The 141,414-nt window shown below is 54.2% G+C and overlaps 1 protein-coding gene and 1 pseudogene across 3 annotated transcripts; both read left to right on the top strand.

The window, feature by feature from the left end:
- Positions 1-38,521: 38,521 nt before the first annotated feature.
- On the top strand, positions 38,522-101,370 carry Shisal1 (shisa like 1). 3 transcript variants are annotated; one of them, XM_045152934.1, is made up of 5 exons: positions 38,522-38,729; positions 63,869-63,964; positions 67,427-67,640; positions 78,557-78,871; positions 100,275-101,370. In XM_045152934.1, coding segments are annotated over exons 2-5 (594 nt in total). In that variant the 5' UTR covers positions 38,522-38,729; positions 63,869-63,900; the 3' UTR covers positions 100,276-101,370. The 3 variants fall into 3 exon arrangements, with proteins under 3 accessions (XP_045008869.1, XP_045008870.1, XP_045008871.1); XM_045152935.1 differs by lacking the exon at positions 38,522-38,729 and adding an exon at positions 39,640-39,672; XM_045152936.1 differs by lacking the exon at positions 38,522-38,729 and adding an exon at positions 63,657-63,684.
- Positions 101,371-124,835: 23,465 nt separating this feature from the next.
- On the top strand, positions 124,836-126,897 carry LOC101593448 (annotated as a pseudogene).
- The last annotated feature ends 14,517 nt before the right edge of the window (positions 126,898-141,414 follow it).

Genomic DNA, 141,414 nt, shown 5'->3' with positions numbered 1-141,414 from the left:
CAGATGACAGCCCACAGGAGGCCTGGGTGCGCACTGCCAAAGCCGCCAAGAGCGCTGCCGGCGCAGGGACAGCGGGTGGGCCTGAGCCCTTGTCCCGGGAGGGCCCGTGGGCGGGTGGTGGCAGCCCGAGCTCAGGTGGTCATTCCTGAGTCTGGGAGAACAGAGTAAGGGGGCCAGGTGGGAGATTTGGTGGCTGCAAAATCAGCATTTGGGGAGGACCTGACTGAGGGTAGGGCGGGCCTTCTGGTGGCCACAGGGCTCGAGGGCAGGGCTGGCCCATGTGCCTGTGGGAAGCAATGCTGCGGCCGCGTGGCAGCCTGTCCAGGAGAGAACCGCAGCCTCGGCCGCCGCTTGCTTCCAGCAGGGATTCCAGCCTCCCCGGGTCAGGAGCCCTGACTCCAGCTGAAACAGCACGGACCCCGCTCCTCTAGAGTGCCCAGCTACAAAGCCGTGTCCTCCGAGCGACCTCATGCTATAGACACGGAACCCTGAGCCAGCGTGGGTACCGGTGGTGAGAAGTCTGTAAAGAGCCTGATCTCTGCAGGAGCTATGGGGCATTCCCTTGTCGCGGAAGGGCGAAGCCTTGTGCCACAGGTCGGGACATAGCCACAGGCTCTGGAAATTCAAGCCCAGACATCACTAGAGGCCACGTTATGGTGACCACAGACAGTAAAGAGGGCCAACGCATCACTACCCATGCAGCTGGCCCTTGGGGGCCTAGGGGCTGACGGCCCACCCTCTCCTGCGCTGTGAAAAGGCTCGGCAGATTGCACTATAGAAGCATGCATGCCCGCCCTCCACACACTTAGACCTCACACGCTCCACGTCGCAGTCACCTGGCCATCAGGGGAGAAGAACGAGGAGGCCGGCCTGGGGACCTTGTCCATGCTTCTGTCCTGGCGAGGCTGTCTGAGCTGCTGGTCCAGTGAGAGTGGAGGCAAGGCTGCTCAGAGGAGGAAAGTCCCGTTAACCTTGTGTGCCAGTTATTCCTGCTAAGCTCCCTGCTCCGGGTAAATGTGGTGCTCAGGGCTAACATGCATGAGTTTACGTGGTGCCCATTCAGGAAAGGGGAACTGGCTCTGATCTCTCTTCCATCTCCACTCTCCCTGAAGACAACCCAAGTCCCCATGGTCTCTGCCTGGGCAGCTGTGTATTGGCACCACAGCCCCACCTCCTGGACATATCCTGGGCCCACCCTTGTCTCTGTGGCCCTTGGCCCATCCAGGTCACCTTGCTCAGGCCACACTCCCTTGCCCAAGCCCCCACTCTGCAGATCATTTCTCCCCAGAGTCCCTAAGACCCCTGGCTGGCCTCTGGTCCTGCCAGGACCTCCCATGCCAACAGAAACTCTGCACCATGTCTTTGGACCCTGGCTTCTCTTCCCTAAGTGAGTCCCAGCAGCCTCCATGCCACTGAGCAGAGTCCCAACATGTGCTGAGGCTGCTGACCCGGAAGTGACCACCCTCTGGGGCCCTCTCTTCCCATGGCCCCTTTCCACGGCCCTGTCTCACCCCCACCTCCCACCAAGATCCAGCCACTGGGACCACTGGGCTCTTCCTCAGGTTCAGCTGGTCAGTCTTGCCTAGCCTACCACCAGCTCTTTCCTGAAGGCTCCTCCCTGGCTTTCTGAACCGCTGTTTGTTCTCATGCCTGACCCTCACCAGGTGGTCCCTTCCAGGATTCTAGAAGAACCCAGTGTGTTCCAGTCTTGCTCTTAGCCCCACAGGCAGCCCAGAGCCAGGGGAAATCAGCCCTTGTAAACACTGGAAATGAGGGCGATTAGGAAGAGAGGCACTCTCCCCTCATTAATTCTAGACAAGCACACTTCATCGCTCCCCAGGGCTCCCAGGCTCCTCTCCCCACCGTATCTAGCGCAGTGAACCTTGGACAAGGGGCCCGGATGTTAGGGCAGTGGGAGCTGGAGGAAGAACGTGACTGGTGCCAGGCTGGGCTGAAGTGGGCTCACAGGCTGCTCTCTGCTCTCATGCTGAGCCTGCTCGGGGATATTAGGTGACGTCAAGTTGACACTGGTGAGCTGTGGGAGCCTGATATTCTGTCCTCTGCTTGATGTGTGTCTATTGCTGCTCCCAGAGCAAAATGCCCATGCTCACAAGAGTATGTCAGGAGGTGGGCTTCCTGGAGGAGGTGAGATTCGAACTCTTTAAGCCCAAATGTAACATCATGGTAAGGGGGGGACAGGGTGGGAAAAGACATGCCTGAGGAGAGGTCAGAGACACAAGGAAATAAACAGAATGAGGGTGGAGGAGGAGGAGAAAGAGATCAAGGCCTGCTGCAGGGGGTTGAGGTTCAGGAAGGTTTGGACAGGCGCACAACTGTCTCAGAACCTTCTGGAAGCCATTCCAGATCAGCAAGCCCTCAGGTCACCCTCTGTGGTGTTGGCACCTTAGGCTTGGGCCCTGCCCTAGAAGAGCTCGTGGCCTGAAGGCAGGAGAATCAGCATCCTGGTCCCCTCCATGTGCCCTACACTGTGTCGGGGAAGTTTGGACTGCCGGAAAAGACCCGTGGGCACTTCCTGGAAGAGGTGCCAGGCTAGGGTCAGGGCACAGAGGTGACCTGTGTGGGTGGGGAGTTGGGTCACCTGCGCTGGCATGTGCCCTCTGTGCATCATGCGGTCCACATGCCACTCATCACCACAGTTGTTTCCTTAGCAACCCCTCTGGCAGCTCTTCCCTCCCCGCTAAGACACAGATGCGGATTCTGACGCCCAGAGGGGCGAGCGGGCTGGCTGGCAGGTGGTCACTTGGGATCCAGCCAAGGCCACAGGTTATGACAACGTGCTCAGCTAGGCAGTTTGCAGACAGCTGAGAGCCTCTGGGGCCTGGGCAGAGGAAAGGCAGGGTCGGGTCAGAACTATTGCAGCTTGCCCCACTGGGGAAGGGAACCTGGAGGGCCGGATCTTGTCTGCAGCCTAAAGCTTCAAGTCCTGAGAACTGCAGGGCGATGGCCTTGAGCCCCCTGGAATCTGACTCCAGGGGCCTGCCTCACTTAGCTGCCCCAAGGCACAGCCCTGAGCCAGGCCAGGTGGAGGGTGAGGGCCTCCTGAGAGCTGGCCGCCACAGCCACGCCACGTGAAAGTCCCTCTGGCAGTGAGATGATTACATCCTGAGCTTGGCTTTAAAAACCTTAATGGATTCTTTTCCACTCCATAAAGCCACCCTGTGGTCTGAGAATGATAATTGAGATCAAGGCAAACCCACCGAGGCTGCGCCGAGCTGAGCATCCGCGCCAGGCTCTGCTTTAGCTCCCAGAGGTGCTTCAAGGTGCAGAGGGAGCCTGGTACAGCTGGGTTCAAGCCGCTATCTATCTTAACCCTCCAAGTGGAGGGTGGTAAATGGGGGCGTACTCCCCACTCCAGGCAACTGTAACTGGGGGCCACTGGCACCCTCCCAAGTGCAGGTGGAACACTTGAGGCTCCCCCTGGTCCAGGAACCCCTTCCTGACACCCCGCCTGTTCTTAACACTGCTCGGATGAGGACCCAGCCAGCACCGCTCCTCACTGTCGTGATGTCCTGGGCACGTGGGTGTGGGATGTCGCACACACAACTACCTCTCCCGTCTCTGTTCCCCCAGCATCACTCCTCATGGCCCCCGACGCCATGCTGGTATGTGTCACGTGGCCCAGGATGCTCCAGCTTAGCCCTTGTCCCCCCCGTGGGCTCCTTCCCACTGGGCCTGGCTCGTCAGGTCCACAGAGGGTAAGAAAAATGACATTCCAAGGCCAGCTGGTGATCAAACTCTTCACCCAGAGTCTCCAGTCCTGGTCCTGGTGCTCCCCGTGACCCCACCCCGCCCCTTCTCACCAGGAAGCTCTATAGTGCTCCGGAGAGGGAGAGCCGCAGGTGCCCGCCAAGCTTACAAACATTTGCTCACATCAGAGCCTAAACCAGCTTATGCGCTTGTTGTACTGGGGATCCTGAAGCCCAGAAGGATGGAGACTCTTTCCTGAGGCCGCACAGCTCCCTAGGCACGAGGACAGGTGAGAGGGGGTGGACAGGATCTTTCTGTCCCTGAGAGGACCTTCTGACTCAGGTGGCACGGCTGTGGGGGGAGGGGCCTTGTTTACCTCCTCTCAGTGACATGGCACCCTTCTGTGCAGAGACCCCTCACGTAGTCCAGTGGCACCATTTTGGGGTGCTCTGTGTTTCTGATGGTATTGTAAATGATTTTTAGTGTTTCATCCCCTGGTTATCTGTGGATTGAGCACATGGACCTTGTATCAGCCTTGCTAGACTTACCAGTTCTAACTGATTATCTATACAATTCTTCTGGATTATAGATTATGCCATAACTGATCCCATAGAGTGCATATATATTGATGACTTTACCCCTCCCCCACCAGCCCTTGACTCTTCAATCTTCTTTTCTTCCTTCCTTCCTTCCTTCCTTCCTTCCTTCCTTCCTTCCTTCCTTCTTTCTTTCCTTCCTTCCTTCCTTCCCTTCCCTTCTCCTTCCTTCCCTTCCCTTCTCCTTCCTTCCTTCCTTCCTCTTTCCTTCCTTCTTTCTTTCTAATTTTTGTGTTGTTTATTTTTTTTCTTTTTGAGATAGGGTTTCACTCTAGCCCAGGGTGACCTGGAATTCACTATGTAGTCTCAGAGTGGCCTCGAACTCATGGTGATCCTCCTGCCTCTGCCTCCTGAGTGCTGAAATTAAAGGTGTGTGCCACCATGCCTGGCTTCTCTTTCTATTAGGTAAAACCTTCATGTTGAACATATGTGGTGACAGTGATGTCCTTGTCTTGTCCCTAACCTCAGGAGCCCTTTTCAATCTTAAGTGTTATAATTGCTGTGGGTAATATAAATGTCTCACATCAGATTAAGAACATTTCTTCTATCCCTAGATTGCTAAGCAGTTTTTAAATCAAGGAAAACAGTATATATTCTACTCCTTTAATATATTTTATTGTATTGACTGACTGTCAAATGTCGATCGATATTGCATCCCCAGGGTAAGTCCAACTTACCATGCATTATTTTTGTGCATTTAGCTAGAGTCTATGTGCTCATGTTTTATTTAGAATTTTTGCATCTTTAGTTTTTGGCCTTCAACTACTTCTGTATATTAGGCACTTAGTGGTCCATGAAAAATCACACCAAAATATCCTGGTTTAAAGTAATCTTTCCTGTAGTGGATTCTGTCCGCCAGGCAGTCAGGAATGGCTAGCTATCCCTGCTGTTATTGCCTGGGGTCCTGTGGGACATCCAAAGGGACAGCCACACCAGACTTGGACTTCCTCACAGCGTGGGTGTGGGCTCTACAAGCAAGTGTCCTGTCGGGGGGCAAGAAAGAGCAACAAGGGGTCGGGGTGGGTGGGGGAGAAGGGAGGCACATACTGTAGTTCTTTAGATCCAGCCTGGGGAATGACCTCACATCTCTCCCATAGCTTTCTATGGCTCAGAGAATGCAGAGCCAGGCAGGGACAAACTTACCTGCGTATCTGTCTTTGGAAAGCGGTCAGTCCCCCTCTCGTGACGTTCTCCTCAGCGCCTGTGAGGGCTGAGCTCTGTCCCTAAAACTCACAGGAAGATGTTCTGGTTCGGTGACGCCTAGTCTCTGGTTGTCGACTAGACAGGATTTAGAATCACCTTGGGGGAAAGGTATCTCTGGTACTGTCTGTTAGGGATTTTCTCAATTAGGTTAATTAAGGTGGGATGACCCATACTAAGTGTGGGTGGGGGCCTGGCTGTGTGACAGGAGAGAGCTGGCTGGCAGCAGCATTCATTGTCCCATGGCCTTCCATGTGACTCCAGCTGTCTGCTCCCGCTGAGTTGTCCCCACTGTGACGGTCTCCATCCCGCAGAACCATAGCCCACAAGAACCCTTTACCTTCCTTACGCTGGTCTGGTTCAGAATTTTGTCCTAGCAATGAGGAAGTCACTGATCCAAATCCTGATCGTAATTTCTCTACAATCGGTTTATTTCATCCTTAAACATTTGAACTTAGCAGTGAGAGCATCTGGGCGGATGTCACTGTGGGAAGGGTTAAATTGGCTTTTCATTGCCTCTCGGTCAGTTTTGCTTTGCTAGCAGTTTGTCCATTTCAACGTTGAGACCTCCAAGTTGAGACTTGTTGGCATCATGGAGTTTTACCCTCTCCCCATGTTGGTGGAGTTCTAGCAAGTGCTAGAATCCCAGAGCTCTCCACGCGTCTCCGCTCTCCCCCCCACCCCACCTGGTCCTGACAGCACCTCTGGGCATGGTCATTAAGGACACCTCTCAGGGAAGGGGAGGAAAGGCCACCTTCACCTCTGCTTACGCCCTGCTCACCAAACTCCCCTCCACGGTAATTTCCCTCCTTTCCACATCAAACTCTCTCCCTGGGCCTCACTCTCTTTTGGCTTTTGTGCTCCACGTGTGTGCACCCTCTTTCCTTCCTCCTCCTTATCCTTTCTTCTCGCTCTTTCTCTCCCCGTCTCTTTCTCTCTTTCCCCTACTCTCTGTCTCTCTCTCTCCCATTATTATCAAGTCTTGGATGCAAACACCTGTCTGTCCCGGTCCTCCATTGCGAAGCCAAACCTCGCAGCAGGGCCTCCTGTGCCCTTGCCGCCGGCCTGGCCGCCACCTCTGCATCAGTCATGCTGGTACACATGTGAAAGGCTTTTGTGCTATTCTTTACCTTAGTGGTTTGTTTTGATTTTCATCATTATTTTTTGTTTTGTTTTGTTTTTCAAGGCAGGGTCTCGCTCCAGCCCAGGCTGACCTGGAATTCACTATGTAGTCTCAGGGTGGCCTCGAACTCACAGCAATCCTCCTACCTCTGCCACCCGAGTGCTGGGATTCAAGGTGTGCGCCACCACGCCCGGCTTGATTTTCATTATTTTTAGATTTTTTTTGCCTTTTCTTTTAATTTCTCTGGGCTCACTTTGCTGCTGTTTGGGGGACATAGAGGTTTTTATTTTTTAATATTTTATTTACTTGCAAGCAGAAAAATACAGGGAGAGAAAGAGAGAGAGGGTGTGTATGTATGGGTGCACCAGGGCCTCCAGCCATAGCAAACAACTCCAGATACACGTGCCCCTTTGTGCATGTGGCTTTCTTTATGTGAGTACTAGACAGATGCACCCAGGCCATTAGGCTTTGTGGGCATGCGCCTTAACTGCTGAGCCATCTCTCCAACCTTAGGACTTGACTTTTTGAGATGAATATTAATGTAACTATCTTTTAACCCTTGCCCTTTAAATTAGGAATTTTGAGGTTATAATCTTCCTAACTACCATGTCACATGTATTATGATGATTTATTTCTATTATTATTCAGTTTGAAATATTTTTAATGTTTGGGGAGATGTCTCGGTGATAAGAGTGCTTGTTGCAAAAGCATGAGGACCTATGTTTGATTCCCAGCACCTAAGCAAAAAGCTGAGCATGGCCACACAGGTCTGAATCCCAGTGCTGAGCGGGGCTCACTGGTCAGCCAGTGCTGAGTGCGGGGTAGACAGTCAGTCGCTGGGGCTCACTGGTCAGCCAGTGCTGAGTGCGGGGTAGACAGTCAGTCGCTGGGGCTCACTGGTCAGCCAGTGCTGAGTGCGGGGTAGACAGTCAGTCGCTGGGGCTCACTGGTCAGCCAGACTAAGTGAAAAAAAATGGCAGCTCCAGGCCTATGCGAGACTCTGTGTTAGGGAGAACCCAGAAGAGCAGTTGAGACACCTGCCATTCTCTTCTGATCTCTACACACATGTGCACATGGCACATGCCTCTGTGGGTATGCACACGCACACACTCACACACACACACACACACACAACACACAATTAAGAAGTAAAAAAATTGGGGTGGAGAGACAGCTTAGCACTTAAGATGCTTGTCTGAGAAGCCTAAGGACCCAGGTTCCACTCCCCAGAATCCATGTAAGCCAGATGCACAAGGTGGCACATGCACACAATGTCATGCACATATGTGGAGTTCATTTGCAGTGGCTAAAACCCTGCTACGTTAAATTCTCTCTTTCTCCTATTAGAAAAAAAAAATAATTAAAATTTTTTCATTATAACATCATGTCTAATGCATTGATTATTTAGAAGAATACAGATTTAAACATCCTGAGAGCATTGTCATTATTGACCAAAGAACATAAGATTTGTACTGAGTCAATGATTTTCTGAGTTTTAGAGGCATAGCCTCACTATGTGGCCCAGGCCTCCTGAGCACTGGACTGCAGCGTGCCCTCCAGCGTGCCCTCCAGCGTGCCCACCACGCCCGCCCGGCCCCTGTCTCTCCGCCATCCGTCACTGGAAGAGACGCGCTGCTCTCCCCCTGGGCCGCGCCGCCCCTCTGCCCACCCGTCTCTCATCCTCCCGTCTGCTGCTCTTTGCTTTGTTGACTTTGAGGCCATGTGATTGGGTTTTTCCAAATGTGGCCTTGGATTTATCTTCTGGGTGTTTGACCGTGGATTATAACATGTCCCTCTTAGTCTTGTTTCATGATTTTTACCTTAAAAATGTACCTCGTCTGCAGCTTCTCGCTCTCTTTGGCTGAAGTTTGTGTGATTTTATTTTATTTTATCATTTATTTATTTGACAGAGAAAGAGGGAGGGAGGGAGGGAGGGAGAGAAAGAATGGGTGCTCCAGGGCCTCCAGTCACTGCAAACGCACTCCAGATCTGTGCTCCCCTTTGTGCATCTGGCTAACGTGGGTCCTGGGGAATCAAACCTGGGTCCTTTGGCTTTGCAGGCAAATGCCTTAACCGCTAAGCAATCCCTCCAGCCCTGATTTTTTTTTTAAATGAATGGTGGACATCTGATAAAGATCAAAATCTGTGCAGGGTCATGGAAACAGTGGATCGTTTCTCTCATATGTGGTTCCTGAGTTTATATAGGCATGTAAACCATGTGTGGCATGAAATAGAAGTTGGGCTGTCTAGGAGAACAAAGGGAACTAATGAAGGGGAGAGGAGGGCAGGGGGAGGGAGGAAATACGGCAGCATCATATGTTCTTGCATGGCAATGTCCTAGAGGAACACAGCACTGGGCACAATGAATATGTGTAACAGGCAATTTGAAAACTATGTAGTGCTGAGTAATGCCCGGTCATCTGAGACGGCTGTGAGGCACCTCGACGACAATGCGATGGACAGTTGATTCAGTCTGGGCTAGTTCTAAGCTGCCTCTTCCTCCTTTTAGGCATGTCTCTGTGTTGGTCTATTTCCAGGGGTCAGCCGCATTAGGGTCCAAGTGAGACTGAGATGCATTTTCTGGGGCCCTTTCCTATGGTCATTCTGAGCTCTAGCGTCTCTTCCCTGGCCACAGACCCTCTGTCAGCTGTGGTGGACGCAGCCTCACGTTAAGGAACTGATCTATTTCTGGGACAGGAGCCAGAGAGCGAGTGGGCTCTGCTTGGCGTCTCTTCTCCTGGAATGGACTTGCACTTGACTCGGAGGACCTGGTAGCCCTAGACGCCAAGGTCAAGTCCACACCGTGAAACTCCCTAAAGCTCCTGTGAGCTGCTGCTGCCTACTGGCTCCTCGGCCCCTTGGACCAACGTAGAGTGTCAACCCCTGATGAGATGCCCTTCTCTTGGAACTGTGGCCCCCTCCAGGCTGCCTTTTGAGCTCTCCTATGTCTTCAAAAGGATGGTCCCTTTATTTTGTGTCACTTTCCCCATGACTAGATCAAGAAAGAGGGCAGGTATGGGGGCATAGAGAGAGAGGAGCGAGAAAGAGGAGAGACTTGTAGGGATTAACCAGATGGGGAAATGGGTCCGGAATGAATGAAGATGCTGACCAGGGCTCCCACTGTCCCCCATGCTCAGTAGGCCTCCCAGCCTCCTCCCTAATGTCCCCCTGAGTAGCTCATGTGGCCATTGTCTGTGTCCTGTGACCCCCCCCCCCACCAGCGAGGGACTCTGTAAGGAGGGACTTGGTCTGCTTATTGCAGTTCTCTTGGCACTTACTGGTCATGGGTCTCCATGAGGGAATGAATGAATTAAATAAGTAATTGGTGGAGTAGTGTTCTGCAGCAAGACTTATGTCTTCAGGGTCCAGGGCTACTGGGACCCACTGCCCTGTATGCCGCCCAGGCCTGAGTGTCATGGGAAGATTGGATGGTCCCCAGGCCACAGACCATCTGTCCCCTTAGCAGCTGGCATGCCTGGACTCAGTTCTAACTGGGCCATTGAGTCCCAAAGCTATTCCTTGGCTACACTGCAGGCACCTGGCTGTCCCCGTTCTCCACACACTCCAGGCCCAGCCCTCTCCCCTGTCTCAGAAAGACCTGACGGGAGCATGCCTCCATAGCAGTGAGGGACAGCTAAAGGACATTTGTCACAGCTGTGACCGGCTGAGAGGGAGTCAGTGAGCTCTTTTAGGCAGTTAGGGTGACTGGGCCCCTGAAAGTAAGAAACAGGAATGTCTTTGGACCTATCCTTGCAAAGAGATCAAAGTTATGATCTGACTTCTTATTTCTTCCACAGATCTGCTTTTCCACAAACAACCTGGACCCCTCCGGGGAGGGAGGTCTTTCCTAAGATCCAAATATCGTGGTTGGTCAAGTTCAGCCCCCCGGAACTTGGTATCATGGCTAGCCTCTTCCTGGGACAGCCCCTAGCCCTGACCAGCCAGCTGTCCCTCTGGTTCACCTGAGCTGTAAGGCAGGGTCTACCACCATAAGGTTATAGATACATCTGTGAGGGAGGGCATGCTCTCTGAGTTGCCGGTGTGCTCCCCTCAGGCCAGCCCAGGCCCAGCTGAGCCAAGCAGAGGGGAGGGCGCCCCACGCCCTTATTCTCCACATGGGCTCTTTAACCTCCAACTCCTCACATAACAAGAGCTCTTTGAACTTTCTTTTCTCTCCATGGTTTTCCCAGGTCCCCCACGTGAGTTCTCTAGCCACATGGGTGCCTTTCCTTGCCTTTGTACTTCCCTCAATAAATTTAATAATTATCCTTCTCAGTCTTATTTTGTTCAATTCTTTGATTAAAATTGGACATAAACCTAGGACTTTCCTGAACACCTGGCACTCTATTATACAGCCCCTCCATCGGGGCACCATTCAGATCAAGAGGATCAAGAGGGTGCGGTGCTTCTCCTCACCCAGGCTCCTCTCCTGAGCTACGTGAGAAGGAGCTGCCAGGAGGTCTCTCACCCTCTGATGCCCAGGCTTACCTGGAAAGGAGAACTGGAAGACCCTGGGGAATAGGGTACAGGAGCTGCACAATGCCTGGAGCACATCCTTTCCCCAAGACCTGTGTGCTGGGTCACCTGAAACTTTTTTTAAGTTTAGAGAGAGTAAGACAGAGAGAGAAAGAGAGAGAGAGAGAGAGAGAGAGAGAATTGGCTCACCAAGGCCTCAGCTACTTTAATTGAACTCCAGATGCTTGCGCCACCCAGTGAGCATGTGCCACTTGGAGCTTGCCTTGAGCTGGGATGCAAAACTCTCCTGACTGTCCTGGCCTCCCTGTGGGTGACCCTGGCTGGGTGCCCTCAACCCCTTTCCTCTCCAATGATGGCAACAGCACATTCCCCGGGGCTGCATGAGACCTCTACTAGGTTACATAGAGTCCCCTGTCCTTACCCCAAGTGGGCGGAGCCTGGGGAGGGGTGACCTCAGGGATTCCCTGCAGACAGCAGAAACCTGTGTCAGGAAGCATCACGGGTGGGGGCTGTCTGCACGGAACCTACAAGTCCAGCCAAGAAAGGGAAAGGTGCCACAGGGACAGTTGGCCACCAGACCCTTGGATGCCCTCTTAGCATTGCCCACGGGTGGCCCGAGCATCCTGCAGGAGGTCACTGGGGTCTGCTTGTGTGTCAGCTAGACATAGTCCTGGGTGAGCCTCTGGCTAAGTAGACCACACGCTCACCAACCTCGGCTGGGACCTAACATGGAAAAGGCATACAGTGATGGGTTCCCTGAGACAGGCTCGGGGTCAGGCTCGAGGAGCCCCAGAAAACAAAATGCCATCCACGCAGAGGACACTTGTCACAGTAGCACAGGTGTCCACATGGGCTAGAGCCTATCCAGCTGTGAGCAGCAGCTGTTGTCTGGAGTCATGAGAACAGATGATCACAAACCAGGGCCTGAAAGCAGCAGTCCTTCATCCTCCCACCGTGCTGGAGAGAGAAGTCCAAATCCAGGGCGTCAGCGGGGATGGGCCCCTCCAAAAGTTCCAGAGAGGACCCTTCCTACTGCTTCTAGCCCCTCAGTGGCTGCCAGCACCCGGTGGGACTGGCAGCTGTCATTCAGGTGTGTACGGCTGTTGCTATGTGTCCTTCCCTAGCCGTACACAGCTTTGCCTTTCCATGTCTTTAACAAGGCGCCAGCCGTGGACTTGAGACCCCAGCTCAGCACAGCCTCATGTTATAGCTCATTACAAACGAGCTCCTGGGTGGGTGTGAGTCTGAGGGACATAGGCTATCCACGCAGGACCTTGTGGGTGTTAGTGATCGAGACAAAGGCAGTGTGCAGCCACTTGTAACGTACAAGGAACCGCCCTGTCTTCCTCACAGGGTCCCATGCTGGGGCCCCAGCCTGCAGCCGAAACCCTGAGGCCCACCACTTTCCCCTGCCTCCGAGGCCACCCTGCGGGCCCTGAGCGTGTCAGTGTCACTGTTCTTGCCAGGGGCATCTGCAGCCAGTTCTCAGTCTCAACCCAGGAAATTGGTCCCCGATGTTCAAGCATCCATAGGTCATTAACGCTGCCCGCAGCATCTGGTTTGGATGCCACTGGAGAAAGGTCCAAAGTGCATCCATGCCTGCTGGGCTGGCCTTCCTGCCAGGAGACCAGGACGAACAGCTAGCATGACAGTCCTGGCGGCATCCCTGCACGACACCTCTTTGAGTTCCCAATGCTTAGGAAAGCCCAAACATCCCAGCTGGGGAGGGGGCATATAGTCCTTAGGGATGGTGGGCCCAGTCCTCCTCACTGTCTTGCTTGGGCCACCCTGAGAGTCCTTTTCTGCCTCAGATACATCCCAAAGCCCTCCTCAGGGCCTTTGCACAAGCTGCTCCTAGTTCCTCCATCAGCCAGTGGATCCCTGCCCACCCTCTGGGTCTCAGTTCTCATGTCTTTGCTTGGGCTGGGCCAGGTCACCATGAGCAGGGCAGTTTGCAGCCACTCACTGTTGGTGGTGACCGCGTATCTCTCCTTTGAGGGATAGTAATGTCACCTCACCCCAGCAGAGCATCTGCCCATCAATGGTGCTGCCCGTATGTTTGTGGGGTGACTGTGTGAAGCGTCACTGGTATTAGTTGGCTTGGATGCCTCTGACCTTATGTGCAACATCAGGCAGATATAGCCTGGAAAACAGAGACACCCCCAAATATTCTGGAAGGGGCTCAGCCAGGGACCAAGCATCTCCCCTGATCACCACCTCCCATAAGCAGCTGGCTGGCTGAGGTTAGGTTCTCAGAGGAACAGAGTGCAGCTCCCTCTCCTGAGGCTGGCTCGGGGGGCTCTCTATCAGGGCTTCTAATCCAGGAGAAGACCTGGGACTTGGGGTGGGGTGCAGATCGGCTGGGTGTGAGGTTAGGGGAGCCAGCTTGCTTGGCGTCTCGGCCGTGCCATGGAGCAGCTGCGAGGCTGCACACATCCTGGTTCATCATTGTAAACCTTCCTCATCAGTTCAATGGGCTCCATCGGCTCTCGGTGTCTGCTTGAGAGTGGATGAGAACGGATGATCTGTCTTGTGAATGACCGCTTTCCTAATGTCTTGGGTAGCTCTCCATCCATCGAGCTGACAATGAAGACACCCCCCGCCCCCGCCACCATCACAAACACTTAGACCAACACCAGGCTCTGTCTGCTCGTGTCTGCTGTGTATCTACAAGCCCGCCCAAGTCTTTGTGGCTTCAAAACATAATGAGGCCTTTACCTGGTGATTCCGTGGGCTTCCTGGGAAGCGCTGTGCCTGCCCAGGCTTGATTCATTTCTACAGGGCTTTCTTGTGCCCTGAAGTCAGCTGGCAGGCTGGGTGGGGATGGAATGATCTAGAGTGGCCTCTTTCACATGGCTGGCATTTGGTGGTCTCTTCCACGTGGCCTTTGCAGCAGGCTGGCCAGGGTTGGTTCATTTGGTGGCCGTAGGTGCAGACAGAAGCCAAGCCCAGAGCACCAGCCTTTGTCTGTCACCACAGCAGGTCACACAGCTGAGCTCTCAGGGTCAGGGTGCAGGTGAGGGTCTGTCTAGATTGGAGAAAGAACAAGGAAAAGACTGGCTGCCTTAGTCCACTTTCTGCCACTGTGACAGAACGTCTGAAGCTGAGTAACTTAAGCAACGAGGAGGTTGACTTGGCCCCATGGTTCTGGAGCTAGAGATTGGGCAGTGGTACCTGGCAAAGGCCTGCCGAGTGCCTACAGATGAGATGGTACCAGGCAATGAGCAAGATGGTATGGTGCACAGAGCGGGGAGAGGAAACGGGATGTAAGGTGTGGGAAGACCTTGTAAGTCACTCACATGATCTCTTTGCCCTTGACAATGGGGAAACTGAGTCCCAGATGCCCTGAGAGGAGCAGCTGAGGGGAGGAGGCTCTGCCCGCTACACGTACCTCTCACTTGCTGGGACCTTAGGTGTGTCCTCAACTCTCTGGGCTGTGTCCCCTTGTCCTTCCATCCGGGGTTGTGAGAAAGATTGCAAGGTATAACATGGAAAATGTTCACAACCTCCCAGCCGTGGAGCCGCTGTTCTTCTGGCCTGTGGGACAGCTGTCTTCAGTGTGGCCTGTGATGCTGGTGTGTCTCCTCATTGTAAAGTTCTCTCACTGGGCCCTCCTCGGCTCTGAGGACTCCACTGAGTGACAGGCCATGAGCCGGAAGGTTCCTCAGTCTGTGACTGCCCGTGATGGCAGTGGTGCCCATTGTGGGAAGTTCTGTGTGACGCCTGCTTGCTAGGGAACCAAAGGAGGATTGGAGCCAAGGTCTGGCTTCATCAGGTCAATGCCATGAAAAGACGTATTTGTTTGCAGAAAAAAAAAAAAAAACTTTTGAAAACTAAATGCCTTTTTTTTTTTTCCTGATGTCCCTGACTCTCAGGGAAAGGTCTGAAATAAAGGTGTCACTTCAGGCATCATAGGACATCAGGGCAATGAAGAAACAAACGCCCCTTCTTGCCAGGAGGGCGTGACGGCAGAGGGACTGCCTGCGGCTAACATGCTCCCTCTGCAAAGCCCCTCTGGGTCCCCACAGCCTGTCTTCCTGCAGGTGGTCCTTGTTCTATTTGTCACCTGCTGCCTGACTTCAGGTGGCTCCCTGAGGTAGACAGGGGTCACATCTGACTCAGGCTGGAGCCTACTCTTCCTGGTCACAGAGGGTGACCAGTCTCTGCCCCTTTTGTATCCTCTCATTCTGGGGAGGGGGACTTGGCTCATCCCACAGCGAACCCTGCCTATGACTCAGTCACCTCCCCAAGCCCTCACAGCAGCCCACTGGGGCGCGGGGTCTCAACGGGGTCCTTGAGTGACGTGTCTGGTCTGCTCAGACCAGCACCTCCCCAATGCTGTTGGGCCCTTGGGGCTCATCTCTTTTCCAGAAGCCCACACCAAGGGCTGGGGTGACAGCATGAACTGAATGTGACCTGTCCGTCCCTTCCTTCTTTGGAGACTCTCCATGATTCCCACAGCGGCCTGAGCTGCCCTGGGCTGCATCGTCCAGGATCCAATGGCTTCTTCCAAGTCTATTTGCATTGCAAGAATGAGCCCCTGTGTCCCACAGCTCCTAGCCCCGCCTCCATCCAGCCATCCCCGGCCACCACCGACCACCTGAGGTGTCTATAGCCTGTGGCCTCTGCCTTGACCACCACAGGAAGAGAAGCTGGACCAGCCCGTCCTCCAGGGCGGCCTCTCTGGCTGAGCTGCCCATGTCAACCTCCCTACCTGGCTTGCCCATAGTGCCACAGGGAAATAGCCATGCCCACACAAGGTCTCAAAGGCAGACACCACCTCCTGGACAGGGCCTGACCCCTAGCCAGGCTCCTCGACAACTGAAGACTTCAGTTAGCATGTGAATAAGCCATAGCTCCCCGGGGAAGAAGACGACACCCAGGCTGCGGTGGAGGGGTCCCAGGAGTGTCCCTGTGGGGAGCCTCCGCCCTCTTCTTCCCCATGCCGACCCTGGGTTTGGCAGTCAGTCTCATGACCTTCTTCCCCCCACACCCAAGGCCCATTTCCTCCTCCCCAGGCCAAGTGAGTTACCAGTAGAGGGAGGGAGGGAGGCAGGCTACAGGTGGCCCAACCACATTGATCCCACCCTACGTGTAACAAGATAAAGTACAGGTGGCACCCAGCACAGGGCCAGGGACTTGGAGTCCTCATCTAAGAAACGGGAGCTTCCAAGTTGGGGCTCTGGAATCTTCCCATTCTCTACCTCTCTTGGGATTTAGGACCAGCCATCTCTTGTCAGCTCAGAGCCAGCAGGGGCGTATTCCAGCATCATCTCCAACGGTGTCAAACCAGAGCCAGAGCCCAGACAGGGATTCCCAGAGAGCCCTGGGAAAGCTCTGGGTGACATCCAGGCCACATAACCAATTGGGTGGGATCTCTCCCATCCACAGGGAACCCGCCTTATGCTGGCCAGAATCTTGGATCCAGCAGACCCAGCCTTTCTCTTCTGGAGGACTGGAGGCCGTAACTCCCAGGGCTCTCCCAGCTAGAGGGGCATGGGATGGTCACCATGACCTCACATCCTGAATGTGAGCCCAGCTGGCCCTCTGAGCACTTTGGCTCGCTAATGTGCAGACAGCCCAGCTGGAGGTTCCTGAGCCCGATGCTGGGGCCACAGAGGGACCATTGGATCAGCAAATCACTGTGCCTGGAGAGAGGCCCGGGCCCTGCCTCTGTCCTTCGGCTGGTTTGCAAGGCCATTGGTGACCCTTCCCAGTGCCCACCCGCCCCTTGTGTTCTTGTCCAGCCAGGACCCTGCTGTGGGGCTCACCTGCCTCCCCTGGGCCTTAATGACATCAGATTTCCATTTCAGAGGATTAATTCCAGCTCAGCTGCTAATGGCTGTGCCATACTGGGCATTTTCTTTGCCCTGAGTATAAAACAGGAATAAAAATAGCCATCTTCCTCCGAGGTAAGATGAACACACGAGGTAAGGGATCAAAGGCATGGGTCAGGGCTGGCAACAGTTGGGTGGCATGCAAAATCCACAGTGCCAACGCCATGTTACTCAGTGCAGATTGCAGGCGCAGCAGGTTTATGCTGCCTTGGGCTCTATTGAAGGGATGGTCACATCACATTTCACGCAGATGTTATTTTTTCATCTGTGGCTCTTTGAGCAAGTTCATGCCGGAACAAACATTGGCATCCCCCAAACTGTTTCCCTTGTGGTTATGCTGGGGGTAGGACTCAGGCCCTCTCCATGCCACGCTAGCACTGAGCCATGCCCTTCAGGAATGCCCTCTGAAGGGACCTCTCTGAGAAGACAAAGTGTCGAGGAACATCAGTGAGATCCCACACAGGCCACAGGAGCCCCTCTCCTCTCTCTACTACTGTGCCCTGCGCCCACTGCCACAGTCAAGCACCCCAGCCGATGAATGTGGCTTAAGTGATAAGCAGGTGTCTTCACTTCACCCTGCAAGCCACAAGTCCAAGATCAAGGTGCAGCAGCGAGCTTCTCTCTGACCTGCAGACCCGCCTCCTCCCTGTGTCCTCACATGGGCTCCCTGTGCGCCAGTGTCCTGACCGTTTTCTTTTTCTTTTCTTTTCTTTTTTTTTTTTTTTTTTTGAGGTAGGCTCTCACTCTACCCAGACTGATCTGGAATTCATTATGTAGTCTGAGGGTAGCCTCAAACTCATGACGATCCTCCACCCTCTGCCCCCCGAGTGCTGGCATTAAAGACATGCTCCACTGTTTTCTGTAAGGACTGTAGCCCCTGTGCCACGTGAGCAACCTGCTGCTGCCTCAGCCGCCTCTGTGGTGACCGTGTCTCCCCCAGCAGCGTCGCGCTCGGGAGCGGGAGCTAGAATTTCAGCAGACACTCGAGAGAGGTACTCAGTACGGCGCAGACACTGGGGATTCATCCTGGTTCTAGAAGCTTTGGAGCACCAGTGTTGTGCACCCGGCAAGCCTCCCAGTGAACTCCGCAAGTCCTCCTCCAGCCCTGCCGCCCCCTGGAAGCCCTGGCTGGCAGAGATGGTGACAAGTGTCGGGGATCACAGGGTCAGCCAGTGAGGAGGCAGCGGGGAGCCCAGGCCTGGATCATTCCAGAGCCTTTTGACTTTCCACCAGGCAGCATGACTTCCCAGAGCGCGCAGGAAAAGTCCTCTACGTCCCAGCAGGTGTCTGCAGGAGCTGTGACCAGGATATTGTTTTTAATGGGTCACAAGCGCCAGCAGGATGTGGGACCTGGCACATTTATCTTGGCCATACGGTGCCCAGCTCCCACTCGGCAGCAGCTGTCACTGGGAAGTTGTCAGCTGAATATTTCTGTGACATGAGGTCGGTCCCCCGTCAAGAGGTATACTACTCTCCCCTGTGTGGCAGGCAGGCCAGCATACCGGGCACCAAAGATGGCCAAGACCCAGGGTCCATTTCCCTTCTAGTCTGGCCCGTGTCCACCACAGCTCCGCCCAAAGCTCTTGCCTAGTCACGCAGAACTTGGTGGCTTCTCCAGGGCCAATCTGGCCCCCACATGTTCTACATGCCCATGCTGCGCCAGCTGGACGGGGCCACACGACCCACTACTCAGAAATATGCAGCGGGGACATGTCTTGGCTGGAAGGGAGTGTCGTGCTGGCCCCAGCTCTGGATTCCTCCGCTTTGGTCCCCACGGGGCTGGGAGCTGCAGGGGCTGGAGTGAGCCTGCATCCTGTGAATTTTCTCTCCAAATCATGTGGAATGTGGTGGGCCTTTGTGTGAATGGTCAATTTTCAAAACCCGGGGCTGCCAGGTACTGGAGGAATAGCAAGGCCTGGACGACCTTGTGGCCCTGTTATGTGTAGATAGAGCTCCTGACCACTCGGTGATGGGCAGGAGATTCGCCGCTTAGATGTATCAGCTCATGACTCAGCTCTGTCCCAGGAAGGGACAGGGTGGCTTTGCCGGGGGATTTTGACACTGGAGGGTCCTTTGATGTGCCCTTACTGTCCCTTAATGTCACTTCTCACTCTTCCCCCAGTTGGCAGGTCCCAGGTAACAAGAGATTTTCCTGAGCTGTTCTAACTCCAGCCCACTGAAGCCCCTGCTAGGGACAGGGCAGGGATGCCCCTGTCATTTTCCAAGGCCCAGGCTCCACTGTCACTGAACTGTTTCCCTTTTGGGGGACCTGAGCAGCTACTCCCTCTTTCTGAGCCTCACTTTCTCAGTCTCATCATCCATAGGCTCGTGGGCCTGGATCTCACTGAAAACCATGGGGAGGATCAATGTAAACTAGGCGGGAACTGGAGATATTTCCAGCCTGCCCCAGGCCCTTTGTACCAACTCCCATACAGCCCCACAGAGGCCCGGTCAGCTTCAGCCCATCGTACAGCCCCGTGGCCAAGGCTGTATGAACTCACGGGGCAGGCTGACTCTTGCTGTGAGCCAGACTCAGTCCATGGGGGTCTCACGACAGTCCCCAGGAAGCAGGTGCCCTGGTTACCTGGTTTCAGGATGTGGAAGGGGTAGCGGCCAGGGACACATCCCCTGCCAGCAAGAGGCTGAGCTGGAGGTGCTTCTGTAACCACAGGGGACCTGACCACATATCTTACGAGCCTCCCTGGAGTCCCTGGTCCCCCTTTCCGGCCAGATCACCCAGCCCGGCTCTTCCCTCTGGGCTTGTGCATGTTTGCCACCCAACAAAAGTCTGGGCTCTGTTAGCAAGAAACAGGGACAATGGCTGCCTGTGAGTGGTCAGCCAGAGTTCCCAGCCGGCCACCCACCCACCCTGGAAGGTGCTCCCAGCCAGCCATAGCCAAAAGCAGCCACCCTACTGCCCGAGGGACCTGAGTGTCTATCTCCATCTGTCCCTCCCCCTGCCCACTCACGCAAGCTAACTCACTTCCTGCTCCAGCCTGTCCACAAGTGGTGGCTAGAAGCCTTGTTGCTGTCCACCAGAGCCCCACAGTTCTGAGCCCTAGGTCTTCAGTCACCTTGATCCTGCACCTGGACATCTGTCAATCCCTCCCACCGTATCCCAAGTTTCCAAGTGCCACCATGTTCTGGGGAGCCTGGGCCCCTCATTCTCTGCCTTGATGTTCAGCTAAGCACCCTCTGACCAAGACCGAGCTTCCCTCCTCTACCAAGGTCCAGCCTCCTGCCCCAAGCCCTCCTCAGGGATGTGTGCCTGTTACACACAGTTACAGGGAATCCTGCTCTCCATCGACTGCCTCATGTCCACCTGTAATGTATAAATTTGGGGTTCTGGGGTGCTCCCTGGAACCCCAAGCCCTGAGTCCATAGCTGCAAATTAACCAAAGAATTGGCAATTCCAGACTCAAGAGAATGATTTTTAAAATACCACATTTTATTCGGATATCACAGGGATGGGGGGAAGGGAGAGGGCTGAGGAAGGGAAGGTGGTATGGGGAGAAGGGAAATTCATCACATGGTCCAGGAACCCGTGTGAACAAGAATGGACCTGAGATAAAGAAATATGAGGAGGGATTAAAAAACAAACGCTGGGCTGGAAGAATGGCTTAACAGTTAAGACACTTGCCTGTGAAGACTAAGGACCCAGTTTTGATTCTCCAGATCCCACGTAAGCCAGGTGCATATGGTGGCACATGCATCTGGAGTTTGTTTGCAGTGGCTAGAGTGCTTGGTATGCCCATTCTCTCTCTCTCTCTAATAAATAAGTAAAAATAAAACCTTTTTAAAAATGTTCACTTCCAAAGAGATTAAAAGTAAAGCCAGTGGACTGGAGAGATGGCTCAGTGGTTAAGGTGTTTGCCTGCGAAGCCTAATGACTCAAATTCAATTTTCCAGGTCCCACATAAGCCAGACACACAAGGTGATGCAAGCGTGCAAGGTCACATGCACACAAGGTGGCACACACATCAGGAGTTTGATTGCACTGGCTGGAGGCCCTGGTGTGTTAATTCTCTCTAACCTTGAACCCAATTCTCTTCTCTCCACCTCCAGAGTGCAGGATTGCCACCATGCCTGGTTTCTTGCTGTTTGTAACAAGCATCGGGTGCAGTTTCTCCCTCAGATACACCCATGGCTGCCCTACCAGCCTGGCCATCCCTGAAAGTCCCGAAAACTAGTCCATGACTAAGTTTACTGCAAGTCTGGCATAAAGAAGGCTGGCTGCAGCTAGGGCACCCTGTCTTAGTCTGTTTTCTGTTACTACAGCAAAATACCTGAGGGAGACCATCATTATTACTTTTAAAAATACATTTTATTTTTTTATTTGAGAGAAAAAGAGGCAGAGAGACAGAGAAAGAGAGAAGGAAAGAACGTACATGCCAGGGCCTTCAGCCACTGCAAACGAACTCCAGATGCATGCGCCCCCTTTTGCATCTGGCTTACATGGGTCCAGGAGAATTGAACCGGGATCCTTTGGCTTTGCAGGCAAATACCTTAACTACTAAGCCATCTCTCCAACCCCAAACATCATTATTTTAATTTATATTTTTATTTTAGAGAGAGCGAGAGAAAGAGAGAGAGAATTGGCATGTGAGGACCTCAGCCATTGCAATCAAACTCTAGATGCTTCTGCCACCTAGTGGCCATGTGAAACCTTGCACCTGCCTCACCTCTGTACACCCGGCCTACGTGGGATCTGGAAAGTTGAACATGGGTGCTTAAGCCTTGCAGGCAAGCACCTTAACTGCTAAGCCATCTCTCCAGTCTGACCATCATTATCTTAAACAAATTTATTTAGGTCATAGTATTAGAGGCTGAAAGTCCAAATAGCCCAAGTGTGGCTCTGGCTTGGGCTCCAAGGTGGGTGGCAGAGGGAGTAGAGAAGGAGACAGTCACCCCCGAAAGACAAGAAGGCAGCGCACACAGGGTCAGATCCATTGCTGTGACAACCTGCTCTCAGTGAGCTCGGGGAACCTCTGAGGTCTGCTTCAAGCCTACCAAGGGCATGCCTCCAAGGGCATAACACTTTCCCACCAGACCATGCCTACCCTGGAACCAAGCTCTGAACACGTGAACATTTAGGGGACACATGAAACCACATCCACACCACAAACAGCTCACTTCCCCAGGGCCGCAGCCCACATCTTTATTGTCATGAAGCCACGTCCACACGCACACTCAGCTCACTCGCCCAGAGCCATAACCCACGTCTTCATTGTCATGAAGCCACGTCCACACGCGCACCTCCCTCCCGGGGGCCTCAGCTGTGTCCTCCTCGTTCTCTGTAAAACTGTGGTGGGGCATGAAGACGCTGTAGCCGCGCGGGCACCTGGCCCAGCATGGGCACCTGGCCAGCACACGGTCCTCTTCCCTTCTGTGGCTTCTGTTTACAACAGCCTGACGCCTGCCAGCGAAGAGAGCCTGCATGCCAGGGCGTCTTTTCTTCAAGGGAGAAAAACAAAATCCCAGGTGGTAACTCTCAGAGCCTGCCACATCTGCCAGCTTCCTCATGCAGCCCTCCCTTCCCACACTCAGAAGGACAAGCGGGTGGCCAGCCTGCTTCATGGGAGCAAGCTGGATGCCATTGCTCCGCTGCAAGGTGCAGGTCCTCCAGCTCCAAGTTTTGCGTTCTCCCGGCTGGAAGGGCAGGGTGAGGCCGTGAGGTGTTTCCGCGGGTCAGTTACTCTTCCTCTGGGAGCTGCCTGCAAGGTCCGCACAGCCAACCCAACCTTCCCTGAGTGGCTCACAGCAGACCTGTGTCCTTACCGTGGCTGGCTTTGAGAGCAGGGTTTGGCGACACTGCGCCTCCACCAGTGTGGCAGCCCTGAAAATTTCCTGGGGGAATACGCTCAGTGGCCTGGACGCTTCTATTATTTGTCATGCAAGCAAGGAGGCTCGGAGAGGGTCGCGGGAACATGCAAGCTCACACAGCGAATGGATGCAGGAACTCAGGTGTCAGGACCAGGAATTCTCTTTTGTTGCTTATTTCTAAGGCCCCCTGCTCTGTGATGCTTTATGGAATATCCTGGACTGTCTGAAGTCCCCCAGACCCTGAAGGACATAGCCTTAGGGTTCTGGTCATCCATCATTCTATTGCAGTTAGTGAATCCCTCTGTGAGGTCAGGGTGTGCTGCTGCTACACAGGCAGTAAGGACACACCGTGGGTGTGCATGTGTGCATGAACATACATGTGTGGGGAAGCTTGAGTGCAAGAGAGTGTGCGTGTCCAGCGAGGCGTGTGTGCAGGGAGGCACGTGTATGAGGAGGTGCGTGTCTCGGGAGGCGTGTGTCTGGGGAAGAGCTAGACTAGGGAAGGGGTGTGTCTGGGAAGGTACACGTTTGTGTAGGCGTGAGTCCAGGGAGGCACGTGTGTGCAGGAAGGCGCGTGCCCATGAGGGCACACCCTTCTCTCCTGTTGAATCCCTTCTCCTGCTCACAGTGTTGACCAGAGCCGCCCATGGGGTTCTGCCTTGGCACCTGCAGCCTGACTGTGCTAATCCTAAAAACGTGAAAGAGAACGGCCCCCACTGGCAGCTGAGTTACCACCACGTTCTCGTTTTGCTGAAGGCTCCTGGCAGCTGGGCAAGGCCCACCATCCTCATTCACCGATGAGGAACAAGAAGCTCCGAGAAGGACTCCTTGTCTGAAGAGCGAGGGTTTCGCCAGTGGGCGAGGTGGACGGTGAGGGCAGGCTCGCCCCTGGGCGCTCCTGGGGCTGTGTGACAAGCAGCATCTGGGCTGGCGCAGGAGACACAGCAGTGCGTCGCCTCAGGGTTCCGGAAGCCCGTGGCCAATGTGTAGGCGAGCAAGGTTCTTCTGAGTTAGGAGAGGAAGCGGACGTCCCAAGCACCCGCTGGCATGTGCTGTGCCCACCTGACCCTGTGGGCATGCCACCCCCTCTCTGTCTTCCCCTGCATCCATAGCTTTCTCAGCACATCTGTCCTCTTGACAAGTTCCCCAGTCCTGTGGGGTCAGGGCACGGTTCAGTACACCTTCCTCTAAGCCAGTTCCATTGGCATCATGCCACCGTCCACATTGAGCCACCGTCTGAGGCCCAGGGCCGTGTCTGTGCACATGAAGCCAGAAGGGACAAGCTCAGCCTTGGGAACATGTTCAGCCAGTGCCTAAGGCTTTCAGACCTGGAAAGATTAGGCCAAGTGTCAGGCGGGACCCAGTGATGGCCAGGTGGAGGAGGGGGCCGTGGGGCACTCTGGGCACCGGGGCCTGTGGGAAGACTGTTGGCCTCCCTTCACGGGGTAAGCGTGGTGGGAGAAGGGGTATGTTTGCTTCCTAGTCTCCTTTGGCCCCAATTTCCCCATCTTCTAAAGGACTCTGGAATGCAGCCGCTAACTCTTCCTTAGTGAGCATCTGGGGTACAGCAGTGGTGAAGAGAAAGGTGAGGGGTGAGGGGACGTATTTAGAGGGGTGGCATCATCCAAGAAGCCCCCGTGGGGTTGCATGAGGAGAGCAGAGCCGTCTGCAGAGAGAATAGCTGGCATCAAGGTCCTGAGGCAGTAGTGTTTGGCTCAAGAGAGAGAAGGCTGGCAGAGCTGAGTGGAAGAGGGGCTAGGGTGCTCAGAAAGGAGATCTCGGTGAGGTCTGTCACCCTGTGCCCCTCTCAAGCCCAGGACTTGGTCTCACTCGGGCCCAATACCCTCCACCTCTCCCCTTGGCACCAGGAGAAGCCCCTCCCATCCAAATCCGGACCCCAGGGCCACAACTCAGCTCCAGCTGATCCTCTCCACACACGTGTTTAGGTCCTAAATCGATAACAACCATGTTTCATTCTTGAAATGACTTTATGTAACAGTACCATATGACCCATGGACAGAGCTATGAGGAACCCTCCTCCAATAATGAAATAAAGGCCATGGCGGAGCAGGAATCAGAGCCCCTCTCGTGACCCACCACGAAAGGAAACCGGCTTTCCAAATCTCCTCCTGGCCTCGGCTTAATTACCGCCAAGTTGCCCTGTCTTCCTCATGCTCCAACCAGTCCGCTTAGACTTATGAGTGCGCTGACGCAGACTGGCTGATTAATAAAAATAGAAAACGCGCCTACGCAGGTGGGACCTGCCTCCACTCCACCCGGGGTTCCGTAGAATCCTGGAGAAATTGTTGCTACTCCCTTGGTGGCCTGCAGGGAGCATCCATCTGTCCAGCTTATTGCCTCTGAGGGTCTAAGCCAAGCAGTGCAGACCCACCCTTAGGATCAAACTGCAGCTCAAGGGGCCACGCTGACCAGGAAGCAGGTTGCGTTGAGATGAAGGCAGCCAGGCCATGTGGGAAATGAGAAGAGAAGAGTCTCAGGAGAGGGGCAGTCAGGGCGGCGGAGGAGGTGGGTTGGGCCCCTGCTAAAACAGAAGCATCTTGGGTAGGTTGGGGTGGGGGGAGCCAGTAACTCTTGGGCTGGAGTGTTCTAGAAAGAGGGAGGGAGCCTGTGAGCTGGCTTGGTGCTAGGAAGGAAATCGTAGGACTAGACACAGTGGCTCTGACACTTTGTCCCTGGTGCCCCACCAGGGTCCCTAGGCTGCATGTAGCGGCCAGTTAGGAGCAAGCACTCCCCCTCCTCCGGGTCACTCCTGGCCCAAACTGGCTATTGTGAGGGTGACCAGGGCTGTGCCTACTTCCAAAGGCCCTGGAGGCACAAGCACCCCTGTTCCTACTATCCTATCCCTGCACCCCAGCCAGCACAGGCCTCCTTTGTAGGAAGCCCAAGGGACCAGGCAAGCGGTGGGGCCACAGGCTTCTTGCAAAACCTGGAAGAAGCTTAGGATCATCCACAGAAAACTGTACACACGGGACCCCGTGCATGCATGTGGACACACGGGACCCCTACACACATGTACACACGGGACTCACGTGCATGCCTGTGGACTCAAAGGGCCCTTCAGCACACATGTATAAAACAGGCCTTGCCATCAAAGCCCCTTTTAACCTGCTGTGACTCAGTTTCCCCACAGGCTCATTCTCACTCAGTCAGAGGCTGAGGATCATAGCGGGGTGCAGTGGGGTGAAAATAGCAGCCACCCAGTTTCCAGAACTACCCACAGAGTGCCCCGTGCATGGATTCCAGCACGCAGGACCCATCGCCAATCTCTCCAGCACCGTGATTACCCGTGATGGTAACCCTGATGTTGCTCCCACCATGGCCCTGGCATCGAGGGTGCCAAGGGTCACCAACTGATTCTTTCGCTCCCTATGATCACTGGGTACCGAACAGCAGAGAGGCAGGGACATGGGTTGAAATAGGACTACGTTGGGTTGACGTTTCCGGGGCGGTGCGGAAGCCTTTCTGAAGATGGCTGAGATGTCAGCTGAGCGGGTGACCATTCAAGGAAGGACGAAGGCTGAGGCAGCTGCGTGTCCTGACCACAAGCCAGGCTTCTGCTTAAGGGCTCTTCCCAGAAAGCTGCTCAGCTTGCCTCAGGTCACACCGTGAGCAGGAAGTACAGCTGGCATTCCCATTGGGACACAGGCTGACACTTGCTGGAAAACCAACGGGCCTGGCAGGGATCCAGGAGGGCATCTGAACAGACGGCAGGTAGACTGGGAGATGCGGGTTAGGATTGTACACAGAGGCCACGCTTGGAATGTAGCTTTTGCCCACTGCATCCTGGTCAGTGAAGGCATGCTCCTTATTCTTGGTCACAGTGGGAGGTATTTTTGTTATTATTATTATTTTTTTTGTTTGTTTGTTTGTTTTGAAGTAGGGTTTCACTCTAGCCCAGGCTGACCTGGAATTCATTATGTAGTCTCAGGGTGGCCTTGAACTCATGGAGATCCTCCTACCTCTGCCTCCCTGGTGCTGGGATTAGAGGTGTGTGCCACCATACCTGGCACAGTGGGAGGGTTTTAAGCTGCAGCCTTAATGCAGAAAACGCCCCTGTTACATCAATCACCGTTGCAGCAAAACACACCCCAGAGGCTTCTAGGAATGGTGCAGAGGTTCACTGGGAGAGGCTGAGGGACCCACAGGTAGGCTGCCTGGGAGCCCCCTCTTCACTCCGACAAGCCGGAGCCTCGCCAGGGGCCCTGAGGGGGCCCTGCCTGTGTGCTCCCTGCTGCTGACTACAGGAACAAAGACGAGACGGAAGGCTGAAGGGCTGAGAACAGGTCAGAGAAGCAGCTCTGCTCTGGCCCTCTTACCAGCTTCCTCACCCAGAGCTGCCGGGCTCAGAACCCAGGGGACCACCATGGCCAGGATGGGGGTCCCTTCTACGTCAGAGGCCAGCAGTGGGCAGGGGCTTTTCTGCATAACCAGCTCACGACAGCCAGAGATCAAGAAATAAGGACCCTACTGACAAGGGATGCTGCTGAGCACTGGAGTCCTGTGACTTTTCTGAGCCTTGGGTATAAAATGAGGTCACGGGGGCTGGGGATGTGGCTCAGGGGTACAAGACTCTGGACTCCACACCAGGAGCACCTGGGTGGTAGTGGACTGTTGGCGTGATCAGAATCGGAGCAGCCAGGCAGGATGGGTGCTGATGCTCCTGTCACTTCCTGTAACTGCGCCTGGCCCTCCAGCCACAGGCGGGGGTTCGCCTGGCTACACACATCCAGTCAGAGGTTTGGCATCCCACCCCAGCTCTGCTGGGGACCGGGAACGGGCAGGGTCTTCTTCGCTGGCTCTTCCTTCCTTTGCAGTGCGACATGGTCCCAGCAGGGGATTCAAGGAACCAGTTGGATCTATTTAGTCTATGTCTGCTACTGTGGGTCTACATGAACCAGAGGATTGCTAAATGCCCAGATACACACACACACACACACGTGCATCACTGCTGTGTTATCTGTGGAGGGCAGAGGCCTAGAGGACTCTTTTTTTTTTTTTAAATTTTTATTTATTTATTTGAGAGCGACAGACAGAGAGAAAGACAGATAGAGGAAGAGAGAGAATGGGCGTGCCAGGGCTTCCAGCCTCTGCAAACGAACACCAGACGCGTGCGCCCCCTTGTGCATCTGGCTAACGTGGGACCTGGGGAACCGAGCCTCGAACCGGGGTCCTTAGGCTTCACAGGCAAGCGCTTAACCGCTAAGCCATCTCTCCAGCCCCTAGAGGACTCTTGATTGCCCCTCAGAGTGGGAACCTCCCTGCCAAAAACGACAGCCCATTCAGACTGTCTCTCCCAGCCTAACAGACCCCTGTCCTCAGACAGTGAGCAGGGCCATTTTCTCTCCCAGCCCATCCCACATAATTACCTGAGCAGATGTCCCACTAGGAAGCGTGAGAGCAACCACAGTACCTACTGTGTGCAACAGAAGCCCCTACTGTGTGCCATGTATACGCACATCCCCACCTGATACTTGGCGGGGCTGGGAGAGGTCATCTCCTCCAGGGTCGCAAAGCCTGGGAGAGAGTGACGGATCTGTGCTTTCTCTACGCTGGGGGCTGAAGAGACGCTCTGGTTTCAGCTCCTTCCACCTCCACGTATGGAAGTGGGGGACTCCGACTTCCACCTCCACGTATGGAAGTGGGGGACTCCGACTTCCACCTCCACATATGGAAGTGGGGGACTCTGGCTGAGAACTCCTGGCAAGACTGGAGGGCAGCGGGGTCGGGCGTGGGTCGCTGTCCTCAGGTCACTGGCAGGGAAAGGACGGGGAGCAGGGAACCAGCTCCTCACCCTGAGGCTGGGGCAGAACGGGCTCATTGGCCCACAGGCTCAATGGTCACGATCCTTTAAGTTACTGAGTGAAGATTCACAGGCCTCCCAATCCTACAGGGACCTCGGGGACAGAGCGATGGCAGCCCGGTGCTGGCTCAGCACATTTGAAGGTAGAAACCCTCCTTTCCCAGGCTCTCCTCCTGTCCCCAGCAGCGGGCAGGGCTCGGCTGCATGCTCAGAGATGCCAGCTGCAGCCAGCCATGCCACAGGGAGCAGGGTATGGGTACATAGCAGGAGAAGGGTGTGTGATTCTGGGGCCCAGACAGTGCCAGACCCCCCGGGCTGTGGGACAAACAAGGTCATCTTCCTGTCACTCAGAGACACCGACTCTTACTTCTCCTGGGACTCTGTGACACCCTGCGCTACAGGTCATCTCTGCTTCAGAAAGGAGGGCATGCAGGCCTGGGGAGGGGTTCAGGTGAGCGGCCTTGTGGGAGCTCGTCCTGTCCTGCAGCTTGTCCCATTTGCTGCCATTAGGCAGTGATACGATCTTGCTATTTTGTCACCATTTATCAGGAGATGCCCAGGGCCAGGACTGTCCTGGGGGAGGGGGGATGGGGAGGTCTGCTAAGGAGGTGCTCTAAAACCCAGGCCATTGCCTGGCATGTAGGAAGGGCCTTGGTAAATAAGTGTCAAATTACAACCTTGAATCCATGGTGTCCTATTTGTAAGAGACATACCATCTGGTGGAGAAGGCAGACACATTATCAGGAATAGTCACAGCCCAATGTGCAGGAAGGTCAGGCCTAAGGGAGTGAGCTGTCACCCCAGCTTTTCAGGAGCCTGAGACCAAAGGGTAGTGAGTTCAAGGCCAGTCCAGGCAACTTAATGAAGCCCTTGTCCAAATAAGAAGCAAAAGATCCATTCTCTCTCTCTCCCTCTATCTGTCTTTCTCTCTGTGTCTGTCACTCTCAAATAAATAAATAAATAAATATTTTTTTAAAAAAAAAAGGCTGGAGAGATGGCTTAGCGGTTAAGCGCTTGCCTGTGAAGCCTAAAGACCCTGGTTCGAGGCTCGGTTCCCTAGGTCCCACGTTAGCCAGCTGCACAAGGGGGCACACGCGTCTGGAGTTCGTTTGCAGAGACTGGAAGCCCTGGCGCGCCCATTCTCTCTCTCTCCCTCTATCTGCCTTTCTCTCTGTGTCTGTTACTCTCAAATAAATAAATAATTTTTAAAAAATTTAAAAAAGAAGCAAAAGAGGGCTGAGGACATAGCTGGTGGTAGAGTGCTTGCCTAGCTGGGGCTGAAGAAATGGCTTAGAGGTTAAGGCACTTGCCTGAGAAAGCTAAGGACCCAGGTTCAATTCCCCAGGACCCATGTAAGCCAGATGCATATGGTGGCGCATGCATCTGGAGTTCGTTTGCAGTGGCTTGAGGTCCTGGTCCTTCTCCCTCTCTCTACATCTCTGTCTCAAATAAGTAAATAAGTAAAATAAATAAATAAAGTGGAAAAGAAAGAGTTCTTGCTTAATATGCCCAAGGCCCCTGGGTTTCATCCCTGGTACCATAAAATAATAACAACAAAAATCACCCGGATGAAGCTGCTCTTCCCCTTGGTTAGTCCTCCAGCACAGCAAGCGAGCCGGCCACCATCCCCCTCCTGAGCAGTCAGGGCTGGGCCTGAAACTCAAGCTCCCACCAGGCCCTGACTGCAGACCCGGGGGAAGGGAGCCTCGTTGACTCAAAGATGGTTGTGGTGGGCAACATGGCAAGTCACACGGAGATGAGGGCTCCGGGCTCTGGCATGGCTGCACAGCAGGCCAGCCCTGTGGATGCTGCAGCTGCTTGTCAGGTACTACACAGGGCAGATCCTAGAAGGGCCAGGGGCAGGGAGATGCAGGGTGAGAATGGGGGGCAAGGCCCCACCGGCTGCCACAGCATGGGGCTTGTGAGGAGCAGAACTGAGGGCTGATGTGGGGCTGTGGATAGTTGGAGCTCTGCGATCTATGAGAATAAGGGAGTGAGGCAGAAGAGCTCATCAAGGGCCACCCCACTTCCTGATGTAGGGGCATGCCTGGGTCTTTTCCTGAACTGGGGATGGATGGAGAAATGTCCAGGCTCCTGTGGCACCCTCACACCCATCCCTGTGACCCCTAGCCATGCTGAACTCTCCACCCCACCTGCCCGTCTCTCCAGCACCCCAGCTGGTTGGCCAGATTCCTTCTGGTCCGTTAGAGGCACACTGCAGCCACGTGCCAACACGTGTACTCACGCAGCCCTGGCTCTGGCCCCCGTGCGGTCAAGCCCAGAGGCCTCACGTGTAAGGGGCCTGGACAGGTGCCCTCAAGCACTCATGGGGGGGGCACCACACAGAGAGCCAACTGCAGATGATAATATGGGGGGGGCTGCATTCATGTGTATGTGCACGCTCGTATTTGTGTAGGCCGTGTGTGTGTGCACATGTGTGTGTGCACGTGTGTGTGTGTGTGTGCACATGTAGGCCAGACATCAACATTTCTGCTATTTCTCTCTCTCTCTCTCTCTTTTGGGGGGGGGTGTTTGAGGTAGGGTCTCACTCTAGCCCAGTCTGACCTGGAATTCACTAGGTAGTCTCAGGGTGGCCTTGAACTCACGGCAATTCTCCTACCTCTGCCTCCCAAGTGCTGGTATTAAAGGCATGTGCCACCACACTTGGCTTACTCTCTATTTTTAAAAGATAATTTTTTTATTATTTTATTAATTTGAGAGAGAGATGTGGCAGGGCCTTCAGCCACTGCAAATGAACTCCAGATGCATTCCCCACCTTGTGCATCTGGCTTACGTGGGTCCTGGGGAATTGAACCTGAGTCCTCTGGCTTTGCAGGCAAGCACCTTAATCGCTAAGCCATCTCTCTAGCCTGACCTTATTTTTTAAGACAGGTCTTTCATGGAACCTGGAGCTCATCATTTTGAATACACAAGCTAACCAGCAAGCACCAGGGATCTTCTTGTGTCCACCTCCCAAGGGCTGGGGTTGCAGGGGCATGTCACCACGCCTGGCTTTTACATGGGTGCTAGGGAGCCTAACTCAGGTCCTCATGATTATGCAGAAAGTGCTTCACCCACTGAACCATCTCCTCAGGTCGGCTCAGGACCATTTGACAAGAAATTGGGTCTTCACCGAACACGTCCATGATCTAGAGAGGACGGCAGGCAGGCAGGAGCGCCCTGCGCTACCCTAGGCAAGGGCGTGAGCGTCCGGGTTCTGGCGTCTGGGGCGGGAGCATATCCCAGCAATCTTCCCGGGTGGCTGTGTATGAAACGCGCTTGGGAGCGTCTGAGCCCTCAATGAAGAGTGGCTGCAGATAAGCCACTATTTTAAAAAATATTTCATTTGTTTATTTATTTGAGAAAGAGAGAATGGGCATGCTGGGGCCTTTAGCCACTGCAAACAAACTCCAGACATATGTGCCACCTTGTGCATCTGGCTTTACATGGGTACTGGGGAATCGAACCTGGGTCCTCAGGCTTCATAGACAAATACCTATATCTACCCACCCATTTGCTTATCCATCCATGGCAACTTGAATTGACTTTCAGGGCAGTGTGGCTGGGCAGGCCAGGCCAACCCCAGGCTTCTTCCTAATCACTGGAAAAAAGCTGCAAAGAGCGAGGCGAGCTTTAATGGACTGGTTATGCCCAGTTGGCTTTCTGCAGTCTAAAAGCAATGCCTCGCTCGTGGCAGCCTGGTGGAGCCCGTGAGCCTCAGGGATAGGTATGCGGATCCAGACTGTGAATCAGTTCCCCAAGGAACTGAGCTTGGCTGACCCCAGTCAACGCTCAGACAGGGCCACTGGGTGTTCCAGACCCTTGGCTACGATACATCCCCCCTCCTGCTGCTCAAGCTGCATCCTTTTGGGGACTTTCAGAAGTTCCGATTAATCACAGATGTGACCGGTTGCAGCTGGCTGGTGGCCACCTGGCCTGGGCTGTGGCTCCGCCCTGTTGCCTAGTCCCTGGCTGGCTCTCAGCTGGGAACCTCCCCAGAACAAAGGCCAGTTGCTGGAACCTGCCACGGAAGGCTTCCTTCCCCGCACTTTGTGGAAACACACAATTTTGCAATAATGAAGGTCGCTTGGAAGGCCAAGCCAAAGAGTTGAATGTGAGAAGAGGCCTGGAATCCCACAGGGCCCCGGGGCAGAGCTGTTGAACCCTGAATGGCCTTCCTGTGCCTAGGCTGAGCCGGCCAGAATCTCACACCGTCAGTTGGCAGTGAGCACAGAGCAAGTGGGGAAACTGAGGCCCATGAGGCAGAGTCAGGCATGTTCCCACCTCAAAGCCTTATACACTGGTCTTTGTTGCTGAGGTCAAGGACAGGATCCTAGCTGTTGTGATTCTGGACAAGTCACTTACCCTTCCAGAGCCTATTCTCTTCGAGTGGGAACGCCCGGAAGTGACTTCTGGCTTAGCTTTAAGTATTTCAGGGCCCATCAGGGTGGTCAGGAAACACAGCACCCAGTAAGCAACTCTGTTCAATTAATCAACTATTTACTGAGCCAGCCCTCTTGCTCAGCTCTTGAGGGAGAAACGGGCGGCTTCCTGCTCCTAATCAAGCTAACTGGAGGGAAAACACAGAGCTACATCTTGGCGACATATCTGGGCCAGATGGCCAAGCTGAGACCTCAGTTCTGGTGGAGGCTTTGACCTTGGAGACTTAAGATGATGACTGCTCCACGGAGCAAAGACCCCACACTAGCCGCTCCTGAGAAGGGGCGACCACGGTTAATGGCAAGAGCAACTGTCACAGTAGCAGATGCCTGCCCCAGGCCTGTCTCTGATGAGCCCTGAGGCTTCAGGCCTATTGCACTACCTCTCCATATTTGCTTATTTATGAGAGAGAGAGTGGGGCAGATAGAGAATGGGCATACCAGGGACTCCAACCACTGCAAACGAAATCCAGATGCATATGCCGTCTTGTGCATCTGGCTTACATGGGTCCTGGGGAATCAAACCTGGATCCTTAGGCTTTGTAAGCAAGTGCTGTAACCACTAAGCCATCTCTCCAGCCACCTCTCTAACTCTTAACATCAGGGTGGCTCTGACCCTGCTCTCTGTGCTTCTCGAGGACATTTGGTGAGTAAGGCATCCGCATGTGCCAGGGCCCTGACTAGCCGGCTCTAGGCACTGTGACCCTGGGCCTGCTGTGGAGATTGGGGGAGATTGGGACTTGAGTGCTCTGCCCAGCCTACCAATTTGTAGCCTGTGCGTTTCATCATCTCTGCCCTGAGCCTGAGGCCCTCTCATGGGAAGATGAAGGGAGTCATGAGAGCTGCCAGCTTTAGAGTCCACACCCAGCTGTGACCAAATGGGGGTGGGCTTGTCATTGGCCCGGACAGGCTGGTGCTACCGCAGTTCCGGCAGCTTCTCGCTTCTGCCGACGCAGAGCCCTCTCTGCCTGCTATGGCTCCCAGGCGAGAAGTGTAGTAGTGGGCGGCTCTCGGCCCCAGTCAGCAGCTGACGTGGGGTGAGCCAGGACCCAGGCCCAGGGCTCAGGGCAGCCCTGATGCCGGCGCCTCGGTTTGCACCTCGATTCTCAGCTCATCTCCCTCAAAGCTCTTTATGACTTGGTGTTGGTCTTGACATGACTTGATGTTTGTTATGTCCTGAGAAAAGGGACGGGGGCTGCCTGCAGGAGGGGGCACTGTCAGTGACAGTACAGGTGGGGAAACTGAGGCACAGCACCTAGCCAGCCCCTGGAGACTCTTGATTTTCAGCTTCGGGCAGTGAAATGGGTTACCCTTACATGTCCTCCTGGCTCCCCATTCACCCTAGCGGCTCTCTCCAGGGAGCCTGAATTATGCAGTGGGGCCTGTCTCAGGGGCACCTTGGTAAATTTGGAGCCTGAGGGCGCTGAGGCTGGCAGGTCACAGGCCAGACTTGGGGTCTGTGCTGATCCCCAGGAGTTTAGCCTGTTGCCAGAGCCAGATGCCCCAAACTGAAGCCCTGTTGCCACTTCCTCTCTCCTGATGGGAGCCGGGCTTCACCCTCCCCTGGTGAATGCCACATCAGGGCCCAGCTCCACTCTGCGTGTGAAACCACAGGAAATCTTCAAAGCCCTCGGGCACCGAGCGAGAGCTGCACTGGCTCAATGGTCGTTCTGCTGGGATCACCTGGGAAGCCATTGTCACGCGCTGCCACTGAGCGAACAGGTTAGAAACCAAACTGACACAGCCTCTTTTGTGGCCTCATGCTTCCGCAGGTCAGGCATTCAGGGAGCCTCTGGGGTTCCCCTGCTCAGGGCCTCCTAGGCTGACATCAGGGTATCTCCAAGCTGGGAAGAACCCACCTCCCAGTTTATGTGGGTGATGGTGGGATCCAGACATTTGTAAGGACAGGGGTCCTGTCTCCTTGTTGGGACCTTATACCTTCCCTCACCCCATTCCCCTCTCCTCCTCACCCTGAGATCCTCCTTGGCAGCACCTGCCCACCTCATACCTGTAGACCCCTCCCACACTGGAGTGCTTTGGACATCTGAGACACACCTCTTCAACGAGCTTGTGGGGTACAGTCAGTTGCAACTCATAATCTCCTTATTCCACGTGCAACTGATCCATGTCCCTACTGTGTGCAAAGCCCCCTTCACCCTGCAGCAAAGTCACAGAGCGACCTCAGGAAGAAGGTCCCCAGACATCTTGGAGACGTCCAGAAGTCCTACCTCAGCTCAGCCCCAAGGGCTCTGAGCAGCTCTTCCTGGCTTGCTGCAGAGCTAGTAGAGACCAGAAAGGGTGCGGGTCCCAGCAGAGAGCAAGACCCCTGGCTCTGGCTGACCGCACAACTGGCACCTCTGTAGGACACGTGACCTAGAGAGTCTTCCCGGAGCTGACCCAGTTCTCAAGACCCAGGCTCCTGAGCCTCCAGGACAGGACAGTGACATCTGCACCCTATTCCCTTCCTGTGTACCTGTCAGTCAGCCGCACACACCTCATGAAGGCCCAGAGCCCATGCAGACCCCAGACCCTAATGTCCTAATTCAAGACATGTGTCACAACCATGAGAGCAGCTGGCTGCCCATCTCCTGTGCCCCAGGGGCCATGCTCAGCATTGGTGGGGAGCCAGACCCAGAATTGACATCACGCCCCCCCCCCCACTGCCAGCTCTTGGATATCCTCCCAACTAGGGGTCTCCCACTGCTTGTGGGAAGCATGCAGGATGAACTGTGCCCTCTAGGGTCCTCCAAATGCTTGCCCCAATGAGGACCTTTTGCTGTCGGTGGATGACCAAGGAAACAGACAGTACCCTCCCCTCCCCCACTACCCAAGGACCAGAAGACCCTGTGGTCCAGCACATGGCTGTGGATAGAACTGGGTCCTGGCATAGCCACATCCTTGCCAGCTGTCTCTGGGCATGGGGGCTCTAAGCCTCTCTCAGCCCTGCTGCGCGTCTTGAGTTGGCAAACTAGGGTGTGGGGTTAGAACCCCAACATTTTGAAGAGGAAGAAGGGAGGGGCTAGAAGCTCTTGCTCCCCGAAGGAAAGGGAAGAGGGAAGATGTGCCACAACCACGAGACCAGCTGGCTGCCCATCTCCTGTCCCCCAGGGCCACGGTCCCCTCAAACCCCCCCCAGGAGGGTTCCACGGAGATCAAGGTGGAATGCCTCATGCCCCCAACTTCTAATTAAATGGCAGCAATTTTGACGTGGCAGGTGATCTTCTCGGGAAGCCTGGCTTTAAATTTAGCTTCCTCCCCAGCCAGCCCTTTCAAAGGGCTGCATTCCACGGAGAGAACATGAGTCATCCGCCAGGCTGCCCGCCCGCCCGGTGAGCAGCCGCGTTTGCGGGGGAGCAGGCCTCCCAAAGGCAGGAAAATAGTAAATAAGGCTGGGGGATGAGAGCGGTGTTGGGATGGGGGGACATCGGTGCTGGGATGGGGTGGGGACAGCTCCCAGGACGGTGGGTGAGGCTGCCTCCCAGGCCGGCCCTGGGTGGGGGGAGGCGCGGCGCAGCTGTGGAGGGAGGGCCTGCAAAGTGCCTGCCCTGCCTCTCCTTGCACGGGTCCTAGTGGTTATCATTCTTTGCAGACGAGGAAGCTGAGGCTCAGAAAGGCCAAGCTCTGGTCAGTGGAGAAGGCCAGGAGGTAGGCAGGGAGGTATGAGGGGCCTTGCGTGACCCTGCCAGCCTCGGTGTGGCTGGTTATAGAGGAAAGGGCCAAGCGGCAGGGCAGAGCCCTGTGCTGCGTCCCGTAGGACTGGGCTGGCCGAGGCTCGAGGCTCGTTGGGGCGGTGACCTCTGCATTCCCCCAGGTGTTGGCAGTGAACAACCAACGGAGCCTGCTTAGCAGCAGTGACAGGGAGGAGAGGGTGACACCTCCTGGCAGTTACCTCAGGCCAGGTCTCCACACACGACACGTGCTCTCTCGTGCTTCAACTTGCACAGGCACGCCGTGAACAGGGGCTACATGTATGTGCAAGTAAGAGACCTACGCAGCCCACACCCCCCGTGTCGTCCACACACCCGCTCACGCGCCCTACCAAACACCACCCGCTCGTGACACGCCCGCCACGGCGGCTATACATGCACACAAAACACACTACACACAGACACACAACACACGTACAAAACACTACGTACTGCTTCCTTTACACACCACCGTCACCCACACATCCCATACATATTACATAGGCAAACCCTACACGTGCCGCACAACGCACACACATAAGGCCAGGCCACTCAACACGACTCACACAGCATGCAGATCACACACAATGCTTACACACCAAATCCCATCTACACAGAGAACACACACACAACATGACATACGCTACACACATCACACACACAGCAGACATCATCCACATGCTACCCACACAGCAGACCACACATCTACCCCATCTCCCCTATCCTGCCTTGTAGACACCTCGTCCGGCTCCTCCACTGTTCACATAGACCCCAAGGGTCCCAAGATCATAGGGGACTTAAGGTCAGCCCCTCAACCCTAACCTCACCTGGCTCTGCTGCCCGCAGAACCCATAGCCCATCTCAGTGTCTCTGGTCCCCATCCAGTTCTGACTCGGAGTGGTGACGTCCCCACGCAGAATGGCTTGCCATTTCACGGGGGCTCTCACCGTCTTCTGACCTCCGGTGAAGGAGTGTTTCCCTGCCTTTCTCTTTGGGGAGAAAATGGCCAGGTAGGCAGTTCTGTGGCAACTGGAAGCCACCCCAACCAGCAGGTAGGGACACAGAGCCGTGTCGCTCCATCCTTACGGCCCTGACTGCTGAGAACCCTTCCTCCCCACCTCCGTGCCAGCCCCGTGGTCCAGCAGGTGCTGCCTAGATGGCTTCACTGAGGCCTGACCTCACCTGACCAGGGCTGTCTTGGGCTCCCTGCCAACAGCCCAGGCTGTTCCCACAGATAGCCTGCATCCTGGGTGGGCACAGTGGTCCAGCCCATGGTGATTGCTCAGGTCTTGTCCGAGAAGGGGAGGAGGACCCAGATGCAGTATCAAGATAGGAAAACCGAGGCTCCCGACAACGCAGGCTTGGGTAGGGGCTAGCACCACTCCATGGTGCACGGCCATGCTTCTCTGAAAGCAGCGGAGTTGAGGTGCCACAGACCCCAGCCTGCCACTGAGCCCTTCCCAGCACCATCCCGCACACTGGCTCGCTCTGGCTCCTCGGGGCACTGGAGTGTGGTCTGCCCTTGAAGATCCTCTGATGTCAGTGAGGCTGCCTGGGAAGAGGTACAGGCGGAAAGCCTGGGCTTCCGTGTGAACCCGGATTCTGCCCGTTACCAGCTGTGCAGCTTGGAGGCGGTGGCTTAACCTCTCTGAGCCTGGCTGTAAAGTGGGAAGGATGCCCCCCAGTGCCATGAAAAGGAATAGAGCACAGAGAATGAAGGGCTTGGTTGTTTTCCTGGAGGTTTCACCCATGCCTCCCAAGCCAGGTCAGGTCTGCTAGCACCGGCGGCTCGGCATCCGGGGTGGGGTGGACCTTGAGGCCCGCCCTCCCAGGCCTTCAAAGCTGCTTCTCTCTCCCCAAGTGACCAGAGGCAAGCCTTCGTCCAGACCACTTCCTCTGCGGGCCTGAGGGGGCAGCCGAGCGCTCCCCACAGGCCTTCCCGAGGTCATCCAGGCAGTGGGGAAACCGAGGCCCACTGGCCCGAGTCCACACGAGAGCCTAGCACAGACTTGCCCCGCAGGTGAGAGATGAAAGGGACCCAAATCAGGATCGAGGGGCTCCGTGGGGAGAGGCGGGGTGAGGCCAGGTCCAGGAGGCCAGGGAAGTGGGGCTTTCCCCAGGGAAAGCTGACAAGACTGCCTAGTCTGGTGGTTAGCCAAATAGACCCCAGGAGTGCGCCAGGGGCAGGCCCTTCCTGCAGAACGAGATTGATAGCTGCCGGGCCAGGGTCTGTCCCCGAGGATAAGGATGCGTCCTGGCAGGAGGAGACTGGGCCCGACAGAGGTTTTTTTTTCTTTCTTTCTTTTTTTTTCTGAGGGAGCAGTAGAATCTTGGAAACAGGTTCTGGCCAAGTGTTGGGGAGCAGGTGGGAGGATAGGGAAGACCCTCTGGGAAGAGGCTTGGAAGGGAGGAGAGGGAAAGGAGAAACGAGAGAGAAGGGGAAGATGGAGAGTGGGAGAAAAGGCAGAGAGGAGGGAAGGGAGGGAGGAAAAGTAGAAAGCAAGGAAGAAAATGAAGGGGCAAAAGAGAGAGAAGGAAAGAGAACAAGAGAACGAAAGAACAAAAGGAAAGGAGGAGAAAAGATGGCAAGGAAAACAGTAAGAAAAACAAAGGCAGAGACTGGGAGAGAGAGAAGAAAAGCGATGAAAGGAGAGAGAGGGAGAGAGAGCGCGAGCGAGCGGGCGAGCGCAGGAGAGCCGGCGCGGGGCAGCAGAGGGCGCGGGCGGCGGCATGCGCGCGGGGCCGGCGGAGCGCGGGGCGGCAGAGTAGCGGCGCGGGGCGCGGGGCGCGCGGCGGGAGCTGCGGCCGGAGCCGGGCCGGGTCCCTGGAGCCCCGGGACCGGGACAACTGTTGCGGCGGCGGCTTGGCTCGGCGGGGCGTGGGCAGCCCCGCGCCCCAGCAGGCGGCTCCCGCGGGCGCCGGCTCCCGGCTGCGGAGCGAGGAGCGACCGGCGCGGGCACGAGGTGAGCGGCGCGGGCGGGGACGGCGGGGCGGCGGGCGGCCGGGGGTCCCCGCGCCGAGAGGAGGGTCGGCGGCGCGGGCGCCCTGGAGAGGCGCGGGCGGCGCTCGGGGCTGTTTTTGCGAAGGGCCCGGAAGCGACCGGGACGGAGTCTGAGGACAGCCGAGCCAAGGGGCGCAGAGGCGCTCCAGAGGCTTTGGGGGTCCCCCACCGAGGTTCCAAGGTCGCCGACGCCGAGCCTCGGAGGGGGAGGGACCCGGGTCCGAGGCACGCTGCGGGGCGCACGGTGCCGCGGACACGGCCGTTGGGGCCGGAATCCGCCTCCGAGGTGGCGACCGGCGTCCGCCCGGCGGCGAGTCCCGGAGCGCAGCGGAGCGGGTGCGTTCGGGGCAGGGCTGGGGAGACGCGCCACGGACACGGCAGGTTGCGGGATCCCCCGCCACGCGAGGCACGGGAAAGACCCCCCCAAAGTCCGCGCCCCTCGGTCCCAGCGCGGCCGCTGCCTTCCAGGGCCGAGTCGGTATTGATCCGGTGCCCGGGGCTGGGTGGACCAGGCGGCTGGCCTCCGAAGCTCATTAGTACCCGCGGTTGCTATAGCAACGAGACCCCAAGCGCCTTCAGGTTATATTTATTCTAATTATTATTATCATTATTAGTATTTCTTACTCAGCTGGGGGGGGGGTAAAAAAAGAAAGGAAGAAAAATTTATAAAGCCAATGCATTCCGGCGCTTCCAACTGTCACCTCTTTGGAAAGAGCAGAGCCGCCTCCCTGATGGGCCAGGCCTCATGGGTACCAGGCTTGTCCATGCCAGGGGTCCTGGGAGGGAGCAGTGGTGGGTGTGAGGCCCTCGGGCCAGTGAGGCAGTTACATAATCTGTCCCGAGAGTAGGTGTGGGTGTGCCTCTTTTGTGTCCCCTGACCTCCCAGGGTTTCCTGGTCTCCTGACTTAGTGAGTGCTTGTGTCCAGGGATCCCCAGACCTGGGTGGGAAGAGTCCAGTGCCCCACACGGGGAACCACTTGGATCGCTTCCTGGCTGGCTGTGTGACCTTGAACGGGGCTCTTGGTTCTGTAAGATAAAATGGGAAGACTTTTCACCACCCAGGTTGCTGTGACCCGGGTCACACTGGGAAACCCTTTGAAGTTCTCTGAGCCCTGGTGGCTATGTGCCCCTAAGCAGGTGCCCAGTCTGTGAACTGAGGATCTGCCTGGTCACGATGATCTCTCGCAGTACTCGGAGCCGTCCAGACCCAGACTAAAGGGACTTTCCCTCCCCTCTTTCACCATTTGTTGCCTTGGCCAATTCTGGTGGCCCGAAAGTTCCAAGTAGCCTCTCAGACTGTCTGCCTCTGGCTGGCCATGGAGGTTGGTTGGAAATGCTCTAGAGAAAAGAATCCAAATGGTCTTTGGTCTCTGGTGCCTGGGCAGATCCACCCCCCTTGCTACTTAGAGCTGTCCAGAACTGGGAATCCACTCCCTTCCGGGGACTAGAATCTGACCCCTGTGGGTACCTTTCCGCGACAGCTGGGCACTCCCCTGCAGAGGGCTGTTTACCGGGACCATGCTGGTGGAGGTAGCCCGGAGCAAAAGTTGGCCAGAAACTTCCACAACTGGCAGCCTGGCCCCTTGCCACTCTAGATGGGGAGTTCTCTCTCGCTTTGGTTTGGTTTGGACTGTTCGGGGTTTTTGAGACAAGGTTTTACTCTGTATCCCAGGCTAGTCTTGATCTCACTGCAATCCTTCTACCTCAGTCTCCCCAGAGCTGGCTGGCTCTACGGGCCATGAACCTCCACGCCTGACCCGGGTTTCCTTCATGTCACGATAACACTGGGTTCCCAGTTCTGCTTCAGGCTTCGGGCAGGCCTGGAACTAATGGGAAGTGGGGAAGGGATGCAGTTTTGTCTGGAGCTGTGCGTGTGCATGCATTTGTGAGTGAGTGTGCTCACGCAAGTGTGCCCCCCGCCCCTGTGCCTGGACCTTGTCAGGGCAGCTGGGCAGGAAGGAGAGGTGGGGTTTGGCCCATGTTGCTTGCTTAGCCCTTTATGAGTGAGAGAGAGAAAGTGTATGGGGCCTGCCCGGAGGGAGGGAGAGCCAGCTGTTGAGGCCACTCCCTGGTCACCTGTCATCCACCCACCCCTCTATTGATCCCTTCTGCGCCCCTCCCCCATGTCTCCACTGAAGGGCCTGGACCCTGCCCGGGGTGGTTCTTAAGAAGGCAGCCCAGGGTGTTAAAGGGCAGCCTGGGTGAGCCCTGTTGGAGGGGGCACTGAGAGATTGGGGTCAGGAATGTCATGGGTTGGCCAGAAATCAGGAGAGAGCCAGCAGACAGCAAAGTTGCAGACAGCAGAGAGTGGATAACCCTTCCTGAAGGAGGAAGCGGGGCGCAGAGAGATCGCTGTGCAGGACTGGAGGGAAAGAGAGAGACAACCCAGCAGGCCCTCAGCAGGGGACACCCCCACTCTCAGCCTGGGGAAGGGGCTTGGGGAACAGGCAGGGTAGTGAGGAGGGAGGCCTGTATGAGATTCAGTCAGATGGTGTCTGGGGAGTCAAGGTGGGCAGAGAGGGAGAGCATCAGGGCAAGAGGAACCTGGTGTCCACTGCTATAAGACACGCACTGGCCTTTGGCAGCCGCTCCTCCCTGCCCTCCTGCTGTCTTAAGGATGGACCCTGGATTCTTGGGTGGGGGAGGTGCAGGTGGACATCAGGCCTCCCTGTGTCAGCAGCTGGGCTGCAGGGAAGGACTTTGCTGACGCAGACTCCCAGCTGGGCCCCAGCAATAGGATGACATGAAGCGGGAAGGCCCACTGTGTGCCAGGTCCTGTGCTGGTATCTGACCCTCGCTCCAGCCCTGTGAGCGCACTGGGCAGTTGCCAGCTGACAGCTGGAGGAGCCAGTTTAGAGAGGTTACATTCAAGAGCCCGGCCAGCGCCCTGGTGCCCAGTCCTCTGCCCCCGTGACCTGACAGCACAGGCTGCAGTGACCAGCAGAGGTCTTGCTGCCAGCATTACCCTGTTTACTATTCTTTTGAGGGCCTCAGAAGGTGGCTCCCCTGTGCTTCACGACATCACCGTCCTTGAGGGGACTGCTCTAACCTCTGTTAACGCTGCCTCCAGTGCCCCAGCTTCTCTCTGGCTTATTCCCACACCCCGATTCACGGGGGTCTTCGAAAGCACTCAGCATTTCCCTGCTCCGCTCCACGGCGTGGCTTTTCTCAGCTGCCCTTTTTTGGGAGCAACTGAACCAACAGCTCCTAAGAGTGACAGGGCCTCCTTTTGTTGAGAAACCGTCCATTCTCCAAGGACATCCAGGGCCTCCTGCCTGGAGGTGATGCTGTACAGGTTTGCCCATCTTCCTCCCTCTTTCCTGCCCTTCCCTCCTTCCATACTTGGCCTGCGTTCCTGGGCAGCGCCCTGTCTATACACAGCCAGTGCGGTCTAACGGCTCACCCTCCATCTGGAGCTCTGGATATCCCTCAGCACTTGGCCTAATGGAACAAGCCCATCCTTCCTTTTCCTTTCACTGTGGCCAGGTTGGTTTAGGGATATTGAGAATTCTTCCCTGGGCGTCTTGACTTGGCCCATCATTACCGACTCAGGGACGCCATGACTGAAAGTGCCAGAAAAGCGTCAGCAGCCCAAGCGTCCAGCTCTCCATAGCGGGTGCTGGCAGACAGAGACTAAGGGGGACACCGAGTCACAGCGTGAGCTGACGTTCTTGAGGAGGCCCTTGAGGGTCAAGCATGTAGCCAGCTGGCCCTGGTAGGTATCATCCAGAGCAGGGCAGCCTGGGGCAGGGGAGCAGAGGCTCCCTGGATGACAAAACTCTGGAGCCCCGAGATGCTCCCCTGAGAAAAGGGGCCTTGAATCCAACCTCTTGGCCATCTGGGGGGGGGATGCAGAATGCTACCTTACAAATGCCAGTCTTCTCAGCATCCAGTCAGCCCTGAACGCACGGGATACCCGCAGCTCCTGCTCTCTGCTTCCCTTGCGGATGCACTGAGCAGCCCCCATCTGACTGCACAGCAGACCCCAGCACACCTTCCAGAATTAAGAAATAGGCACGCACCTCCAAATGACACTCATTTAACACCGAATTAAGTTTTACAAGCTCTTCATAGAGCCCTGGGCAATATATGTGTGTGTGTGTGTATGTGTATATATATATATATATATATATATATATATATATATATATATATATATATTTATTTATTTTGTTCACACTTGCCTGGAAAACAAGACCAATCATGATCTCTTAGAAGCCAGCTACATAATCTACTTACTCCTGCCTGATGCTCTTGGCTGGAGGGAGAGACAGCCCCGGACTAGGCCGTGAGGTCGGCTCTGGGAGGGGGTTCGGAGAGTCGGCCTCCTGTGCCAGCTCCCCAAGCTCCTCTTTGTATGATGGGCTCCAAATAAAGTGCCGTTTTCTTAGACATTGGTTCAAATTAAAAATCAAGGCAAATTCCTTCCTGGATCCGGGGCAGCATTTCCTCGGCGGCAGCTCGCAGGCATGTCTCGGCGGTGACGGACGTGAACCGCCTCGCTCGGGCTTGTTGGGAGAGCGGAGCAGCGATAGCTCAGAGCAAACAAGCCTGCTGTTATTCCTCCCGGCTCCCGAGCCCCTTCCACGGGCCAGTGTGGTGCCAGGCCCAGGAGCAGCAGAGGGGGCTTGACCTAGGACCCTGGTCTGCTGAGCTGTGCCCAGTGTGGGGAGTGGCCTGGGGACAGGCCAGCAGAGGGGTCTGCCTGGAGAAGAAACCAAAGGTGTGCAGAAATATGCCCAGCAGAAGGGTGGGGCATTTCTGGAATAGGCACCCCGGCCTGGCCTCCCAGTGACACCTTCAGAACTGAGGATGAAGTTTTCTTTGTTACAGTGTTACCTGTCATGTGGCTTTTTCTAAGCTCCTTAGGCCTTCATCATCCATCACCCTTTGCCAGTCCCAGGCAGCTACTGATTCCCTAAGGAGAGCAGAGCCCAGAAAGCCGATGGCAGGAGGCCAGTCCCAGCCACATTTGGCCCCCAATGGGGGCAGGGCCTCTCTGAGGTGGGAGAACAAGCTGTAATAGGCATTCTGTGGCAATTCTGAGGGTTAAACCAAAGAGCTTCCCACGTTGGGACCGACGTCTTCCTTTGTCGGAGTCACACCTTTGGGCGTAGCCAACTGGGCTTCTGGACCTGAGGCCTGGGGACGATCGTGCCCACCTCTGGCTCTGAGCTTGCCATGGCTTTGCATGTGGGCAGAGTTCTGATGGAGTCTCTGTGCCATGGAGCCTGGCATCACTGCTGGGCCCCAGAGTGCTGTTCCCCAACAACTGCTGTGCCCAGGGCTCCACTGTGTTGTTTAGATTGTTTGGGCTTCTGGGAGCAAGTTGGGAATGTGGCATCAATGGGTATAACTGCCTGGAATCTGATCCCCTTGGGGATTGAGCCCTGTTGCTGTGCTGGGGCCTGTCGTCAAGGCAACGAGCCCAGAGGACTCACCGAGGCTTGGCTGGGTTCTACTCTGGACAAGTCTCCCGTCTATGCGACTTTGGGCAAGCCATGCAACCCTTGCAGCCTCCCTGTGCTCACCTGCAAAATGGGTCGATGTAGGAACCAGACAGGGTCCACATGCCTGTGGGGCTCAGGATGCGATGCGGGTGGCAGCCTTCCACGCCCAGGCAGCTCTCTGGGGATTCCCTTTCTGACTCTGGCAAACTCCTATCACTCTGTTGCTATGGCTGCTTGAACAACCTGTGAGGAGGAACAGGAAGCGAATCTGATGGTGTCCCGGCCCCAGCAACAGGCATCAGGAGACAGTGGCTGTCATGGGGATGCGCAGAGATCCACCAAGGAAGCCCCCCCATGCCCCAGCGCCATGGCAACTGTGAGAAAGGGGGTGAAGAGCCCACTTCCCCTGGCCGCGGTCCAGCTCCACTTCTCACGTGTAGCCAGGGGGTCTGTCTGAGGCTCTTTGAGCTCTGGGTTGGTGGGGAGGATGGCGATGGGAGTCGTAGCACCCTGGGCACCCAGGCCAGTTCCAGTGACATGTATCTGCGTCATCCCCAGCTCTGGAGGAACAGTCAGGGTCTGACTTCTGCTCTCCACCCTGACCGGCTGTGTGACCTCGGGCCTGTAACATTTCTTCTCTGAGCCTCACTTTTCCAGGTTCTTGTGACAGTGAAGTGAGCATGTCCACAGCTGTGTAGTCTGGTCCATAACAAGCACCCCATGCACACTGCTATGGTTACCAATACCAAACCCCGCAGAGGCCTGGGGCAGTCTGGGGCTAGCCTGCTCTCTTTGCTCTGGTTGAGCTCTGAGGCCAGAAACCCAGCACGCTGGAGAGATTTGCTGTGACAGAAGGGACAGAAGGATGGGCAACTGACTGAGTGAGTGATTTGAATGAATGAATAAGTGAAGGAGTGAATGAGTGCATGAATCATGGAGGAGAAACGTCATGGGCCCAGGTCAGGGAGCTCAGAGAGTTTCAAAGGACCGAGGCCGGAGTGACAACCCTACAAGGGCACTGGGAAGGAAGCGGTGGTCATTGTCCTCTTTCTTCCCCACACTGACATTTGTTCACTGGGGCTGGTGGCCGAGCCTGGGCCCTTGAGCCCTTGATGTCGCCTGTGTTTGGTTCTGGAGCTGGGGCGGGCCTCAGCGTTCTCCACTTCAGCGAGGGTGTCCAGTTGAGCATACCCTCACCTGCTGTTGCCTAAATACCTGCTCTTGGGGCAGAGGGACCAGGCAGCCAGCCTGGGGCCGCCTACCTGCCCATCTCAGAGCAGGGCACTACACTGTGCTTGCTTGGAGCCCTGAGAGCGGAGACTGTGAGTGGAGCCTGCCACCTCTAAAAGGAACAGTCAGGGGAGCCAGGGCACGGGCGCAGGGGCTTGGCGCTGAGGCGTGTCTAGCAAGGTACCGGCCTGCCCTTACTGCTGGCTCCTCAGGGGCGCCCAAACCAAAGCTGGGCTTGGAGCAGCCAAGGATCCTGGGATGCTGAAATGCAGCCTTTGGCTACAGAGCCCCCAAGGCCTGTTGGTTGGGGAGCTCTCGCCCCTGGGCTGAGGCCTGTGCTGGCCACTCTACAAACTGCCCTGAGTGGAGGTGGGCGTTCCCACCAGGGTCAGGGTGGTGAGGGGCACCCAAGTTGTCAAGCCCATCAGAGCCTTTGGTTTCCCTCCCCAGTAGGGGGAGTCCAAGAGCACATGGCCAGCAGAGGTCCTAATTAGGAGCAAGGTGGAGGCCCTCAGGGAGGCTCAGTCATGGCCTTGAGCTCAGCCCCCTCTCCCCTCCCTGCCTCAGCTCCTCCTCTGCAAGATGGGCTCCTTGGGGCTGGGTTACTGAGGACCAAGGGGAGTGTCCACTCCTCGTCTGTTTTCTGCTCTCGGGGCAGCCAGCCTGGGGGAGGATTTCGGCCTAAGGCAGCCTGCATGGAAGCTTTCTCTGGACACTTGGGGCTTCCTTGGGACTATGGGGTGATGGAGACCAGCCCCTAGCTCCAAGCTGGGTTCCCATGACCCGAGGGAGGCATGGCAGCAGGAGTAAGCAAGCCATCTGTCCCGTGTGTCATGAGTTCCTTTGCTCGGACATCCAGGGTTCATCCTGAGGAGCTCAGGTCTCTGGGAAGACACGGACAGTCAGCTGCCATGCCCTGGAGCCCGACCACCCCGTGAGGAGCTGTGCAGGCATTGAGGAGAGGGAGCTTGGAAGAGGTGGCATGGAGGTGCTGGGGTCACAGCCAGGCCACTAATGAGGAAAGAACTGACGGGCCACCAGAGGCACAAGGAGCGGCAGACAGAACCTTGAGGACCAAGTCAGGGACACTCCTTGGTCATTGCCCTGGTGTGTCCCAGCATCTGTGCAAATCTCACCCCACACTCAGACAAGTCACAGTGTTCTGTTGTTTGCTTGTATGTTTGTTTTTTTGAGGTAGGGTCTCACTCTAGCCCAGGCTGACCTGGAATACCACTGTGTTGTCTCAGGGTGGCCTCGAACTCATGGCGATCCTCCTACCTCTGACTCCCAAGTGCTGGGATGAAAGGCGTGTGTCACCATGTCCGGCGAGTCGCAGTGGTTTTTTGTTGTTGTTGTTGTTTGTTTGTTATTTTTGGCTTGTCAAGGTAGGGTTTCACTCTAGCTCAGGCTGACCTGGAATTCACTATGGAGTCTTAGGGTGGCCTCGAACTCACGGCAATCCTCCTACCTCGGCCTCCCGAGTGCTGGGATTAAAGGCGTGTGCCACCACGCCCGGCAAGTCGCAGTGTTTTTGAGTTTCACCCTGAAGACCCTAGATGACATGTGGTTTAAATGCCACTTATGTTGTACCCAGGCACACACTGCTAATCACCCCATGCTGGGGTTTACCGATCCTCTGGGCAGTACTGTCTTGCTCAGGCCAGCACCCAGAGTGCTTTCTCGGGGAAGGGATGGCTGGGCCTCGGGCAAGGCTGTGGCTAGCCTCGTGGTTCCAGGATGCCTGGAGAGTCCAGTCTATCCTGGGAGAGCAGAGGCATCCTGCAAGAAATGGCTTGTGGCAGTGGGTCCCAGGGGAGAGGCACCACTGGGAAATGCATACTGCACCCCTTCCCCCTGGGACAGGCCCTCACTTGTCATCTACAGGCCCCACAATGAGCATAGGATAGCCTTTGATGCCCATCTGAACCCTGGCAAAAGAAGGGGGTCCCCAGGAGAGGGACCAGCCACAGATGAGGAGACTTCTCTCCTGAAATTCAAACAATTGGACAATCTGTTCAGGATCGATTTAGAAGCAGTGGAGTGAAAAAAAAATCAGCAAATACAGTGTGAAAGCTATTTTCTCTCCCTCCGGCACGGCTGGGAAGCGGCTGGGCTGCAGTTTATTTGCAGCCTGTCCAGGGCCAGGGCCAGGTCTCTCCCTCCCCACCAGCCACTCATTCCCTCACTACCCATGGCTGCCTCCTCCACGCCCACTTCTGGTTAGACACCCAGGAACTCTGAGGGGTGTCAACCTGTTTAGCCTTCGGGAGCCAACACCCATAGAGACCTCAGACTGAGCCCAGCCAGGTAGGACCTGGTGATCCGACAGTCATCTGGAAGACACACTCTCCCAGTTCAAGCACAGACCTCCTCTCCCTCCACCAGGTCAAGGCCCAGGGATGGGCACATCTGACCAGCTCCTATGACCCCAGGGCCTAGAACGGCTGTGGCGCTCAGTAGCTGTTCAATTAAGGCTTCTTGTGCTGATGATGGGTGGAAGGCAGGCGGGAGGGAGGGAAAGGAGGAAACTAGGAATCCGAGGTTTTGCCTTTTTTGTTTTGTTTTGTTTTTTTGAGGTAGGGTCTTGCTTTAGCCCAGGCTGACCTGGAATTCACTATGGAGTCTCAGGGTGGCCTCGAACTCACGCCATCCTCCTACCTCCGCCTCCCGAGTGCTAGGATTAAAGGCGTGCGCCCCCACGCCCGGCTCGAAACTGAGGTTTTGAATATAGTCCTGATCCTAGTCACACCATGCTAGAGGAGGGTCCCTTGAAGCCCGACCTCTCTCCCCAGCCCTGTCCCTGCAGTCGGTGGGGCTAGGCCTGGGGGTGCTTAAGGGGTCCTCTGCAGTGGTCAGGACCTTCTTTTGTGGGTGGGCAGAGGGAGGTAGTTCACTCCTGGCAGCTCCCCCATCTCATCTGTCAGGACAAAGCAGGGCCATGAGGCCGTAAAGCTGGTGCTTGGCTGAGGTCTGCGCTGCTCCCTGAGGGGCTGGTGTTACAGGATTCAGCAAGCACTGGTGGCAGTGGGGTCATTGATGCCCCAAAAGCCCTTCTCTTCCCCTGGTTGTAGGGAGAAGGGGGCTGTCCCAGTGTCTAGAGCTGGTTTGGTTCAACAAGTGACAACTTCTTCTCCTCCGTCCTCCCCAAAGCCTAAGGCCAAAGTTGGTGCTCCTCAGCTTGGGAAGCGAGATCAGCCCAGGTACCGGCAGCTCAGTTGCCCTGTGGCTTTAGGCAGTAAGGCACCTCTCTGCGCATAGTTTTCTCACCTGACATCTGGGGGTGGTAGCTCCTTCTCTTTGGAGGACTTAAGGAGCTGAGGTTTGCAGATGACCTGGCTGGGGCTGGACGCTCAGTAGGCGCCCTGGACCATCCTTTCTTCTCGAGGCAGTCACCACGCACACAGTTTCACTCTGCCTCCCTGGACCCCAGCGTGGGCAAGTCTCTTCAGCTGTCAGCCGGGCAGAGCGGTTAGCTTTGAAACTCAGGGGTCCATGTGAGCTCCAGGTAATTGAGCACCGAGGGGCTACATGGATGGAGCTGGGCTGGTGTGGCTGTCGTGGCAGTGTGGAGGAAGTCAGTTCTGATCTGCCATCTGTGTGTGAGCCGCACCCTCTGGGAGTGGTGGCTCAGATCAAGTCCTCAGCGCCACTCCTCGCCTGACCTAAGAACGCAGGCAAGCAAGCATGCTCAGACCCCGCAGGCTGCGCCACGCAAGGCACAGATGACATTTTTGTCCTCCCTCACGCTGCCCAAGTGAGGCTGGGGTTGGAGCCCCATGCTGGTGGTCACGTCACCCACTCAGCGCCCCAGAACCCTGCTGTGCTGCGTGTGTCTCCCCTGTGGCTGCCCTCTGCAGATCTGAGCCTGGTCCCCACCTCCACTGGAATTCTACCCTGGCTGACCTGAGTTTCTGCCCACTGAGCTCCTTTACAAAGGATCTGATGTTACTTCTTCACTGGAAGAAAGCTTTGAGCCCACAGTCCCCCAAAGCAGCGTTAATTAGACCTCAGAAATCCTGTTTATCCCCCCTGTCAACTGAGGCCACAAGACTTAGCGATTTCTTACCTTTAATAATGTACCTTCCTTTGGAGAAAACAGGAAGCCTGTGCTGTGGGCTGGAGGGACGTCTAGCCCTCTGAGGACACTCTGTCCTCAGATTCCCCACCCCAAGGTGGGCTCCCAAGGCGTGTCCTCCCAAGGTAAATCCCCCAAGTTAGAGTCCTCCAAAGTGACATCTCTAAGGTGCCCCCCCCGGAGGGTCCCCCAAAACACATCTCCAAGGTGACATTCCCCAAGGTTGGCAGGTGGTCCCAGCCTTGCACTGCCTGCCATACAGCCCCTCTTGGCATCTTGGGAAGTGATGGGAGGCGTCCGGCTCAGAACACTCAGACAAGTGCATTGATTAGCAACTCTTCCACTCAGTGGGATCAGCCACATCTCTCCATGGCTGGGAGAAAGGTCCCAATGGTGAAGGAGGAAGGAGTAGCCGGTGCTGGGGTCGGAGAAGGGGGCCCTTGGGAGTGCAGAATGGGGAGGAGCCTTGAAAACCTCCACATGGCTGGGTCAAACCAGTTCGGTCTGGTCCAGAAGAAAGTTTCTCACTGATCTCCACCACAGTGGCACCTGGGTAGGATGGTCTGCGATGGGATCCTTCGTCCTTGTGGGCTATGACATGCCTCACCACCATCATTGGAAGGGGACATTTGCTAAGCTAGTGTCATGGATGATGGGGTCTACCCCTATCTCTTGGCTCTGCCCGACCCCCCCCCCCCCCACACACACACACATGCTCACTCCTCTAGCTCACTGACTGGTCCTCTTGGGTGAAGGCCAGCTGAGGGATGTGGTGATCCAAGGTGGAATTCAGGGCTGGGGCTGCTGAGAAGTTCCACTTGGGGCTTAGCCCGTTAGGGGTGCCAGGGGCCACAGGAGTGAGGTGAACAGGGAGAGACTGTCGCCTGTCAGGGCCTAGAAGAGCCAGGGGAGTCATCAGGGGCTTGTCTGTGCCCAGCAAGAGGGACAAGAGGCACTCTCTGCCACCTTTGGAAGAGCCCATTCCCCTCCATGTCCAGCCATGCCCCTAGCACACCCTACAAGGTGATAGTCACCCACTGCAGCCAGTGACCAGTGACAGGTCTCCTGTGAGGAGGCAGCTGACACCTTTGAGAGGAACGTCCAGTTCTGCCTGTCTTGCAACAGGGTCACCCAACCCGTCACTTTGGTACCTATTACTGGGAGCGTGGGCGGAGAGTGCGGAGCCCCAGCCTCTAGCGGGTCAGGGATGTGTGAGTGGTTGCGGCCTGTCGATGTGGGGGGTCTCTCTGCACTGGCGCTGTGGTCCCTGTGGCAGCCCTATTTGCATAATTTTGAAGTGGATTGGCCTGAAGGCAACTTTGCTTAATCACAGCTGACAAGCCTCTGGTAGGAACAGCGGCTGCTGCCAATTAGCCGCCTTGGTGACTTGGTTTGTTATAACTCGAGCTGTTGCCCCTCCCCACACCCCTCGTGGATCGTGCTGCAGCCCAGAGCAGCTCAGATGCAGACTCGGGGGGCTGTTAGCACACAGCCCGATTCCCAGGCAGGGTGGCCCAGAGCCTGTGCTTCCAACCCGGCCTCTGGAGACGCATAGGGGCTGGGCTGCGGATGTCCTTGTGGCAGGCTGGCCGCCAGCCCTAACTGGGGCAGCCTGATTGTGTTAATAAAGTTTTATTAGAACACCCATTGCTGTTTCACTGAGCACTGTCTCTAGCTGCATCCTGTCTACACTACAGAGACTGAATGGTCCATGCAGCCAAAGACGTTTGCTCTCCTGTCCTTTGTAGGAAAAGCTGCCCACCTGGCCTCTGATCTAACCAAGAGCGATTAAACTAGAGAGGGCCGAGCTGGGAAGGAGGAAGATGGGGTGAAGGGGGGCATCAGGGATGAGACACTATCTTCTAGGCTGACCTCCCTCCAGTGAGACACACAGCCGTGCTCCGGCCGTGTGGGTCAGACTTCTTCAGGATCTCCATTCTAGGATCCCGTGCTGGTGTGGAGTCAGCTTTCCGTACTGCAACAAAAACCCTGAGGCAATCGACTGCAAATACTGAAAGAAGGTTGCCTTGACTCATAGTTCTGGAGGATTCAGCCAGTGGTCAGCCGATCTGTTGCTTTGGGCCTATGGTGAGGGAGTAGGGGACAGCGTGAGGAAACCATTTGCTTGATTAGGAATAAAAGAGAGAGGAAGAAGAGGGGGCTGGGGTCCCAGCATCCCCTTCCAGAGCACACCACAGGGACTAAACCTCGTCCCTTCACTGTGTTCCACTTCCCAGTGGCACCATACTGCAGGAGATCCTCAACACATTCCACAGCCACGCTGTGGATGCATGGGGACATGAAGGCTCAGAAAGACCCCTCACTTTCCTGAGATCCCAAACTGGTGAGCTCTGCTCTTTCCCATTCTATCTGAGTCCTTGACCCAGTTGCCTCCCCACAAAGTATCACCTCCAGGCCTGGTCTGGTCCCAGTCTGAATCCGCACACAGGCCTCTGTTCGGAACAGCGCCGCCTGTGGACAGCTTTTGGAATGCCTTCCCTGATCTTCCTTGGGCTCTGCACAACAATTAACAGAGCAGTTTGATTCCCAGCATTATTCAATTGTCCCCTCCCCGGCTATAAAATCTTGGAGTTCCAGGACAGAGATCAAGATACAGACCTACCCCACCAGGTCTATGACTCACCTGAGGCCAGGTGAGGGTCCGAGTGCTGAACGAGGGAAGCTGTCGCTGAGCACGGTCAGTTGGCCAGTTGAGCCCTCCAGAGGCCAGCTCAGAGGTGGCCTGAGTTCCTCTGGGTGGAGTCCCCTGGGTCAAATCTAAGCTCAGACAGATGGGGACGTTTGTCATCGGGTGACAGATGAGGAAATTGAGACAGGGAACATTTTTTATCAGGAAGTTCCCCAAGGGACAGGGTGTCAAAGGCTCACTGAAAGGAGGTTGGGAGTCCTCAGGAGGTCAACTTCTGCCTAGGTCTGGCGGTCCCAGCCTTGGCCCAGGAAGTGCAGCCTCACTGTCCTCAGGGGCGGGCCTCCTGGTACAGAATAATATCTGCATTTTGCATAGGCACTCTCCCAACATTCTTCTGTAGGTTGTTTGTGGGATCCTGGGCCAAGGGAGCAAATCCGCCTTTGCCTGTGGCTGGCTCCTGTTTTCCTCTCATCTCTGTCCTGTGTCGTGCCCTCAGCACATACTCTTTTGTTTGCCAGTAATACAACCCATGCCCCTGCCCATCCATCATCGGGAGGGCCAGGCGTCAGCTCTTGTGTGACCCCCACCTCAGCCCTCCCTGTGTGGGCTCGGTTCCAGCTGGATGCATTCTTAACAAGGCCAGATAGATGGCAGGTAGATGTGCACATTGTGGCCTAGCTCTTTCAATCTTGTAGAAAGTGCCCCAGTCTGAATTTAATCTGGGGGCTTGTAGCAGCCACCTTTTCATTTTGTGGGGATAGAACGTCCGGTCAGTAGCAGCTTATGGAAGGAAAGGGTTTGTTCTGGCTTACAGTTTCCAGGGGACGTTCCGCCATAGAGGGGAAGGCACGACAGAGCAGGGTGTCACAGCTTGCTGCGTCACCTGGGAGGAAGCGGCAAGAGTGAGCTAGCTGTGAGCACCCAGTAGGTCTCAGTGACTCCCCTCCAGTAACAAGGTTCCACCTCCTAAATGCCCCACCGCCCCGGGACTAAGGACGAGGCTTCATCCCAAGCACAAGAGGCTACGGGAGCCATGCTACCCCCAAATCACCGCAGGGCTTTAAGCACCTCCCTCCGCCTTGCGTGGCTGTGCAGTCCCAGGACGACATTTGGGTGGCCTCTAGCTTTTCGTCTTTTATGCAGTACCACTGTGACAGACATTCCTAGAACCTGGTGCCCATGATCTAGTGGGGCCTTTGCTTAGCAGCCAGGCAGGGGTGTGGGTGGCACTCTTCATCCTCAGGGTCCGGGGCGAGGTCACAGGCCACAGAAGCATGGCTGAAGCAAGCCTGCTCTGCTCCCTTCAGGCGTTTTGTGCCCAGCTGGCCAACAGGCTAATCTCCACACGACTCTGCCTCTTTTGTGGGCCAGAGAGGGATCCTGATATTTTTGCCGTGTTGGGGGTTTCGTGAAACATAGATATTTAAGACTTGGCACACGGGGGCAGGCCTGCAGCAGAGGAAAAACAGCCAGGTGGCCCTGGGCTCAGAGAAGCAAAAGTATCGCCCAGAACCACACAACTGAGAGGTGGCAAAGCTGGGACTTGAACCTGTGATCAGACCCCAGACTCAGTGCCCTTCCTGCCCTGTGCCAGCCCTCACACAGAGGTAGAGAGGGGAAGCCCCCACTTTTCTGATCATTGCATGGAAATCCATGTTTACTCCGCCCTCGGCCCAATTCTCTGTCCCCACTCTCACCTGTTTCTTGGCAGTCCCTGCCGAGAACCCTCATCGGGCCTCAGCCCTGCCACAAGCTGCTGTGGTGAGTTATTTAGATCCTGGGCCCCTCTGAACACTGACAGAAGCACCCCAACCATGAGACTGCAGTCACCCTCTGGCCCACACGGCGAGGCTGCGACAGGTCTGCCTGCACCACGTAGCCCCTGCCCCCCGACTGCCCGTCCATCTGGACCACGGCTAGATAAGGACACACAGACCCATGAGCTCTGCCGGCCAACACGGATAACAAAGGTTTATCTCTGGCCTGGCTTGGGAGGCTGGATGCCAGGAGCAGGAGGGAAAAGAGTGGGGCTTGTTTATGGCCCGGCTTTAATGCCACCCAGGAGTTTTAGCAGGCTGCGGAGGGATGCCAGCTCTGAGCAGACAGTGGCAACGGGATCAAGATGCAGAGGTCCACGTGAGAGGCGGCTGGAGGCAGAGGCAGCGTGTGCGAGCAGGAGCGATGGGTCTCAGAAGGCAGAGGAGGGCGGCCCCACTGCAGAGAGGACCCTCAGTAGGGGCAAGAGGCGGGAGGGGCAGGAGAAGGTGGCAGCAGAAGGCAGACCAGCAAGGAGTGAGCCACACGAGCCTCCAACCAGGGGCCCTCACCTGTCCCTCTTCCGTCCCAGTGACCAACAGCAGGCTTGATTGCGTCACACACATCTCCCGGGCAGTGCCCACGCAGGAGAAGCCACACAATGGTGCCCTCAATTCTCATCCAACCCCAGAGGTTGGGGCCCAAGGTTTCACGAGTGCCATATCCCAGCCAAGCGTTCCCTCTGCGCCTGGAGCCTCAGGACCTTCTGTGGCTTGCTCTTCTGAGAAGTGGGACTCTTGTCAGGAGCTGGGGGGCCCATGAGGCAGTGAGTCCTGGGGGGGGGTCCACAATCAAGGGCCTCATGGCTGGTGGCTCACGTTGTGGCTGGACTCAGTCAGGGACTCGTGTCCAGACCTTTCATCTCCAGGAGCAGCTGAACGTCCAGCGTGCCAGGTATGTGTGTGTGTGTGCAGGATGCCTCCCTCCTTTGCCTAGACAAGGCTTCACCCAGCGGTTGCCTGTGGCTTTATTGGGGTTCAGAGCTAATGGCAGCAGAGCCAGGAGGGCAGCCAGGGTGCAGAGGGTGAGCGGCCAGTGCTTGCAGGGCAGTGCCTGGGCCTGAGCTGCACAGCTTGCAGATAAGGAAGGTTTTGGCCAATGTTTCCAGAAAACTGTGAAGATGGGCCCCGTGGTGGAGGCCTGGCCATTGAGTGGCAGGAGCCTGGCATCTCACAGCCCCACTGCCCCCAACCCCGTCTGCCGTGTGACTTTGGGCAAGTTCGGACTACGTCTAGGCCGCAGAAACTTAGGTCAAAAGCCTAGCATAGAGGGTGGCTGGAAGTCGAGGGCCAGATGAGCGAACAGTCTGTGTGTCCTGGCAGCTGCAGCCTGGGCGGGGCGCAGGTTGAGTGTTTCATGGGCCAGCCAGACTCGGGGATGGGGAGGGGCAAAGAGTGGGGGGGGGGCAGGATCATTAGGGTCTGATCCAGAAACCCACTTTCTCTTTCTCCCTATGCTCTGGCAGGTTGGCTACCCTTGGGGTCCCTGGCCCTGGTGCCTTGGGCATATACACTGTCCCATGCCCCTCTCCTACCCAGAAGCCAAGGGTAGTCTTCTCTTCTTGCATGCCCATTTAGCAGGCTGGGTCACCATAGCCAGGCAGAGGACAGGGGACAGGCTCAGGCCCACAGGGGGAAGTAGGCCACTCCTTCTGGGTTCCTTCCCCTGGCATACGCAGGCGTTCGAAGGCTCACCCTCTTGACTTGCTCGTCAGCGTCCTTTCCTTAGCCATCCCCTCCTGCCCTGCCCCCCACCGTACAGGTGGTCTCTGCAAACTGGAAGAGGCACGTGTACCTGGCAAGAGCCTTCACCAGGCCCTTCCCTATCTGCCTGTAGCTCTAGCCTCGGCTTCCTGCCCCTTGGTGGCCCACCTCAAGGCCTTGGCATGGGTGGGTGGGCTCCTTGTCACCGCCGTGCCCTCTCCTTCAGGCCCAGCCTCCCTTGGTTTCATCCAGGCCTGCTTATGTGCCAGAACTCAGCTTCTAGGGTCTTCTATCCAGACCAGTTTTCTCCCTTCCCCCCAACCTCTTAGGCTGCTTAAGTCACTGAGTGATGTGTGGTTCCCAGGCTCGCATCCCGTGCCATGTGGAATGAGTGGACAGATGGATGGATGGATGATGAATGAGAGGGGGAGTGGATTGATGAATGAACACACAATTGCCTCATCTTCTTCACCCCTCCCAAGCCCCTTTCGGTGGGTATCCTGTCCATTACAGGTGGGAAAGTGAGGCTCAAGGCCTTGGCTCTTCTGCCTAGCACGAAGGGTCAGTGGCCAGGGCCCTGGCACTGAGGGTGTTCTCAGAAGAGACGCAGGGCCACTCTCCCTGTTCTGTACTTCCCTGATGACGTAAGTGAGTCACTCATGTGACATTTCAGTTTCCCCAGTGGAACAAGCACCGCTGGGATTCTGAAAGTCGTTTTATCACCAGTCACTGGGGCGGGGGGCCACGGGAGGACCGAGGCCAGGTCCCAAGGGCCCAATTCTCCTTTTACCTGTTTATGGGGGAGGTGAATGACCCAAAAGCCTGGAGGGGAGCCCTTGAGCAGGTCTGCTTCAGCCTGCAGCCTGCACTCCACCTGCTCTGGGCTCCTCATTGGCTTCTCAGAGCTTGGTGTTGTCCATCTCAGAAAAGCAGATCATGGCTCCACCCCTGTGTACTCTGCCCCCACCCCATCCCCGTGCCCCCGAACACAGCAGAGCCAAAGCCGAGTGGTCTTGGTAGGGTGTATGGCCACAGAGGGGGAGGGACTGACCTCACTCAGCAGGAATCGATGGCTATCCTAGCGTGCCACATGCTAACCTGTCCCTCTCAGCAGCCTGGACCCTGGTCACAGGCGGCGGGTATCTTATAGCTGTTTCCCCACCCCCAGGCTGCAACCGCTGTGCCTGGCTGGGGACCGGGCATTTGTTTCCTTGTGCTGCTGGAAGCAGGGTCAGAGGGACAAGCTGAGATCTGACTTCTGTTTTAGAGCGAGATTTCCTAAGCCGCATGCACAGGTCCTAAAAACTAAAGCTTCCACATCAATTCAAGGTCTGGCGGCTGAGGACAGGCCTGGGAACTTGGGGACCTGCCACAGGGGAGCCAGCGCTGGCGATGTGTGTGTGTGCAAGAGTGTGTGTGTGTGTGTGTGCGTGTATGTTCTGAGAGGGTCTGAGCACATGAGTGTCACTGGGTTGTGGGTGGGTGTGTCTGTACATTCAGATGGACGTGTGTATGTCTGTGTAGATGTGTGTGTGTCGGGTTGTGTGGACAGGGGCCTGTGCTGGGAGCAACGCATGTGTATGTGGATTATGTAGATGTGTGTGCATGCAGATGTGTGCGTATGCAGATGCTGGCTGCTCAGGCTTACAGCCCACTTAGCACAAGAGCAGACGTGGGTTTGCCTTCTCCTGCCCCGTGCCCTCACCCGTGCAGCCCAGCCTCGGGGCATGAGTGGCCAGTGAGCGAACGTGCAGTGCCATTTTGGACCAGTGGGAGCTGCTGACGGCCACCTGTGGTCCCTGTTTGCAGGTCCTGCCTGCCAAAGGGAACTGCTGCCCACAGAATTGCCCATGGTCCTGGAGGGCCCAGCCCTAGAGGAGTTACTAAATTATGCTACCGCCAGTAACTGTGCCCAAGTCTAATTACTGGCTCATCATGTGATCTGCTCAGTGCCCACTTCCCAGCAGAACATTCATCTCATCTGTCTGGTTTGTCCCAAGGAGGCTGTGCTTGGCCCTCATGGTGGCTTATGGGGCATTCCTGAAACTATTGTCTGAGTAAAGTTGGGAAGGTCACAGAGGCTGCTTCAGGAATAAGGTGACATTGACCTGGGCCTCATGAGCACATTTTGTGTGGACATCCCAGGGGGTAAAAGGTGTGCTTGGTGGGCAGCGGCCTGAGCAAAGGTGGAGCCTTGGACCGCACGGTGTCTGGAGGGCTGTGGCAGAACTGGCCTCCCTTCCCCACGGCCTTCAGCCCCCTCTGGGACGTGCTCAGGGACTGGCATTAACCAGTGGCAAGTGCCTGGGGCTGGTGTCTGCTGAGCTGGCTGCTGGGCAGTGGTCTGGTGCCCACTTTGTCCTGGAGCTTGGGTGTGAACTCTGCTGGAGGCAGAACTCTGGGCAGAGCGCGTGGTGGGGCTTCAGGAACCCAGCAGAGTGGGACTCGGGGAGGAAAGCCACCCAGGTGAGGACTCCAGGCGGAGCCTCGGGCCAGGGCCGCGGCTGCAGGCGAGCGCGAGTGAGGCAGTGCCCCGGAGGGAGCGAGGCCTTGACCGTCTGTGTCAGTGAGCCGAGGAAGGGATCAGAAGGACGTTCAGATAATTTATTTTTGTTTTTTGAGGCAAGCTCACCACACTTCCCTCCCCCCTTTTCAATGAAAGGGAGCAAGAGCAAGCGAGAGAGCGTTGGCATGCCAGGGCCTCCAGCCCCTGTAACTGAGCTCCAGACGCTTGCGACCTTGCAGCTTGTGTCACCTTGGGCGTCCAGCTTACGTGGAACCTGGAGAGTTGAACATGGGTCCTCAGGCTTCACAGGCAAGGGCCTTAACCACTAGGCAATCTCTCCAGCCCCAATTTTTTATTTGAAGCAGGGTCTCACTCTAGCCCAAATTGACCTGGAATTCATTCTGTAGCCCAGGCTAGCCTCGAACTCATGGTGATTCTCCTACTTCAGCCTCCCGAGAGTTGGAATTTTTATGAACATGAGCCACCCTGCCCAGTTAGAAGGGCATTTAGAAAGCCCACCCTGGGTCACCTGAGAGCCAGATTGGATGGTGGAGCGGAGGCAGAGATGTGGCAACAAGATCACTTCTCATGGGCCCATTTGAAGTCGCTACATGGCAGCCCCGCCCGAGCAAGGGCTTCAAGGTGTGGCTGGGTGGACATTGTGACTTAGGGACCCATTTTTGACCCCCCTTCTAGAGCTAGGGAGACTAACAGCAACTTTCTCCAAGACCCAGGACGAGGCCTCACCTAAGCAGAGCGGCCAGGATAAAAGCTCCACCTCCAGGCTCGGCTGTCGCTGTCTCTCTAGACCAGAGGGGAAGCTTTTGATTCTACCCAGCAGGCAAGCAGCGAGGCTGGTGACAGTGGCAGGGGCCCCCGTGGCCGCTGAGTGCCCAGGCCTCCTGCCAGTGACGAGGCTACGGGCACCGCTTCACTGCTCACCCCGCCCCAGGGAGCCCGGCTGCGGGAAAGCAGGCCCGTGCTCCTCGTGCTCCTCGGCGGGGTCTCCTGCATCTTCCCCAGCCCGGCTTCTCCTCACCTGCCCCCCCTTTCTCCTCCCAGCCTCGCTAAACGCGGCGTTTAAAAATAACCCTCACTTCTGAGACCAGCAGTCCCTGGCTGACCCGCGGAGAGGGGGGACCGCCACCGTGACGCGGCCCAACTCGTGATTCTGGGCCCTGACACACAGCAGCGCAGGGAAGCCCCAGAACGTTCCTGCAGTTCTTCGAGTTTTATTGTTGGCCTCACAGCTACCATCTTAGGCAGTTGACCAATTTTCCAAGCGCTGGGCCACGGGGAGATAAATCAAAGCTGAGCCTGGCGCCACGTCTCCCCAGAGGCCTCGCAGGCCCTGGGTGCTGTTTTGGCACCGGGAGGCAATGAGTCCTGAGCTCTGTTCTCTGTCCTGTCTCGGGGGCTGACCGCTGTGTGGGCTTGTACAGGCCGCTCCATGTCTCTCAGCTCCATTTCCTCCGTTCTGAGCTGGGTGCTGGGGTGCTGAGCGGAGCATGCTCACATAAGGCAGACTAGGGACAGTCCCCAGCAGTGTGGAACCTCTGGATCAATCAGTTCTGACCTGGAGGACCAGACACCCGTTCCAGTGGAGCAGCTATCTGCAGACACCACCTACTAAAGACCCAGATAGGGCGGGCGGTCTGACAGTGCGCCCTGCCCCCCTCACCAGGCTTCTGGCTAGAGCCCACGTCCCTTTTGCAGACCGTACCAGACCTGGGTAAAGGCTCTGGCCTGTGCTGATCCCTGCGCTTGGTCACATGGCCTCGAGGCTGGTGGGTTCCTGGAAGCTAGGTGAGGACCATGGTGGTGACAGCTCAGACCTCTTTTCTGGTCAGCCAGGCTGGGGACCAGGAAGGTGGCCCAGTCTCAGGTCACTAGACATGAATTTTGTTTTTCTTTTTTGAGGTAGGGTCTCACTCTAGCTCAGGCTGATTGGAATCCACTATGTAGTCTCAGGTTGGCCTCGAACTCACAATGATCCTCCTACCTTTGCCTTCCGAGTGCTGGGATTAAAGGCGTGTACCACCATACCCGGCTTAGAAATGAAGTTTTTACCTTACGGCTTCCTGGACTCGTGACAGCCTTCTTACCCAGAGGACTTGTCCTCTAGCCCTGGAAAGCATGAGGAGAGATACCCTTATCCTTTCTGCCCAAAGTGACCCTTTCCCCCCACCCTAGGCCCTGTGTCCTGAAAGCCAAAGTCTTGCTGGGGATCAAGCCCTGTCCTTGTACCTGCCAGGCAAGCACTCCACCACTCAGCGGTAGCCGCGGTGGGACGATGGCTTAGCTTGCCCATTGACTTCTCTCTGCCCAGGCCCAGATGGGGATGGGGAGGAAGGAATTGGAGCTCCACTGGGTCAGGGAGCCAGAGACTATTGAGGACTGCCTTGGGCAGACCATGGCTAGATTCAGCCATGAGGTCACTGGGGTGTGCCTGGCATGGGCAAGGCCTGCTTGACCACCAGCAAGTGTTCTCTGGCATCTTGTTGCCCTCAGAAAAGTCTGAGTGCCCGAGGCTGAGGTCTCACAGGGCTAGGAGTCCCACTGGACCTGGGGCCTCTAATCTGAGACCCTGCTCTACTTCCGCTGGCCAGATAGAGAAGCCCAGTCATGGGCCTCCTGGACAGTCCACTCTGAGGACAGGAACTCCCTCCTCCATGACCCTAGAGGGGAAGTCAGTGAATTACCACGTTCATGAAATGGAAGGTGGCACCACACGCCTGGGAAAAGAGGCAAGCTGCTTCCTACAGATATAATCAGGACAGATAGCCTGGAGGGAGTGGCATTGTGGTAGTTTCAAAGGGGCAAGACTCAGACTCACTCCAGAGTGATCCATGACCCCAGTATTAGCCAGCAGAGCAGAACTTTGCAGGGAGCGAGAGCAGTCTGAGGCAGATACCCCCAGTTGAACAAACACCAGCAGCTCTTGGGCTCCATCTCCAGCTACAGAAGTGGGGCAGCTCCACCCCCCAGGCCAGAAGGGCCCTGATGTCTGGAGGCCTGCCTCAGTCCCTCTGGGCCTTGCCTTCGTTGAATCTGCAGCATGAAGCTCGGGGGGGGGAGGGTGCACCTCAAGAGGAGCAGCGCTTTACCCATGAACGTTTTCCAGGCCCGACTGTGGGTTTCCAGGCTGAAATCCTCCTAAGCACTCTCAAATGCTGTAATCTCTGCTCATCCTCCAGGGAGACCCAGGGATGGGGAGACCTTGGAGGCCAAGCCCTGAGCAATTAAGCAGCTTACTACCCCTATGGGAAGAGCAGAGCAGATGGGAGGGCAGACATCGGGTAATGAGGGTCCCTCCCAGGGGCCACATAGGACCACACTACCTTCAGGAATTGTGGGGCTAAGGCCAGCATTTCATTACCACTTGACAGTTACACTGGCAAACCAAACTCTGTAAGGTCCCCAAGGAAGAGGGGCTGTGCATGCAGACCTGACTTGGAGCCAATGTCTCTGGCCAATGCTGACTGACCCCGGCTGAGGCAGGTGCAGAGATCCACATTGAGCCAGAACTCTGCCCTCCCCAGCCAGGTCAAGAGTTTTTAATGGCAAAGTGGCTTTGAGCTGGTGACAGGGTCCCTGGGGCAGGGGCCTGGGGACAGTCTGTCTACGAGGAGAGGGCCTTCCATCTTCGGTCCGCATATCACCTTTCCTGACTTCTCTTGAGGAATGCTGCGGTCTGGGGGCATCTCTGGGCATGGCGTTCTCTCCCTGACTGTGCACAGGGCCTCCCCAAGGGGCACCAGAACCACATGGTGGAGAGGGATCTGCTCTGCAGATGGCAGCGGGCTAGGAGGACCCATAGGGTCTCCTCCCCAGGTAGGATGTGGGCCACAGAAACCCCATCTAGTACTTTTCTCCTGTGCAGTGTTGGTCATTCTGAATCTGACAGGTCACAGAACAGTTAACCTGTACGTCCTTCCAGTCACCGAGGCTCTTATCTCCTTTATTTGTGGTACTGGGAATAGAACCCAAAGCCTTGTATATGCTAGGCAAGCACTCTACCACTGAGCTACATCCCCAGCCCACCTCCTTCCTTCCTCAGATAATAGTCCACCGTGTGTATCCATCTTTGTTCGTCCACTCATGTCTGCGACGTGTGGCTTACCTTCCTCTTTTGGCTGCTCTGAAAACCCACCATGAATGCCAGTGTGTGCTGGAGCCCCTGCTTCCTTCCGATCTTGGGGTGCATGGCCCCTCTAGTGTGTGTGTGTGGGGGCTTCCTCTCAGGGATGCTTGCAATCAGAGAATGGGGAACATTGCCTTCTGTTCTGTTTTCTTCCTCTTTCATACACTGCTGCGTCCCTCATGACTGGAAGAGTGGCCTGCTTGATACTTATTTGTGGAGGGGTTAATGGAAGTCACCCTTAAAGTCATAGCAGGGAAGCTGGGTCCTGTGCCCTGGAGGTGGCCACGCTAGCCGGCATTGTCATCCCCGCAGATCTGGGTGCACGCCTGCCTGCGATTTCCACCACCTGAGCCACCAGCCTCCTTTGATTAAGACTCATTTTGCCGTGGAAAGAAAAGGAGGTGACAGGGGCTGTTGGGGGAAGGTCATTCATTTCACAGAGGAAATTGAACGGTCTCATTTCCAGCCGCTCCAGCACGCTCGTCCCTGCTTGTCCACCCCTCCCCCCCCCGACCCGCCGCTGGCAACAAAGCTGGGGTCAGGGGCTGCCCGCACCCACCTCTCCCGTGTCCTGTCGTTACACAGGCAGCGCCGGACAGGTCAATGCCAGCCAGACGATGACCAGTTGTGGCCAGCGGTCCCGGAACGCGCTCGCACTCTTCTCCCTGTTGGTCCCTGCAGGTAAGGCCTTCAAGGGGCTCACTGGGGGGGTGGGGGGGGAACGCGTGGGGCCCCCTTGCTGGAGCAGTGCTGTATCTGGGACTGGGACCCTTTGTGTGGACAGGGCAGGGTGCTGTTAGTCCCCCGCCAGTCCCTTCGTGACGATGGCCCCCCGCCGCTGTGACCCGCTGGTGCCCGCAGCTTTCCGGTGAGGACCTACTGCGTGCGGCACGGCCCAGCGGCAGAGCTCGTTTTGCGGGGGGCTGACGGGAGCTGGGAGCCAGTTCTCACTGTCACTCCCCAGCTCTGCAAGTCAGGAATGCCTGCTTCAGAGACGAGAAACTGAGGCTGGGAGAGGGAGCAGGCTTACCTGAGAACATCCCTGCCTATCCCTGTAGCCCGAGGCACTGGATCCACAACGTCCTTCTGCCACCAGTCCAATCCCCAGGCTGACCCTGCTTCTGTCACAGGTGGTCCCGGACCCACCAAAACCACGCCCTTCATGCCTGCAAACTAGAGCTGACCAGAGACGTCTCCATTAGAACCCAAGAATCAAGGCAGCCCAGCCCAGCCGTGGCCTGGTCTGAGCTTGGCACCTGCCAGCGCTCATTTCTGGGTGACAGGCCATATCCACCCTCTTCTTTCTTTCTCTGTCTCTGTGTGTCTTTCTCTTTTTCTGTGTCTCTATCAGTCTATCTCTGCCTTTGTGTGTCTCTTCCTCCCTCCCTATCACATGTGTTCCTGTCTGTGCTTCTCTGCGCCTCTCTCTGTCTCTGTCTCATGCTCTCCTTTATGTCTCTCTCTGGCCCTGTCTCTCTTTCTCTCTGTCTCCGCTCTCCACCACTCCTAACACCCTTGTACTTCGCTCAAGCCATTGTCCCTGGCCTGGTGGCTTCCCTTCCTAACCTATTGCTGGGGCATCCTGGAACATAGCTCAGAGGGAGCCCACGAAGGGACTGGCAGTGGGCAGGGCTCCCAGAAGAGCAGAGCTGAAGCCAGGCAAGAGGCCAGGGTCTGGGGAGCACTGCTGCCCTGGGTCTTCTGCCTCAGGGTGCTCCCCACATGATGGAGCGTCTGGATCTCACTGTACCTGGAGGAAAGACCCATGTTGCCTCAAGTTACATAAGAGACCGGGGACTCAGAGAGGACAGTGGCCTATCTTGTTACACAGAAGAGGAGCTGGCTGTCCATCAATGATCATTACAGCCAAGGCCTCCCCAGGTTCTGCACACAGAACCCAGATGTAAGACACAAGAGATCTGGAGTGGGGGTCCGCCTGCCCACATTGTGTACAGAGCCCCTTGGAGCCCCCACTGTGGGAACCCCTCCCTCCCTCCCTCCAGCAATGGGGCAAGCCAGAGAGGTCCGGAGAGCCCAGGACACCCTGCACCTGGACACTCACCCAACAGGCCCGGCTCCCAGCCCAAAGCTCTTTGGCTCTAGGGAAGCAGCAAGACCTCCTGGCCCCTGGCAAAAGGCTGAGGCCAGTAGGCAGATGGCTTATGGGGTGTCTACAAAGCTGTGGCTGGGTGCTGGGCAGGGCCTTCTGTCTGACAAGAATACCTTGTGCCCCAGAGCTGGCAGCCTCCCGCTCCATGCTGTGTCCCCCGGGCTGGTCCCAGGGCCTGGCCTGGGTGTGCCAGCTTCCCTGGCTGCCAGACTGTGAGTAGAGCCACCCAGGACCCCCTCGTCGCCGACAGTGGTGAAACTCGCCTGTCTGCTTCTGCTCTTCATTTGTTGCCACCAGCACGTGGCTATGGCGGGCCAGTGGTTCCCAGCCTGAGCCCATGGGTGTCCCTGGGCATGGGGGGGGGGGGGCTTACCAGGACAGACTGTGAGTCCTGCTCAGAGCTCCGTGCTGCTGCTCAGTGGCCAGGAACCCTACATTCTAAGGCGCCCACCGGGAGCCCGGGCTGTGAGCTCCTCCGTGTCGTGGGAACAGCTGAGCCTCCTGTGTCTCCAGGAGTGTCACGCTGGGTGCCCTCGGCATGCCTATGGGAGATCTTCTTCTCCCCAAGGTCAGGGGTGGGCAGGGGCCTGCGCAGAGCAGCCTGCATCCCCTACCCATGTCCTCTGAAGACAGGCTCATCCTTTGGGGGCATAGCCACCCACCCAAGCCAACCTGGGCCTCAGCTCCCCCTGGAGAACTCGCCCCCACTGCCAGCTGGCCTGGCTGGGGCTCCCCGGTGGCGGCTGCCCGTGGCGCTGTGTGGGCTGCCATCTAATAACGCTTGGGCAGACAGCGCCTCGGCGAGCGGAGCGCCGCAGTCAGTGCCTTTGTGCCGGGGCGATGCACCCCGCCAACGGAGCCCCTTTTCAGCGATACAAATTAGATACAGCGATCCCTTTTATGAAGATACTAATTAAGCCAGAGACAGCGGCTCCAGGTTTTCTCATTGTTCCCATTCTGTCCTGTTTATCGCCATGGGCTCCATTCTCGTTGGCAACAGCCTTGGGGCTGCTGATAGGGCCCCCCCTCCCTCTGCGGCCGGGGAGGGGTCTGAGGGCAGTGCAGACAGCAGCGCAGTCCTGTTGCTGCGTTTGCGGGGTGACCTAGGCAGGACCTCGAGTCTAGGGCATCAGCTCATGGAATGTGGGGCATGGGGAGGGCCGGTGCTTTCCAAGCAGGAGGTCTGGGGTCTTGCACCCAAGTGACTCTGCTACCCAGGCCAGCCTGAGCTCATGTTTGGCCCAAGCCAGCCCATGCAGGAGCAAGCTGCGAGGGCTTGCAAGAGAGCCGTGGCAGGCCTGGGTTCGAGTCCTGCCGCATCACCGCTGACTAGCTCAGCCAAATCCCTTCAGGCCTGTGAACCTTGGGTTCTCCATCTTTAAAGTGACCTTGCTAGGGTGGCCATGTGGATTTAAGTGAGCGAGGAGTGCTGTCTTAGTTACTGTCCCCACTGCTGTGACAAGAGCAATGTGGAAAGAAGGGTTTATTTGGGCTCACAGTTCGAGGGGATACAGCCCCTCACAGTGGGGAGGCCATGGCCACCGGGGCATGAGGCCACCGGTCACACGGGTCACATCGCATCCACCGTCAGGAAGCCGAGCACGGTGCACGGGGCTGCTCGGTTCACGCTCTCTCCTTATTCAGCTCAGGAGCCTCGCCCACGGCCTGGGGCTGCCCGCAGCCTTCCTACCTCAGCTAACCCAATCTAGAAACTCCCTCACAGACGCACACGCCGGAGGCTTGTCTCCTGGGTGACTGGGGACCCTGCCCATCCTGGCACACAGTGGGAGCTCAGTCAGTGCTGGTGCGTGAGCCCGATCCTCAGAAAGCTCCAGGCTGGGGCCAGCTGGACCCCTGCTGCGGGCGGACAGCGGGCCCGGGAGGTTGCTGCGCAGATGAGGCTCCCCCTGCATCAGAAAGGCTTCCAGGGAGGGGAAGGGCCAGCAGGACCTTGGAACAGGCCACCGGTCCCTGCTCTTGGCACCTATGGGCTGCTGAGGGACCCTGGCGAGCCTGGTGACTCTGTTTTCCAGTCTTGTCCGCGCATTTCCGAGTCTGTGAGCCTTACACTGACCACAAAGGCCGCTACCACTTTGGCTTCCACTGTCCCCGGCTCTCGGACAACAAGACCTTCATTCTCTGCTGTCACCATAACAACACGGTGTTCAAATACTGCTGCAACGAGACGGAGTTCCAGGCAGTGATGCAAGCGAATCTCACCGCCAGCCCTGAGGGCTACATGCACAAGTGAGTACCCGCCCAGACCCGCCCCTGGGCAAGCTGCGTGACTATACCCACAGAGACTGGTCCTGGGCAAGGTATGCAGCCATGCCCCCAGGGGCCCATGCCCCTGGGCAAGCTGAGTAGCCATGCCCTTGGGCAAACTTTGGGCAGTACCTGTAAGAAGGTGGACCTGGAAGGAACACAGGTGGTATGGGGTCCTGACCCAGTCTTCTGTACTGAGAAATGGGTGCATGGTGCTCACCTCACTGGCCTGCTGCAGATTTTCATGAGGTCAAATCTGTGGAAGGCTTTGGGACGGAAGCCTGGGACTGGCCAGGCCCAGTTGCTTCATTCATCCAGTACTCATTTGATAATATCGGTGGGCCCTGTTGACCCCCAAGTTAGTCCTGCACAGTCCTCTGTTCTGAGACGATTAAGACAGACTGGCATGGGTTTGCTAAGAGGGAGGTGCTGGTGGGTAAGCAGTGGGGCACCAGGGATCAACGCAGTGTGCCTTCTTGTTAAGAATGAAGCTGGGCGTGAGAATGAAAATACTTAGTAGCAGAGACCAGTAAGTTAAAAAGGAGACATAAAGGGTAGACAAAGGAAGGGAGGAGGATACTTAATAGGTTGATATTGTATATATGTAATTACAATGATTGTAATGGGGAGGTAATATGATGGAGAATGGAATTTCAAATGGGAAAGTGTGGGGGTGGGGAGGGAGGGAATGACCATGGGATATATTTTATAATCATGGAAAATGTTAATAAAAATTAAAAAAAAAAAAAAAAGAATGAAGCTGGGGCTGGAGAGATGGCTTAGCGGTTAAGCGCTTGCCTGTGAAGCCTAAGGACCCTGGTTCGAGGCTCGGTTCCCCAGGTCCCATGTTAGCCAGATGCACAAGGGGGTGCACGCGTCTGGAGTTCGTTTGCAGAAGCTGGAAGCCCTGGCGTGCCCATTCTCTCTCTTTCCCTCTATCTTTCTCTCTGTGTCTGTCACTCTCAAATAAATTTTAAAAAAATTTAAAAAAATATATAAAAAAGAATGAAGCTGGCTGGCTCCAGCTGCAGGCTCATCTGTATTTGTTATGGGCTAGCTATTCATATAGCTTGGCCATTTTTCCATTTCATTTTATTTTTTGTCTTTTCCTTCTTTAGAAATGTTTATTTATTTATTTATTTGCAAGTGGAGAGAGAGATAGAAGAGAGACAGACAGAATGGGCATGCAAGGGCCTCCAGCCCACTGTCAAGGGACTCCAGATACATGTGCCACTTTGTGCATCTGACTTTATGTGGGTCTGGGGAATCAAACCTGGCTGGTTAGGCTTTGCAGGCAAGTTCCTTAACCGCTGAGCCATCTCTCCAGCCCATTTTCATTGTTGCTATCACAGGAACTCTACATGTGAAGGAAATACAATGTTGCAAATATTTTCTCAGTGCGCATTTGACATCGTGATGCTTTTTTCCATTGTGCTTGTGACATCCGTTCTCTCTCCTTTTGTGGCTTCTAGGTTTTGTATTTTGTTGAAAAAGGTTTTTCCTTCTAAGATTATGTAAAAACTCCCTCATGTTGGCTTTTACTTCTTTTGGGTTTCAAACTTTTCCCTTTCAATCTCTGGTGTATGATGAGATCAAATGTTATTCTGATTTTATCCCCCTTGGGAGCCAGTTACAGCAACACCTCTGAGTCGTCCATCTTCTGTCTGTCAGTGTGATGTGCAGGCTTGCCGGGTGCTAAGCTTGTGGGCCAGGATAGATGGTGACAGCTTCGTGGCTTGCTGTGCTACCACTGTGACTTCAGATAAGGATTAGTGTCTTGGCTTATCTGTCCTGCCTCTTTGTCATGTGAGTTCTAGAACCTGCTTGGGTAGCTCTCCGACACAAACAGACAGACCACTGCCACCAAACGCCCAGTTCGCATTTTCTTCTGAGGTTGTTGAATCTGAAGCTTATTCCAAGGAATGAATTGTCATGATGTTGAGTATTTCTACTCCGAAATGCATTGTTTTCATTGGTTCAAATCTTCCAGCCAGGTGCTCTACCACCATGCTCCATCCTAGCCTCTCAGAATTTCCTACTGTCATGTTCTAGAATTTTCTCCAGGTGGATGCTGGACACAGCTCTTTTACTTGTTTCTATTCTTTTTTTAAAAAAAATATTTATTTATTTGAGATAGAGAGAAAGAGGCAGAGAGAGAGAGAGAGAGAGAGAGAGAGAGAATGGGCACACTGGGGCTTCTAGCCACTGCAAGAACTCCAGACACATGCGCCACCTTGTGCATCTGGCTTATGTGGGTCCTGGGGAATCGAACCAGGGTCCTTTGGCTTTTGCAGGCAAATGCCATAACCACTAAGCCATTTCTCCAGCCCTGTTTCTACTTTTTGTATCATTATAAATACTCTTTCCTTCAACTCCTTATCTTGACTAAGTTTTATTTTTATACATCTGTTCATTTTTGGAGACATGGTTTGTAGTCCAGGCTGGCTTCCAACTATGTTGCAGAGGATGACCTTGAACTTCTGATCCTCTTGCCTCTATCTCCTGAGTGCTGGGATTACAGGCATATGCCACCACTCCTGGTCTTTGCACTGTTGGGATCAAACCCACGGCCTCATGCGTTTGAGGCAAGCGTTCTACCTGCTTTGATGATGAAATTAATGACATCTTCATGTGAAGTTTGTCCTCAGCCATCTCGTTGAAATTTCTTATTGTGTAACAATTTTTCAGTTGCTTCTCTTCATTTTCCAACTACATCATTGAGAAGCAGTTTATTTTGTCTCCCACTTCCTTTTCTGTGAGACAAGATCTCTCTGCGTAGCCCGGGACGGCCTGGAGCTCACAGTCCGCCTGCTGAGCTCTGAGATGGCGCGTGTGTACCGCATGCTAGGCTTACTTTTCAGGTTTCCTTGTTCTTGCCCAAGTACATTGTCTCACGTTTCTAAACGGTCAGTAGTTCTTCCTCTCGCCTTTAAGGGATGATCCAAATGTCTTCCTGAGACATGTGAAGCTGACTCTTGGGGTGGATGTGGTTCTTCATGATAGAAAAAGGGGGCATGAAGGGACTAGGGTTGAGTGGTGACTGCGGGCTTCATGGCAAGGCTTGGGGCAGTGGGTTGGGCTGCAAGCCTCCATCTCGACCTGTGCTGGGGCTTGAGGCTCTCCCAGCGCCCTCGGCTCACTCTGAGGAAGATGCCCCTTCCCTTTGGTTGGGCAGGAGATGCAGCTCTTGACTCTCATCCAAACCTCCCCTCCTCCTGCCTCGGCCAGCTCCTTCCCTATCCTTCCTCAAATGCACGGTGCTTCCCCTGAATATCCTGCCATCTGCTTAGGCCTTAGAATAATTCCGTGTGTGAAGTCGCTCAGCGAGCCCCGTCCATCACAGCAGGGCTGAAACCAAGCCTGGATTTGGTCTGAGCCTTTTCGTAAGACCAAAGGCTACTTCCCCGAGGGAGGAAGGTGGTGCCGGGACCGGGGTCGGGACTCTGGAGTGCCGCAGACACCAGTGAAAGCCAGGCAGAGGCTTTGCAGGCAGAGGCTTCCCTGAGGCCTGGCGCCCGAGGTCTGGGAGCCTCCCGCAGAAGCCCACAGGTTTCTATAATCTGCACACACAGGATTTCACACAGAGCAGGCGCAGGGGCGCGGCTGCCACTGCCGACTGCCAAGCCAGGGCCTTCCCCCAGAGGGAGTGGGGCTGGTGAGGACCAGAAGTTTAACGCGAGACTCTATTCCACACGGTCCAGACACTGCTGCGGCCACACTGCACATGAGCGCTGACTGTCCTTGTCTTGACACAGAGGCCACCAGACAGCCCATCCTTAGTCAGGCTTACACGAGAGGATAAGTCGGTACTGAGCCGTTGAGTCAGCTGTGGAGCCATGGCCAGCCCAGCGCTCTGTAAGTCCCATGATGGCCATGGAAGCTGACCTCAGTGGGAAGAGGCCCATTCAGGAGTTGCCTGAATAGCACCCCAGCACTGGGGCTGAGAGGTCACCTGTGCCTCTACCTGCCAAGAACATCCTTCCTGCTGCTGACACCGGTGTCCCTGACAGATGTGTGTGCAGAGTGGTCCCATTGTCCTTGAGCGTGCTCCACTTGCAGGTCTCCCCACAGCTTCCCATGACCTCCCCTCTCCCCACACGGGGACAGGGGCCCCCGGATGCCTGGCGAAGTGGGTGCATGCCGGCGGCCAGGCCTGGCACCTCACCACCCAGTCCTGCAGCCGGTGTCCCATGGAGGGAAAGTGTCAGCCAGACCCATCCACAGAGGCCGCTGTGCGGGTGACACGCAGAGCATTCTGGGAAGACTCCTGGCTGAGGAGGAGGAGGTGTGAGCGCTCCCAGGAGAGACAGTGTGGGGTGAGAGCTCCGGGGGGGCGGGACCTCCTGGCCGGACTGAGCCGGCATTGTCACCTGAGGGGTCTAAGTTGGCTTTGTGCAGCTGACAGTACCTGGGCCAAAGCCCATGAAGACCTAAGTGGTCTAGAGAAGCCATGATGTGGCCTGCTTGTGACCTGCGCCCCACTGAGGAGCCATGCGAACTCCTGCCCCATTGCCCAGGCTCAGGGACACTAAGGAGATGGCCTAGGTCCAGGGAGCTGCAGCAGGGCCCGACATCCAGTGGGGTTGGTGACAGAAGCATTGAGTCTTGAGGAGCCAAAGGTCTTTCTAACAGCCCAGAACCAGGGCCAAAAAGGTCGCTGGAATGGGCCGCTGCGTGGGGGCCCCGTGTTGGAGTCCACTTACGTCTGCCTCACCCTTTGAGGCCCTGGCCACACTACATTCATAGGCTACGTGGGAATGGAGTCTTTATTTGTCCTCACAGTCTCTCTGGAGGAAGAAGAGTCTGGCCCAGTTAGTGAAGTCTCCTGGCCCAAGCCACCCCAGCTGATGACAGCGAGAGTCAAAGCCAGAAGGCACGGGAGCCCTTGTTCTGTCGTCCCAGTCAAGCTCTGAAAGCTGAGATCTGGGTCTTGTTGTCTGGGGAAGCCATGGTATCTCTACCAAGAGGTCGAAGCCCCAGAATCCCAGGCAAATCCAGAGCCCTGGTGGCCCATCCCAGTGGCCCAGATCGGCCATGACGACGAGGGCCTTCCACAGTGCAGGCGGGGGCTGGTGACAGGGTGATGGGCGCCCACAGCAAGCTCCGCCACCTTATTTATTTGTGTTTCCTGGAGGAACTGAGCTGTTTGTTGTGGTTCAGGCCACCTGGCAGAAGAGGCAGGCAGCAGAGAGAAGGGAAACTGTTTCACCAAGCCCACTGCTACAGCCAGATGCCCACTTTCAGCCACGTGGGCAGCTGAGGGCCAGCTGGGCACCCTCTGTGCTTCCCAGCCTGCCTGTTAAACACCAGCACGGGGCTCAGGCTCGGCCTTGACAAGTCAGCAGAGGCTTCGGCCCAGGGCTGCAGGGCAGAGACTGATTCTCTCATGGGGCAGGGATGGAGCCCCAAGGAGGCGACTTGGAGCGCCTAGGCATCCTTACACCAAAGGGGCCGCCAGTGTGGGCGGAGATTCCAGGGACAAAGAGCAGACGCCCCTGGGAACCTTGCAGGCAGGCCCAGGCCGTCCCCTCACTGGAGGGCACGAGTCCTGCTTCTCCAGCAGCCACAGTGAAGCTGACGCGGCGTGGGGCCAAGGCCAGACCTGAGGTGCCCTGTTCCTTCCCACGCCCGCCCGGCCCCGTATCTGCCCCTCAGTGCTTTGCAGTGTGCCTTCGGCTCTGGACCCAGCCTGGAGTGGGCTCAGAAGTCAACCTGTCACTCATCCTGCCCACTGCACAGCCCTGCCAATGAGGCCTTCTAGAACCATCTCAGTGCTCCTCCCTGCCAGGGGAGGAACACAAATGGACACCTATAAGGACTCCCCTCCCCCCATGTTGAAGGGTCCTGACTCAGGCTCACACCTGCCATCCCCCTGCAGTGGTTACATATGAATAGGGAACCAAGCCTGGCTCACCAAGGCTGAGGCCCAGAGAAGGTGAACGCTGACCTGTCGCCACCTGGTGCGCAAGGCCCCGGCAGCATTTGGGCCAGTGGCCTCAGGTGTCTGAGGCCAGCTGTGCCGGCAGGACTCACATCCGGGGCCTTGAGATGCAAACACAGCTTGTGTCTCGCATGTCACATGCTCTCTAGGCAGTGTAGCTCCGCATAGGGAGCCTCTTCACCCCGGCTGATGACGCTGTCCCTGCTTCAGGGGCTGCGACCCCGGGGCCGATGGTGATGAGGTCACAGGAACCTGTCCCGTAGATCCTGCTCAGAATGGCCCTGGAACTTCTGCTTGGCTTACACCGGCTGATGGGGTCCCCAGCGCAGCTGAGAACGGTTTCTGCTGCTTTGTTCAGGGACTAGGTCTGCATGTGTCCTTGGGTCTAGTCAGCCCTGACATGCGCACTGCATGGCACACGCTTCTGACTGGCCAAGCCCATCAGCAGCAGGTCAGAGAGACACAGCACCTGAGCCCTGGTGGGACATCTTTCAGGCAGGGAAGTGAGCATCGGACAGCAGGTCAGTGGGCCCAAAGTCCAGGCCTGCCCCACCACTGGCTGACCTCAGTCGTCAGGCCTGCTGTGTGACCTTGGGCAAGGGACCGTGCCTCTATAGAGTATTGCATCTCTGTCATGTGTGTGTGTGTGTCTTGCCTGTGTTTTAAATGTATTATTTATTTATTTGAGAGGGAGAGATAGAGAGAGAATGAGAATGGGCACGTCACGGCCTCCAGCCACTGCAGACAAACTCCAGACACGTGTGCCCCCTTGAGCATCTGGCTTACATGGGTCCTGGAGAGTTGAACCAGGATCCTCTGGCTTTGCAGGCAGACCCCTTAACCGCTAAGCCATCACTCCAGATGTCTGTGTGTTTTAAAACAGGGTCTTATTCTGTAGCCCAGGCTGCCCTTGAACTTGAGATCCTCCTGTACCAGCCTTCCAGTGTTGGGATGATAGGCATATGCTACCACGCCTAGCTCTCACGTGCTTATTGACAGGAGAACTAGCCCTCTCTGGTCTCATCTCTTCATTCTCTCTCCCTCTCTCCCTCTCTCTCTCTCTCTCTCTCTCTCTCGTTCTCTTTCTCATGTAGCCTAGGCTGTCCTCAAATTCTCTATGCAGCCAAGGATGACCTTGAACTCCTGAGCCTCCCGCCTTCACCTCCGGAGTGCTGACCGGTGAGCCGTGCGCCACCACGCTCAGGTGATGCAGTGCTGGGTCCAAACCCAGGGTCCGTGCATCCTAGGCAAGCACTCCAGACACTGAGCTAGTCCCCGCCCCTGCAGCGCCCCATCTCTTCCTTGGGTCAGTGTGTGAAGCCTCGCAGTTCTACCCCAAAGTAGGACATAGACTTATCTCATTTCACAGAGGATAAAAATGAGACTCACCCCCCACCCCTCCCCAAGACTACAGAGAGAATTCTGCAGAGCTGGGGTTTGGATCCATGTGGTCCTGATCTCCTCAGCCAACATCTGTGCCACCAGAGTTCTGGCCTTGCCACCCTGCCAGCGGCCACGCCTGCAGTGGGCTCCGCGCTCCCGTTTCCTAGACGCGCGCCAGCGTGCCTGGACAAGGCTGCTGCACTTGGGGTCGTGCTGTGCCCTTCGCAGTGACCTGGGCAGGGCTGCAGGGCGAGGACTCTCATTCAGGGCCTGGCAGCACCACACTGGAGCTGGCATAGCTGCTGTGCCCGGGGACACCTGCACCGTGCCTCCTCCCGCAAGAAGGTTCTGTCACCACTTGGGAAGCACTGGGGTCGCTGACTCACACACAGCCGAGCTCGGCCCCGGCCGTCTGCCCAGCGTGGACCTGCCATGGCCACATGAGTTTACCTTCTCCCTTCGCGACACTCGTGTGGCTGGGCCTCCGCATCTGGATGGAATTAATTCCCAGATCCCAGATTTTAAATGGCAGTTTATAAATTTAGACCTGAATCCTCGCTGTGTGGCCTGGGGGCAAGTGAGCTGTTGCCCAGTGGCCTGTGGTCCTGGCACCCCACCTGCCCCTCCCAGGTCAACTCCTTTGCAGGAAAGGGGGGAACGCAAGTGGTGCCCTCTGCAGCAGCAGGATTGAGCAGGCAGGTGACAGTGCTGTCCCAGGCCAATTCCAGTGAGCTGACTGCAGAGGCCACGGCCCAGCAGTGCCCGAGAACACAGGACAGTGACTCTCTGCTGGGCAGGGGGCTCAGAGGCAGGAGATGGGACCTGGTCTTCTGCCCCAGGGACAAGCAGAGCCAAGGAGAGTGGGAAAGCCACGCACAGGTGGGGAGAAGCACTTTGGCGCCAACCTTCAACCTGACCTTGGGATTCCCTAGGATGTAGCACACCCCGAGGTCCCACCCCAGCACTGGCGCTTAGCTGCTGTGCAAGTGACTCTGCTTGTCTCAGCCTCTTTGCTTCATCTTTAAAGTGGGGTCATGGCTCTGAGAACAGGGCTTGTGGCAAACAGGGCTCTGACATACCCCGCATTGGTGTGTCAGGCGGCTTGTGTCTCTCTGTTCACTCATGATGACATTGGCGTGACTGAGTACCCTGTCTGCCACATTGTCTTCGTTTGTCCCAAGCTCGCTGCATGACAGAGGAACGTTATCACTAGCTATGCCCGGGGCTGGGCGCACAGGACCAGTTGGGCCCCGCACTGCCCCCACGGAGTCCCCCGTCTCAAGGGAGAGATCGCCCTTCAAGTCATCACAGGCTACCAGGGATTCTAGGAAGCCAGCAGCTGTGGGAACCCAGGGCAGGGTGGGGCTCATGGGAGCTCCAGGAGGCTTTCTGGTGGCTCAGCTGGGACCTAGCGCCAGGGCTCTGGCAGAGGTACGGCATGGACAAAGCGAGGGCCAAGAGTGCCACGCTGGAGCAGACTGCCCAGGGCTGAGTGTCCTCCAGTGCCACGGCTGGAGCAGACTGCCCAGGGCTGAGTGTCCTCCAGTGCCACGCTGGAGCAGACTGCCCAGGGCTGAGTGTCCTCCAGTGCCACAGCTGGAGCAGACTGCCCAGGGCTGAGTGTCCTCCAGTGCCACGGCTGGAGCAGACTGCCCAGGGCTGAGTGTCCTCCAGTGCCACGCTGGAGCAGACTGCCCAGGGCTGAGTGTAGTCCCGGGCGCTTCATAGTCAAGTCCTGAGGCTGAACTTCAGGAGGTCCTTAGAGAAGTCCTGGCTTCCACTTTCCTCCTGGGCTGAGCGAAGATCTTGACGCACCCAGAGCAGTGAAGGAACACAGTTTCCGCTGCTGCTTCCCTGAGTTCATTCCTGGGTCGTGGTGGCTCCAGGCAGGCCTGCCTGAGGCCATCACCCCTGCTGGCCTGGGGTGCCTTCAGGCTGAGGAATCTGCACTGAGAGGCCCTGCTCCGCCCTCCACCTCCCTAGGCACCCCACTGGGCTGCTGCCATGGGAACAGCCTGGCTTTCACAGGGTGGAGGCTGTAAGAGAGAGGATTCTGGGGAGAACTGGGTGCTCGGCACCTGGATCCTAGCCCACCACGTCTCTACCCTGAGACTCCTTCCCTGGCACGCTGAGCCCAGCTGCAATTGAGAGTCCATAAACTTCCAGGCAAAGCTGGTGCCCCAGTATACAACAGGCTCAGGGCCTGGCTGCCACTCGCTCACACTCAAACCCATCAGACTGTCCCAGCTTCATGGCGGTGGTGGCCGACTAGAAGAGGGAGCCAGGACCACAGGCGCTAGACACTGTTGGGTGCTGGGGCTGCCGGAGCCCATTGCTCAGGGTATAGTGGGTCCTCCCCATCCAGGGAGTCCTCCGTCCAAGAACTGGGCTGAATGGAAGAGGAAACAGTCCTAGAAGACAGTGAAATTGCGCTTCCCTGGCCTAGCCCCTGCTCTGGACCAGGCTGGGCAAAGAGAGCCCCAGGTCTCCACTGGAGGCAAAGATGAGCCTGGGAAGATGCAGAGCCCCAAATCTAAGACCAGGAGGGGTTTCAGATCACGCCTTGCAGGCCCAGAGATGGGCAGGCTTTCTCCCGGGAGCCCTGGAGACGGAACGGCAATGCACTCAGACTTGTCCCCGCACCCCCTTCCGCTCCTGGGCCGGGAGCTGGCCAGAGCTCCTCCCGACCTGTGGGCTGACGCCCTCCCACTGGAGCAGATGCCGTCGTGGGAGCAGAGGCAGGTGGAACCTGAGTGATTAATAAACTGGTTCCTTTAAACAGCCACAGGCTCTGGTGGGCACTGTCTGGAGCAGGCCTGAAGACTGAATGTGGGCCATTCTGGGGGAGCCCAGCCTCAGGGAAGGGGAGCAGGGGATACACACGAGTGATGGGTGCCTGAGGAGGGGACAGGCAAGGCTTCTGCAAGGCAGGGGGTGGGGAAGTCTCCACTGGGGGCGAGGGGTGGTTGGGCAGGAGGGAAGGACTTGGGGGTGTGCGAAGGGCCTGCGCGGGGCTCCTGGGCTGGGAGTGGGCAGGCAGCTCTTCCGTGTGGGGGAATGCAATGTGAGTGACCAAAAGACATGATGGAGGGGGCCAAGGCCCAACCTGCGGTCACAGTGAAAGGACCACTGGTGTCTGCTGGTGGGGTGTGTGGCACCAAGCTGCTGCCCTGAGCCTAGGCTCCCGGGGGGAGAATGTTGGAGAAGGGCTGGAGGTTGGAAAGGAACCCAGGGAGGTTCCATGGCACATGGCTTTCCATGTTGTCAGGCGCCCAGCATCTCCCCTCCGTAGTGAGGTGGCACGGCATTGGTGAGGGTGAGGACAGGAGGGATGGGGTGGTTGGGTCCAGGGGTAAGAAAAGCATGGGAAGAAGGCTGCAGGGCCATGGTGCGCCAGAGCAGCGCCTCCCAGTGGAGGGAGGCGCAGGCTGAGGCATGAGCCCCAAACACAGCGTGGAAAGCTTGGAACTCCTGGAAGGAGCCTGGCAGAGAAGGGCCACAGAAATCCCAGCTTCCCCAGCACCTACCCTGCCCTGCTCAGAGTGCGGCTCAGGCTCTCTCTGTCTTTCCCCAGCAACTACACGGCGCTGCTGGGAGTGTGGATCTACGGGTTCTTCGTGCTCACGCTGCTGGTCCTGGACCTGCTCTATTACTCCGCCATGAACTACGACATTTGCAAGGGTTACCTGACGCGGTGGGGCCTCCACGGACGCTGGATGAAACAGGACCCTCGGCGCTGGGGGAACCCGGCTCGGGCCCCTCGGCCGGCCCCGGCCCCACAGCCTCGGCCGCCCCCAGGTGCCCTGCCACAAGCCCCCCAGGCGGTGCGCACGCTGCGGGGGGACACTCACAGCCCGCCGCTGATGTCCTTCCAGAGTTCATCTGCCTGGTGAGTGGTCGCAATGGCAGCTCAGAGCAGTCAGGGTTGACTTCCTTGGGCGAGCTTGAAAACCCTGGCTTTGTTGGTGCGTTCGGGTCTCGGGTTCCCTGGTGCTCTCTTACTGTGGCCGAGGAGGACTTGAAGCTGCCGGGGCAGCGCGCACGCACCTGCACGGTGTGTTGGGATGACGGGTAGTCATTTGTGGTTCCTGGCCACCCAGTGAAAGGTAAAGCTGGATGGCATTTTAAGTTTGTATCATCTGTTCCAAGGAAACATGACTGTCAAGGACGTGGGCATGACTTTCCCAGCAAGTGGTTAGAAAATAAACCTGCTCGCTGTTCTTTCCATGTTACCTGGAGGTGGTCCGGGCAGACTGTTCAATGGCAGTGAACGGGAAGAGAGGGCCTGCTCCAAGGACGGGCCACAGGCAGCGGGTTCCCCGGCTCGTGGTCACCTAGGATGCAGAGCTACAATGGTGACACTTGGCACTGTGGGCACAGGATCCCTGGATGACACCACCTGGAGCCCAGGCTGAAGGGTCATCCCGAGCCCTCCTGCTGTCAAGGAGCGCTGGTCCCAGCACAGAGGTGCCTGGGCTCACATCCTGAGCCTGGCAGGTGATCAGGTGGCCCAAGGCTAGCGCTTCACTTTCCCAGAGTGTTACATGGTCCCCTTGAGGACACCTACTTGGGTTGTACCGGGGGCGGGGGTCCCTTTAAGCATCCATGCATGGTAGGTGTGCAGCTAACCTCTGCTTCTTTGGGGAGGTGCAGGCAAGCAGGGTAGTCACTATTGAGATCACTCTCTGGCTTGCTGGCAGGTAGCGACCTTTTCAATAATGAATGGCCTGAATAATTAATCAGATACACTTAAAGGCATCTGTTCTTTTCCATCATGTAATTGCCTCGTCTGTCATACTGGAGGCGCCGCCTGCTCCACGCGGGCACCCTCGGTCTGGCGCCGGCACCTGTGGTGGGAGGTGGGCAGGAGAGCTGTCTCCCCAAGGGGAGTGAGACATAGCCCCATGAAAAAGCCAGGCAGTGGGCATTTCCCGGGCCCAATGATGGGGTGTCCTCATATGTGAGCCCCCAGTCACAGACACCCCTCTCTCTGTCATGGAGGACCCAGAGCCCACTGGCCATAGTGTCCAGTGGCATTACCAGTGAGCACCCTGGTTTGAGGCCCTGTGGGGGACATTCTGCTCGGGCTCCCCCATGCTCACCCGTGGAATGCCTTCCCCACCCTGTCTCCCCACATGCTGTTCAGAGGACACTGTGAGCACTTAGCATCCCACGCTGTGTCATCTGTGAGTCCCTGCCTCTGTTCCCCATGTTCCCCGCTTGCCTGCTGTGAGCCCCACGTCCACCTCTCAGTGTCCCTGTGCATGAGATAATGTCCTTGTGGCTGTGACAAAATACCAGACAGAAGCTACTTAAGGATGAGTTTATTGTGACTCACAGTGTTGGGGTCCAGCCCGTCATGGTGGGCAAGGCTTGGTAGCAGGAGCATGGGGCAGCTGGTCCCACCTCTTCTGCAATCAGGAAGCAGCGAGATGAATGCTGAGGTTCAGCTCACTGCCTCTTCTGTAGTTAATGTGGGTCCTCAGCCAGTGGCATGGTGCTCCCCACATTCAGGGTGAGTCTTTCCACTTCAGTCAACTATATCTAGAAAATTCCTTTTGGGCATGCCCAGAGCTTTGTCTCCTAGGTGATTCTAGATCCTGTCAGGTTGACAATGGAGATTACCCATAAATTACACCCCTCTTCCCACATCGCTTTTCTCCAGCAACTACACATTGTGTGCCCACTGTGTTCCCGGCTCTGTTTGCTGCCATCCAGATACAGGGTTGGAGGATGTGTAGTTCTTGCTCAGATTCTCAGACTGTCTCCTGCTGGGTGCCTGGTGACCTGAGACACATTTCCCTGGTACCAGAGTGCCTCTCCAGGGGCTCTCTGCCCACTGGGAACTCTGTTCTCCAGGCCACTTCTGCAACCTCCTCGACAGCCCCTCCCCACTGCAATTACAGCTTGGCTGGCACCCGGCAGGGCAGCAAGGGCTGTCCTGAATGAACCCTGCGGGGTAGGAACTGCTGTACTCACTCTGCTCGGTGCCCTGTTCCTCCTCTCCCCTACCATCCCGGGACTTGAGAATCGTGCAGCATGGCTCTTGTCAGGAAGTCCATTTCTTCTCACACGATATGGAGAGAGGGCAACGACAGACCAAGAGACAATTCCATTCAGGTGGAGCGTATAGGGGTTACTTATAGGGCCATGGGTGACTTGCTGTATCACCAGACAACCCCACTCCAGCGTGGGCCACTTCTGAAAGCATCACTGGAGGTCCCTGTGCAACTTGCAGGCAACTCCACCTAAGAATCTCCTCTCCTCAGCAGTTGTTTACGCTTAGAACACACAACCTCCGAGAGGGAACCACCAGTCTTGCAGCTTTCCTGTGAGTTTTGTGAGTCTCCTGACTCCTCCCAAGAGGGAATATTTCAACCCCAAAGTGAACAGCTACGCAGCATGTCTGCTACGTTCCCTGTCACATCCTGGCACCCCACAACTCAATCACTATGGGATGACTCCTTGCAGCAGACAGATTCAGGCTCGCCGAGATGAACGTCCAGACCAGGCACAGTTGTGGAGGAAGGGAGATTTATTGAAGCTTACAGATCCAGGGGAAGTTCCACAATGGCAGAAGAAGCTGGCCTGCCTTCACAGGTTCAAGCAGAGAGAGAAGCACAAGCCAAAAGCCACACAGCACAGCACAGTTCAGGAACTCCAGGTGGAACGAAGGACTTTTCAGGTCTTTAGAGTGGAATTTCAAACCCACCAGCACACCTTAAGATCCGCCCAGTAACGCCTCCTCCAGACAGGTGGCTGCAGATCCAAACTACAAACTAATAAAATACTGAATATTTTGGGGGCCATGTATTCAAACTACCACACTCTCTGTTCTATAGACCAGGAAACTAAGGCACAGAGCAGTTAGGTATTTGTTGGTGGGTTGCCCAGTGGGTCAGTGGTCATCATTCAAATTCAACAGGTCTTGTTTCATCCCCCTGGAAAGAGTGCTTGGCTGTCTGTCTGGCCAATGGTACCCAACCCGGTCCAGAGTCTTTGGCTCAGATTGGGGCAGAAGCCTCCTGCACGTCTGCCTGCCCTGTTGTCTGTCCAAACAGCAGAGTAACACAATTAAGACAAGTTCAAACCCAGTGATGGAGTCAAAATCCACACACACACACACACACACACACACACACACACCCTGCGACTGTTGGTGGCCTCAGAGACAGTCTATCCCAGGATCTTTGCCCCTGTTGCTGCCAATCTGAACAACCTTCCAGAAACCTGTAAGGCTTGTTGCTTCCCTTCCTTCCACCAGGTACCTGGTCAGTTTCTGACCAGAGAGGCCTCCTCCAGCCGAGGGTATATACAACACAGAGCACAGAGCTGGTCACTTTGAAGAAAGCCCCTTGCCTGGGACCAGAGCCAAGTGGACAAGCAAGACCAACCCCCTTGCAGGCAGGGACCACTTGAGTTACAACCTTGGGCCCTATCTAGAGCCTTCCACACTCCCGGCACTCCCATGGCTATTAGCGTATCATGTAGACTGGGTCACGTGACATGGAACTCTTCCCCCCACCCAAAAAAAAAAAGTCTATAAAAGAACTCACTTTATTCTTTGGAAAACAAAAGCTTCTCTTTGTCTTCGGTGACCCTGTCGTGCTCTTTCTGGCATGCCAGCCCCCCAGAGTCCTCTCTCCCTCCCCCCCCTCTCTCTCGGACTTCGGGATCCCATCGTGCTTCCTGTGGCATCGTGCTAGCCACTCCTCTGATGAAGTCTGCAGGGCGACTTATCTCAGTGCCTCCTCTTGGGCCCTGTCCTGTGACATCTGTTTAGCACCAGCCGCCCTGCCACCACTGCCACTCTAGTCCCCTTGTCCTTTCTTGGTCCTTGTTATTTACACCCCTGTCTGTCATTGTGTCCGCTTCCCTGCTTCCTGTCTGTGGGCCCGCCCCACTGCAAGGGACCCCGGAGAGCTGGACTCGGTGGACCTTCAGCGCCTCGAGCAGCTCCTGGCACATACTTGCTCCAGTCCGCATGTGCTGAGGGGGCGTCTCATGCTTGCGCAGGGCCTGGTGCATGGAAGGCACCGGGCAAGGGTCACAAATGCATGGGCACAGGCTTGTGTCTAACAAGAGCTTCCACTACTAAGGACCTACGGAGCTCCACAGCCTGATAACCGGGGCTACTGACTTCCCAGCTGCCCCGTGGCTTGGGCACCCCAAGCTCATTTTCCAGATGGGACACCAAGGGCCAGAGAGAGGGTCAGTGGCCCGCTAGTTGCTACTCAGCACTTGAGCTGTAATTGGAGCTCAGGCTGCCTGATTCCAGAGCTCTGCCCTGGGAAGGTGAGAGTCCTGCCCACGCCGTGAGGGAGGGCCAGCTCCTGAGACTGCAGGTGTTTGGGAAGCAGGTGGCCTGTATGGGGTATGTCACCAGCCTGGTCATGCGGGTCCCCTAAATGGGCCAGGTCTCACCCATCTCTGGAGGAGCTCCCAAGTGTTCCCCAAGGCACAGGGGCTCCAGATATCCCCCTCAACAATAAGCCCAAAGTGGCTTGGGGACATCAGTGGCTCAAACCCAGCTTAGGCTCCACCTGGCCCGTCCCCTGCTAAGGATGACAGGGACTGAAAGAAGCTGATGAGGTCCTGGTGTGCTCAGCCTGGGGCCTGGGTTTCAGGTCTTTATCCTCTCTTGCACCAGCAGACTCCCAGTCCTGTATGCCCCAGGTGAGATGCTTAGTGTGCCCACCCATCCAACTGTCCACCTGCTCACCACCCACCTGCCCTCTTCTTGACGAGTCCCTCCCCACCCAAGGCCAACCAGCCGCAGCAGCAGAAATGTGACTTTCACATGTATTTCCAATCTCTTTCATCCCAGCTCTGATAGCCAGACCAGCAAACTTACAGGGCAGAAAGCTTGTCTTAAATCAGGGCCAGGTTCAGATCCTGGCCCCTTCAACCAGTTGGATAACCTCATGCCAATCATTTCCTTTCCTGAAACTTCTGAGTTCCCATTTGTCCAATGGGTGTTCCTTGAAGGCTCATGGTGAGGATTGGAGCAGAGCCCAGGTGTGGCAGGTGCCTCTGTGGACGTCAATTGTGATTCTTCTGGCTACTCTTGTTTCTATAGCGAAGGATGGGGAGGAAAAGACAAGCTGCCTGGACCCCCCACACAGCTACTGTTTTGTTTTCCTGTCTTCCCTCTGCTAATAACGAGGTGCATTCTGGTTTTATTCACATTAAATTGGCCATTATCCTGTGAATTTCCTTAAGCTCCCCAAACATCACTTTAGCAGCCACTCTGTAGTGACAAGTCCATGTGCTGGCATTAACTTAGCATTTCCCACAGCACGACATTTAGACAGCTTGCACTTTTTCTTTTTCTTCTTTGCTATGACAAATAACAGTGCCAGTGGCAGGGGCCTGAGAAATAAGAGGTGCAACCAGTACCTCGCGGGGCTGGGGCCTCTCCCTGTTCTGCGTTATTTCCTGTGGACGGGCTCCATGCCTTCTCTGAATGTCACTGAGATGGCGCACCTTTCCTTCCCATTGTTAATTAATTCCATCTCCTCTCTTGTGAGTGTCCTGTTTATTTTTACTGCGCCCCCAAGACAGTTGATAATTGCAATCATTTCCATGAAGCAGCATTTATTTCTCAAACTCCAGCTCCTTGGCGATCGCCTGGTCCTCCACCTCCCTCTTACCGCTTACTTAATACATGTTTAATTGATTTTAAAGCAACTTGCTTTTCTAGAAAACCCAGATTTGCCCTAAGCGACATCATGTTGCACTCAGGACTTGGTTTATTCCCACCTGCACCCCCACGTGACGGAGGCTCCTTCATCCCACCTGCCAAGAGCTTGCTGCCCAGTGGGAGGGCGGGAAGCTGAGGACTTGCGTATTAGATGACTAAAACGTAAACTATGTAAACTGATGATTAAATTAATCATGACAGACACATGATAGACACTCTTCGGTATGTTCTCTGCTTTGGCCCCCGCTGCACCCCTGGGGTGCGGGACTGTTTGCGTCTTTTCTGTGTTCTTGGGGGCCCTCGGCAGAGCCAGCGTGGCTCCCCACTGGCGGTGTTTGTGCCGCCAAACTGGAAGAGAGCTCCGAGCTGCCCACCGCCCTCCCCCGTATGCAGACATTTCACTTCCCAGGGTCACAAGGGTGGCACGCACCCCGGAGGGCAGGATGCCCGATGCTGGCTGCACGAGGCCTCCCGTGTTGGTATGTCACCGCCTCAATTGGTGTCACCTGCCTTATAGCCTGTGCCCTTCCTGTGAGGTGGAATGTCGCATGCTGCACAGGCAGCAGGACAGGGATCATGGGCATGCTGGAAGGTCAGTGCCCTAACTCCCTTCTGGCTCGTAACCCTTTCCTGGGACACAGAAAGCAGGGGAGGTGACAAGGCAGGATGACAGGCCACCTTCTTCCGTGCCTCTGTCCTTCTGCCACTTCCCAACCCCAGCTTGCTTCCTGTCTGCCTCATGGTGGGACCACCACACACCTCGCAGTCCCTTTGGGAATCCGGCGGGCGCTTGAGGAAGCCTGTGACTGCTCCCTGCGCCGAGGGAGATGGGAGCTGTCAGTCAGCGGTGGAGAACTCCAGCCCTCAGGGGTCCCGTAGTAACGCAGGGAAAATACACGCTGAGCCCGTCTGCTTGCCTTGGTAAAAAGCAGAGCATTCCGCGGGGGACAAACGACCTTAGAGGAGGTTAGGGGGGCTGCTTTGAAGACCCTCAGCCCCTCTCAGAGTGGTCTGAGTGGAACGTGCTTCCTCCGGTCCCTCTGGGGATTTCAGGTTGGGACCCCAGGGTATTCTCAGCAGGGTGGACAAATGCGAGCTTCTGTTCTGGACCCCTGTGAGCCCAGGAGAGTCCCCTCTTGCCCGCCCAGGAAAGCAGAGGCCCCGGGAGAATGCAGACAGGGCTGCAGGGAGCTCCGTAGTGAGCTGTCCCTGTCCCAGGTGGCCAGCGTCCCACAGATCCCATCCTCAGAGCTGGCCCTTGTGCTCTGCACCTCAGCAGGCATGGTGATCATACTGTCCCCCACACATTAACTTGGGAACTTAATTAAAATGCCCCAACATTGTAAGTGCTGTAAGCAGTGATGCCAGGCCCTGAGTCATGAACAAAGACATTTCACGAAGGCCAGGGGACATCCCTTTGTGTCCATGACAGGAACCCCTTGTGACGACCCTCTGAGCAGGGTGTCGTGAAGTGCGCAGGATGAACATAAAGAGGGCATGTGGCCACCATAGCTGTCATGTGTTCGTGAAGCCAGTTGAGTTCAAGACTAACCAGGTCCTACTTCAAGATTAGCCGTGTGGACAGGGTGGCTCTGCTCCCTGGGCTCCGCCATTAAAACTCTGGCCTTAGGGTTGGAGAGATGGCTTAGCAGGTAAGGCACTTGCCTGCAAAGCCAAAGGACCCAGGCTCAATTCCCCAGAACCTATGTAAGCCAAATGCCCCGGGGGGAGAGGGGAGCATGCATCTGGAGTTTGTTTGCAGTTGCTGGAGGTCCTGGTGCGCCCATTCTCCCCCCCCCCTCTCCCCCCCCCTCTCCCTCTCTCTCTCTCTCAGTCTCTTTCGCTATTTCTCTTCCTCTCTCAAATAAATTAATTTAATTTAATTAATTTTTTTAAAAAAAAGACTCTGGCCTTAGCTGCTGAAATGTTTGCTTCTCAGAATAGATGCTTTTTGGCACAATGAGTGTGTCCCCACGTGGGGGCCCACCCTCTGCCATCACGGAGACGGGCTGGGGTGCAAATCCCAAAGCTCTTCAGGGTGCTGGGGGGGTGGTCCCTGTCAGTTGTGACCCAGAATTTTGGTCATCTCTGTGCAGGTAAGGACAGATGTTTCAGGCTCTCCTGGGCTGTGCCCACTGGGCTCTTCCTTGCCTGACTGTGTGTCCGGCCATCTGCCTCCCTTCTCTGAGCCACAGTGAGCACACAGAGACAGGAAGGGGACAATCCCATTGGTGTAGCTGGAAAGGGAGATCCTCCCATGAGAGGCCCCCAGGGCCCACCCCTGCCTGTGTCTTCCAGGAGCGAGGAAAGCAGACCCCTTCCCGACCTGGAGCTGAAGTTTCAGCTCTTCCTGCCTCACAGGAAGGGACTCAGCTTGGCCCCCGGGCCTTTGAATATCAGCATCCACTTGCTCAGCAAGGCTGGCCTCGATGAGAGCCCAGCACAGGGTGCTGGGTGCCGTGGGTCTGGCTGGGCAGAGCCAGGAGGCACAGCTATGCAGAACCGTGGCCCCAGCTCCTCCGCGAGGCTCCAGTGGCCTCCAGTCTTCCTTCCTGCTGGTTTCCCTCAGACCCAACGACCCCCAAGACACTTCCCTGGGGTCTCATGAAGGCTGGATCCCCCACCCCCAGAACTCCAGGGAACCTTAATTATAACTCAGTGGTGAGACAAGCCTGGTTTCCGCCTCCTCTGCAGACTGGGCAATTCTCCTCTCACCTCAAGCTGCCCAGTGACACCTCCGGGCCATCCACGCAGCCTTCTGAGCCCCCCGAGAAACCTACGGCATAGAAGCCATGGGCCTGTGGCAGGCGCCTTACTTCTTAGAATGGGAGTGTAGGACAGGTCAGCATCCACCTGGAATCTCCTTGGTTGGTGTCTGCCTCCATGACCACATTATCCCTGGCCATTCAGTGGCCACTTTTATGTTTCTAAGAATGCATCTTTGTCACCTCGCAAGGCTCAAGTCCAGATGTGTCCCGATCGATGCGTGTGTCATAGAGCATTGTCCTGCTCAGTGCTGTGTTCCCGAAGCCATTAGCCAGTTGATAGCAATGGATCATCTTCTGCCCAGGGCTCCTTCACAGTGCCGGAGAAGCCGGAATGCGAGTCTTTGGAGCTGCGGTGGGGGGGGGGGGGTCCCTCTGCACTGCAGCGGGTGGGCAGGAGCCAGGTTGGGGCTGTGCCCCTGGCCAGATATTGGGGGGAGACAACAAGAACTATTCTGGAGGTAGTTGGGGTCCTTGGAGGGATGGCGCTGGACAGGGGAGGAAGTTCAGAAGAGTCCAGAGTGACTGCAGTGTCCCATGGTGTCAAGAGCTATAGGCCCAGGGTTGTGGGTCATTGTATTGACAGCTGGGCCTCTGGGCTCTGGGGGGCGGGAGAGAAGGGATGCAGGTGACCCAGAGTGGCTGGGACAGGTCACTAGTGAGCCAGAAGTATAAGGTACCTGGAGGGGCAGGTGTGTTCACACAGGTAGGGGCCCAGGAGGGATGCTGGACGTGGATACTGCCTGTAAGATGTGACTGGTCCCAGCATGTGCTGCTGGGAATGAGTGAGGAGCGGGGGAAGTGTGGCTAGGTAGAGTCTGCGTGACGTAGTGTGGGGGCGCGGTGTGCGTATTCACAGGTTTGGGTTTGACCCCGGGTGGGAGACCCATCCTGCCGTCACTGCTACCCCTGTGCTGAGGGCAGTAGCAGAGCCTGGGCATACCTGGGCATCCAGCAGGCTGGTTGCAGGAAGCAGAATGGAGCCCAGCTGCCCTTAGGCTGGAGGGAGTGCCAGCGAGACCGAGGCCCTGGCTGATCAGGGACAAAGGACCGATGCCCCAGGGGTAGAAGGCGCTGGCACTCCACAGGACTCACAAGACAGGAGCTCAAGACTGGACTGCGGACTAGGGCTGGGGAGGCAGAACGGGCCACACCCCATCGCCGAGCCCTGCTGAGGGCTCCTGTTTGCCACGGAACCCTGCTGGCATCTCCGCCTTCCCTGAGGAAGCGCTCACTTGTGCCCACTGTGCTGCAGAGTGGCAGCCATGTGTTCGGTGCCCTGAATGGGGGCCTGGGCGGGGGAGAGGCAGGGTCTACCTGAATCCTCGGGGTCCCCAGGCCGGAGCCGAGCCCCGGGTTGACATTAACCCCTGGTTCTCCCACCCGCCCCCCCCTGCTGCAGCCGGCAGAGCCCAAATCCGCTGGTGTGGGAGAGCAGAGGACCCAAGGGCTTCTAGCTGGCGCCTTTCCACAGAACCCGCTGACCCTGGCTCTGCTAATGGCGAGGCTAATGGGGACAAGAATGACTGAAAAGTGCTTTGAACCACTCACGGCGGGAGGCGGCGGAGTCTTTATTCCCCGGAGCAGGAGGTGGGCAGGTCCTGCCCGGCCTCTGTGGGAAGGACAGTGCTTTGTGGCACCTGATACAGGATGTAGGTTTCCCGTTAAAGCCATGACATCAATTATTGACCAGCAGGACATTAAAAATTAACCTTCGGGATATGCATGTTTAAAGGCCCCGCGACTTTCTGACAGGAAGGTGGGGTGGCGGGAAGGAGGGCTGCAGGCCAGATGGGACCACCAGGAGCACCAGAGCCCACAGCCCCCCGCAGCCCCTCCCAAGGGCAAAGCTGCCCACGTCCCCAGCTGTAAGTCCCTCAGAGGTCCCGGAGGGACAAGGATGCCCATTGGGTCAGCTTTTACTGTCCTCTGTGAGCTGGCCTTTGTCCGTCTGGGCAGCTGAGAGTTGTGAGGTGGGAAGAGTGAGCCCATAGATACTGGGGGAGACAAGAGGGGGCTTGGCCAAGGCTCCAGACTTTGGTGCAGCCGGGGCCGGGGTGCTGGGCAGAGGGAGCAGGCCTATTCGGGATTCAAGGGAAGGGAGCAGTGTGGATGGGATGGGGAAGGAGATGGAGGTGGGTCTGAGTGTGTCAGGCCATGGAGAAAAGTGGGATTCTTTTTTTTATTTTTGCTTCGAGGTAGAGTTTCACTCTAGCCCAGGCTGACCTGGAATTCACTGTGTAGTCTCGAGGTGGCTTCAAACTCACGGTCATCCTCCTACCTCTGCCTCCTGAGTGCTGAGATTAAAGGCGTGCGCTGCCACGCCTGGCTAAAAGTGGGATTCTAAATCAGGGACAGGGAGCCCCTAGGTGAGGGGCATAACCCAACTTGGCTTTGTCCAGAGCTTGAGAGGAGATGGCAGAAGAGAAGGCACAGCGGGAAGTGGCTGGTAGATTGTGTGGGGCTGAACAAGAATGGGGGGGTCAAGGAGGATATCGAGGTCCCTGGGCGCAACAGCCAGGCAAATGCTGGGGTGTCTTCCTGAAAAGGAATGAAAGCTCAGGTATTCCTAGCAATAAGGAGCTGCCGCCTGCCTCGCCCTGCCTCTGCTTGCCCCCCCACACCCTTCATGCCATGCTGTTCCAAAGTCCCCATCCAGCGGTGCCATCGAGATGACCCACTGTCCTGGATGGACAGAGCTGGCACTGGACAGCTTGTCCAGCCGCTATTTTGTCAGCTGGCTTCCTTGGGAACCAGGACAGAGAACAGGGCTTCAGGTCACAGTCTGGTAGCCAGGACGCCACACAGGATCCTCACAGAGACGTCTGTTGTCTTGACCAGTGGACACAGCAAAGTAGGAACTGGGCTGAGGACCAGTGGAGGCTGAGGCTGCTCCTCGGTGGCAGGAGCTCCTGTCTGCCACGAGACGGATGTGGACGTTCAGGTCTGACAGGTCACATAACATGTCCAAGATCAAACAGCCAGTGAGGTGCTGGCAGCCCAGGTCCCAAGAGGTCTCTTTGTCCCCAACATGTGCACGTGAACCGGAGCCTCCATCGCTTGGCCTCCTGGGCTGCGGCCACCACCCATCTCCGTCCTGCTGGCTCACCAGTCAAGAGCCCACTAAAGGCAAATGAGAGCTCCCTGGGGTGAGGGGCAGCCCACAGCAGCTGCCGGCTTCCCAGGAGGAGGGACACAAGGGCTGAGACATGGCTTTCTGCCACCAGACTGGGAGTGACACCTGTCCTGACACCCCTCACTCTGCCACATTCTTAGAAGCCAGTGGCTCAGTCACCTTCCCTCAAGGAGTCACGTCAGCTGTCTAGGTCCAAGTTCAACTACAATGATGACATCACTGTCCTATCTAGTCTCAAACTCAGGCCTTAACCACAGCCCTGTGGGTCCCACTCTTATCTGTCAGGTGACAGGTGTTTAGAGACTGGCTCAGGGTTGGGGAATGGAGTGAGGAGGGTGTCTGTCCATCGCTCGGCTCCTCCAACCTTTTGTTTTTCTTTTTTATGAGAGAGAGGAGAGAGAAAGAGAGAGAATTGATGTGCCGGGGCCTTAGCCACGGCAAACAAACTCCAGATGTGTGTGCCACCTCATGCCCATGTGCCACCTCATGCCCATGCACCACCTTGTGCACGCGTCACCTTGTGCATCTGGCTTTCATGGGTTCTGGGGAGTCAGACCTGAGACCTTAGGGTTCACAGGAAAGCACCTTAACCACTACGCCGTCTCTCCAGCCCCCTTCCACCTTCTGAACCCCAAGGTCTTCCTCTGTGACGTGGAAAAATCAGAAGGGCCCTTACGCTCCTGGCAGGGAACTTGAGTGAGTGGCGTGTGCAAACCCCAGCATAGGGGCTGCGCAGCCACAGGGACTTACGGGACCCTCAGAGCAGTGCCTGCAGGCACTGTGAACTGGGCAGGAGCAGGAGGGGTCTGAGCAGCACATCCCCCTCAGCACCCATGGGCAGACCCGCCCCCTCATAGTCCGTGCCACCCAGGGCCATCCCAGGTGCGTCAGCAGCCAGATCCGATGCGCTTTTTGCTCCCAAGTCAGACACTGTCTGTCTGGTGTGTGGATCACAAGCCAGGGTGATGTCATCCTGCAAATCTACAGGGAATGAATTACATGCACCAGGGTCCTTCAGTGCCAGTAGATGGTCTGTCCTGGTCCCACCATCATCTATACATAGCTCACGTTTATGCAGAAGTCTCTGCCGAAAGCCCAGTTGCCAAACATTCAGGCCTCGATGGATTTCAGACCAGCATTTAAACTTACCCCACCGATCTGCCTTCCTGACCTTGAGTGGCTAACGTGGTCCTCCCTGTTCTTGAGCCTCCGGAGAGTTTGCCTCTTTCCGCCGTGCTTAAACAACCCATCCAGTGCCATCACGTGAGTCAAGGCTGTGTCCTCGCGGGCTTGTGGCTGTGCTGTATCCCTTCGATGGTGTGGCTGTCCCACCATGTGTTTGTCCAATCACCAGATGAGAATGGTTGGGTTGTTTTCCCCTTGGGGCCTTTACAAGTCCAAGTGCTGTGCACATTCTCATGGAGGCCCTCTGATGAACTTCGAGACACAATTCTTTTGGATGTCGCATCTTTTAACCTAACATCAAGGTGGCAGGTCTGCCTCCTCCGTGGGAAGACTGACTCCTTACCCTTCCCAGCTCCTCCAGGCACCTGCGTCCCACGTCCTGTGACCCTGGCGGCAGCAGCCACTCTCTGACCTCTGCTTCTGTGACACTTCCTCTCTAACACCCTCATGGCCCTGTTACGTAAGCCTGGCCACTCCCCACGTTGGGCCTCTGCATGTAACCTGGTGTCCTGGTGTCCCTTCCAACCTGCGAGGTGACAGCCACAGCTCCTAGGGACCAGGCCAGGGCGGGGTTGGGGGGGGGTGCTTGTCCTTATCACAGGGGAGGGGCTGGTTTACCACGGGGGCAGGGCAGGGCAGGGCTCCGTTTTCAGAACCCCTGCCAGCCGGTTTAACAAAGTGGAAGCCACTGCATGGTGCTCAGACCTTGTCATGGCCGCTTGAGTATGTGTGCAGGGGCTCCGTGTGGCTTCCCGTCACACCTCCCAGCGAATTTCCCTTCCCATCATGGTTGCCTAGCTGGAAAAGCCCCTCATCCAGGTGACCTGCCATCTGCCGTAACCACGTCTGCTGCCTGCAGCGCCCCTTGCAAGGTGTGTGACCCGTGGTTCTCCCTGTCCCTCCAGCCGCTCCTTTGCGGAACGTGAATGCTATGCCACCTGTGCGGTCACCGCAAAAACGCATCAGAAAATGCGTCACGGTCCCTGCCCCACACCCAGTGTCCAGCCAGGGCCAAGTGACTGGGAGCTATTGCCGTTAGCCAAGAGCACACACTCAGACATCCCCTGGCAGAGGGGTGGGGGTGCTTTTCTTCCCCCACAGCATTCTGGAAGCACGCATTATTATGCAGATTGCCAGGTGCTCAGTCTTGATCGAGACCGGGCTGCGGCTTCAGCCCACTGACTGCCATTGGTACTATTCTTCCTACCGGGACCCCCGCCCCACGCCACGCTCGCACCTGTCACCAGGACTGTCCCTAGGCTGCCAGGGCACTGTCCTGTGCAGACCAGAGGCAGTATGGTCCAGCATCATCCTAAAGGCAAGGACCCCCCCCCCCCCGCCCAGCCCTGCCCCTTACCTGGTAAATAGCAGGGAGCGGCATCCTGGCTCAGAGGACACCTGAGGAAAGCGCTTGGAGCAGTCCCAGCTCAGGACTGGTCTAGTCCTAACTCATGTCTTTCTTAGAGTTAACAGCAATGTCGGCATGGCTCCCCAGAACCCTGCTGGGGTCAGGACCAGCCGCCTTCATCTGGAGTTGAAGGTCACAGCAGCCCCCATCTCACCACCCTCACGGCAGCCAGGCCAGCTCTTACTCTCCCCTGGCCTGACCCAGGTTCTCCCTCCTCTCCACCGTTGACCGCCTGCTCTGGATTGAGCTCAGTGTGAGCTTCCTGAGGGGTTTTATGACCGCTCCCAGGCCAGGGACCCCAGAACACAGACACTCAACACTGTCACAGGCAGCAAGGACCCATGCTCCTCCTTGGGATCCTCACTGGCCTCGCCCCAGCAAGGAACTGGTGGGTGGCAGCATCAGCCCAGGGTGGGGGCTGAGGACGCTATCAGCACCGGCTTACCCAGGCCCCGTGGGAGACAGCAGCCTTCCCACTGAGAGGATCATGCGGGGTCTAGCCTGGGCTCCATGGGGACACCAGCAAGGTGTTGAGAATAGGTGACCTTCAGAGACAGGAGCCAGCAGCCACCCAGGGACAATTTCCTCATCCCAGGGCTCCCTGTGGCCAGGGCAGGTTGCCATGAAAGCTAGTCTTTGACAAAGGAACCTCCTGGAAGGTGGAGCCAGCAGTAAGAAAGATCCTGCAGGCCTGCACGGCCTCAAGGTGGGCACTCAAGGCCCCGAGAGGTTAAGTAACTTACCCAGGGTCACACAGCATATGAGAGGCTGGGCTGGGGTCTGAAGCTAGCTAGGTGTCCACTAGTCAGCCAAGTTATGTATGACCAATGCAGTTGACAGCTCAGTGGGTAAAGTGCTTGCTGACACGACAGGCAAAACCTTCAGCTGTGACCTGCGCCACTGGCTCAGCGACCTTGTGCCATCTTGCCCCCGTGGACAAGTCCGACGGGGCTAAGCAGCGTGGCTGGGTCAAGGACACAGGTACCTCTGTACCTGCTTGCCACAGGCAGTCTCGAAAGCCCTCCTTCCCAGCCCAGCACAGTATGATCATAGCCAGCCTGAGACATGAGGGACTGAATGCTTTCTGTGGCCTGGATTCTAGACGCTTCTTCCTATGCCTTTGATGTGCACGCCTGCTATTTTAGACTGCGTTTGCCATTTGACAGTTTCTGTCTTCTTGGCAACTGGTGTGTTTAGAATCTCCCTTCCTGGATCCTTGTGTGATTTCTATTTTCTTGGAGAGACGTCCATAGTGTGGCGTGGCGGCTTTCTGAGAAAGCTGGTAGAGGAGTTGAGCGCCACCTCTTGTTTGTTTTTGCTCCTCCAATCCTCTCGGTGCCTGGGTTATGACTGGGGACTCGGCGTGGGAAAACCAACAAAGAGCCATGGTTTGTGGGGACCGAAGATGAATGATGACCGTGTATGTGAGCTATCTGGGCTGTTAGTGACGAAGCCACAGAGGAACAACTGGGGGAGGGGAAGAAGGGTGGGGCTGCAGTCTATCTAACCCAGGCGGTCAGCAGGGCCCCCTGAGGTGACTTGGGTGGGGTGGGCTCATGCAGGAGAAGGGACAGCAGGCTGGGGCAGGGGCATACTCCTCAGACCTCTCCGGAGGACCAAAATCAGCAGACTTGATCCTGCCAGGGAAGTGGCCAGCATGGAGGCTGATACCCAAACATCAGCCTCCATGAGTGGGGGCCCCAGGGAGCCGACAGACGGCTGTTTCCAGTGGAGGCAGTAGAACCAGGGGCGTCAGAGATGTGAGCTGTCACCCCAGACAGGTTCAAATGCAGGAGACCAGCACAGGCAGGTAGTAGAGAGGACATTTTCCTTTCCTCGGCCTCCGTGGAAGGGATACAGGTGTCCACAGTGGGAAAACCCTGCTTCATTCAGTCTCCCTCTTCAATGCAGATCTCCCCAGAGTCACCCCATAAATGCACCCTGGGTAATGCTTAACCCAGTATTGGGGCCTCCAGGACCCCGGGCAGGGGAACCCAAAGAACTATGACAGCTGGAGTGAACCAAGGGCACAGGATCAGGGGCATGACTGAAGCGGGAACAGAGAGTTTTAGCTTCTATTCCCAGTGACCCTTCCGATGGAGGAGTAATGGAAGGGACTCATTCAAGGGTCACCGTGAGGCCCTGCAGCTAGGACCACGAGAGGTGTGGGGGACAGAAAGACAAGGCATATGGCTATTCTGAGAGACCAGCTAGGAGAGTAACTGCATATGGGGTGGGGGAGAAAAAGGGGAGCCAGAGATGAGCCGTGGGTGCCACTGGTCGAATGGTAGAGCACTGTGTCTCGACGTGAGGGGAGCTGTAGGGAGTGCTGGCTTGGCGAGAAAAATGGGGATTTTAGTTGAGGGTGTATCAGTTGTCTGTGAGACACCCAGGTGATGCCAGCCTGGCAGTCTGGCTGTGAAGGAGCAGGGGGGCATGCGAGGTGGGAGCGCCGTCAACGTCCATGTCGGGCTTTGCGTGTTTGAGCGCTCAGTCCCCGGTTGGGGCGCTATTTGCTCAGTGCCCTGTTGGGGGCACTGTTTGCTCAGTGCCCGGTTGGGGGCGCTGTTTGGGGAGGTGGTGGAACCTTTAGGAGGTGGAGCTTCGCTGGAGGAAGCAGGTCACTGGCGCCGGGCTCCATTCTGTCAGCTCTCTGCTTCCTGGCCACGGGATATGAGCGAGCAGCGCTCTTGTCACCACAGTCCAGAGCCACAGCTGCCACCATGCCTTCCCTTCTGTATAGACTGTGCCCGCAGACTGTGAACCCAGACAAACCCTTCCTCCCGCATCTGGCCACAGGGATGAGAGAGTAATTAATACTACAGGGAGGGTGCTGGGGAGTCCCCGAGCAGCTGGAATCGTCAAGAGGACCGGGAGACAATAAGAGCTGGCTGCAAGGATGTGGCAGCAGTGGCAGAGGCTGAAAAGAGCCAGGCTTGCGGGCTGGGGCGTCCCAGAGCAGGCTCAGCCATCACTGTGAGAGGCCAGCGGAGGGGCAGGACTGTGTGCGGACTGCTGCATTTAACAACAGGAAAGCCTTTGGTGACCAAGAACAATTACTTTCTGTTAATTCTTATTTATTTATTTATTTATTTATTTATTTGAGAAAGGAGGCAGATAGATAGAGAGAATGGGTGCACCAGGGCCTCTAGCCACTGCAAACGAACTCCAGATGCATGTGTCACCTTGTGCATCTGGCTTACGTGGGTCCTGGGGAATGGAAGCTGGGTCCTTAGGCTTCATAGACACGCGCCTTAACCGTTAAGCCATCTCTCCAGCCCCCTATGATTATTTTTTAAATGTTTGTTCTGAATTTTAAAATTTCTGTTTCTAGATACTTTGTAATGCTTATTTTTCATTCAAGAGTTACCTTAAAGGAGTTTCAAAAGTCCATGGTGGTACAGGGTTTTTTTTTCTGTGACTTCCAACTAGCCAACGCTGACCTTGATGTTCTGAACCCCGCCCCCCCCCGCCCCCCGTTTCATTCAACCTCCTGACTGCTGAGATTGCCAGTGTACACACCCTGGGTCCAAGTTTTTGCAGCGTGGGGGCTCGAACCCAAGGCCTTCTGCATGCTAGATGAGCAGTCTGTTCATGCAGCCACAGCCCAGCCCTCAGCGTTATTCCTTATCCAACTTCAGCTTTGCCTGGTGTTCAACCCATGACTCTGGCTTCTCCTGGCTGACGATCGTCTCTTCTGTTGCTGCCCACGCGTTCCTTCGGAAGCGGGCAAAACGCACACAGCGCACTTTACCGTCTCTCCCTTTGGGGCAGTGGTGCGCGGCAGGAACCTTCTCGGCGGCTCAGGCTCCCTAGCCCCCCGAGCACCCTTTCTTTTTTAGCAAGCCTGTCTGGCTCCTTGCTGTCGCCAGGATGGCAAATACACTTGGTCTTATTTCTGTCATCATAGTTTATGACACGCTCTCCGCTTTTATAGCTTGTGTGGGGGTTGTCAATTTTCACCATATGGTCTGTGTTTTCTTTGTTTTATTTTCTGTGTGCGTGTGTCTTCTGATAATTTTCAAAACTGTGTTTTTGGGTCCCATGGTTACCTTCATAATTATAATGTGCTGTGATATGCTTAATCATTTATTTCTTCATGCAGTGTTTATTTTCTCCTTGCTATAAACAATGTCAAGATTTAAATTTTTCTGCTTTCCCTCCTATTGTCTCCCTTCCACCAAATTATGTTAACTGATTATCCTATTATTTTGTTAGAGGTTCCATTGTTCTTTGCCTTGACTTCAACTTCCAAGGAATTCTTTAGACTTCCCCCCACACTGCTATCAGTGAAGAAGACATTGCTTAATTATGTGGCCTCCTCCTCACACCATCCCACCTACGAACCGTTATTTATACCACTTCTGTTTTCTTCTTTGTTCTTTTCCACAGTGGTTGGGATTCTTAGGTAGGTTTCAAGCATGGTTCCAGAGCTAGAGGGTTCCGTGCTCTTGCCAGACTCCTTCCATATGCCTCTCGTTTTGCCCAAGGGTGTCCTCTGGGAAGTGAGTCAGGAAAGGTTCATGGGGGCCTGGGGCGATAGCTGAGTGGTTAGAAGCACCGGCTATACAAGCCCAACAACCGGAACCCTCACGACACACGTAGCTGTCGTCCCAATGCATCGATGGCGGTGGGAGGTGAGGTCAGGAGAATCTCAGGGCTCGGGAGCAGCTAGTCTGGCCTTCCCGGTGGCAAACGAGAGAGACCTTGTCTCAACCAGGGTGGGAGAGGAGGACCAGCACCCCGAGGCTGTCCTCTGAGCTCAGTACACGTTCTGTAGCCCTTCACCTGTGCACACGCACACACAGGGTCCAGAGGAGGTGTAAGTAAAGAGAGAATTCAACACGTTTTTCTGCTGATTTAATACTTGAAAGACGGTTCGCATGGGTATTGAGCTCTTGGGTCTGTTTTTTCTACTGAGTGTCCATGGCTGCTGCAGGCTGTGGAAATGTACAGAAGTAAGGAATATACAATCACCTTGGGCTTCTTTTTTTAATTCTTTAAAAAAGTTTTACTCATTTAAAGCCGGGCTTGATGGCGCACGCCTTTACTCCCAGCACTCAGGAGGCAGAGGTAGGTGGATCTCAATGAGTTCAAGGCCACCCTGAGATGACATAGTGAATTCCAGGATAGCCTGAGCTACAGTGAGACCTTACCTCAAAAAAAAAAAAACAAAACAAGAAGTATTTATTTATTTGAAAGAGACAGATAAACAGAGAGAATTGGATTGGCACGCTAGGAACTCCAGCCACTGCAAATGAACTCCAGACACATGTGCCACATTGTGCATTTGGTTTATGTGGGTCCTGGGAAATTGAACCTGAGTCCTTTGGCTTTGCAGGCAAACACCTTAACCTCTAAGCCATCCCTCCAGCCCCACCTTGGACTTCTTATAGTCCTGTGTAGACTTCCACCTCCCTGCCTTGGTCACACTGCATCATGTGACCACCCTTGCGTACAAAGGAGTCTGGGAAGAGGAGTGTTTGCAACTAGGCAGTTAATTACTCATGTCACAGGTGTAGGAGGAGGTTTTTATGTATATGTATCTGGTCCTCTCATCTCAGCTGCAACCTGACTCTGCCCATCACAGTTATGTGTCCCCAGAAGACACTCGCTCCTGCCCACTGGTCTCCTAGCACATTCCTGCTCCAGAAGTGTCCTGAGCTCTTCTCCACAGCTTCCCAAGGCATGATTGTACCCAGTGGGATGATTCCAAGAGGCACAGTGGGGTTGATTGATTTTATGAATGGCATCCACATCTGGGTTTTTTGTTTCTTTATTTTTAATTTTTTTTTTTTTTTGAGGTAGGGTTTCACTCTAGCTCAGGCTGATCTGGAATCCACTATGTAGTCTCAGGGTAGCCTTGAACTCATGGCCATCCTACTATCTCTGTCTCCCAAGTGCTGGGATTAAAGGCGTGGGCCACAACTCTGGGCTTTAAAAAATAAATTAATGATGGGTGGGAGACATCTAAAACTGAAGCTTCCAGAAGAACCACTTGTTCTTGCCCATCTTGTATATCTCCTCAAACTAGACCTTGGCCTTCTGTCTTCCATCTGGCCTTATGTTGCAGAGCTGGGTCTCTGAAGACATCTTTGTTGATAAGAGTTCTGTCCAAGGGGATGTCCAGTGAATAGCTTGTGAGCATGAGGGGATTGTAGTTGTAAATCTTTACAAAAAATCTTGGTCTTTCAGTGATTTTTTTTTTTTTTTTTTGCCTATGACAGCTGTCACTTTGTATGGGTAGTGGTCAGTTCCAGCCACGGGAGCATGGCTGAAGGGACAGTCGGGGGGCTGTCATCAATGTTCTTCACGGTGATGGCTTTGCACCCGCAGTATCCAGGACCAGCACCACTTTCCCAGGTTTCATGAACTTGCCCATTTCGACAGCAAGTGGAAGGCACACCATAGAAAGCTATATCTGTTTTAAATATATTTTAGTTTCATTATAGCAAAGATGACCATATAAATTATAATCCAAATTGTAGTACTTTTGAAAACTGAAGCGTAAACAGTATTAAAATTAGGGCAGAAACCTTTAATCCCAACACTCGGGGAGCAGAGGTAGGTGGATTGTTGTGAGTTCAAGGCCACCCTGAGACTACATAGTGAATTCCAGGTCAATCTGAACTAGAGCGAGATCCTACCTTGAAAAAAAAAAAAAAGGTAAACAAGAGGTGTTAACTGGGGACAGTCCCAAGCCAAGATACATAGTCTAGCTGGTTAGACCAACACTGTTAGTCTTATAAGGTGATAAGTTAAATAGTGAAAATATTTTTATATCTGCACTCTGTTCTAGTAATTAGCCTATTGATTCTGCTAGACATTCTAGGTATATTACTTGCAATTAATTGTGTTTTTGTCGTTCTTATATGCAAGTCTTACCACTGTGTACTTTTTTCTTATCCTATTGCATGGGCCAAGGGCTCTTCTACTCCACAGAGCTACAGTGATAAGGGACTTTCTTGTCTTGGTCCCGGTCATAGAGCCACATGGTTCACAATGTCCAGGAGTCAATGGCCCTTTGCTCAGCTGCTCAGCGTGGCTTCTCCTGGTTCTGATGTCTAACACTTTGTTTCCTTCTCTTTTCTCTAGAAAACCCTATTGCCGTGCCTCAGGATGGGGGAGGTGAGACCCAAAGCACCAGGCGCAGCCTCCAGGACCAGCCTCAACCAGGACACCGGGGAGAGCCGGGGCAGGGGTGGGAGGAGAAGGAAATCCCCCCGTGCCCAGAACCCTCTTCCACAGGCTGCTGAGATTAGGAGCAAACTCAGGGCTTGGGGCTGGGATTCAGGAGGGGGCTCTGAGCCGCCTGTCCGCAAGCAATAGTTCTCTTCTGGGCTGGTGGTTTCTGAGAGGTGACTCAGTGTGGACTCGGATGACCAGCACAAAGATGCCCTGGCCGATCCCAGCCGGAAGGATTTAGGCCCGTGGTCCAAACACTGCAGCTCCCCTGCCTCCACTCCCTCCAATAGGCCCCTTAGGCCTTCCAGTGTCAGAATATTGACCGTGTGTGTATGTGGGTGCGTGCATGTGTGTGTGTGTGTGTGTGTGTGTGTGTGTGTCACGCGCATGTGCGTGTGTGATTCAGGGTGTTCTTTTTGTTTGTGTGGTTAGTTTTAACTTGAGCCCCGCAGTGGCTATAGATTCTCTGATGGGCACAGGTCACCACATGGCTGAAGCCTCCCTAGTGTCCTTGTCTGGGGCTCAGACCTTTCGCTCGGCCAGCAGCTGTGAGCCTGTGGAGGTGGCTGGCACAGGGTCCAGCCTTACTGTCTTAGATGTGGTGGGGACTACAGGATGCCATACAGGATTGGGTCTTAGGGAATTGTTTCCGTCCTGGCAGAAGTAAGAAGGGATGTCTCTCTGCTGTCCTGGGAAGTGGCTGTGTCCGAGCTGGGAGCAGCTCAGGTAGGAACGGTGTCTGAGGTCACACGGCACAGGATTGCCAGGGCAGAGGGAGCCCAGAGTCCAGGCCTCAATTTTCTGGGCCTGGTGGGCTCTGCAGCCCAGGTGCCCCTGGAATGGTTGTGGGAGCACCTGTCCGATGCCTCCATGGTGGGCAAGCATCCCCCAGGCTCTTCATTTTCATGGCCTGAGCCTCACCCATAGCTTGTTTGGGTCACACACCTGCTGGGTGCCAGGTCCTCTGCCAGGCAGTGACAGGGTTGAGAAGTGAGTCAAGCCCCAGCAAGCCTCATATGGCGGGGGGGGGGGGGGAAGAAAGTCACACAGGTCTATGCTAGGGTGGGGAGCTCTATAGAAACCCAGAGCAGAAGGTTCTAGAAATCCATCCACTTTAAGGTGGAGCTCCCTTGTAAGCCTGAGCACCTGCTAGCAACATCTGTCCACAGAAGTCTCACCACTCTCCCAGCCCCGCAGCGTCCTCAAGAAGTAAGCCTCAGGCCACATTGGCAGTTTAGATGTGCTGGTTCCATCTGTGTGCCAAGGCCAGCACCCCACAGTTGGCAACCCTGCGTGTCTTCCTGAGGCTGTTTCCTCAGTCAGCCCAGTGTCCCAACCCAGCCACCTGCCCAGCAGACACTGAGGGGAGCCAGCAGGTGTCTGCTTGCGGCCAGAAGGAACAATGACAAACTTGGTAGTGAGGAAGGAAATGTGGAGGTGCCTACTGGAGACCCAGTCATACAAGACAACACACTGGTGTGGGGCTCAGGTGGTCCCGGATGTTTAAACCCTGGTTCAAAAGATACCAGAGCCAGCGCAAAGGCACTGAGAGCCACAGGCCCAGTGAGTCTACGGCATCTCATCAAGCCATGGTGTCCAGGACACAGAGGGTGACAGAGGTGGGTAACAGCATACGCATACCATGGTACACCACTGATAAAGAACATTCTAGAACATAAAGCACTTGCTACCCTGCCCAGCTCTTCACCCTTTCCCCATCCCCCACCCGCACGAGAGAAGCATGCTCTTGTTTTGTGCACTCGGAAGCTGACCCTGTGTCCTCAGGTAGGCTGTGGGAGGCACCTGGCCTGGACAGTCCACACTCAGAGTCCTGCTTGCGGACAGGCACGGGTCCTGTTATCACCACATGTCATCCCAGGACGTGCTCCAGGGTGCTCCCCGGCTGGATCAGGCCACACCTGTGTCCCCCCGCCCGTAGGGCCTCTGGAGTCAGAGTCTGAGGAGGGACGTGTCACCAGTGTAGCTTGGTGATCACAGGCAAGACTTCGGCCTTTCCTGCCTCAGTTTCCCCATAAGTGAGAAGCAGAGAAAGGAGTCAGATATATGGAGAGGGCTTCTGGCTTCCTGTGGTTCTGGAATCTCCAGCAGCTGTTTGCACAGAGCCTCTTCTGCCTCAAAGGGGCTGGCGGCCTGGCCTCCCTCCTCAGACACTAGAGGCCATGGCCACACAGACAGCAGGGCATAAGAGGGCCCCAGCCCCAGCAGAGAGCTCTTGGGATCACCCCAGGGCCTGTGGGGACTCTGGTCCTCAGAGCAGCTGTACTGGGCAAGGACATTCTCTGGTAAGCAGGATGCCCCCACCTCTGAAGGTCAGTAGAGAAGGCCACCTTGCAAACTCCGGCCAGCTCTGCTCCTTCCAAGCTGGGTGGCCCTAGCCCTCTGCCCAGCCCCTCCAAGCCTTCTTTCCTCACCCAGAAAGCAGGGTGAGCAGGTGGGGCTCATCGCCGACGCCGGTTACTTGGCCCCGCTGCTTCAAGGGTGGGAGTGGTATGCGGAGCCCCAGGAAGCCACGATGAAAATCTGTCCCCGTCTTGCCATCCCATGGTGGCTGTGGCTGGCAGACGGGCCATTTAGTCATGTGTCCTGTAGACGTTACGGGGTAGAGAGAGTTCTAGCATAGCTATGGCGCTACTGTTTCTTTCACGATGCCCAGACCTGACTGCACACTGCTTCCGTTTCCTTCTGACTGCGAGCTTCCGGCTGTCAGTACATCATCTGCAGTGGTGGTCACGTGAATCCCAGCAGAGAAAGCCGATGCCCACCCAGCTGCTTCTAGTTATGTGACAGCCCCTGTGTCTGCCGGACAGACTCCCGCCGGTACGTGCACGTCCTTAGTGAGCAGTTTCGCAGCCCCTCGCCTCGTGTCTTTTGTCTTCTGGAATCTCCGCTCAGCGTCTCGGGCCAGTGGGACCTCGAGCTGAGCTTCAGAGCAGCAGTCTGCTCGCTGGGTGGAGGAGCCGAGTGTGCAGCAGGCCTCAATCCACACATACCTGGGCACACCCAAGAGTGCAACTTGCACACTCACATGTGTCCACACACATGCATGACCGTGCATACACATGTATCCACACGTATGATTCATCTACATGTCCCTACAGTAAACACACACGTGCACACACGTGATTCTAAAGTGGACATGGCCTCTTGCTGGTCCCAACTCTTCAGAAAGCAGCAGGGAAGTAGATGTGTTCCAAGGGCAGGGACACTTCCTCTACTACCAGGAAACCCCTTCAGGCCAAGTTCAGCCCCCAGGGTGGAAGAGAAGAACTTGGGGACATCAGGAGCATAGGCCAAAGGTGACAGGTGAAACAGATCCTCTTCAGCCAAGAGCTGGCTTCCTCAGCCCAGTCAGGTCCTTTCACACGGCAGTGTGGGGTGTCTGGGCCCTGTGCTGACTGCCACTCGTCCCTCCTGCCCCTGTCCACTCCCTACTGGCCTCTGAGCTGCCTCCAGCCACTGTTTCCTGGTGCCTTCCCTGCTTGGCTGGTCCCCCAGCTCTGCAGAAGGTTGAACTGGGATCCACAAAGCTGTGAGCTTCGGTTTTTGTCGGTTTGTTTTATTTTTTCAACTTGGCTGCTTGCTCCTCTGTCATAGGAAGAGCTTGAGAGGAAAATTTAGGGTCCTCCCTGCATCCAGGCAGATGCGACCACCTAGGTGGTGATCCTAGGTACTTACTGTCCATGTGACGGACTCCTCCAGGCAGGGAGCCATCGCAGAAGGTGACCCTTCCACTAGGGAACTCTGGGTTGGGATAGTGGAGGCTGCGTCAGGGACTCACTCATATAACTCACCTGGTGGCCGCCGATGTCTGTGTGGTCCCCAGACCATCTGAAAGGTCTGAGGACAGCGAGTGGATGACATTCCTGTCCTTCTGCCCAAACACACCTGCAGTGGATCTCGTGAGAATGTGTGTGCTGCGGGGTGTCTGGGCCACTGAGGGGGCCAAGGCCAGCTGAAGGCGTCCGTAGCTCATCTGTTCAGTAGGCATGTGTGCGAGGGCCACTGCCAACCCCACTCTGTCCCCAGCATTCCCCTGGGAGCCACATGTGCTTTAGAGGGAGGGGTGTCAGAGAACATGCTGTGGCCGTGTGAGGCTTGGTTGCTGCTGAAATGACTAGTAGTGCCTAACAGTTAGAAGTGCTCCAATTCACAAAATAAGGAATCTTGACCTACCCCACCCCACGAAAGTGACCTTGGAGGTGGCATGGCCCACCCCCACTCCAGCTTTTAGTGTACCCCGCTGCCAAGTAGTTGGTGCTACAGAGGCTGGGTGAGAGCAGATGTTGACCCATCAGTCATGCGGCTAACAATCCTATTCTCGTATCAAAGCCCTGACTCGTTTGCCCTTGACACCAGTTCAAGTCTGCTGTGATGCCAACCCCAGGAGACATCATCCGCAATGCTGTTCCTCCCCCACGTGGTAGCAGGCTCCCAGAGGCAGTTACACTGACAACTACAGGTTCATTGACCCTGGGTTTCTCTAACGCCCTGAGCCTCTCTCCCAGACACACAGAATCGCCTTGCTTTTGACATCAACCCTGAGCATGGGATTGGAAGCTACAGTCACGGTCACCCTAGGCCTCCCACGTGGTCACAGCTGGAACTGTGCCTCAGTTTCTCATGCCAGGTCTTTTCCCACTTCTCCCTTCTGTCTGTGTGTGGCCATCGGGGTACAATATCCAACCGGCGAGCATGGGTAACATGCTGGCCACCCTTGAAGGCAGGAGACCTCCCCCCAAAGGGTTATGCTTCCTCGCGGCTCGGTGGGATAAGGCACAAAGGCAAGAGGAGGGCAGGAAGGTCTCTCTCTGCTCTGGAAATCCAGCCTCGTGTGAGCTGGCGTGGGGTCTCTTTGAGAGCTGATGACCGGGAAAACCAAAAACCAATAATATTCCTCTACTAATAATCCAATGTAATACAACAATGTGTTTTACACTGACTGCTATTGCGCTGCGTTTGTCTTTATATACGGTAGTTTTTATAATAATGTCCTTCGGTTTTAATAAAGGTGTGTCATGTCAACTGTTTCTGAATTTAAATTGGCGTCAATATTTCCAAAGACATTTTCAGGATCTTGTGCTAGATAACTTGTCACCCCTGGGCTGGGGCGGGGGACAACCAGGCTCTGGGATCTCAGGGGAAAGGTTGGAGGGAAGCACTGGGGACATGGTCTTACAGGTGAACAGTAAATACTTGGGGTCAAAGGTCAAGGACAGCAAGACGAACCAGGTGGACCAGAAGGAAAGTGTTTATTTCAGCTTATACTTTTGGGTGGAAGTTTCACCATGGCGGGGAAGCATGACAGGCAGCTAGGCATCACGTCTTGTCATCAGCAGGGAGGAAGCCTCAATTCCCAGCGGGCTGGACTAGCAGACTTCAAGCTCGCCCCGGTGATGCCCCCACGGGCTCCACAGTGTTCCCATACGGCCACCAGCTGGGGACCAGGGATTCAAACCACCACACCTCATTAATCCACGTGACTCTGGCCAGTGAGCTTCAGGTTTCTTGGCTATGGTTGGAATGTGTACCCAAAGTTCATGATCTGGAAATAACTTCCAAATTATATGCCAATTACATACTGCTTAGGGAGGCAATCAGGGTTAGATGAGGTCATGAGGAATGTCCGTTGCCAGCATCGATGGCTCTGGAAGAAGAGAGACCCCGGTGAGTGGGCTTGCTCTGCCTTCTGTGGGATGTCATGCAATCCCTCCCCAGGTGCTGAGGAGATGCCTCCACTGTGCTCTTGGGCCCCAGTTTCCAGAATGGGCACCAGATGAATATCTTCATAAATCACCCTGTCTTTGGGGTTCCATCACAGCACCAAATCCAGAACAAGCAGGCGTGGAGTGTGTTTCACACCAGAGGTAAAGATGATCACTAACAATTGAGGGCCAACTCCAGCCAGCCCCTGCCAGTGGGCACGCAGACATGGGCAGACACATGCCTACCCCTGCCTATGGGACTGCTCTGTGTCCCACTCTGATCAGTTCCATCCACAGTCCCTGTCCCCAGGTCTACAAGAGCTGGGACCCTTGTGAAGAAACTATAGTCTCCATTCTCACAGCCTGCGAGGGGACTGGCTCTCTCAGCAGCCACTTATCTCCCTGACCCCCCGTTTTGGGGCTGGGGCAGAGAGAAGACGAAAGTGTGTCCAGAAGGACAGGGACGTTTCCTCTGCTAATGCTCCAGGCATTTCTCTGGAAGAGGTCATGGATCTTCTGGTGCCCCAGTCCCCAGGCAAGGAGGGCCAGGCCAGGACACAGCACACACACACACACACGAGCATATGCACACCCAACTCACAGATTCTCACAGATGCTATATGTCCGCCTATGCACATTCATGTGAGCACTGTGCCTTCCTTAGCACCAGGCTCCCGGAAAGCCACTGTCCCAACCCAGGGTCCTTCATCTGGAGACCTGGAAGGAGGAATGCGGACAGAGGACACAGTCAACTTGGCTTCAGGCCTCAGGCCCTGGGTACCTGGTTGAGTGGCGTGGACTTGACCACGTGGGCAGTGGGGCCAGCTTGAGACAGAGGAGACGCCATGGGATCTATCCTCTAAGCATGTCTACCAGCCCTGAGCATGGAAGGACGACAGACTTTGTCAGCTAACAGCGGACTCCTTGAGACACTCTGGCTCCACCATAGCTCGAAGGCATGGGTCCTTGCTGCCGCTCTTCTACCTGCTGAGTGTTGGAGTGGGCCGCCAGGCACTTCCCTATGCGAGGTCTCTAGCACCAATTAGCACGGACCCCTCAGGAGAACCGCCCACATGCCGTGGAACAAGGGTGGTCCTGGGACTCTCATCCTCAACCCACACAGGTGGGCTTAGTTCCTGACCCTGGATTAATGCCTGGCAGCCCCAGGGGACAATAGCAGTGATGAGTCCTTCCTCAAAAAGCTCTCAGCACCCTAGGTTCCAGAGCCTTGCCATGAAAGCACCATGAAAGGAAAGCCAGGTTGGTGACGATGAGCAGGAAACGGCAGGACTGAGCATCCCTGGAGAGACTCGCGGAGGCCGTGACTGGAGGGACGCACCTGTCAACAACAGAGCTTAGCAGACTCCGAACAAACACACTGATGCCTGACAGCCTTGCAAAAGATGCAGGAAATGTTCCAAAGAAGCAATTAGAATCGGAGAACTAACACACACACACACACACACACACACACACACACACACACACGTATACCAAAATGAAGGTTTCAGTAAATGAGTTTAAAAGCAGATTTCACAAGCCAGGGTGGTAATGGCAAAAGAACACAAATCTAGGTGGAAAGAAAATAGAGCCTAAATAGATTGCCTGATGTGTGACAGGGGACACAAGAGCCTGGCGACACAGGGGGAGAAGGAGGCTGCACCGTGGATGGGCTGGGACCATGGGACATGCGCACACAGACAGCCTGGGAGAGAAGGAGTGCAGAGTCCAGAGAAACCTTACACCCCCATAAAAGGTACCTCAAATGCACCATCAACTCAAAGCTCAGAGGAGGCCATGCAGATTTCGGTCAGAACCAACAGCTTCTGAGTTAGGGAAATGGCTCAGTGTATAACGTGCCTACATGATCATGAGGCTTTGGGTTCAGATCCTCGAAGCCCATGTAAACTGCCAGGCATGGCGGTACCTGTCTATAATCTCAGCATTGGGGAAGCAGAGACAGGATCCCTGGGGCGAGCTAGTCTGGTTATATTGGTGAAACTGTCTCAAAAAATAAGGTGGATGACTGGAGAGATGGATTAGTGGTTAAGGCACATGCCCAAGAAGACTAAAGACCCTGGTTCAATTCTCCAGGTCCCATGTAAGCCAGGTGCACAAAGGGGTGCATGTGTCTGGAGTTCATTTGCAGTGGCTAGAGGCCCTGGTGTGCCCATTCTCTCTCTCTCTCTCTCTCACTCTCTCTGTCTCAAGTGACCGAGGAAGATCCTAATGTTGATCTCTGACCTCTACACACATGTGCCCACACACACACACACACACACACACACACACACACACACATATGTATGTATGTGTGTGTGTGTGTGTGTGTGTATATATATATACATATATATGTGTGTGTATATATATATATATATATATATATATATATATATATGTATGTATATATGAATATATCTATACATAGGGACATACCATAACACAGACACAGACAAAAAAAACTAACAATTTCTTCTCTGCAAGAGATATGAGCAAAGGAATGAAAAGATAGGCCATATAATGAGATAAAATATTTGCCAAAATAATCTGATAAAAATTTTCATTATGTGGGCTGGAGAGATGGCTTAGCAGTTAAGCGCGCTTGCCTGTGAACCCTAAGGACCCCGGTTCGAGGCTCAATTCCCCAGGGCCCACATTAGCCAGATGCATAAGGGGGCGCACGCGTATGGAGTTCATTTGCAGTGGCTAGCGGGGAGGATGTCCAGAGGTGCCTGCTGCTCAGCCGGCACCCCTTTCCATTCAGGCCCTCACCCATGGAATGGCTTCCCCCACTGCGGAGCTGGGTCTTCCATTCTCAGCCCAGTCTACAAACTGTCACAGATGTGCCCAGAGGTGCCGTGGGTGATTCTAGGTCCCTTCGAGTGGCCAGTGTCAGCCTCACTTTGCCACCAGGGAATACAATGAAATCGGGAACAAGATCGTGCCGTGGCCCTGCCAGAATGGCCGAAGCCCAGAACCCAAGCACCGCCCAGCGCTGGAGGGACGCGGAGCAGCACAGTTCACGTGGAGGGCTGCGGCCACTTCCAAAGACAGCTGAGCAATTTCCACAAACACGACATGCTTTTGCCACACGCTCCGGCCATCCTGGCCCTCAGCGCTTCCTGAGGACAAGACAGCGACATGCTTGGGAGCCGGCGTGGGGACGCTGGCGGGACTTTGTGTCTACTTGCCACGACCTGGAAGCTGCCAAGAGGTGCTTCAGCGGTAAATGACGAGACAAGTCTGGTCCGTCCAGACCACGGAATCTTACTCAGGGCTGGAAGGAAACAAGCCACTGAGCCATGGAAAGACTGGAATGAACATCATGAGGGGCAGGAAGCCAGTCTGAGGGGCTACGGGCTTTAGGACCCCAATTCTCTGAGATTCTGGAACAGGCAAAATCAGGGCTTGTCGGGAGTTGGAACATGTGGCGCACGGAGAATTTTTAGGGCAATGAGGCTACTCTGTGTGTTGCCATAGAAATGGGGCCCTGGTGAGTGTCAAAACCCACAGCACACACGGCCCAGAGGGAACAAACCCTAGTTCACTGTGACAATGTGTGACAGTGACACGTGGCTGTAAGCCACCGAGTGCAGCGCGGGCACCGCCCTGGTGGGAATGTCGAACCCAGCGCGGGCTGTGCGTGTGTGGGGGAGGGGCGGGTGCGGGCGGACCCTGTCCCTGCGGCCCAGCGCCTCCGGGAACCTGAAGCTGCTGTAAGGTGTAGCATCCTTCAAATGTCCACAGCAGACGGTCCTGGCAATGAGACAAGATGTCCACTCTCAGTGCTTCTGTTCAGATCGTTCCAGAAATTGGAGCCTGTGCAAATGGACAGGGACCGGAAGTAAAAAGCCTACAGATGCAAAAGAAAGAAAAAAAACTCCCTGCTTGTATATGTTGTCGACTATCCCTAGGAATTTACACAGACTAGTAAATGACTATAAATGAGCTCAAAAGATGACAGGACCCTGGGGGGGGGAAAAATCCACTGTTTCTACTCGCTAGCTATGAGCACAAGAGGAAGAACACAGAGCACTTGACACCAGTCACCTCAGATGAGGGACTGAGATCTGAAGCCCCCCCCCCCCTCCAACCCCGGGTACAGGATTTAAATGCTACAAATGACAGCTGCCACTGGGCACAACCTAACCCATCCAAACCAAGGAGCAGAAGACAGGCTTTGTTCAAAGACACAGCACAGGGGGACAAAAAAGTTCTCTCCTAACTGATATCATTTAATGTAACTCCAATCACAGTGCCAGGAAGGCTTTTTGAAGACATGGGCAGAATGACTCTAATTTACATGGAAAGGGAAATAATTCTGAAAAAGAAGAATCAAGTGGACACAATCACTCTCTGCAGTCTCGAGATGATTTTGCAGCTACAGTCACGAAGACGCAGCCCTGAGGAAGGACTGGTGAGCAGAACAGGGACCCAATGGACCTGCTCACTGTGCCCGGCGGCTTCCGGCACAGGTGGGCAAGCCCTGGCTAAGGGGAGATGGCTGCCTCTGTGGTAGATAGTGCCAGGTGATCAGTGGTCACAGGGTAGCCTTGACCGCAGGCCTGGAGAGAAAATCAGAAAATGCAGGGTGCATTAAAACTGGAAGAGAAAACCTAAGCAAAACAAATATTTTAAAGATATAAATATATGCTGTATATGTTATGTAATTTATTTTAGGCTATAATACATTTCCTATTTTTGCATTTTCAAATAAAATGTCTCTAATATAAAAAAAAAACTGGAAGAAACTTGCAGGGCACTGTGGTGCCAGCCTTTAATCCCAGCGCTCGGGAGGCAGAGGTAGGAGGATCGCCATGAGTTCAAGGCCAGCCTGAAACTTCATAGTGAATTCCAGGTCAGCCTGGGCTGGAGTGAAACCTAACCTTGAAAAGCAAAACAATAAATAAAATAAATAAACTGTAAGAAATTTTGTGAAAACATCTTTCAGAAGAAAGATTGGTTAGACCTCTGCACAGCTAAAACGTTTTGCTCTGTGGAAGACCCTGTGGAGAAGAGGAGAAGGTGAGGCTGGAAGAAAGCGTTTTCAGATGTCCCTTCAGCAGAGAATGAGCAGCTGTGTGCCCGAGAGACGGCTCAGCAGTGAGGAGCTGTCCGTGAAGCCCGAGGACCTGAGTCTGATTCCCAGCACTCATGTAAAACCCAAGCTTGAAGGTGTGTGCCTGCAATCCTGGCACTAGAGAGGGATGTGTGTGGCTCCTTATGAGCTAAGCTAGCCGGATCGGAGAGCTCCGGGTTCAGTGGGAGACCTCGTCCCAGAAAATAAGGCGGAGAGTAACTGAGGGAGACACCCAGCATTGGCCTCTGACCTCCACCGGCAAGCACACACCTGCACACACATGTGCATGCGCATGCAAAAACAGAACTAGCAGCTAAAACACATTAACACAGAAAACCAAACATGAAAAAAAAAATCTAAAATTAGACATGAAGAGGTATTTTACTAAAAGAGAATGCACAGAGAACAGTGGTTTTGGTGCAGCCCAGCTCACCTGTTCTAGTTTCTTAGTCTTGCTTTGGCCTCACATCTAAGATTTGCTCACATTTCCTTCTAAAGGCTCTGCTGTTCTAGCTCCTTCGTGAATGTCTTTGATCCATTTTGAGTTCATTTTGTGTATGGTGTGTTTTAGGTCACAATAGAAGCAGGAGGTTTAATCACAACTCTCTCTAGAACAGGTAGGTCAGATAAAAACCTAGAATGGAGGAAGGAAGGAAGAAAGAACAGGAGAGAAGGAGGAAAAGAAATGTAAATAGCCTAAGGCTAAAGAGGAAACCATGATGAAAACCAAGAAACATTTCAGCACAAAGAACTACTGCCTGTGGGGCTGGAGAGATGGCTTAGTGGTTAAGGTGCTTGCCTGCAAAGCCTAAGGTCCTAGGTTCAATTCCCCAGTACCCACATAAGCCAGATGCACAAGCTGGCACATGTGTCTGGAGTTTGTTTGCAATGGCTGGAGTCCCTGGCACGCCCATTCTCCCCTCACCCCCTCATAAATAAACTACATATATACACAAAAACTGCTGCCTATGAAACCTTGCAAGGTGCAGGGAAGCTAGTGCTTAAAAGAAAATTTGAGCTTCAGAGGACATACTATACTCAGGAGCCTGAGGTAGGAGGGCCAGGAGAGTGAAGCCAGCCTGGGCGATATGGTGAGATGCTATCTCAAAAGAAGGCAGGAGGAAGGAAGGAGGGAGGAGAGGATGGGGAGGAGAGGATGGGGAGGAAGGGAGGAGGGAAGGAGGGAGGGAAAGGGAAGGAGAAAGGAAGGAAGGGAGGGAGGAGGGAAGGAGGAAAGGGGAGGGAGGGAGAAAAGCAGAAAGGAAGGAGAGAAGGAAGGAAAAAGGGAAGGAGAGAGGAAAGAAGGGAGGGAGGGAGGAAGGAAGGAAGTGAGAGAAGGAGAGAGGGAGGAAGGGAGGGAGAGAGGGAGGGAGGGAGGGAGGTCTAAATAATGCAGAGACAGACTATGTTCATGACCAGGATGGCCCCATCTCCTGGCTGACATTTGACTTAGGTGACTGAAAGCTGATGAGCAATGCCTCCACGAATTAAAAATAGAATGGTCAAATAAATACAGAGTGAAAGGAAAAGAACAATGACGATGAACGCACAAGCGGGGGAAAAGGAAGTCAGCACAGTGTGGAGACACCCGGGAGACCAAGGACTCCTTACAAGGAAACAGGTAAGAAAGACACTTCCTTGGCAAACTCACGGGGATGGAAACAAGCATAACTTCCCAGTGTCCGGAGTTTGAAAGAAGACACTGCTGCGTGTTTTAAACAGAAAGGATGAGAGTCTGCCCACGGGCATTCATCCTCAGGGCAAGTCAATGGGACCATTAAGAGCTGGTGGGGGATTCAGTCATGACCATGGGACCCCGTGAATGGGGTTAGTCACCTTGTAAGGTGCTCCAGTGGCACAGCTGGCCCTCTTCTCCTCCCTTCTCTTCTGCCAGTGATGGTAGAGCGTTTGCCCCCTTGCCCTCAGCTGCTGTCTCGCCATGTGTCTACACAGCATGCCTCCCCAACAACCTTATAGGGTACAGTTACCTCCTTGGTGTGGTAGACACAGGTCACGCTCAAGCATGTCTGGTGTCTGTCAGTCACCTAGTATTGTGGTTAGAATGTGCAGCGGCCCCCAAGGGTGCGTGTCTTTGAACATTTGGTTCGCAGCTGGTGGTGCGGTCTTGGAACATTATGGAATCTTTAGGGCCTGAGGCCAGGCTGGAGGAAATAGGAAGCCAAGACTTGAGGATTACAGCCCAGCCCTGGTTCTAGCCCCTCTCTGCTCCCCTGTCTGCTGAGAACTTGCTGTCACATCCTCCTGCCACCTTGGAGCCACCAGCCACCTTACTTTCTTGTTGTGGCGGTCTGCATCCTCCCAAGCTGTGAGCCAAGAGAACCCTCGTCTTTCTTAAGTTGCTCCCTGTGGGGTATTTGGTCACAGTGACGATAAAAGTAAGTGATGCAAGCCTGTAGAGATGGCTTAGCAGTTAAAGCATTTGCCAGCAAAGCCAAAAGACCCAGGTTTGATTCCCCAGTGCCCACATAAGCCAGATGCACAAGGTGGTGCATGTGTCTGGAGTTCATTTGCAGTGGCTGGAGGCCCTGGTTTGCCCATTCTCTTTCTCTCTCTCTCAAAATCGATAAATAAAATAATAAAAAAGAAACAGGTGAATGTAAGTGATACAGAAAACTGACACTGAGAAGCGGGATCACTGTGGTGACAACCTGGACCATGTGGTTCTGAGGCCCCTGGAATTGGTTTATGGGAACAGTGTGGAGGATTTCTAAGCTGAGGGCTAGGGAAGCTGAAACGCTAGAATTAGAGACTGAAGGACCGTTCTTGTGGGAGTGCCGAAGACCATGATGGCAAGAAAAGTGCAGACACGGACAGGTGGGCTCGTGAGCTTTCCGAGGGGAATGAGGACTCTCGGAGGACTTGGGCTAGGTGCCAAGAGTCCGGCTACGTTCTGTCTGTGTCCTGAAAATTTGAGTGAAGCTGAATTCAAAAATAATGGTAAAAGTAGGTTACATTGGAGACCCCGGGATATCAGAGATGCCAGAAACATGAAAGCTGCAGGCCCTACATGGAGCTGATCCCAAAAAGAGGCCTGTGGGCTGTGGGCAATGTAGTTTGAGGGACGTGGCCACCCAAGCCATCGCCAGCCTCAGACACCAGATGTGCAGCTTCCACGTCATATTTGCCCTGCTGGGTCTCAGTCTTCATCGGATATGATCTTGCCTTATAATGCCCCCTTCCCTTTCTTCCTTCCTCCTTTTTGGAATGAGCATGTTTACTCTGCAATTGCATGTTGGAAATAGGTAAGGTTTTTATTTTCTTTTTTAATTTTACAGTGTCTCAAGAGATTGTCTTAAGTCTCCGAAAAGACTTTGGATTCGTGAACAGTGTTGGAACTATGAGACTGTGGACACATTTAAAGTTGCATTTTACATTACAGAATAACCATGAAGCTGTGAGGGACCGGGGTTGGATGTAATTGTGCTTGAACATTTGGTCCCCAGATACTGGCTATGTTTTGGGAGGCTATGGATCGTCAGGGGGTGGAGCTTAGCTGGAGGAGATGTGTAATGGGTGTGTTTCTTTTTTTAAAATTTTTATTTATTTATTTATTTGAGAGAGAAAGACAGGTAGGGAGAGAGAGAGAATGGGCGCGCCAGGGCTTCCATCCTCTGCAAACAAACTCCAGACACCTGCGCCCCCTTGTGCATCTGGCTAACGTGGGACCTGGGGAACCGAGCCTCGAACTGGGGTCCTTAGGCTTCACAGGCAAGCGCTTAACTGCTAAGCCATCTCTCCAGCCCATGGGTGTGTTTCTTGAGGTGTATAGCTCAGCCCTGCTTCCTCTTAGCTGAGATGTGAGTAAGAAGCTGTCACAAGCTCTTACCGCCACAGGAACGCCTACTGCCATGTTGGACGATCTCCCCTCAAACCACGAGCCAAACTAACTCTCTCCTCCCTTCAGTTGCTTCCTGTCAGATATTTGTCTGCAGCAAATGGGAGAGTAACAGCAGCCCAGGCTTGGAGACAATCACAATAAATTCAAGTCTAAAACATTTGAAAATTTGGAAGAAATGGATACTTTTCTAAAAGCAAATATAAGCTCTCAAAACTGCTCCCTGGAAAAATGGAAATTGGAAGACTCTTATATAATAATTAAAGGAATTGGATCCATAGCAAAATATTTTCCACAGAGAAAAATCTCAGGCTTTACACATCTAACCAAATAATTATGGAAGAAATAATGGTGATCTCACACAAGCTGTTCTGGAAAATAGAAAGAGAACATGGAGTTCATATGAAAGAGCCCGGAATGGCTTCAAGTCATTGACGAGCACACAATAAGCCTGGCACTGACATGAGACAGAGTGACTCTGGCACCAGCGTACGGGCAAAGTTTCCATCAATGCGCAGTCGCCAAACCCAGCAAGACCTGATCAGGTGTATCGGAAATGTCGGGTTGGTTTAACATCAGAAAACCCTGCAGCTCACAGCCTTCATGTGTCCTGTAAAGGAAAAATAGATGATCACTTCCACTGATACAGAAAAGAATGCAAAAATCAGCACCATTTCAGCTTTTAAAAAAAATACTGCTGGGCACCGCAGGAGTCCAGGAGCAATTTCTTAAGGCACTGACAGATAGCTGCCTATGAGAAGATGACAGGAAGCATTTTCCACATCTCCGTCCTGAGACACTGAAAGCTCTCCTTTCCTGTCAGGAGAAAGCCTGTGACACCAGCATCACTTCTGTTGTTCCGCAGCAAATATGAAATCCCAGCTGACAGAGACAAAGATGGGAGGATTGAGAAGGAAGAAATCGAAATGTCACATTTCCCCGATGCTCTGATCGCATAGGTGGGCATCCAAAACCACCGAATGTAAGTGAAGCCAGTGGGTTAGCCTAAGAAAGCCACATGCCTCGTGCATGAGAGCGGACAAGAAGGTCCTGCGCACTCAGGGGGGGCTGCCTGCCAGCACCTCACTAGTGGCCCTGCATTCTCCACACAGGGAAGACGCAGCTGCCCATGGGCACTTTTGTCCCAGAGGTGATCCACGTCACCCTGTGACACCTTTCACTGGTTAGAAGGGTCCAGGACCTGACCACCAGTCCAGTGACTGAGTTCTGGGTCAAGTGACAGACTGTCTCAGTAAATGAGATGGAGATGGATTCGGGGATAGGAGACACTGGACTTCCATCTCTGGTCTACACACACACACATACCATGCTCATACATGTGCACACACTTGTACCTACAACATGTGCACCATACAGAGAGAGAGAGAGAGGAGACAATTGGAACAGTTTCTAAATTTCTGCAGGGTAGACATTGAAAGCCACTACTCCAGGATGGGAATCGCCTCTTCTTGAGCCTCCTTGGGGTATGGCCTGTCCTTGTCATTCCATCCTGCTCAGATAAGCATGGCAGAACACCTGACCTCGTGGTCTGGAAACTCAGCCACCAGTGGCCCCTGGGGAAATGGAAACCCAGGGTTTGTTTTAGGTCAACAGTCAAAGCCTGCTTTGGTCCAAGCTCTGGATCCCTCTTGCAGGAAAACGTCTTGAAATGTGGTTTTTCATTTCTGTGTTTCCGGGAAGCTCCGTGGGCTCTAGGCTCACCCAGACTTTTGCTGAGCAGCATTTTCAGCTCCCCCGGCCCGCACGCTCTGCAGAGGCAGCTCCCTGGGGTCCCCTGGGTCTTTTCAGCCACTTTTGCTTTGTTTTCCCAAAATGAGCAGTGGGGTTCCCAGCCTTGCCGGGCAGGGCCTGTCCAGGATTTCTCCACGAGCTGTTCGCTCGCACGCTGGCCACCTCTTCCCTTAGCTCACGCACAGTGTTGAGCGCACTAGACAACCTAGGTGCCTTAGAAGTTGTTTTGGTTTGCTTTCTTGTTTTTCGAGTTAGGGTCTTACTCTGGCTCAGGCTGACCTAGAATTCACTATGTAGTGTCAGGGTGGCCTCGAACTCATAGCAATCCTCCTACCTCTGCTTCCTGAGTGCTGGGATTAAAGGCATGCACCACCACTCCCAGCCAAAGTATCTTTTTTCTTTTTAATTTTATTTATTTATTTGCAAGCAGAGAGAGATAGAGAGAAGAGAGAGAGAATGGGTGTGTCAGGGCCTCCATTCACTGCAAACAAACTCCAAACACATGTGCCCCTTGTGCATCTGGCTTATGTGGGTCCTGGGAAATCTAACCTGGTCCTTTGGCAAATGCCTTAACCACTAAGCCATCTCTCCAGCCCCAAAGTATCTTTTTGTTTGTGTTTTGAGACAGGTCTTCACTATGTATCTCAACAGCAATCCTCCTGCTTCATTCAGCCTCCCCAAGAGCCAAGCTAATGTGCATGGCCATCAAGCCCAACTTCTTTCTTTCCTCTGCCTCACAGATCAATAGGTTGTCAGCTCACAGAGGTGCCCATTTACCCAACTGTCTTATGGCTTAAAGCATGGGATGCCATCCCCCAGCCTCTAGAATTTTTTTCCTTGACACTTGTCACCAGCCACCAAGCTAATGCAACCTATTTTGGCTTAATGCAGAGCACCAACTCTTAGGACTGAGCAGGTTGTGCTGAGATCAAAATGAAGGCCAAGATGGGCGAGGGGCCACCACACCTGCAGGTGTGGCTATTCAGGAGGAGACAAGAGGTGAGCTCAAGAGGCCCAGGCCAGCGTGGGTGGGGGAATGGAAGCTGGGCATGGTTGTGTACACCCTCAACCCCAGAACTCTGGAGGCCGAGGTAGGAGGATTGCTGTGATTGTTCAGGGCCAGCCTGGGCTACAGAGTCCATTCTAGGTCAGCCTGGGATAGAGTAACACCTTGTTTCAAAAAAAGTAACAACCTTCAAACCTGCAAAAAGTGGGGAGGAATGGGCATTTCTCCTGTATGCTAGATGATACCGTCAGGCCATGCTACAGGGAAAGCCTCCTCCACTAAGTGACTAAGGGATCCGACTGCTTTGGCCTCGTGTTCCCACAGTGAACCTCTCTGTGGCCCACGGTGCTCAAAGACACCCACAGCGGGGAAGAACTCTCGAAACTGCCTCACCCTGGAAGTGCACCGCACGTTGTCTTCTCAAAAGCCCCCCGATTACACCAGACTTCAAAAGCACTGTGATTGAATCAATATGCTGTTGGCCTAAGAGTCAGTTTGAGTACAGATATGTATTGAGTATAAATGATAATTTAAGGAAAAAAGTGCTGTTTCAATACTATAAGGAATTTTGACTTAATATATAATTAATTTTTTTCACTGAATCACAAATTTTAACAAATTACATGACCCAAACTGACTGTCCGTTTAGAAGAAAGTACAGTGAGGTGCCTTTTTGTCATCTTATGTGAATAATGGGGTTCACATTTGAAGGGTTGATGGACTTTCTTCATAAAAGATTGATGAACTTTGAGACATTCCACCCTACAGAAAACTACTGCAGCTCCTCTGACTCACTGTGAAAGATCCAACAAACCAGACATTGCTCTTATTCAGTTACTTGTCTACCCCACCTGACTGCACCCGATTCCTATCTATTTCCTCAGAAACCACCTCATAAGCTGAGCCCCTTCCCCTGCTGAGAGCTTCAGCCTCCATCCTGGGGCACGGTTGCAGCCCTCACTGTGCTCCCATAAACAGTCTCTCTGTCAAGATCAAGTCCAGTTTGTTTTCTTTCACTTTCCTTACCATATTAAAGGGTTAAATAAGCAATAAAGATGCAGTGAGGGATCCTAAAAGCTTATAATGAAAATGCTGAGCAAAGGAACTAAGGTCAGACAGCCTGAAGCTGTAGAAGAAATGATAAAACATCTGGTAATGTGTAAGTTAATTTTTGTCTGACAAAAGATGGTGCAAAGTCAGGGACTTGGCACAAGGAATCCTTCTGCAAGGCCTGTGCTTAGTGTGCCGAGAGAATGCACTGTCGACAGAAAAGGAACAAGCAAGCCAACGAAAAAGTACCAGGGACACACAGAGACGACTTCCAGCACAACACAAATAGCAATAAACAAGAGAAATAAAAGGCTACCAAACTCACCACGCTGGCCGGGGGGGGGGGGGGGGGGGGGAGGGGGGGAGGGGACATCAATATAATGAGGTCCCACTTTACACCCTCAGACTATGAGGATCAAGCCTACGAGTCCTTCATCGGTCACCATTTGTGAGATGAGCACTTTAGGCACTGCTGCTCAGAAAGGATTGTTGTGACCTTGGTGGAAGGCAAACTGAAGATATCTAGCAAAACCAGAAGTGCCTCAGTACCTGAAGAGAACGAAATTCCATGTTGGAATGGGAGTAGAATGATTTTGTGTGTGTGTGTGTGTGTGTGTGTGTGTGTGTGTGTGTGTGTGTGATCTGTCAACTGTGATAGACTCCAGAGTTTGCTAATAATAATTTTCTCTCCAGTAAAAGGGTGAATGTGGGGAGATGGCGCAGAGGTTCAAAGCACTTGGGACTCAAGCACAAGGACCTCTCTGGTTGGAGACAACCAGGTTCAATGCTCTAGAACCCACATACAAGGCTGGGTGTGGCATGCGTGGCTGTAGTCCCAGTCTGCAGGGGGCAAAGATGGGAGAATCCCTGGAGCTCGCTGACAGACTGTAGCGACAGGATGAGGGAGAGACCCAGTCTCTGGGAAAAGTTCAGGCAGGTAAGAGAAGCAAGAAGGACACTCAGCATTGTCCTCCAGCCTCCACACACACACGTGTGGGGAGCACACGCATGTGCTCACACCACACAGGACTCTACACACATATGTGCGACGTGATGAATGCACACATGTTTAGTATAATTTTAGTGGCATAAAGGAAAAATGGCCCAAAGTTTTCAAAAATATCATGTATATTGCTCTTCATTATGGTTTGTACAGTCTGTTGATTCTCACTGGGTGCTTTTCCTGACTTCTTGCTGTTGTTGTGTGGTGTGTGTGGGGGGGGATTGTGGGTGGTGTGCATGTGTGTGCATGTATGTACAGGTATGTGTGCACGTGGAGGCCAGAGGTGGATGTTAGGGGTCTTCCTCAATCATTCTTCAACTTAGTTTCTTGAGACATTATCTCACTGGACCCAGAGGTCACCCATTTGGCTAGACTAGCTTGCTGGTGGATCCCAGGGGTCCTCATGTCTTCACCTCCCCTTTGTTGGAGCTATAGATATGTAACAACACACCCTGCTTTTCCCCAAGTATATATTTTATTTATTTAGTTATTTATTTGAGAGAGAGAGAGAAAGCGAATGGGCACACCAGGACCTCCAGCCACTGCAAACGAACTGCAGATGTATGCGCCACCTTGTGCCTCTGGCTTACGTGGGTCCTGGATAATCGAACCAGGATCCTCCGGCTTTGCAAGCAAATCCCTTAATCACTAAGCCACCTCTTTTGCCCACACACCCTGCTTTTATGTGGGTGCTGGGAATCTAAGCTCAGGTCCTCATGCTCGCACGAGGAGCGCTTTTACCCGCTGAACATCTCCCCAGCTCTCCCGACTCTGGCCCTCTCCACGTAGCCAGCCTGTGATGAGAAGTGGAGACAGGGGTCCTGCAGGACCCCTCACTGGGAGAGTCCACTGTCATGGGTGCTAAGACGAAGGAAGACATTGGCAGTTGACTCACTTGCTGGCACGAGTGACCTCTTTCTACACAAAGTGAGGATTTTCAAGTCCTGGAAGAACGTCTCCTCGGCTCATCACCCGGTTCACAAGGCAATCAGCCCAGACACGCACTACCACGGCAGCGTCAGGAAGCTTTGCTCTATCACTGGACAATCCACACAGCAACCACTGCAGCCCTGCGGCGGGACGTCTGCAGGTCCCGCAAGGAGCTCATGTCCACCATAGCCTACCTGATGTCTTGAGTGCAGCTGGGGAGAGACACCAGATTCACATTAGTGTGTCGTGTCCTATAACCCCTGTCCATAACATCAAGGGCACCAATAATGGCAAATGAGCTACAGCGAAATATTCCAAGCACTTTTTGCTTTGCACATGCTCTCTGGAATGGGAGTTTCACATACAAATTTTTTGCTGATTCTGTTTAATAATCAGCTTACAGGGCTGGAGAGATGGCTTAGCGGTTAAGCGCTTGCCTGTGAAGCCTAAGGACCCCAGTTCGAGGTTCGGTTCCCCAGGTCCCACGTTAGCCAGATGCACAGGGGGGCGCATGCGTCTGGAGTTCGTTTGCAGAGGCTGGAAGCCCTGGCGCCCCCATTCTCTCTCTCTCCCTCTATCTGTCTTTCTCTCTGTGTCTGTCGCTCTCAAATTAAAAAATAATAATAATAATAATCAGCTTACAAAACCCCTGAGAAAATCATCATAGACTGTCACAGGCACCTGTGTTGGCCCCGGCCGCTGCTGGCAGTATGGAAAGACCATGCTTTATGGAGCCACAGAATTCCATGCAACTTCTTATTTTTTTCGAGGTAGGGTCTCGCTCTAGCCCAGGCTGACCTGGAATTCACTATGTAGTTTCAGAGTGGCCTTGAACTCACAGCGGTCCTCCTACTTCTGCCTCCCAAGTGCTTGGAATTAAAAGACTCCATGGAACTATTTAAAAGGATGGATCAGTGCTATGCAATGAGCTTAAAGGGATTTTCATGGAATTATCCAATAACAAAAGCAAAATGCGGACTGAAAAAACACACTATTGATCACATAATTGTAACCACAGCTGCCCCACCCCCAGCACCTCTGATGTGTATGTGAATGCTGATCCTGGTCACCTGAGGACTTGGAAGAAAAAATCAACTTGTTTGGGGGCATAGGGCAGGCTGTGGGCAAAAGCAAACAGAGAGCCAAGCAAGATAGGAAAACAAAATAAAAAAGATGGCCAAGAAACATGCTGTGCATCTGTTAATCCATGTGGGCATGTGTGGACGATCTCTGGGTGTGTTTGTTCGTGGCAGTAAAATCCATTTCTAAGCCAAGGCTTCTGATGGATGGACAGTGGCTTCCAGTGTCAAGGGCTGTGTAGCAAACCAGCCCAGTACTTAGCAGGGTAGGGGTGTGTGTGTGTGCGTATGTGTGTGTGCACATGTGTGTGTAGATGTGTGAGCCCTGTGCACATGTGCACAGAGGCCAGAGGAGGATGTGAGGTGTCCTCCTCTCCTTGTCTTCCACCTGAGACGGACTCTGTCACTGAACCCAGGGCTGCTGTGTTTTGGTGAGACTGACCAATGTGTGACAACAATCCTCCTGTCTCAGCGCTGGGCTTACAGGTGTGTGCTCACACCCAGACTTTTACATGGATGCTGGGGGCCAAACTCAGATCCTCTTGCTCAGCAAGTCATCTTACTCCCACCCCCTCTCCTCCAATCATCTCCCCAGCACCAACACTTAGTTTAAATTACTACTTGGATCCAAACGTGCCCTGGCACTCCTGTGTCGGATACTTAGTCGCCAGTGCTCTGGGGGGTTGCCAGCTCCCTGAAGGTGTTTAGATCCTGAGGCTGGCACCTCAGGGGTGGGTTCATGCCGCTGTAGGAAGAGAGGGTTGTGTGAGCAGCACTACCCTCCCGTGCTTCGCCTTCTAACACGTGAGGGCACAGCACAAAGGTCCTTCCAGCGGCTGCGCTGATCTTGTATGTCCCAGCCTCCAGAACTGTGGGCAAATTAATGACCACTGGTTTTGAGCTACCTTGTATCAAGCCATAACGCCAGCTCAAAACAGACAGACAGACTGACACAAACAGGCCCCCAAAACCTTGGCGACTAGCAAGGCCGAGTGTCTGTGGGGCAATCACACCCTCCACTTGCTCACCCAGAGTGCTTCCAGGGCATCTGTAGGTCAGGAGTGCTGGGAGAGGCGTGGACACAGCCTGCGTTCCCTGGGACCTTCGCTGCTGTAACCAGAATGCATACGAGAGCTCACGCTACCTGTCACTTGAAGTGCTGATGAGCAGAGATGGGAATTGCATCTTTAAATGGCACTTTATTCAGAAAACCGGCAGTCTGGGAAAGTGGGAACATCCTAGAGATGACACATGCCTCATCTCCCAGCAGATGGTGTGGGGAGGGAAGCAAAGCCATCCGTCACTCCAGCGTTCCTCCTGCTGCTCTGCCTGCGTGGTCCTCCTTGGCTTGGCAGCGTGTGTTGGTGCTGTGCTCCTCACCTCCTGAACTCTCTCTCTCTACCGTCTCTGTGCAGGGGTGGGTGGGGACAAGGGCTCGCATCCCCCAAGGCCGCCGAGTCCCCCATTCGTCCCCTCCTCACTTACCCTGTGTCTAAGAGAAGGGCTGTGGTAGTTTGAATGATATGTTCCCCATAGGCTCGTGAGTTTTGAACACATTGTCCTTAGACCCCCGCTGGTGGCAATTTGGGAACACTGTACAGCCTTGGGGAGGTGTCGTCTTGCTGGAGGAAGCATATCACTGGGCTGGGCCTGGGATTTCTCTAATCCAGCCCCTCGCCAGTGCTAGCTAGTTCACTCTTGCTGTTTCTCCCTGTGGGCGGGAAGCTGTGCTCCAGGCTCTCTGCTCCTGCCGTGCTTTTCCAGGCTCGATGAAACTCCCCCGGGAGCTGGGAGCTGTAAGCAGGAAGCAACCCCTTCCCTCCACATTGGCTGCCAGTTGGTTACCTTGTCCTGCAACCAGAAAGAAACTACAGAAAGGGTAACTGGGAACAAACCCATCACTGGCCGTGTGCTCACACTCGGTTCCTCACAGCGTAAACACAGCGACACCTTTCTACAATATGAAATAAAACGGTTAGAGCACGTGTAATGCAGTCACTTTAAGAGCTCCCTGCTGCCCAGCTGAGCTGAGCTGGAATTACCGCTTACTCTCTGCTCTCCGCGCCTTCCTGCCTCACCCCGACCCCACCCTTGCTGCAGCAGATCACCCCCCTCCCCGTTGCCAGGAAAACCCTAGTCCACTGGGGTTTGCGGCCTTGGGTCCTGTTTAGTGCCTCCATGGCCCTGAGCAGAGGCAGAGTCACGTGGAGTGAACATTTCCCTCCTCCCTGCAAGAAGCTCCCTTGGTCCTTCGGAAGTTCACACCTCTCTCTGGCTTCAGTGACTTGCCATCTTCTCTCCCAGCAAACCCACCCTCCTCCAATAAACCTTCCCCCTGAAAGAGAAATCCGGGCCAGCGCTCCTCTTGTTTGTTGCCACTACCCTTCTTTTGGCATCTTTACACAATTGTGCTCTCAGGATATAGAATGTAAAGGCTGGAGAGATTGCTCAGTGGTTAAGGCCCTTACCTGCAAAGCCTAATGACTGGAGTTCAATTCCCCAGTGCCCACGTAAAACCGGATGCACAAAGTGGCGCATGTGTCTGGAGTTCGTTTGTAGAGGCTAGAGGTGCTGGTGTGCCCATCCCCATTCTCTCTCTCTCTTACCTTGCAGATAAATAAATAATTAAATAATATTTTAAAAATAAAATTGAGGGGCTGGAGAGATGGCTTAGCGGTTAAACGCTTGCCTGTGAAGCCTAAGGACCCCGGTTCGAGGCTCGGTTCCCCAGGTCCCACGTTAGCCAGATGCACAAGGGGGCGCACGCGTCTGGAGTTCGTTTGCAGAGGCTGGAAGCCCTGGCGCGCCCATTCTCTCTCTCTCCCTCTATCTGTCTTTCTCTCTGTGTCTGTCGCTCTCAAATAAATATTTAAAAAAAAAATAAATAAATAAAATAAAATTGAGGTGGGCAGTGGGTTTGGACAAGCTGTGAGGCGGCAGTGGCGCGGGCGAAGACTCGGGCGGCAGCAGCGGGCCAGCCTGGTAGCTCACCATGCCAACGGTGGAGGAGCTTTACTGCAACTATGGCATCCTCGCTGATGCCACGCAGCAAGTGGGCCAGCATAAAGATGCTTATCAGGTGATACTGGATGGTGTGAAAGGTGGTACCAAGGAAAAACGATTAGCAGCTCAGTTTATTCCGAAATTCTTTAAACATTTTCCAGTATTGGCTGACTCTGTTATCAGCGCACAGTTAGACCTCTGTGGGGATGAAGATGTATCAATATGATGCCAGGCAATTAAATAACTGCCTCAGTTTGCCACTGGAGAAAATCTTCCCTGAGTAGCAGATATACTAACCCAACTTTTGCAGACAGATGACTCTGCAAAATTTAACTTACCGAACAACGCCCTATTAAGTATATTTAAGATGGATGCAAAAGGAACTTTAGGTGGCTTATTTAGTCAAATACTTCAAGGAGAGGACATTGTTAGAGAACGTGCAATTAAATTCCTTTCTACAAAACTTAAGACTTTACCAGATGAAGTCTTAAGAGAAGAAGTAGAAGAACTTATTCTAACTGAATCCAAAAAGGACCTAGAGGATGTGACTGGTGAAGAATTTGTTCTGTTTAAGATACTGTCTGGGTTCAAAAGCTCACAAACAGTGAGTGGAAAACAGCAGCTGCTAGAGCTCGTGGTGGACCAGGCTGACCTAGACCAGACCTTCAACCCCCCGGATGCTGACTGTGCTGACAGACTCTTACAGTGCACACGGCAGGCTGTGCCCCTTCTCTCTAAAAATGTCCATTCCGGGCTGGAGAGATGGCTTAGCGGTTAAGCGCTTGCCTGTGAAGCCTAAGGACCCCGGTTCGAGGCTCGGTTCCCCAGGTCCCACGTTAGCCAGATGCACAAGGGGGCGCACGCGTCTGGAGTTCGTTTGCAGAGGCTGGAAGCCCTGGCGCGCCCATTCTCTCTCTCTCCCTCTATCTGTCTTTCTCTCTGTGTCTGTCGCTCTCAAATAAATAAAAAAAAAAAATTAAAAATGTCCATTCCACAAGATTTGTGACTTCGTTCTGTGAGCAAGTTCTCCCTAATCTCAGTGCCTTGACTGCCCCAGTGGAGGGTCTTGATGTACAGTTGGAGGTACTAAAATTATTGGCAGAGATGAGTTCATTTTGTGGAGACATGGAGCAACTAGAAACAAATTTAAGAAAACTATTGGATAAATTGCTGGAGTGCATGCCTCTCCCTCCAGAAGAAGCCGAAGATGGAGAGCATGCTGGCAACGAGGAACCTGAGCTGCAGTTCAGTTACGTGGAATGCTTACTGCACAGTTTTCACCAGTTGGGCCAAAAACTCCCAGATTTCTTAACAGCCAAGCTGAACTCAGAAAAGCTCAAAGATTTCAAAATCAGGCTTCAGTATTTTGCACGGGGCCTTCAGGTTTATATCAGACAACTTCGTTTGGCTCTTCAGGGTAAAACAGGGGAAGTCTTAAAAACAGAGGAGAATAAAATCAAAGCTGTTGCATTGAAAATGACAAGCAATATCCATGTTTTAATCAAGGATCTCTTCCACATTCCTCCTTCTTATCAGAGCACAGTAACACTGTCCTGAAAACGTGTCCAAAAGGTTGAGATTGGGCAAAAGAGGGCCAGTGAAGATACAGCTTCATGAGCTGGAGAGATGACTTAGCGGTTAAGCGCTTGCCTCTGAAGCCTCAGGACCTCGGTTCAAGGTTCAATTCCCCAGGACCCACGTTAGCCAGATGCACAAGGGGGCGCAAGCATCTGGAGTTCGTCTGCAGTGGCTGGAGGCCCTGGCGTGCCCATTCTCTCTCTCTCTATCTGCCTCTTTCTCTCTGTCTGTCGCTCTCAAATAAATAAATAAACAAAAAACATTTTTTAAAAAAGATACAGCTTCATGTTCACCACCCAAGAAACCTCCCGCAGGACCAAAGCGGGATGCCAGGAAGACATATAACCTCCTAGTGGGAAGCACAGCCGCAACCTGGGCAACTTTAGCCATGAGAGAGAGGAGCCTTCAGGGCAAGCAGAGGTGGTCGAGGTTGGGGAACACGAGGCCACCGTAGTCGAGGAAGACTCTACTAAGTCATCACATGGTCTTCAGCATTGTCATGTGCATAATATACTTAAATTCTACTACTCACTGGATTGCCGGGGATGTCCCTTAAAAAGGACTGCTGCATTCAGCTGAGAACTAAATGTTCTTCATACCTTTATATGTATGATCTACTTTTGTAACAGACCATGGTTGTGTCCAAGGTAAAACCACAATATTTTTGGATGCTTCGTCTGCAACCTTGACTTCCTTTTGCAATAGCCTCATTATTCAGGCTTTATCTTGTGAATCTTTTAAACATCTTGATAATTTGTTATTGAAAGCTGTTTAAATCTAAAAATGTTATGAAGTTCAGTTTACTTATGTTATCTTGTAAAGACTATCAATTTTGAAAGGTAACTAAGTTTTATTTTCCCACTCTTTTTTTGGCCAGTGTATGGAGAAAAGCAATGGTTTTGACATTTTATTTTCAAGGAAACTGCTAGGCAGGGCTGCAGCATTCCTATGTATCATATAGAACTGAATACCAGCTTCCTTAAATGTACATGCGATGCTACACTTGGGAAGAAGTGAGCCACTGCTTGGCTTCCTTCACTTTTCTCTATATATTGGGGTACACCTGTTGAACATAGGCTCTTAGTTGACTACGAGTGCATATGTATAATACACATACAAACGTAAACATATGTTGTGTGTGCGCATATATATACATACACACATATGCACATGCATGCATACACAACAAATCAGTTATTTTAAATTCTAGGAGTCGATAGTCTTTGATGTGGTGATTACCCTTTTTGAGGCTGAATCCATTACTGACTTGGTATTTGGGTTTTTACTCTCAGTAAAGAGGAATCAGGTCATTTGCATTTACATGATTACTGTTACTTAAAACTAAAAATAAAAGCTGCATTTTCAGAGACAGATTTGAAGACCCTTGTTGAAATGCCATTCCACCTGACATACATACAGAACGAAACAGTGTCGTTTAGAATCTGGAGATTTAATACCAGGGCTCCCCAGGAAAGAGACTTCATAATATAGCACCAGTAAAGAAGGGATGCTTTCTGTTTGCTTCTGCCACTTTCCACTTTTTAACTCCTCAGGTTATTAATCAGATTATTGTGTAAATTAGCTGATAGAGTCTTTAGGTTAAAACAACAGATGGGAGGTTTGTGGAGTGTCTAATGTTCTGGGCATTTTTAGTAGCATAGAACTTTTGCTCTGCACTTGAATGCTTCATATATTTTTGTTCCACAGTTAATCTTCCCTCCCCCAAGTTTGCTTTTCAAATCAAATGTCCAGTGACATATCTAGTAGGGTTTTTTTTTTTTTCTTGAGGAATAGTTTGTAATTCCAACACAGGTGTCTTCATTAACATTACTTCTACGCTGGGAGAAAAGCAAAACCCCTTTGATGGAATGATTGCACGTATGTATGGGGAAAACCTTCCTGAAAGACTACAATGATACAAGTGAACACAAGAAGTTGTTCAGCCTGACTACGTGGCAATAATCTCTTAAACATACTACAAGACTGAGCTGAACCTAGGCTCCCTTGGAATCTCAAAAGATCTAGGAATATTTGAAATCTGGCCACCTAGTCTGGACCTCAGAGATAGGTCAGCCAGTGGTCTAAAGCCACTGCTCATACGGAAACTGTAATTGGACTACAGCTATATAAATTATGAACATCAAGTAAAAATTTGCCTCTTTCTCTTTTGTAAAGCATATTTGTAAACTCAGAGCTGAGCAGGAGTGACCTGATCTCACATCTGGACACTTCAGTTGACGTGGTCTTCTCCTCCCTCATTGTTTCCCTTTCTCAAGGTAATAGTGCACAACTTAGGGTTCTTTATGCTTCCTAAACTTTAATGGAATTCATGCCTCGGGTTTTTTTCTTCTGTGAGACACCTGTTTACCACCTTGTTTAAATGTAAATGTTCCCTAAGCTTTTGAAATAAATTTCCTTTTGTAATAAAAAAAAATAAAATAAAATTGAAAGCTGGATATGGTGGTGCACACCTTTAATCCCAGCACTGGGGAGGCAGAGGTAGGTGGATCACTGTGAGTTCAAGGCCACCCTGAGACTACATAGTGAATTCCAGGTCAGCCTGGGCTAGAATGAGACCCTACCTCAAAAAACCAAAAAGTAAATAAATAAATAATAAATATTAAAATTTTAAAAAAGAATATAAATTGTAAAATGTCCCTCCATGTTCCTGCTGCCCCATCATTACTAGGCGGGCATGTGCAGGCCCAGGGCTGAGGGACGGGAAGAGAGTTAAAGCCTTTGGGGACAGCAGGCCGCAACAACAGAGGACGGAAAGTATTACCTGGGCATCTTTCCTGAGCCAGACGCAAGTGGGCAGCAACCAAGCCCACAGCAGAGTATGAAGCAGGTGGGCTGCACCTGGACGGTGCCCCAGCTTTGTTGGGGTGCCTCCCAAACAGGAACACTTGTCATGGCTCCTCCCCAGCCCCCTGTCTGCTCCACGAGGCCACACGCAGGCCCGGCTCTCAGGCGGGGAGGGAAGAACACGTGTGTGCGTGGAGAGAACACGGATGACGCATGGCCAGCCCACCTTCCTACTGATCGCCGCGGGGAAGAGCGCAGTGGCCGGCAAACATTCAAGCCCGTTCCCCAAGCTGGAGGCAGCGGGAAACGACAGGAATGGAGGAGGGCTGGCACAGACGAAGTGTCTATTTGTGGCTCTCCGGTCTAATTCCTGAGGAGGATAATGAATAAATATTGGTCTTTCCCTTAATGGCCTGTCCCATCTGTGTGGCTCAGACACCAAGACGCTCCCTCTTGTTTTCGAGGACTACGGAGATGCTGGCGCTTGGGGGAGCTGTGGGGAGTCACCCAGGGTCTCTCAGCAAGACAGATGGTCGCAGGACAGAGCGAGGTCCACTGATCAGAATACACTTGTTCCTCCACGTGTCCAACGTGTCCTCGTCTTACACGCCACCAGTGACGGGAAGCACATCGCCACCCAGCACCTCGTTCCTCGGCTAGGTGTTTCTTAGTGTTGGAAAGGCCTTCATTTGACAAACTTCTTTTTGAAATCTTGTGGACTGTTCTAGGACAGGGTGTCATGAATTAGACCTACAAGCCTCCTGCCCTCAGGGGAGAGACTCATAGAAGACGTGACCAACAGCAAAGGGAAGGGAGAGGGGGCAGCAGTGAGGGCCACGCAAGGCAGAGAACACAGAGCAATGGGAGAAGTGACCGGGTGACCACAGTGGGAACAGCTTGGCCAAGACCTAAGAGGAGGAGGAAGTGCATGTGGTGGTCATTGAGGGGGACATTCAGCATGGAAGGGTGGAGGTTGGGGAGGCTTATGACCCAAATGAGCAGGCTCTTCCAGTTCACCCACTTTCCAGCTCTGCCCTGGGGGCCTCTAGGCCTACTGACTCCTTGGGGACAGCCCTTAAGACCCAAAGAAGAAATACCCCATCCCTCCAGGGCCCTTACCAAGGCTGTAGAGAGCTGAAAAGGGCCCCCCCAAAGGTATGAGCACAGCCCAGGTCCAGGAAGGGATGTTGTCATCTTGCTGGATCTTTGTAAATGTGGCTATGACAAGACCCAAACACTGGCAGCCACGTGACAGAAAGGAGAGACATGGCTCCCAAGTCACCCAGCAGCTTCCTTTGGGGCTGTGACACAAGGGACCCACTGAGGCATGTCATTGCGCTGCCTGTGGTGCTTGGCCAGAACTGCAGCTCCTGTTAATGCCCCTTTCCCCCACCCCAGCTGGCCTGCGTCCTGACTCCTCCCATCCCCAGATGAGGCCACACCCACAGCCCTGAGGGACAGCAAGACCAGGCACCTGCCGCTCCCATTGGCTCCGTGTGATGGGGGCTTCAGCTATGGCCCAGGCAGCCAGACGGCCATCAGTGTCACTTTCCTAAACATGAGGCAGTGACCTGGATGGTGATGTGTCCCCAGGGCTGGTTCAGGGCAGGCCAGTGCCCTTGGATGGCTCAGGAAGAGTCCATGGAAAAAACCAAGCTGTTGACCATCACAGGTGCCTGAGGCACCTCAGGCAGTCATTACTGGCTACTTTAGACCAGAAAGAATGTTAATTTAAAAAAAGATTATCTACTTACATGCAAAGAGATAGAGAGAGAAAGACAGAGTGGAAATGTATGCACCAGGACCTCCAGCCACTGCAAATGAACTCCAGATGTATGCGCCATTGTGCATCTGGCTTACATGGGTCCTGGAGAGTGGAACTGGGATCCTTTGGCTTTGTAGGCAAAGGCCTTAACCACCAAGCCATCTCTCCAGCCACAGAATGTACATTCTTTAACTCACTTGCTTCTGCAGTTCCAAATGGTTCCAAGAAAGCTACGTGATGGGATTTTTTTCAGCCTAAAGAAGAATGGAGTTATATCATTTGCAGGAAAACGAATGTAACTGGGGATAATCATATGAAGTGAATTAAGTTAAGACTCTGGGAGACAAATATCATGTTTCTCTCATTTGTAGCTGCTAATTTTATATAGATAGATGAAATCTGTACATGAACCTAACATAGTAATAAAAGGGTCTGGGAATAAGGGGACTAACGGGAGGGGTGGGTGAGAATGAGTCTGGGGAACAGACTTAACAAAACATATTGCATGAAAAATTTTAACATATATTGCATTAAAATTTTAATTAAGAAAAAGATTCTATTTACCTGAGCATTGAAACTCAGAGAAGACAACTTCTTCCTCCCACAAACAGAGGCTACCTTCTTGATTCAGTGGCTGGTTGGTGTGTGTTTACCAAGGGACAGGGGACTGACCCAGGGCCTCCAACATGCTGGGGCCGTGCTTGGGCACTGATCTACACTACTGGCCTTTTTCCTTCTTTTCTTTTTCTTTAAAACTTCTTAATTTAAAAAAAATTTAAATTTATTATTTATTTATTTGCAAGCATAGAAAAAGAGAGAGAGAGAGAGGATGAATGAACGGGCACGCAAGGGCCTCTAGCCGCCACTAATGAGCTCCAGACACATGCACCCTTGTAGGCATATGGTTTTACGTGGGCACTGGGGAGGAAATCTCAGGTTGTCAGGCCTTGCAAGCAAGCACCTTAACCACTAAGCGATCTTTCCACCTCCCTTAAAAACATTATTTAAAAAAAAAAAAAATTGAGGCAAAGTCTTACTAAATTGTGCAGCCTGGCCACCAACTTCCTCTGTAGCCCAAGCAGGTCTTGAACTTGAAGTCCTCCTGTCTTGGCCTCCAAAGTAACTGGGATGGCAGGCCTGTGAGGCTGCTGTGTGGAGAGCCTTTGTTCAGAACCCTGGGGTCTTGTCTTGGTTCCACTGTAAAAATCAAACAATTCCTACAGTTGTGAACTAGTTTAAACAGCATAGTGCCGCCAGCCTCTTATGCTTCCACTGTTAAATTAAATCCACAAAAGCATTCATTTAAAAATCAAGACTCTCTTTTACAGAACCCATTGATTAAAATGTGCCACTGGAAAGATAGTCAGTGCTCTATAATGGAAAATGAAATGTGTATACGTACGTGGGTGACGGGCCAGGCACTGACTCAGCCGGGGACCTGTGACGCTCACGGCTTGGGCTGCATGGCCCCGGCTTGCCCCGTGAAGGCAGGAGGCTTGAAGAAGCTGTGCCTCCGATAAGCCCCGCTGGGGTCTAGCTTTCGTGTCTCTAATATTCTGTGCATTCAAATATTCTCATGGATGTGAAATTTCACTGGTTTCTTTTGTGATGACGAAGTATGCTATATTACCCATTTCTGTGTGGCCCCGTGTGCACGGTCACCAGAAGCGGGAGAGACGCCATCTGTCCGCCAGATGTTTGTTTATTATTTTTTTTTTCTTTTTTCTTTTTTTTTTTTTTTTTTTGGTTTTTCGAGGTAGGGTCTCACTCTAACTCCAGCTGACCTGACCTGGAATTCACTCTGTTGTCTCAGAGTGACCTAGAACTCACTGTGATCCTCCTACCTCTGCCTCCCGAGTGCTGGGATTAAAGGCATGCGCCACCACACCCGGCTCTGTTTATGGTTCTTATAAAACTATTAGTGGAGGCTGGAAAGACGGTTCAGTGGTGAAAGGCACTTGCTTGCAGAGCCTGATGGCATGGGTTCTGATCCCCAGTACCCACATAAATCCAGATACACAAAGTGCCACATGTATCTGGAGTTCATTTATAGTGGCAAGAGGCCCTGATACTTCCATTCTTTCTTCCCTCACTCCCCCCCTCAAGTAAGTAAATAAAAAAGATCTTTTAAGGGCTGGAGAGATGGCTTAGCTGTTAAGCGCTTGCCTGTGAAGCCTAAGGACCCTGGTTCGAGGCTTGAGTCTCCAGGTCCCACGTTAGCCAGATGCACAAGGGACACAGGCATCTGGATTTTGTTTGCAGTGGCTGGAGGCCCTGGCGTCCCCATTCTCTCTCTCTCTCTCTGCCGCTTTCTCTCTCTATCACTCTCAAATAAATAAATAAAAATGAACAAAAACATTTAAAATATATATCTTTTAAAACTTTATTTACTTGTTCATTTGTTTCCAAATGTGTGTGTATAGGCATGCCAGGGTCTTTCAGCATTGCAAATGAACACCAGATGCAGGTGTCACTTTTTGCATCTGGTTTTAAGTGGGTGAATTGGTAATTAAACCAGGGCTAGCAGGCTTTGCAAACAAGTGCCTCTAACCCCTGAGTAACCTCCGTAGGCCTTGTTTATGGCTTTTTAAAAAATTTTTGTTTTGTTTGCATGTTTATGTGTGCATGTGTATTCATGTGTGGAGGTGAACGTACGTGTGCAGTTGTGTGGAGGCCAGAGGTTGACTTCAGCTGTCTTCCTCAATTGCTCTCCACCTTACTTTTTTAATGTGTAATTTTTTTGACAACTTCCATACTTAGACAATAAACCAGGATAATTCCCTCCCCTCCTCCTCTTTCCCCTTCCAACTCTGCTCTCCATCATATCCCCTCCCTCGCTCCATTAGTCTCTCTTTTATCTTGATGTCATTGTCTTTTCCTCCGGTTATGAGGGTCTTGTGAAGACAGTACGAGGCACTGTGGACAGTTGTATTGTAAGGAGTCCTCCCCTTCCTTTGGCTCTACCTTACATTTTGAGGAAGGGTCTCAGTGATTCAACTAGACTCTAGCCAGTAAACCTCTGGGGACCCTCCTATCTGCCTCCCTAACACTGGGATTACAGGTGCATGCCTCCACCCCCACAGTACTAGGAATCTGAACTCAGGTCTTCAAGTGTGCGAGGTAAACACCTTTCTCACTATGTTGCCTCGGCTAGCCTGGAACTTGCAGCAATCCTATCTCTGCCTCTTGAGTGTGAGAATTACAGGTATGAACTACTATGCTCAGTCTCGTTAATGTTTGAAGACAATAAAATGGGTTTGTGTGGAGAGATCTGAGACCCAGGGGTGGGGCAGCTCGTGGACATGGAGCCAGAGGCAGAAGTGAACCCAGGGGAGCCAGAAGCCAGCAGGACCAGGAGAGGGGCCTGGGACAGACTCCTCTGAGCCTGCAGGAGCCCCAGCTACTCCTGGAATTTAGACTCTGACTTCCAGAGCCATGAGAGTTTCATTCTGTTCTAGGAAGCCACCCGGATTGTAGTCACTTGTCGCAGAGCCTAGAGGAAACTGGTAAAAAGATGAGAGCTGCTGAGGAGGGCTGGGGTGTGGCCACGGGTTGAGCTCTTATCCAGCACGGGCAGGACCCTGGGGTTCCATCCCTCACACTAAGGAAAAGAGCAAAACCTGCACAAGAGATGGGGGCCCTGAAAACATGAGCAGAAAGAACAGAAATTGGTGCAGTGCCAACAGGGCAGAGTGTCCCTTACCCCGGGCCTTCCTGCTGCTGAATCTACACTTCCCATTCACCTGGCTCCCTCTGGGATCCCAGCTTGGGGTTCTGCGGCTGTCACACATGGGTCTTCTGGGTTGGCCTGGAGCTCTGCAGCCTGGACACTCTGGCTCCTGCTGAGGGCATCATGAGCACAGTAGAGGCTCTCCAGAGGAGCAGAACCAACAGAATGAACATGCACCACAGAGGCAATTTATGAGTCCGTACAATAATGGCTGGACAGCCCAACAATAGCCGTCCACAGTCCGGAGAGTCTCAGAACCTGGGAGCTGCTCAGTCCACAAGGCTGGAGACCTAGTCTGGTGCTGAAGGCCTGGAGGCTTCCTCAAGAGCCGCTGGTCTTCAGTCCAGGTTGGAAGGTCAGTTGTAATTACCTTCTCATTGCTGATCAATAGCAGCAAGGAGAATGTTCATTTCAGCTTACAGTCTTAAGGGGAAGTTTCATCACGGCATGGCATGGCAGAACAGAGACTGGGCATCACATCTTGTCACGTCAGCTGGGAGGCAGCAGCAAGAGTGAGCTAGTTAGTGAATACCCAGTAGGGTTAGACTAACAAGCTCCAAGGCCCACCTCCAGCGACACACCTCCTCCAATGAGGCTCCACCAGCTAGGGCTGAAGTATGAGGCATAATCACAAGCATGTGAGACTGAGAGAGACATTTTACAGTCAAACTGCCACGCAGAGGAAGCTGGGGTCCAATGTCTGAGGAGGGCAGCAGCAGCCGGGTAGATGTCCACACCAGCAAGCAGCACCAACAGCCAAGCAAAAGCACTCTTCTTTTTCCTGGAATCTCTTCACGTAGAGTCCACCCACAGAAGGGCTGTCCACTCTGGGGGAGGACCTTCCTCCTCCCATCAATCCCTTCTGGAACCATCTTCACATATCCACCCAAGAGGCATGTCTCTACTTGATTTCTAATCGAATCACGTCAGCAAGGGAGCTAAATACCACAAGGACTGAGAACACAAGCAAAGGCAGGTGGGAACCAGCACAGGCAAGGTGCGTGGCCAGGAGCCATGCGCAGTAGGGCGCAGGGAGCTAGCGCCAAGTACCACAGCGCCGCCTGCTTCCCCGAGCAGCCAGCCATCATCATGCTGCACCACGCGCAGAGGCACATGGTATTTCTGCCTGAAGCTGATGTTTGCCATACGTAATTTTCTTATCCATAGAGACAGCTTGACAAATGTGTAGCTAAGTGTGTTTAAAGGATTTTACACTCATAAAACCTTTCCCTAAAGGTAATCATTGATCGAGGAATGGGATGTCCTTAGTCACGCCACTCTGAAGTCTGTTGGCCAGCTGATCCAGTGCCCAGGAGGCTGGGGCCTCTCCACTCGTGCCTGGAAAATAAATAGCCCAGAATTTTCCTGCATCTGTCCTGGCTCACTCTAGAAAAATAATGTTGGTCCAGAAATACTCTGGTATAAAAGCTGAGCCCAGAGGAAGCCTAAATCTAAAAAGTTGTCTTCATTTTGGGAAAAGATCAGCCTACCACCAGGAAGGGGTAGCCTGATGCAACCCTGCTGCTCCCAGAGTCTGATGGGGCTCCCTCCCCTGCTGGACCTCAGGCCACCTTGTCTGCCTGTGTTCTCGTCCCCTTCTCATCAGCAGTCCCTTGGTTCTGGAATAGCAGGAGCAAGACTGGTTTCACAGATATCTCAAAGGTCACATGGCCAAGGGTTCAACTGAGAAGACTCCATACATCTGCTAATAAAATACATGTGTGTGCTCTGCATTGGACCAATTCCACTGTTGATTATAGAAGGAAATAAAAACATTTCAAGATGAGAGCTTTGTGTCCCCAAACCTTAACCTTGCCTAAATCCCCAGGGCAGGGCACAAGGAGACAGGGAAGTCTTCAGTCACCTCTGTGTGTGTTTTGGCATTTTATCCAGAGCCTGAGCCAGGTTAGTGGGGTGATGAAGACAGCCGGGGTGAAGGGAAGGTGAGAAGACCACACATGCTGCAGGCCACAGTGGTGGATGGAGAGCTAGCTCTGAGGAGAGATGTCTTCCATGTCGTCATGGTGGATGGAGAGCTAGCTCTGAGGAGAGATGTCTTCCATGTCGTCATGGTGGATGGAGAGCTAGCTCTGAGGAGAGATGTCTTCCATGCCGTCATGGTGGATGGAGAGCTAGCTCTGAGGAGAGATGTCTTCCATGCCGTCATGGTGGATGGAGAGCTAGCTCTGAGGAGAGATGTCTTCCATGCCGTCATGGTGGATGGAGAGCTAGCTCTGAGGAGAGATGTCTTCCATGTCGTCATGGTGGATGGAGAGCTAGCTCTGAGGAGAGATGTCTTCCATGTCGTCATGGTGGATGGAGAGCTAGCTCTGAGGAGAGATGTTTTCTTGGCCATCATGGTTGATGGAGAACTAGTTCTGACACAAGGTGTTTCTCACAGTCATTGTGGTGGATGGAGAGCAAGCTCCAAAGTGAGGCATCTTCTAGAATACAGGTGCACTCATCATATGATGGCCAATAAATTTACTCACCGCAGATGGTGGGATGAGGTGGGACAGTCTTCTGCTGACATGTACTATCTATTCTATGGTGATTAGGACAACTTAGGAATCTAGGAAATTGCCTGTGAGTAAATGCTCCAGGGAGCCCTGAGCTGACCCATGGGGGTCTAGATGTGCTCTTGGGTTACTTTGTGCCCTCGATCCTCAGTAGCCTTGTGTTCTAAGTAAACTGCCCTAGTGGAGTGCACTGCAGCTGCTGTGAGTATTGGAAGGGCTGCCACCACCCGGGCCATGACAACTGTCTAGGGATGTCAATTGGGTAGTTGAATGACAGAAAGATGCACCACCTTCATTCAGCCACCCAAGACAGCCTAAATATAAGACCAGATGTGGTGGTTTGAACGCATTGCCCCTATATCCTCAGGTGTTTTTAGTAAGTGGCACATTTGGAAGGTGGAGCCCTGCTGGAGAAAGTATGGCAACAGGGACAGACCCTGGAGTGGAGTCCAGCTCTAAAGTATGTTCTGAGCCAGCTTGACCCTTGGGTGTTCTCTTTTTTCCTCTGCTATGTGGACACGTGATGATGCAAGCCAGCTTCCTCCGCCATGATGAAGCAGCCCCTGGAAACTGTAAGGCTGAAATAAACCCTTTCCTGCCATTTGCTGCTTATGGCAAGGTGTTTGTCCTAGAAATGAGAAGGACACTGCAACACCAGAGCTACCAGCACCCCAGTGCCTTCCTCTGGCCCTTCAGCCACTGAGCAGATGCTCAATAACCATTTCTGAGCCTACCTGGGCTGGCACCACACTCAGCTAGGAAGCAGAACCACTCCTGGCCCCCATCCCTGTGAGCACAAAAATATCCACAAGCTGTGGCATCCTACGAAACACAGCCTACATTACAGGCTCCAGGAGAGCATGGGCACATGACCCCTGAGTTCAAGGCCAAGACCAATGCTGGAAGTGACTCTTAGTTCCCAGAGATGGCAGGTGAAGAACAGGTTAGAGTAAAAAGCATGGAATAAGGACACAATGGTGTCCAGAGCTGGCATCACACTCCTTGGCGGTACCTGTCCCGACCCTAGGAGAGCTCATGGGGTCTCTTCTCGCGCCTCTGCTCTTCACAGACGTCTCATCCTCAGCCCACCAGTCCGTGCTTAGTAAGACTTAAGTGATTACATAGGGCGAAGACATTTTGAAAAAGAAGCAAATAGAACTATAAATAGCAAATATACAGCATGAAGGGAACCAAGTGAGTGGTGGAGAGACAAAAGTCTGGGAGTGATGGAGAGACAGCAGTCTGGGAGTGGTGGAGAGACAGCAGTCTGGGGAGTGATGGTGGTAGTGATTGTGGTGGTGGTGGTGGTGGTGATGGTGGTGGTGGTGATGGTGATGGTGATGGTGGTGGTGGTGGTGGTGGTGGTGGTGATGGTGATGGTGGTGGTGGTGGTGGTGGTGGTGGTGGTGGTGGTGGTGATGGTGATGGTGGTGGTGGTGGTGGTGGTGGTGGTGGTGGTGATGGTGGTGGTGGTGGTGGTGGTGGTGGTGGTGGTGGTGATGGTGATGGTGGTGGTGGTGATGGTGGTGATGGTGGTGGTGATGATGATGGTGATGGTGGTGGTGATGGTGGTGGTGGTGGTGATGGTGGTGGTGGTGGTGGTGGTGGTGGTGGTGGTGGTGGTGGTGATGGTGATGGTGGTGGTGGTGGTGGTGGTGGTGGTGGTGGTGATGGTGGTGGTGGTGGTGGTGGTGGTGGTGGTGGTGGTGGTGATGGTGATGGTGGTGGTGATGGTGGTGGTGGTGGTGGTGGTGGTGGTGGTGGTGGTGGTGATGGTGGTGATGGTGGTGGTGATGATGATGGTGGTAGTGATGGTGGTGGTGATGAGGTGATGATGTGATGATGATGGTGGTGATGACAGTGATGGTGATGATGGTGATGGTAATGACAGTCATGATTAGGATGGTAATGATGGTGTTGATAATGGTGGTAATTCTGGAGATGGTGATAGTGGTATGATGGTGCTAGTGATATCTAATATTTCATAAAGTGTTGTTCTGTGTGTCTAGACATGTTTCAAGCTCTTTAGGTGGATTCTCTTTTTGCAGCACTCATGAAAACCTCATGAAAAATAGCCTCTTCCATTTGACAGACAGGTCTCCGAGACTCGGGAGGTAAAGGACCCGTCTGGAGCTCCAGGCAGGAAAGGGTGTGTGCAGGACTCACACCTCAGGTACGGTGCTCAAGCACGGTGCGGGTGGTGGTCTGTGGATGCCCCTGAGCAGCCTTGGTCTGCACTCTGTCTCCTGCCAGCTCTGAGCCCCACATGCACGTGGCAGCTGCTGAGTGGGGGGTTGTTGGGAATGAGATATGCACATATGTGACTGGGACAAACGCAGAAGCCTCCTGGGTGGTGAAGCAGCCCGTTTCAAGAATACCAGTCAGTGTGGAACGTGTGCAGATGAGTGAACAAATCTAAGCACTTGCTGGTCAGCCCTCGGCCAGACCTTGAAGAATCACTCTTGGGGTGCCCTCCTCTGTTTTCCATCCAGCCATACCTCTTAATCTACTGCCCCATCTCAGCCCAGGTCCCCAGTGATGAGTGTCCAGCTTCCAACTGATGAAGTCCCTATGAGCTCTGAGGTCCTCTGCCATCCAGCCCACACCTTATAAGAAGTCTCAGTGGAGGCAGCGGCCGGGCAGGGGATGGAAAGCTTTGAACAGCTGCCAAAAGAGGGAGAAAGAGGAATTCTCCAGACAAGCTGTTTGCTTACCAACTGGCTTTGGTAGGAGACAGAAAGAAAGATTGTTAGCACCATCTGGTCCCAGAGTGGGGCTGGAGTGGGGCCTAGGGCTTCCTGCAGCTCAAGCGGCCAGACCTAGTTTCAGAAGCCGAAACAGCTGTCCGTGGATTATTTTGGGAAGCCGCTCAGCTCTGAGGCACCCTGGCCTTCTAGGCATTTCCCGTCGCTCTGGGGCTGTTTGCACACCCAGCACTGGTCTGCCAGCTCCTTCTCTGGCCCTGGAAGCCGTCCAGTTCTGCCCACTGCAATTATCCTGCTTCCAGCTCAGGCAGCAATTGCAACTGGATTTCATGGGAAGGAGGTGGAGGGAGTGGACGGTGTACTGAGCTCAGGGTGGCTCTTCTCCCCTCTTCCCAGCCTCTGTGGGGTCACTACCTCTACCCACCCCCAGCTCTGGGGACCCCACAAAGCATCCTGTCCCCACCTTCCTTATTCCACTCCCCTTGGAGATGACAAATTTTGGGATGGGTAGCCTAGGACCTCTTGGTCAGAGATGAGGACATCAAGCAGGATGGAGACCATGCCAATTTCATGCACTAACTACAAGCATCTTGGGAAAGCTGGGGCAGTAGGAAGGCTTGCATAGTGGGTGGGAAGACCATGAGCCAGCCACAGGGGCTGTGTCTGGAGGCTAGGCAGAAGGTATCAAAGAGAACAGTAGCTCAAGACAGCAGTATTTGGACTGTAGGGACAAAACTGGAGTCATATGGAATATGGTAGGGGGACCAGTGGTCCTGGGCTTTGAGGGTCAGGAGCATAAGGTGTGAGCTGGAGAGGGGACGGAGGACAAAATGTGGACCAGGTAAGGGAGGAAGTGGGCCACAGATCTCAAGTCTGGCGATCAGGATGGGGCCTGCCAAGGAGGCTGAGAGGCAGGTGGAAGGGTGAAGGCAGGTGGCCTGTGACTTGGATGTGGAAATCTGGCATACCAGCACAGGAGGAAGTGGCCTCTGGGCAGTGAATGCGGGCCGAAGGCTGGGAGGTGGAGGGTGCTGAGTTAGTTTAATGGGGAAAGAACTTCATAGTGTAGTGACAAGTGGTGGTGATGGTCACACAATGACATGAATGTCTTCAACCCTGAACTCCACATTTCAGGGGCAAATCATGGATTTTACCACATTTAAAAGAACAGAAGAGGGGACTGGGGAGACAGCTCAGTCAGAAAAGTGCTTGCCACACAGGCACAAGGACCTGAGTTCAGACCTCCAGCACCCATGTAAAATGCAACACGGGTCCCAAATCCCAGTGCCAGGGCAGCAGACGGGAGAACTGAAACAACACACACATGCACACACACCAACACACGTACTCACAACACACACATGCACACACACCAACACACGTACTCACAACACACACATGCACACACACCAACACACGTGCTCACAACACACACATGCACACACACCAACACACGTGCTCACAAC

The sequence above is a fragment of the Jaculus jaculus genome, chromosome 6 (assembly GCF_020740685.1).
Source record: "Jaculus jaculus isolate mJacJac1 chromosome 6, mJacJac1.mat.Y.cur, whole genome shotgun sequence".
NCBI lineage: Eukaryota > Metazoa > Chordata > Mammalia > Rodentia > Dipodidae > Jaculus > Jaculus jaculus.
The sequence above is the reverse complement of the archived record's forward strand: the minus strand, read 5'-3'. Positions and strand labels throughout refer to the sequence as shown.

Bases quoted from the DNA above. Each gene is read 5' to 3' on its own strand.
- Shisal1 (XM_045152934.1), top strand. From the start codon at position 63,901: ATGACCAGTTGTGGCCAGCGGTCCCGGAACGCGCTCGCACTCTTCTCC. The intron at 63,965-67,426 runs GTAAGGCCTTCA...TCTGTTTTCCAG, and splicing joins CTCCCTGTTGGTCCCTGCAG to TCTTGTCCGCGCATTTCCGA. The intron at 67,641-78,556 runs GTGAGTACCCGC...GTCTTTCCCCAG, and splicing joins CCTGAGGGCTACATGCACAA to CAACTACACGGCGCTGCTGG.